This window comes from Pan troglodytes, chromosome 15, assembly GCF_028858775.2.
Source record: "Pan troglodytes isolate AG18354 chromosome 15, NHGRI_mPanTro3-v2.0_pri, whole genome shotgun sequence".
Classification (NCBI taxonomy): Eukaryota; Metazoa; Chordata; class Mammalia; order Primates; family Hominidae; genus Pan; species Pan troglodytes.
The window spans coordinates 34,364,314-34,486,209 of record NC_072413.2 but is presented as its reverse complement, the minus strand read 5'-3'; the positions used below and the strand labels follow the sequence as shown (position 1 = coordinate 34,486,209).

The window sequence follows — 121,896 nt, the reverse complement described above, 5'->3', positions numbered from 1 at the left end:
ATTTAGTTTGTTTTTGACCAGGAATTTGGTTTTAGTACCAAGTGTTTTTATTTTCAAAGTAGTACTGAATTTGGAACAGATTAGGAAAACTCAAGAGGCCTTTTCATTTCTTCACTTTCTGTTTCACATGTCAAATCTCAGAATTTGAGGATACCCTAAAACCCCTCATGGCTTGATTAAACCTGCTCTCAGACATTCCTACTTGTGGTCTTACAGCCTGGGTCAGGGTCCTTGGAAGATGGAAAACCTTCTACCATCTTAGAGATATATTCCAGCTGCATGTAGTTCCAGACATCGGAAAGTGTTTCTCTATGCTCCAAGTTAAAATCTGCCTCCTTGAAACTATTTTAAAAATCTTATGGGATAAGTTTTTTTTTCTGATAAGTCTTTTATATTTATTGTAGAAAGTGTAGAAAATAAAAAGAATTTAAAATCACACATTACCACAACACCCCAAGATAACCATTGGCTTTTCTCTTTTAGTGTTTTTTCACTCTCTCTAAACTATATCACCTTACACATGCAGCATTCTATCCTGCTTTTTAATTTGACAATGTATCTGAATTTCTTTGAAAACGTGTTTTTTCCAACAAACTTAAAAAAATGTTGAAACCTACAGCGAAGCTAATTTTTGCACATCACCTAGATTCTATCATTGCTTCACTATGTTTGCTTCATCATATATCTATTCATCCCTCCAGACAGTGAAGACATCACTATGCATCCTCCTAAACACTTTAGTATTCATATTTTTAACTAGAGCTCAATATTGATACTTTCTATTAAGATAAAATTTACATGCAATGAAATGCACAAATCCTAAGTGCATGCACTGAGCTCTGACAAATTTGACACCTCTAACCCAAACCCCTGTCAAGATATAGAACATTACCATCACCCCCAGAAAGCTCCTTATGTTACTTTCCAATTAATCCCGGCTCCCCTCTTCCCCTTCCACTCATAGATTAGTTTTGCCTCATCTCTAACCTCACATCGTTGGGATCATACAGTTGGTACTCCTGTGTCTTATTTCTTCCTGCATAATGTTTTTGAGATTTATCCATTTCACTGTATCGATTGCTTCTTCCTTCTTACTGCTAGTTACTATTACATTTTATGACTATATCAACTTAACTATTTCCCTATTGATGGAAACCTTGGTCTGAGTCCCATTTTTGACTATTATGAATAAAGCTGCTATGAATATTCTTATACAAGTCATTTTGAGAATATAAGTTTTTATTTTTCCTAGGTGAACACCTCAAAGTGAAATTACTGGATCTAAGGTGGGTATGTGTTTATTGTTTAAGGAACTGACAAACTTTGTCCAAACTGGCTGTACCATTTTACACTTCTAGCAGCAACATATGAGTCTCAATTGTCCCACATCTTTGCCAACATTAAGCGTTATAGTCTAATTACACCCATTCTGGTGAATACCTAGTGGTATTTTGCCACATACCTACTCTAGTTAGTATATAGTATGTGCTTAATAAATATTAGACATCTTTGATTATTCTTTCCATTGCTTTTATATTTCAATATTTCTTACCAGTTCTAAGACCAATGAAATATTTACTTATCTCTTATAGATTTTGACTTCTTAAACTTTAAGGCTGGGCACATGGCTCATGCCTATAATCCCAGTACTTTGGCAGGCCAAGGCAGGAGGATTGCTTGAGCCCAGGAGTTTGAGACCAGCCTGGGCAACATGGTGAAATCCCATCTCTAACAAAAAATGTGTCTTAAGAAATTAGCCAGACATTGTGGCATGCACCTGTGGTCCCAGCTACTGCGGAGGCTGAAGCTAGAGGATTACTTGAGTCCAAGAGGTCAAGGCTTTAGTGAGCCGTCTTTGTGCCACTGCACTCTAGCCTGGGCAACAGCGCAAGACCCTGTCTCAAAAAAAAATTTTTAATTCAGTAATCCACCCATATAATCTTCGTCTCTTCCATTCTTCCATTTCCATAGTGATAATTCATTTTAAGAATCATCTAATTGATATTTACTAGTACCTTTTGAACAAAGGGATACTCATTCAATATCACTGTATAACAAATTATTCCAAAAATGTAACAACTTAGAACAACAACAAATTTATTATCTCTCACTTTCTGAACCTCAGAAACTCAGGAGCAGGTAGTTCTCATCTCATGAGGTTGCAGTCAACAAGTTGTTGGGTTGAGGCTGAAAGTAATTTGAAGGCTTGGCTGGAGAATCTGCTTCCAAGTAAACCTCAGAAGAATTTGTGGGCATATTTAAAACCAAAAATGATCATAGTGTTAATATTAGACATTCTTTTCTGAACCATATCTTTAATAAAAATACCTCTAGAATTTTTATGATTTAGTTTGAGGGGGATGTTCTTTATTGTTACAAAATTTTAAATTCTGGGACTTCTAATAGTTCCTTTTGTGAATGGATAGTAAATTTCATCAGATTCCTTTTGATATAACCATATTCCAGCCTGGCCAATATGGCAAAACCCTGTCTCTACAGAAAAAATTAGCTGAGTATGGTGGTGGGTGCCTGTAGTCTCAGCTACTCAGGAGTCTCAGGTAGGACCACCTGAGCCCGGGAAGGCGAGGCTTCACTGAGAAGTGATCATGCCACTGCACTATAGTCTGGGTAGCAGAGTGAAACCCTCTCTCAAGACAGACAAAATCGTATTGTTTTCCTTCTTTAATCTGCTCATGTGACAAACGGCATTGACAGATTTCTTATTGTTAGACCATTCTTGTATTCTCAAAATAAACTGTACCCGGTTAAACAGCTCTTAAGTATACTGCTGGCTTTGATTTGCTGATATTTTAGTCAGGAGTTTTGTTTTAATATTTACATGTGAATCTATCCTATGAGTCACCTATTGTTTTACATACATGTCTTTTAAGCAGTGTATTATTAGGACTTGATACCTGACTTGCAGGCAGCACAATCTATGCTTTAGCCATTAATATTTTCCATGGCTTTAGGCCCAGATTTATGTTTAAAAATATTTTTGAAATATTTCTTTTTAAATGTTCTACATATTTTATTTCAGACGATCACATTTCCATCGATCACTTAGACTTTGTTTAAATAGTTCAGATGTTTGTTAGTCCTCTTATGCCACAATTTCTACTATTTTCGATTCACATTTTGTTAGTTGGAGTACACTTCCAAGTAAACATTTCAAAAAGGATGGTAGGTCTAGGTGCTGTCACCCAGCAGCACAGCAAGCGATCTGTGGGTCAGAGGGCTGCAAAAAACCATGGTAGCTTGGGTCTTATAACCACAGGGCTGTACCTTATCAATGGGCAGTGACTATCAGGTGAGGTTTTGCAGAGTATGCAAAGCAGGCAGGCTTTAAGAGGTTAAAAATTTGCTAGCTTGGGCTATTTTAATAATTGGATATATAAAAATTTGAATTTGGTGCCAATGAATCTCAGTGTGCAGTGAAGAAATAATCTGGGACCCAATACACAAAGGCCGTGTTTGGCTCATTATGTAACAATTTTTAGTGACCTTCCTGAAGTAATTTTGTAAAGTCTGTATCCTTATCATGTGTGGCCACTGAAATCTCTACTCAACTGTCTTAGTGGTCAGCTAATATTTGGACAGATAGTTCCTTAAATGTCTGGAACCAATAAGTCCCCCAGCCTTTGCTGAGGGACTCTGTGCATGTTGGGACCTGCCTTCAATGCTCAGGTAGGCAGTTTACAACTCGGCCTTAGTCTTCACTTCCTGCTTGTATGTATAGAGCCTCAAGATCAGTCAGAGGTAAGAACTTGGGGCTTTCTCAGATCTTTCCTGGGTATGTGCACAGCCCTGAACATGTGTGTGGGCTTCTAGACTTCCAGGTATACAGTCATCCCTCAGCATCCATGGGGATTGGTTCCAGGCCTACCATGAATTTAAAAAAAAAAAAAAAAATCCATGGATGCTCAAGTCCATTATATGTCATGGTGTCATATTTGCTGATAACTGATACACCTCTTTCTGCATGCATTAAATCATCTCTATATTACTTATAATACCGAATACAATGTAAGTGCTATGTAATTAGTTTCATATTGCTTATTTGTATTTTTTTTTTATACTTTAAGTTCTGGGATACATGTGTAGAATATGCAGGTTTGTTACATGTGCCATGGTGGTTTGCTGCGCCCATCAACCCGTCATCTACATTAGGTATTTCTCCTAATACTATCCCTCCCCTAGACCCCCACCTCCTGACAGGCCCCAGTATGTGATGTTCCTCTCCCTGTGTCCATGTGTTCGTTGTGCAACTCCCACTTATGAGTGAGAACATGTAGTGTTTGGTTTTCTGTTCCTGTGTTTGCTGAGAATGATGGTTTCCAGCTTCATCCATGTCCCTGCAAAGGACATTAACTCATTCTTTTTTATGGCTGCATAGTATTCCATGGTGTATATGTTGCTACATTTTCTTTATCCAGTCTATCATTGATGGGCATTTGGGTTGGTTCCAAGTGTCTTTGCTATTGTGAACAGTGCTGCAATAAACATATATGTGCATGTGTCTTTATAGTAGAATGATTTATAATCCTTTGGGTATATACCCAGTAATGGGATTGCTGGGTCAAATGGTATTTCTGGTTCTAGATCCTTGAGGAATTGCCACACTGTCTTCCACAATGGTTGAACTAGTTTACACTCCCACCAACAGTGTAAAAGCTTTCCTATTTCTCCACATTCTCTCCAGCATCTCATTCCTGACTTTTTAATGATCACCATTCTAACTGGTGTGAGATGGTATCTCATTGTGGTTTTGATTTGCATTTCTTTAATGACCAGTGATAAGCTTTTTTTCGTATGTTTGTTGGCTGCATAAATGTTTCCTTTTGAGAAGTGTACACATTTTTTGGTCCACTTTTTGATGGGGTTGTCTGTTTTTCTTGTAAATTTAAGTTCCTTGTAGATTCTGGATATTAGCCCTTTGTCAGATGGATAGATTGAAAAAATTTTCTCCCATTCTGTAGGTTGCCTGTTCACTCTGATAGTTTCTCTTGCTGTGCAGAAACTCTTTAGTTTAATTAGATCCCGTTTGTCAATTTTGGCTTTTGTTGCCATTGCTTTTGGTGTTTCAGTCATGAAGTCCTTGCCCAAGCCTATGTCCTGAATGGTATTGCCTAGGTTTTCTTCTAGGGTTTTTATGGTTTTAGGTCTTAGGTTTAAGTCTTTAATCCATCTTGAGTTAATATTTGTATAAGGTGTAAGGAAGGGGTTCAGTTTCAGTTTTCTGCATATGGCTAGCCAGTTTTCCCAACACCATTTTTTAAATAGGGAATCCTTTCCCCATTGCTTGTTTTTGTCAGGTTTGTCAAAGATCAGATGGTTGTAGATGTGTGATGCTATTTCTGAGGCCTCTGCTGCGTTCCATTGGTCTATATATCTGTTTTGGTACCAGTACCATGCTGTTTTGGTTACTGTAGCCTTGTAGTATAGGTTGAAGTCAGGTAGTGTGATGTCTCCAGCTTTGTTCTTTTTGCTTAGGATTGTCTTGGCTATATGGACTCTATTTGGGTTCCATATGGAATTTAAAGTAGTTTTTTCAAATTCTATGAAGAGAGTCAATGGTAGCTTGATGGGGATAGCAGTGAATCTATAAATTACTTTGAGCAGTATGGCCATTTTCATGATATTGATTCTTCCTGTCCATGAACATGGAATGTTCTTCCATTTGTTTCCTCTTTTATTTCCTTGAGCAGTGGTTTGTAGCTCTCCTTGAAAAGGTCCTTCGCATCCCTTGTAAATTGGATTCCTAGGTATTTTATTCTCTTTGTAGCAATTGTGAATGGGAGTTCACTCATGATTTGGCTCTGTTTTTTCTATTACTGGTGTATAGGAATGCTTGTGGTTTTTGCATGTTGATTTTTGTATCCTGAGACTTTGCTGAAGTTGCTTATCAGCTTTTGGAGATTTGGGGCTGAGAAGATAGGGTTTTCTAGATATACAATCATGTCATTTGCAAACAGACAATTTGACTTCCTCTCTTCCTATTTGAATACCTTTATTTCTTTCTCTTGCCTGAGTGCCCTGGCCAGAATTTCCAATACTATGTTGAATAGGAGTGGTGAGAGAGGGCATCCCTGTCTTGTGCCAGTTTTCAAAGGGAATGCTTCCAGTTTTTGCCCATTCAGTATGATATTGGCTGTGGGTTTGTCATAAATAGCTCTTATTATTTTGAGATGTTCCATCAAAACCTAGTTTATTGAGAGTTTTTAGCATGAAGGGGTGTTGAATTTTATTGAAGGCTTTTTCTGCATCTAATGAGATAATCATGTGGTTTTTGTCGTTAGTACTGTTTATGTGATGGATTACGTTTGATTTGCGTATGTTGAACCAGCCTTGCATCCTCAGGATGAAGCCAACTTGATCATGGTGGATAAGTTTTTGGTGTGCTGCTGGATTCAGTTTGCCAGTATTTTATTGAGGATTTTCACATTGATGTTCACCAGGGATATTGGCCTGAAATTTCCTTTTTTTTTGGTGGGGGGCAGGTGTCTCTGCCAGGTTTTGGTATCAGGATGATGTTGGCCTCATAAAATGAGTTAGGGAGGATTCCCTCTTTTTCTATTGTTTGGAATAGTTTCAGAAGGAATGGTACCAGCTCCTCTTTCTACCTCTGGTAGAAATCAGCTGTGAATCAGTTTGGTCCTGGGCTTTTTTTGGGTTGGTAGGCTATTAATTACTGCCTCAATTTCAGACCTTGTTATTGGTCTATTCAGGGATTCAACTTCTTCCTGGTTTAGTCTTGGAAGGGTGTATTTGTCTAGGAGTTTATCCATTTCTTCTAGATTTTCTAGTTTATTTGTGTAGAAGTGTTTATAGTATTCTCTGATGGTAGTTTGTATTTCTGTGGGATAAGTGGCGATATCCCATTTTATCATTTTTTGTCTATTTGATTCTTCTCTCATATTAGTCTGACTAGCGGTCTACCCATTTTGTTAATCTTTTCAAAAAAAAAAAAAAACAGCTCCTGGATTCATTAATTTTTTGAAGAGTTTTTTGTGTCTCTATCTCCTTCAGTCCTGCTCTGATCTTAGTTATTTCTTGTCTTCTGCTAGCTTTTGAATTTGTTTGCTCTTGCTTCTCTAGTTCTTTTAATTGTGATGGTAGGGTGTTGATTTTAGATTTTTCCTGCTTTCTCTTGCGGGCATTTAGTTCTATAAATTTTCCCCTAAACACTGCTTTAGCTGTGTCCCAGATTCTGGTACGTTGTGTCTTTGTTCTCATTGGTTTCAAAGAACTTATTTATTTCAGCCTTAATTTCATTATTTACCCAGTAGTTATTCAGGAGCAGGTTGTTCAGTTTCCATGTAGTTGTGTGGTTTTGAGTGAGTTTCTTAATCCTGAGTTCTAATTTGATTGCACTGTGGTCTGAGAAACTGTTTGTTACGATTTCCATTCTTTTGTATTTGCTGAGGAGTGTTTCACTTCCAATTATGTGGTCAGTTTTAGAATAAGTGTGATGCGGTGCTGAGAAGAATGTATATTCTGTTGATTTGGGGTGGAGAGTTCTGTAGATGTCTATTAGGTCTGCTTGGTCCAGAGTTGAGTTCAAGTCCTGGATATCCTTGTTAATTTTCTGTCTCGTTGATCTAATATTGACAGTGGGGTGTTAGTCTCTCACTATTATTGTGTGGGAGTCCAAGTCTCTTTGTAGGTCTCCAAGAATTTGCTTTATGAATCTGGGTTCTCCTGTATTGGGTGCTTATATATTTAGGATAGTTAGCTCTTGTTGCATTGATCCCTTTACCATTATGTAATGTCCTTCTTTCTCTTTTTTGATCTTTGTTGGTTTAAAGTCTTTTATCAGTAGGATTGCAACCCCTGCTTTTTTTTTTCTTTCCATTTGCTTGGTAAATATTCCTCCATCCCTTTATTTTGAGCCCATGTGTGTCTCTGCACATGAGATGGGTCTCCTAATACAGCACACTGATGTCTTGGCTCTTTATCCAATTTGCCAGTCTGTTTCTTTTAATTGGGGCATTTAGCCCATTTACATTTAAGGTTAATATTGTTATGTGTGAATTTGATCCTGTCATGATGCTAGCTGGTTATTTTGCCCATTAGTTGATGGTCTTTACAATTTGGTATGTTTGTGCAGTGGCTGGTACCGGTTGTTCCTTTCCTTATTTAGTGCTTCCTTCAGGAGCTCTTGTAAGGCAGGCCTGGTGGTGACAAAATTTCTCAGCATTTGCTTATTTCTATTTTTGTTATTCAATTATTTTTTTCAAATATTTTTGCTCCTTGATTGGTTGATTCTACAGATGTGAAACCTGTGGAAACAAAGGGCCAATTACACGTCGGAGCTCTTCAAATAACTCCATGAACATCTCATTCCCCGGCTTTCCCCTTCTTAGTTTTCTGATCAACTTCTTGTTCACCCCCAGCTTTCTTCACCACCTCAAGAAGTTGCAATGTTGAACAATTGCCAGTGATTGTTTCACAAACCCTCCTGGGGAAACAACTGTTTGCACTAAAGCACTAAACAAGATTCGAGTTAGATCAAATAAAGGCAAGCCCTGTGAGTGAGAATTTCCAGGGAACTACCAGACAGGTCAAACAATGACAGCTTCCTATTATCTGGGAGTGAAGCTCTGATCCCATTCTCTCCCCTCCAGTGGCTGCTAGACTGCTGTTCTTACCATGATTGTATGGCTGTTGGTTTTCTTTTTATTATTATTATTATTATTATTATTATAATACTTTAAATTCTAGGGTACATGTGCACAACGTGCAGGTTTGTTACATATGTATACCTGTACCATGTTGGTGTGCTGCACCCATTAACTCATCATTTACATTAGGTATATCTCCTAATGCTATCCCTCCCCCCTCCCCCCACCCCATGACAGGCCCCCGTGTGTGATGTTCCACACCCTGTGTTCAGGTGTTCTCATTGTTCAATTCCCACCTATGAGTGAGAACATGCGGTGTTTGGTTTTCTGTCCTTGCGATAGTTTGCTGAGAATGATAGTTTCCAGCTTCATCCATGTCCCTACAAAGGACATGAACTCATCCTTTTTTATGGCTGTTGGTTTTCAAGGCTACTGTGGAGCTGGGGAGAAGAAGACAGAAATAGGGCATGTAAAACACCACAAAGGTCACTGTTCTTAGATTCAGACTCTCTCCTTGAATGAATGTTCTTCAAATTGTTCCAAGCCTCTGGTTAATTTCTGGAGCCCTGAAAAAGTTAATTTTGACAATTTTGCCAACATTCTCATTGCTTCTATGGAGGAGCAGTTTTTTGAAGGTCCTTACCATTCCCACTGATGTCATTCTCATTTACTCCTGAACCCACTCCAATCAGGCTTTTGTTCTCAGCATGCCACCAAGCCACCAAAACTGCATTTGCCAAATCACCAGTGATTTCCCCACTGATAAATCCAGTTCTTATCTTACTTGACCTACTAGTAACATTTCAGTTTTTCCTTCTGGAAACACTTTATTAATTTTCTCCTTTTTTTTTTTTTTTTTTTGTTCTTTTACCTTTTCTTCTACCTCTCTGTCTCTTTTGGTGATTATTTTTCTTTTTTTTTTATTATTATACTTTAAGTTCTGGGATACATGTGCAGAACATGCAGGTTTGTTACACAGGTATACACGTGCCATGCTGGTTTGCTGCACCCATCAACCCGTCATCTACATTAGGTATTTCTCCTAATGCTATCCCTCCCCTAACCCCCCACCCCCCAACAGGCCCCAGTGTGTGATGTTCCCTTCCCTGTGTCCATGTGTTCTCATTGTTCAACTCCCACTTATGAGTGAGAACATGCAGTGTTTAGTTTTGTTCTTCTGTTAGTTTGCTGAGAATGATGGTTTCCAACTTTATCCATGTCACCGCAAAGGACATGAACTCATCCTTTCTTGGTGATTATTTTTCATCTCTTCAACCTCTAGGGGCCTAGTCATTGGACTTCTTGTCTAACCACACTCGCTTTCTTAATGATATCCAATCTTATGGCTTCAAATAAATCTACATTCTCCCTTCAATTTGACACTTATAAATCCAGCTGCCTACCTGACATGTCCACCAGGGTGTCTAAGAAGAAACTCACACTTAATATGTATGTCTAAAACCTAACTCTTAATTTCTCCCTCACCTTTACCATACTTGTTTCTCCCACAGTCTTCCCCACTTCAATGAATATCAATTCTATTCTCTGGTTACTCAGACAAAATTTTGAGGTCGTCCTTGACTCCTCTTTTTCTTTTGTACCATGTTCAATCTGTTAGCAAATGACATTAGCTTTACCTTAAAAATTTATCCAGAATACTCTCACTTCTTACCACTTTCACAGTCACTTTCCTGGGCTATTACAATAGTCCTAACTAACCTCCCTTCCTCTGCCCCTGTTTTCTCCCTCCAAAGTCTATTCCTCAATATAACAGCCAGAGCAAGGCTTTAAAAATCACATCAAGACACTCCTGTGCCCCAAACTTTGCCATCCCTCTCGGAGTAAAAGCCAAAGTTCTCTGAATGGCCTAGAGTCTACATGGTCTAGTACCCATTATGGTAACCTCATTTTTCAACTTCACCCCCAACACAAACACACTCTATTCCAGCCACACCTGCCTCCTTGCTGCTTTGGGGACATACCAGGCATGCTTCAGTTTTACATATTTGAGCTTGCTGTTCCCTCTCCCTGGAACTCTTGCCCAGGATATCTTCATGGTTATTTCAGCTCTGACTTTAGTATCACCTTATCAAGGAGGCTTTCCCTGGCAACCTTTTCAGAAAGTGACCTCCCCCTCTCCTTTCCAGGCATTCTTTGCCTTTCTTCTCTACTTTATTTTCTTATTACCATCATTTAAAATAGTACAGTTTTGATGTTTATTAGTCTCACCAATATAAAATATAAGTTCCCAGAAAGCAGCAATCTCTATTTTGCTTACTGCTTTAACTTCATTGTCTAGAACAGTGCTTGGTAGAGAATGGATACTTAATATTTGTTTTAAAACTAGTTATGAAAACACATGTCTGCAGGAAACTTGGATTATAGAATAATGAAATCTCTCACCCTCCCTTTACCTGCATCAGTCCTCTTCTCTTCAGCTGGCCAGGCAATACAACTTGATCCACATGCACAGGTTAGTCCTTGATTTCAGCTAAAAGCAGGTGCCCAGCCTCTATACTGATCAGTGTCTGTGATAAAGATGCAATTAGATAGCCTTAAGATAGTGCTATTTAGTACACACGGTAAGAGAGGAGCCACAGCTAGAACTTGGGGTGCTTGGCTGAGCTTTGCAGGACCTAGATTACTTCAAGGCACTGTCACCCACCTCTCTCATGCACTGGCTGTGGATGAACAAGAACCTGCCTTGCCCATCTCTATAAACCTATTCACTGGTTGTTACAATTAACAAAATATAAATTCATGTAAAAGCACTATTGAATTCTTTATGGCCTTATATTCATAACAATAGAACTAGTTTGCATATATTTATGTATGCATATGCACATATTCATTCCTTTAAGTTTTTCGGAATAAATTTCTACTTTAAACAACACCTTAAAATGGTTTTTTTAAGCAAGAAACTCTTATTTTAGGAAATTTTGAAAATCAAAGAAAATATAAGAAAAAAATTAATCCTATTCAAGTGAGACCACTGTTTAGTATTTTGATTCTTTATGTTCTTCGGTCTACTCAGATCTCAGATAATTTTTTCCACATAATCTATACTGATTCTTGTATTTTTTCATTTAAAATATCATGGATGAAGGTTATCTTTCTTTTTTTTTTTTTTTTTTTGAGACCGAGTCTCGCTCTGTCGCCCTGGCTGGAGTGCAGTGGTGTGATCTTGGCTCACTGCAACCTCCGCCTCCCGGGTTCAAGCAATTCTCCTGCCTCAACTTCCCAAGTAGCTGGGATTACAGGCACCTGCCACCACGCCCGGCTAATTTTTTGTATTTTTAGTAGAGATGGGGTTTCGCCATGTTGTCCAAGCTGGTTTTGAACTCCTGAGCTCAGGCAATCCACCCGCTTCGGCCTCCCAAAGTGTTGGGATTACAGCCGTGAGCCACCATGCCCAGCCGAAGGTTACATTTTCTAAATACACGTAAGTAGCCACGACAATTTTGGGGGACTTAAAGATGGATTGGCAAACACTCCTTCAACCATTCTTTTTAAAGAAATCTGGGATTGAGCAAACTGTTTTCCCCAGGCTGTCTCTCTAGGAAAAGTGTGTAAGCCAAAGAGGCTAATAATTACATTGTAGCCTGTACTGTATGGTTTTATAAAAGGGTATCAGGTTTGCCATTAAAAACTATAATTAGCCCCATGCCTCTGGAGTTAGAGCCCTAGAGCTGACCTTCTCCCATTTCTTACCCATACCTGCTTGAGTGTGGCTTTGCTGTGATGGGGCTTTACCTCTTCAAGGTGAGTTAAGAGGGAGCACTCCTGCTACTGTAAGTGGAATTATCACTTTAATTTAATTACGTGTTTTCGTCAATGAGCTGGATGTTGTTGAAGTGATTTTTGTCTCTGTCATTCCTTCTGAAAGTTTGTGATCCATTTAGTTATTTCTTAGAATATTAATAGTCTCTTTCTTGATTCTAATTAAGTTACTAGTACCTAAGCAAAATAGCCATTAAGAGTTATGGAAATGTAATTGCTCCACCAACTGGTCAGCTATAATATCATAGCAACGGAGATGAAAACAACATTGTCTACCTATGGAAGAATTTTTTAAAAAGTAATTGCATATAAAAATAGCAGGTTTTTAAAAATAAGTTACTTTTGGGAATCCATAGTAGTGAAAAAATTGCTTTTTTTTGCTTTATGTTAATAGATTCTTTTAAAACTTATTTTCCTTGTCAAGTTAGTCAAATCTCCATATGTATGTTAAATCCATGTCTTTGTTCCTTGTATAAGCTAATGACTGAGGTGGATTTAAAGCAGGACCTTTCCCAAGGGAGCTTAATGTTATAAGGGAGGCTGTAATTAATCTCAAAGCATACTAAATAATCTAAAAAGCAAACAATGCCACCAAACTCTGTTAATATATGTGTGGCCTCCATAGATATTGCTCAGTGTCCATGTCCTTGGCTTATAATTCAAGATCTTTTTTCTTTTCTTTTTTTTTTTAATTTTTTTTGAGTCCGAGTCTCGCTCTGTCATCCAGGCTGGAGTGCAATGGCATGATCTCGGTTCACTGCAACCTCTGCCTCCCGGGGTCAAGCAATTCTCCTGCCTTGGTGTCCTGAGTAGCTGGGATTACAGGTGCCCGCCACCACGCCTGGCTAATTTTTATATTTTTAGTAGAGATGGGTTTCACCATGTTGGCCAGGCTGGTCTCTTTGGCCAGGCTGGCTTTGAACTCCTGACCTCATGATCCACCTGCCTCGGCCTCCCAAAGTGCTGGGATTACAGGTATGAGTTACCGTGCCCGGCCAAGAACATTTTTCATAATTATCTTTTTATTTTTTCCCCAACCCTGTCAGTCATTAAGCCCTCTTATGTGAAAAGAAAACAGTCCATAATGTTTTTGCTTCTTTGTGAGAACTTCCCAAGACTGACTGCTCTGGGACGGTCCCCTAAAATGGATGAGCTGCTCAAAGATCTCTAGACTGAGACACAGGAAACCAGGAGTCAAGTTTCTCTTCTGCCACTGGCTTTCTGTGTAGATTTGGGAGCTCATTCCACTCTTCTAGATCTGTCTTTCGTTATCTGTAACTTGAGTCCCTACTTGAGATTACCCTACTTCCAGCATTAAATAATCCATGACTTTAGCTTGTCCATGAGTTGCAATTACACTTATGACAAAGCTGTCAATTCTTCATGAAACATGCATGCTCTAAAGCCATGTCTGTCTTGATTATAAACGTATGTCAAATATCTTAGTGATATGAGGAATGGTTGGAGAGATGTGTGTATGTATATGTGGTGGGACACACACGTGAGCACACACGCCCACCCACACACACTATCTTCTTCCCTCAACTCACTTCCCACAATGCTGACAGTGGAATACAGTGTCACTTTTTGGAAAGTCCTTCGAATGCTGGTCTTTAAATGTTCGAGACCTAGCAACTAAAGGGATTTTAGAAAGTCATCTATCTCCTTGCCTCCAGGAAGCATAGAAGTTAAACCATCTTGAAAAGATTTGTGTTATCAACAGATGATTCCTTTATTTATTCATTCATGACATATTTGAGTACTTACTGAGGGCCAGCCTGTGTGCAAGGAACAATATTCTCAAAGAGGAAGAACAAATGAGGAAGAGAATTCCCCAGGACAAGGTAACAGGGATAGACAAGTTATTCTGGAGTTCATCCACTAAAATTCTGGGTGGGTGGGTGGGTAGGTTGGTTGGTTTTGTTTTTGTTTGTTTGTTTGTTTGGCATTCTTGCTCTGTCGCCCAGGCTGGAATGCAGTGGTATGAACCCAGCTCACTGGCACCCTCTGCCTCCCAGGCTCAAAAGATTCTCCTGCCTCAGCCTCCTGAGTAGCTGGGATTATAGGCACCTGCCACCACGCCTGGCTGGCTAATTTTTGTATCTTTAGTAGAGACGGGGTTTTACCATGTTGGGCAGCCTGGTTTCAAAATCCTAGCCTCAAGTGATCTGCCCACCTCTGCCTTCCAGAGTGGTGGGATTACAGGCGTGAGCCACTGTGCCTGGCCCAAATTCTGGTGTTTGAAATGTGATGACTTTGAATGCTGACCCTGCCTCCCCGCGCCCCCCTCCAACCCACCCCCCGCCCCCACAGAAAAAAGGCATGAGAATGTCTTTTGTAAATGTTTAGTTATAAGAGGGTATGGTGATAAACACAAGATGGTGGTGGTGCTTCAAGGTGTGTAGGCTGCCACGGTATTTGTCTGGAAAACAGATGATGTCACTTAAAATGCAAAGCATTAAGTAAATCACTGTCTGGGGAGCCAGACGGGAAGGAGAATCTGGGTAAACCAAAAGTCAGAAGAAACATAAGTGCCAAAACACAAGGCAATTAGACCCTGAAAAATGTTATTTCACAACAATGGAGTGTCTTAGATAGCAGGAGAGAATTTACAAAGGCTCAAGGCCCATGAGTTCCTCCTATTCTTTCATTACCCAACTTATTACCCACAAATCACGAGTTCCGCCTCTTCCACCCACACTGTCCCTCACACCCTCTTGTAGTTTCAATGTGCTGGCCGTGACTCATCCCACACCTCGTTTTGCTTTCCAACCTCCCTACACAATACAGTCTTGCCACTACTTGAGGATACCGTTTAGCACGCATGATTCAGGCTGTTTCCGTTTTCCACGTTTATCTTTTGCCATCTGAGGACTGGCACCTCCCCTCTCTTCTGCGGCAGCTGGATCTGGGTGAATCCCAGGGCCACAGAGTGAATGGTTGCTTTTTCTCTTGCTAGATTCTGGGCCATTTCTAATGTCCTCACAGGGCACAGCTTGCCTCCCCTCTGTGCTTTTCTGCAGGGTCCTATGTGAAATAGCCACATCTCATGAACTGCTTTTGTAGAAACGGGCACCGAGGAGGGCACGGAACCCATTGCAAACTGCCTCAGAGGCCGGTGCTTTTCAAAAGACAAAGTGGGGGGTGGTAAGCATGAGTTACCTGCTTCTAAGCCCAACTTGGCCAGTGGGCAGGTGTGCTTATGCTTCTAGGCGTGACTGTATTTTCATGTAAGCTTTGTCCTTCAAAGTAGTCACCTCAGGAGGTTATACATGTATTCTCATGATACTAAAGATATTTTTGAAATTCTTCTCTTACAGTTTTAAGAATAAATTTATATTAAGAAAATCACGGTGAGTTTACAGCTGTACTCTCTTCCAAAACTAGTCCAACTCAAGGCAGGCCTCTGCATGAATTTCTTGTTTCAGAAATCAAAGCTATCTACTCTGAAGATATTCAAAGGGAAGTGTTGTAGGCATTGAACACCATTCCAAGAAGGGGCTTCCAAAAGTTTGCTAAGAATTGTAGCACTTGAGGTCTCCCCGGGATACTGTCTTAATTTATTTGGATGGATTAAGTCTAGAAATATTTATTTTAAGAAAATCAAGCAAACCACAATATTTGGCTTCCTGGCACAGGGTCTCTTTTCTCCCAGAAGGGTTGCAAATCTTGGCAAGACCTGCAAGTTTTTCACTGTCTCAGAATACCTTTAGAATACCTTTCACTGAAATGTGATCACCTAGTAAAATGACAGTTTACCTCAAATCAGGTTGGTTCTTTTACAGTTTGTTTAGGAACTTGACCTTTCAGCTTTTGCAACTTGGACTAAACATTTATCTAGCATTTATTCTGCTAGGTATGATGAGAGAGAGATAACTGAAACTGGACATTTTTCTTTCCTTGTTTTGATGCTTGGTGAACTTCTACTTATCCTTCAAGGCCCAGTTCAAATGTCACCTCCTTGATAATTTTTCATATTACATAGAAGAAAATAACACCTTAAACAGATGAAAGCAATATTTGATTAACATGGTAGTGATTAGAAAATGTATGTCAGTCCCGTAGAAGAAGTTAAATGTTGCTTTCCTCCACCTCAAAACTGGCATTCTCTACCAATGTGTGTACAATGGAAGAAAGGTGTCATTTCCATAAAGAATTCCTCTATACAGAGGCTACACAAAGCCAGGTGATGCTTCTTAAATATAACATTAAAAACTATCATGAGCTGCATAATGTTGGTTTTGGTCAGTAGCCAGAAGAGTTGAGATATTCCAAAATGATAGTAGTTTGACTGAATGACATAAAATTATTTTAACAATTACTATTATTATTATTATTATTTTTTTTTGAGACGGAGTCCGCCTCCTGGGTTCATGCCATTCTCCTGCCTCAGCCTCCCAAGTAGCTGGGACTACAGGTGCCTGCCACCACACCCGGCTGATTTTCTGTATTTTTTTTTTTTTTTTTTTTTTAAAGTAGGGACGGGGTTTCACTGTGTTAGCCAGGATGGTCTCGATCTCCTGACCTCGTGATCCACCCGCCTCAGCCTCCCAAAGTGCTGGAATTACAGGCATGAGCTACTGTGCCTGGCCAACAATTTAACTTTTAAGTTCAGGGGTACATGTCCAGGTTTCTTACATAGGTAAAATTGTGCCATGGGGGTTTGTTGTACAGATTCTTTTATCACCTATAATTTTATCATTATTCATAATTTATTATCCATAATTATGCCTGGTACTCACTAGTTGTTTGTCCTAATGCGCTCCCTCCCCTCACTCCCCCTCCCCACAGGCCCCAGTGTGTGTAGTGCCCCTCCCTGTGTCCATGTGTTCTCATTGTTCAGCTCCCACTTGTGAGAACATGCAATGTTTGATTTTCTGTTCCTGCGGTAGTTTGCTGAGGATAGTGGCCTCCAAATCCATCCATGTACCTGCAAAGGACACGATTTTTTTTTTTTTTGAATGCGTAGTATTCCATGGTGTATATGTACCACATTTTCTTTATCCAGCCCCCATTGATAGGCATTCAGGTTCATTCCATGTCTTTGCTATTATGAATAATATTGCAATGAACATAACGTGTGCATGTGTCTTTGTAACAGGATGATTTATAATCCTTTGGGTATATACCCAGTAATGGAATTGCGGGGTCAAATGGTATTTCTGTCTTTAGGGCTTTGAGGAATCGCCACACTGTCTTCCACAATGGTTGAACTGATTTACACTCCCACTAACAGTGTATAAGTGTTCCTTTTTCTCCACAGCCTCACCAGCATTTGGTATTTTTTGATTTTCTAATAATAGCACAACAATTATTTTTGACTAACATCTTATTCTTAAAATTTTCAAACATAAAGCAAAGTTTAAAGAATTTTACAATGGACACCAGTTTACTCACCATCTAGATTTTACTATTAACATAATTGACTATATTTTCCTTATCACGTACCAATTTATTACACATTCCTCTATCCATTTTACTGTTTTAAAATACTTCAAAGTAAACAACAGGCATCAGTATGCTTCACTCTAAATAGTTCAGCATGCATGTAATTAATTGGAGTTCAATGTTTTTTTGAAGTAAACCTTATACACAATGAAATGCACAAAAAGTGTACAGTTTTCATAAATGCTCACTTATGTAACCCAAGCCCCTATCATTATATAGAACATTATGCTCACCCCAGAAAGTTCCATCATGTTCCTTCGTAGTTCATCTGTCCTCAATCCCCACAGAATAGTTTTGAAAAATTTTTTTTAAAAATTCAATATAACTTCTATAACTTAGTAGAGTCATCTCCTCTTACTAATAAATTATTCAGCAAAAAACACGACGTGGCATACTTGGAACCTATTAAAGTTAGAGACTAAATTTTTCTTTGTATTTGTTGCTGGTGTACATCAAGAACAAGATTAGTATAGTGGTTAATGACATATTCTTTGCAAGATTACTCAGTAAAATGCTGTTCCCATACTGCACCTTGACTATAGATTTTATTTGTAAAAATGATTCGCCATAGGTCCTTTTTTAAAAATAAATTTTATTAGGCCAGGGGCGGTGGCTCATGCCTGTAATCCCAGCACTTTGGGAGGCTAAGGCGGGCAGATCACTTGAGCTCACAAGTTCTTGACCACCCTGGGCAACATGGCGAAACCCAGCCTCTACAAAAAATACAGCTGATTGTGGTGGTGTACGCCTGTAGATCCAGCTATTTGGGAGGCTGAGGTGGGAGGATTTCTTGAGCCTGGGAGGTGGAGGTTGCCAAGATCACGCCGCTGCACTCCAGCCTGGGTGATGGAATGAGACTCTGCCTCAAAAAAAAAAAAAAAAAAAAAAAAGTGTACATGATTTAAGGTGTACAACATAATGTTATGAGATACATATAGATAGTAAAATGGTTACTATAGTGAAACAAATCAGCATATCTATCATCTCACACAGTTACCTATTTGTATGTGTGGCAACAGCAAGTACAATCTTCATTTGGCAGGAATTTTGAATACAATACCACTAGCTAGAGTCCTCATGTTGTACATTAGATCTGCTACTTTGGATCCTTTGACTTATATCTCCCCATTTCTTCCCCACCACCCTGCCCCTGGTAACCATTGTTTTATTCTCTATCTCTGTATTTGACTTTGCAGTATAGGTTGTTTGGAGGGCCTTGTAGTTACCTTCCTCATTGCTTGGGGCTATGTCGGGGAAAGTCAGGCTCTCCACATCCCTTAGCCCATTACTTCCTGGGGTGGCCCCTCCCACTGGGTTTTCTGTCTTCTTCCCTCAGTCTTAGAAGAGGGAGAGAGGACTACTGAAGGGGAACTGCCTGTCAGTTGAGTTCTACAAAGAGTCCTAGGAAAGGGAAGCAGTATTGTTGAGAAAGCTCTTCTAGCTGAAATGGAATGAGAGGAGGAGACATGCATAGATACAAGCGCATGTTTTGTAATGGTTTCGGACTAATGAAACAAAGGGGAAGAAGGTCAACTAGGTAGTGGAGAAAAGAAAATTATGAATGCTGGGAGAACATTTCAGACAGATTCCCTAGTTCTCTCCTTATAAAGTTATCTTCTGGTAGCTGACTTTTAGCCCCTGAGCGCTGAGGACTGCTTGACTCTAACTCCTAAGACATCCTCCAGTGAGCTTTGTGCTTGCCCCCCTCACACAGGACAAAATAACCAAGTTGGCCGGCCACGGAGGCACACCTCTGTAGTCCCAGCTATTCAGAAGGCTGAGGCAGGAGCATCGCATAAGCTCAGGAGTTCTAGTCCAGTCTGGATAACATAACGAGACCTTGTCTCTTAAGAACAAGAGGCAACACACACACACACACACACACACACACACACAGTCGTCGAAGAAAGCACAGGAACTCTGATCCTTCTTGCTGCTCTCAGAAGGATAGAGCCACCTGGTTATTCTAGCCAAAGAGCAGGACAGATAAATGAAGGAGCTGAAACTGCCCAGTACCATCATACTGGGATGGTTAACCATTATGGTTGCAGGAAAAATTGTTCAGAATGAGCAAAAATGTAGAATTCTGTTACACCCCTATTTTCTATATCTTAGCTTTAACACATATACCAGTTCTAATGTATATAACCAATTTCTAACTCAACTTTGAATTGTTTGCCTTTATAACCATTCTGTGTAGACACTGTCCTATATACAGACATGCATAGACAGTGTCAGTGTCTGTACAGGAATGTTATCATTGTTCAAAGAACTTTCAATTTCTGAGTAGGTCAGCTGGTTAATTAATGTGCCAATTCTAACATCTACTTTTTACACATGAAAGAGGCTCAGGAACAAAGATGCTACTCAAAGTCATCAAACTTCCATGTTGGGTGAATTCAGAAAGCCACTCTCCTTGATTTCAATTACTCATATAGCCTCTGCCTATTGAAAATACAACAGTTCTGCTCTACCTTAGGCAAAACTGTTGGAAATGAAGTCTTTCTTTCATTTACTATTTGGCAAAAGGATCCCTGCTGGGCAATGTTACAGAGTTTAATTCTGCTTTCTCAACAAGCTTCTCCTTAACCTGCTGTCCCTCTCCAACCCAGCTTCCCCACCACAAAAATACTTCCACTTCCCAGCAAGCTCCTCCTGTCTTTTTACCTGTCCTGTATTTCAGACTTCTCCAGCGAGTAAATGGAAGGCACTCACAACTATCAAAGTCCAAGTACAAAGCTCTGGATTAGAAGGCCTCTGTGCAGGGCAGGGCTTATGAAAGCAACCAAACTTCTACTTACAGCACCAGGGCAAGCTCACTGCCTGGCACATGGAAAGTGCTGAATGCAAGTGAGAAAAAAAAAATGAAGGAATAAATGAGGTCCACTGGGCACTTAACAAAAGGAACAAAGATAATATCTGCTCTCAAAGAGCTTCTAGTCCTTCTGGAGAGGAGTTAGAAAATAATTGAACAGCTGAAGAATACTTACACAGAACAACTTCTCAATATATAAACTAATTTAGTACCAACTTGACACAGAAAGGCCAAGGAGCAATACCACATTTAGATGAAGTTGATAATGAAAGATTGCCTAGGGAAAGGGGGTTTTGAATTGGGCTTGAAAGGCCAAAGATTCCCTATTTAATAAATGGTGTTGGGAAAACTGGCTATCTATATGCAGAAAACTGAAACTGGACCCCTTCTTTACACCTTATAGAAAAACCAACTCAAGATGGATTAAAGACTTAAACATAAGACCTAACACCATAAAAATCCTAGAAGAAAACCTAGGCAATACCATTCAGGACATAGGCATGGGCAAAGACTTCACGACTAAAACACCAAAAGCAATGGCAACAAAAGCCAAAAATAACAAATGGGATCTAATTAAAAGAAAGAGCTTCTGCACAGAAAAAGAAACTATCGTCAGAGTGAACAGGCAACCTACAGAATGGGAGAAAAGTTTTCCAATCTATCCATCTGACAAAGGGCTAATATCCAGAATCTACAAGGAACTGAAATTTACAAGAAAAAACCCCATCAAAAAGTGGATCAAGGATATGAACAGACACTTCTCAAAAGAAGACATTTATGTGGCCAACAAACATGAAAAAAAGCTCATCATCATTGGTCATTAGAGAAATATAAATCAAAACCACAATGAGATACCATCTCATGCCAGTTAGAATGGTGATCATTAAAAAGTCAGGAAACAGATGCTGGCAAGGATGTGGAGAAACAGGAAAGCTTTTACACTGTTGGTGGGGAGTGTACATTAGTTTAACCATTGTGAAAGACAGTGTAGTGATTCCTCAAGGAGCTAGAATCAGAAATACCATTTGGCCCAGCAATCCCATTACTGGGTATATACCCAAATGATTATAGATCATTCTACTATAAAGACACATGCACATGTATGTTTATTGCAGCACCTTTCACAATAGCAAAGACTTGGAACCAACCCAAATGCCCATCAATGATAGACTGGATAAAGAAAATGTGGCACATATACACCATAGAATACCATGCAGCCGTAAAAAAGGATGAGTTCATGTCCTTTGCAGGGACATGGATGAAGCTAGAAACCATTATTCTCAGCAAACTAACACAGGATCAGAAAACCAAACACCACATGTCCTCACTCATAAGTGGGAATTGAACAACGAGAACACATGGACAGAGGAAGTGGGGAGCATCACACACTGGGGCTTGTTAGGTGGGGGGTGGGGGCTAGTGGGCGGGATGGCATTAGAAATACCTAATGTAGATGACAGGTTGATGGGTACAGCAAACCACCATGGCACATGTATACCTATGTAACCTGCACATCCTGCATGTGTATCCCAGAACCTAAAGTATAACAACAAAAAAATAGATCGCCCTCACATCCACCACTTAACTATCTACAACATCTGTCACCATATTGATCACAAAGGTTGATGTGGCTGTCAACCTGGCTGGCTATGCGGGTGTACCCTTCCTCCCTCACTGCCCCACGTACATCCTTCCCAAAGCTCTGTGCTTGGTTGAAGAGAGCTACCTTCCCTGATAAAATGGTTAAGTGATACAAGTTTTATAGCAGGCTTCAGCTTCAAATTGAAAATCGCTTAATTATAAAAATACTACTTTTCAACAATTCATGAAATAAAAATATAGCCTATTCTGGCATAGTTGAAACATCTGACATTTTGTGAATGCTATTTTAAATTCAGTTAAAATGTTCAATATTGAAAGTAGCTATTTTTATTGTGATAAAACTAGAAATTGTGGTGGAGCCCAGCGTCATGGTAAAAACAATGATCTTACAAAACTTAAAAACAGAAGCTATGGAGCAGAACTCTACTTGGAATTGGTTGTGGTATACATGTAACTCATAGGTTGGTTAAAACCAGCTGTGATATTCTACCATTCAAAATAAAAACCATAATTATCAAACTTTTAAAAAGTAGATAATTATAGTAATTGAGCAGAAAGGAAATAAAGAGGCAGAAGTAAAACATTTAAGGCTTAGGAAGAGCAGATTTGCTTACTGAGAGGAGCAAAAGTTTCATTGAGGAATAATGAAAAGTGAGGGTGGTGAGATGAGGGACAAAGAAAAAGGACTCTATCTTGATGAGTCTTGAATGTGCCTCTGTAAGTTCATAAATTAGGAAGAATCATGAGAAACACTGTTTGAAAAAGGATAAAATTGCTACTTTTTTTGGTCACCATGAGTGAGGAAAGCCTGGGGCTGGAAAACCAGCCAGAAGCCATTGGGATAATGCCAGAATCAGGGATGAAGTCCAGAAGAGCGCAAGGGAGATGGGAATGAAAAAGCGATTCCCTTTCTAGTCACTCAACATAGACAGAACAGGCCAAGTTATATTTAAGCCAGACTTTTAAGTTTACCTCCGACGTCCAGTTTCCATCACTTCAAACCTTCAAGTTACCAGATGTAGATCTGGGTTTTCCTCTCTGCTCACCAGATAGTTCTCACTCAGCAAGAAAAGGATTGCTGAGACCTTTGATCTTCACCAATACATTTTCATCTTCTAAAGAAATGAGCAGGAGATTTTCTTCTGGAGTCAACCTGTTCAAATTCCTTTTGGATTTCTCTTTCTTGATCAAGATTTTCAAACTGTCATCTTAATGAACAATTTTGTTCCAGATTTTAATATACTGAAACTTAATGATCATTTAAAATGTGGCTATATGAATGGTTACTTAAACCACAGTGATCAAGAATGCTTGGAGTTACCTGAAGATTGATTTATTCCAATGGCCATATTTCTGTGCCATTGCTTATGAGCTTACAAGATTTTTTTTGTGCTGGTGGTATTACCTAGTAATCTCGAGTTGGCCAACCTGGATTTGATTCTGGCTGCATAACTTGCTGGCCATGTGATCTTAATCTCTCTAACCTCAGTTTTTTTAATCAGTAAAATAATGATAATATATACCATATATAGTAGTAGCTCTTAACATGTGGTTGCCAGTAACAGAAGCATCTCTATCACCTGGGAAATTGTTAAATGCACATTCTCAGGCCCCACACCAGACTTACTGAATCAGAAACTCTGGGGGTGGGACCCAGAAGTGTTTCAGCAGCCCTCCAGGTAATACTGATGCTTATTCAAGTTCGAAAACCAATGTGATAGGGTAAGCACTAGATACTTACAGGGATTGTAATCAGTAAGGGAGATAACATACATAGTGTTTGGTGCAGGCCTGGTACTAATGAAGTGCTCCGTAATTCACAGGCGTACTGTTAGAGGTGATGGTGGTGACCACCTTCAGAAGCAGGTTAGGAAGATTCCATGATTAGGAATGGTGGCCATGATTAGGCTACCAAAAGGGACACCCTATTTTCAAAAAAGTGAAAATCCATCCAGGCACCTCACAGGTAACCAAGCAAATGTTTGTTCTCTAAAATTGCTGAAACATAAATCTGCCCCTAATTCCCATATGAGACACAGTCATATCAACTTATCTGTCAATGCTTTAGCATAGATCCCTTGAACATAAGCTAATCTGCAATCCCAGAAAACAAGGTAAAAATAAATAAGTTGCTGTAACTTTTATTGGTGGTTCTAGGTTACAACTCTATCCCTGACTCCCTCTAACATCTATTGTCAATTTGGAATGCTTATTGTGGTTAGGACCTTGAAAAACCATGATTTGCCTGTTTGCATGATAATGGAGTCAAGGTTAGCGTCTTGTTTTTGTTTTTGTTTTTGTTTTTTGCCTAACTTCCACTGGCCCACTGTGGCCAGTATTCTGGCAGTGGAGGTGGGAAGCAACCCATTAAGTAAGTAGCCCAGAAGTGAGACGTGTCTGATCTCTGGGTGAGGGTAGACAGAGTAACAAAATATAGCTTCCATGGCTCTTCTATTTATCTAAAAAACAGTTTTGAGCTTCCACAATGTTTCAGGCCTGGTGCTATGCCAAACAAAACAGCCTCTCCATAGGACTGACACGTGGGGAAGATATATATATATATATATTTTTTTCTTAATCTGTTGTATATAATAATCTAATAATAATCTAATACTATAAGCATCTAGTCATTTAACTATTTTTTAAACTGAAATTGTAATAAATGCTATAAAGAAGTACACGGTGTTATGTAAGGCTGAAGAATAAAATTAGACTCAATTCTTGGATTGATGAGGGCTCTCTGAGGAAGTTGGAGTTCAGATCTGTTAAAACTTTAGCATAGATCCCTTGAACACAAGCTAATCTGTAATCCCAAAAACAAAATAAAAATAAATCAGTTGCTAAGTTCTAAGATGGTGCCATGATCTTGGTTGGCTCCCTGGTTTTGTCTGAATAATCTCCTTCAGTGTGAGCAGGACCCATGACTGACTTCTAACCAATAGAATATGGCAAAGGTAAGGGAAACTCACTCCTGTGATCCTATTGTGATATATATTAGACCAAGGAGTCAGCAGTGGAAATGGAGACAAACAGATGAATATGAGAAAAATTAAAAAGGTATAATTGATGGGGTCGAGAGTGGTTTAGAGCTCCCTGGTTTCTGTCTGTCATTCTTGGGAATGAAATGTTGAAAGGTGGTCCAGTCTGAGGCAAGGGGTCAAAGATCATGAGTTGTTTGTGCCTGTCGTGTATGAGATGCCTGTGTGCCATCCATGAGGTGTTAAGCAGTTGTATGTAGCATTTCAGAGCTCAGAGAAATGCTCTGGGCAGAAGAGGAATATTAGGGGATTTTGTTAGTAACTAAAGCACTGGAGGGCATGGACTTTCCTGACCAGGTAGAGAGATAAAGTGGGGAAAAAGCCTCTACTCAAACCTTGTGGAACTCCTCTATTTAAGAGCTGCTAGAAGAGGTAGAGTCCTGGAAAATAAACCAAGAAAGAGCTGCTGAAGAGAAAAAGGGGACATTTCCAGGTGTCTCTCTTGGGTGGTACAAGTATCTTTGACACATGGATTACTTGTACACTCTCCTTCCTTGATTAACCTGAAAGCATTTGGAACCTTTGCTTTTTACTTCTGTCCTAACCCAATCAACTCAGTGTATGGAGCACATAGTAGGCACTGGCCAAATAGTTCTTGAATTGAGTCATTTCCTTCATATTCAAGAAAGGGCAGAATAAATAGACGTGGAGACCCAATTCCTTCAAGCACATAAACAAATGAGCAGAGTACAGGATATTGTTTCATTGGGTGAAGGTAAATATACAGCTATGTGACTAAAATAGTTCAAAAGCCGTTTCAGTAGTTTCTGTTGCTGAAATATGTTTAATCAAATGTTTAATCTCTCAGAGAACTGATAACAAAACAAGACTTCTTGGCCCTGCCCTGCAATCAGGAGTTAATTATTGTTTGTGCCTTTGGTGTTCCTTGTCTCATGTTCAAGAAGTTTAACTCCTAGTGAAAATGGCATTAGGGACAATTTGTTTGCTTTAAAATTGCATGAAGAATTTATTGCATTTATAATCAGCCTTGGACCAAAACCCACCAGCCATGTACTGAACTTTGGTCCTCTTGGGAGTGAGTGAGCCCAAATATCCCTAATCGGGTGCCAGAAGATAGAACCCCAACAAAGCAATCAAACTCACACTTCCCAGAAAATGACACTAGGGAACAGACCCACCAAAAACCACTCTGCCACTCCTTAGAGCTATGACCTTCAAAGAATGTACTTGTATTAGTTTCCCAGGGTTGCTTAACAAATCACTGCAAACTGCATGGCTTAAACCAATAGAAAAGTATTCTCCCATAGATATGGGGGCCAAAAGACTTGGCTCAAGGTGTGGGGAGGGCTGTGCTTCCTCTGAAGGTCCTGGGGGAGAATCTGCCCCCGTGTCCAGCTTCCAGTGGCTCCAGGTGTTCCTTGACTAGGGGCAGCATAACCCCAATCTCCGTGTCTGTCTTCACATGATAGTCTCCTCTGTGTCTGTCTTTTCCTTTTCTGTCTCATCTAAGGACACTTGTCATTGGATTTAGGAGCCATCTGGATAATCCAGAATGAACTGATCTTGAGATCACTATCATAATTGAATCCATAAGACTCTTATTCCAAATTAGGACACATTCTGAGGTTCTGGGTGGACATATCTTTTGGGGGATCATCATTAAACCCACTAAAAACTCCTAACAGCCCATGAAGTAAGCAAGTTCAATAATTCCCATATTAAAATGAAAAAAAAAAAAGACTTTCCAGAATATATTAAATGTATCTAAAGTGACAGGGGCTTGACTCTGGACTTTCTGAAAAGCCTGTCCAAAAAGATGACTTCCTGATGTTAGGTAAGAAGTTGTATTAGGGAGTCCCTTCTAGGATAGGACTGACCAAAATTACCATCTGACCAAAAGTCTCTTCAGGGACTTGGATGCCAACCATTAGTGTCACCCTTTGATGGCCTCTTAGAAACAGGCATGAGCTAACTAAGAAAGCACATGCCTGGGAAAGATGATGCCTTCATTGACTCATCTGTGGAGAGTTATTTATTCGATTATCTCCCCAGATCATCTAATTCACTGCCAAATAATCTGTATGTTTGGGAGATCTAATTTATGCTATCAATAATTTTCTTTAAGGAGATATAAAGTCTAGTCAAGACTAAGTTTAGAAATTATTTATGCTGTAAGGCCTGTTCACTTTCTCCTAATCTAGGGTGTTGTCTTCCCAATAATTAATTCTGGCCAGAGAAAGAGTCTTGTGGTTGCCTAGAGGGGTGTAGGGGTGCACCTGTGCCTATGACACCCAAGAAGCCAAATAACCAACCAGCCATTGAACTTGCACTAGGAGACATAGTTGTCCTCCTATGTAGACCCAATGACAGCATGATGATTTACCCCATACAATTTTTAAAAAATAAGCTGTGGGGTCTCAGGGGGATGAATTGACTTGAACTTGTTCTTCAGTGACTCATAACCTTTATAACAACATCACAGACCAATGTGGAACCAGCAGAGCTCAAAGACTATAATACCTTTATTTCCCATCTATTTGTGAAGAAGAGATAGGAGTATGTAGATCATTGCTGAAAGCAATTAGTTACTAGAGTCAGTTTCAGCAGAGGAAAGGATAAAGAATGAAACTTTCTGAAGCCATTAAGAATGACATTGCTTGTAAACTGAACATAATTAGGTACCCTGGCTCATGCTGATTGCTCACATCAGTAGGCATTTAGCACAGAGGAGGAAGGGGGAAATAAGTCACTCTGAGCTAAGGGATAGAAGGTTAGATTATAGGAGAGCAGGGTGTAAGATTTTAAACTTGAGTCAAAGGCATAATCTTCCTGATCTTCTGTCCGGTGGAATTGTCATGCCCGGCCCCCTAATTGGAATGCTGAATGCAATAATGGCTCCAAAGTACTGAGAGATCCATGGAAGAGTTACGTGATTTGAACTACAGAGGCACATTAACCATGGTCTGTTCAGAGCCTAAAGAGAGTAGGGCAAGGATGGTGCTGCCCACCACCATTGCACTGAACTTTCCAAGGCTCCAGCACATGTCATGTCACTCCTTAGTCTAGAAATGCCAGTGTCTTCCACCTCACAAGTAAAGTCAAAGATCTTTTCTTGATATCAATTGCTATTATGTTATTAACCATAAAACTCTAAAAGCACAAAGAAAAAAACACCACAAATCTCAGCACTACTGTTCCACATTACATCTTGACATGTTTTTCTAGTCCTTCTGCAATGCAGAAATGTGTAAATTTTAAAGCAACAAACAAAACTTTTGGGCTCACTTGGCATTAATTTATTCATTCCACAATATTTAATGAGCACTTCTTATATGCTAGGCACCATGAAAGACACTAAAATGACAAAGATGCGTAAGATTGTCATTTCCTTGACATGTTCTCCAGTCTAACAAGAGAGATGAACATAGGAGCAGAGGGTGATAATTTGCTCTTGTGTGTGTCTCAGGAATCAGGTGCTAAAACTAAAATTTTTATAGCCCTCCTCTTGGGACCACTCTTCCCTATTCACCCATCTCTCCTGTTTTCTGTTATGGCAGGTGCAAGCAAAAGTCTTGGGGCAATGGATTTAGGAGAAAGGAAGAGAAACGTAACTGTCCTCAAACATTTTGCAATGTCTCTTTGTTCATTACAGAAAATTATGCCCCTTCTATAGATTAGTACCATTATTTTCTACTGTTTAATATTATGTAAGGTCATAAATATGATCCTGAGTGTAAGAACAATTCTCCATCTTTGTTCCTGTAGACCCCTTATGACAAGTGTCACCTTAGGTCAGAGGAAAAACTCTGACTGCCTATGGGGCAACACTGGCCAGAGTAGGAAGCAGATATTTTAGGTGAAAGCAAATAGCCTCAGAGAGGTTCCTCGGTGTAAGAAGCATAGTGAAGAAAATACTTCACATTAACCGAGCACTTACGTGCTGGGCTTTACACGCACAATCTCATTTAAGTTACACAGCATACTTATGAAGTTGGTATTACTATTCTTGTTTTACAGATGACATTGAGGCTAGAGAAGTTAATAACTTTTCTGAGATTATCCAGTGAACGTGTAGCAAACTACCTTGAGCCCCCAAGTCAGCGCTCTTAACCTTAGGAAACACAAATCAGAAGACGGCACCAGGCAAGAGAAGCTGCACAGTGTAAAGGCATAGTATGGGCTGCAGAATTACAAACAGCTTCACACTCTGGTTCTGTTCTTCCTCAGTCCCCATAACTTTTTTGCTGGTCAGTGTTCTCATTTCTATGTTAGAGGGACACATCTTGTTTATCACTGGTCCCTCAACATCTGTAACTGCGTCGGCCAGCCTATAGCATAAGCCCTTCAATAATGTGTTGAATGAATGCCAAGTTAATGCATGACCTCAGACAGGTTAAGAATACTTATTTTTACAGGGCTGCGGTGAGGGTGGGCAGTGATATGAGTGAAGTGACTCACTTGGTGCCTGCACACAGACACTCCACAAGCGGCCCCCTCATTATGCTATAATGAAGGCACAGAAGGGGGGAAGGTGAATGAACTGAGCCATGGACTTCTTCCCTTAGTCTGAACGATTAGTGAATTCCTCCCCTACAGACATATTTCAGAAAGTGTGAGGCCACTCTGGGAAATAGAACTAGACAGGAACGAACTCAGTTTGGGAGCCTCGCACAGATTGTCATACGGTGATAGATTTCCTAGAATGTAAAGACCCTTGCACTGATGCACGTGCACGGCGCCACCAGTTCCCGAAAGCATTTTCAGAGCTTAATGCAGTGCCAGGCTCGGTGTTTGCATGCCCGTATTGTTCTCCTGAGGCAAAGCGAAAAGTCCTTTTTGATTCCTGCTTCATCCATAGGAAAAAAATAAAAACAAAAAACATACTAGAGAAGTCCTCAGTGGAAACGGCATTGTCACCAAGCATAATAGAAACATTTTAAAGATAAATTTCTTCCAGTTGCTGAGGCCTTTTATCTGGCAACTCAGAGAAGGGTGTTAAGACTGATAAGCAGATTTTCTTCACAGTAAAGTAAAATATTGGAGACTGTATAGAAAGAATGAGCACATTTATGCTGTCTAAAATCTGGCTTTTGTAGTGTGAGTCTACTCAAGATATCACTGTTTATCTCCTACAAAGCTGATTTAGCTGTTTTCTCACCTTTTCACAATAATCTCATAGAAAACCCTTATTTTTCATTCGTATTTGACACAATCTCCTGGCAGCAGCTCAAACTGGCCGCCTTCAGGGAGGAGGCCCGCTGCAGCTGGATGGGCCCCTTCCAAATATCTGATTATCAGCTGCTTTATTTTAAAGCAAGAAGGTCTTTGGCAAAAAATATTTTGGCCAAATTCAAGCCCTACTCTATATGGTGATTTCCAAATAAACTGTTGTAACTTGCTTTCAAGGGATGTGGATTGCTTCTAAGCCCAGAAGAGTATGTTCTTTTCCCTTTCTTTCCTCTTTCCTTATCCTTCCTCTGATGACAGAGGGGAAAGGAATGATTCTCCTCTGCTCCTGACTTAGAATGCTCATCAGCCAAAGTCAGAAGGACAAGTCTTCCTCCAGGAAGGGCTCTTCCCACCTCTGCTGAAAGCCGCCTCCTCTGCCAATGCCTTGGGCGCCTCCATACACCACTTCTCAGGACAGCCTCCACTTGGAGGAGCTAAGGGCCAGGAAAAGGTCGTTTCCCTTAAAGAACCAACACAATTCTTATGATTAGTTAAGGAGGATTCTGTAATCAGCAGGGTGTCTCTCTGCCCGGCTGTTGGAAACCTCGGAGCTAGAAATTGCACTCTTTTTGCCAGGATTTCTTGATATGAATTTTTCTTCGATTACCACTTCATGTTTTTGTAGCTTCTGTGAATGAATCTGTTTTATTAGAACTTTATAACTTGTCTCAAATTCTTCTTGAGAAGTAGATGAATTGTGAATAAACATTTTAAGTGGCTGCCATTACTCTAACCATGCTGTTTCTTTCACCTGAACAAAAGAAAAAGTAACCCAGGAAAGACAATTTAAAAGCATCTTTCTAATGAAGAATTTCTAGCTAGAAGTGTTTGGCTTCACACGAAGATCAAAATAAAATCAATCATTCATTCATATAGAAAACTTTTCATCAAGAAACATTTACTTATAGGGTCAAAGTAAACTGCCTCCTTTTTTTCCCCCTGTCCCATCCTCATTTTTTAACAATAACATAGTCAAAAAGCCCATTTTATAGATAGGTAAACTGAGTCACAGAATGTCAAAATAACTAGACTAAGAAAATGTACTAAGTGATAGAACAGATAACAACTGGAGATGCTATAGTCTGTGGGCTCTGAGGGGATAGCACTAGCTCAAAATCTCCAGACTGGAGCCTTAACCCCATCCCAACACAAATGTTGCTGGGCAACTTACAGGGTTAGGTCTCATTTCTCTCACCTCCAGTTTCTCCATGAGAAAGATGGTATTTCATGCCTTTTACTTTCTTTGAGGAGAGGTTATCAGTTCCTGTTTGATTTAATAAAATAATCCTAATTCAAATATTTCTGTTTAGGGGAAAGAAAAATTTGCCTTTGAAAAGCCTATTCATTAAAACCACATAATGTGATTCACTAAAAATATCCACTAAATTATGTAAACACAATACATATTTACAAAAATTGTGAGAAAATTTAATCAGAGCAACTGAGGCAAGGGTCAATGTCTATACAGCCTGTTTACAATCCAACCTATTCCTGCAATCAAGAAGGAATGGCAATAGAAATGCCATTTTAAAGAGATATGCACATCTATTATACTAAACTCCTCAGGAATCAGGAGAAAATTTTGAAAGAAGTAAATGGAGGCAGCTGTGGAGGCAGATGAGTAGGAGACACAGCTATAATCCTGTCCTCGTGTTATCTGACCCACAGAACTATCATGATGGGCTCAACTTCCTCCAGACATTAGAATGAACATGGCCTAACATCATGGTGCTTGATTTTGTCTATAGGAATCAATCTACCCCCAGAAACATGTTAACAGAAGAGAATCATGTATGTTCCTGACATGAAGCATCAGCCACGAACCCAGCAGCATTCTCCCTTTATTTGTGCCTATATATTTGAAAATAAGGGGTGGGAGGCATACCGAAGTTTACTTTAAGACTAAATAATGTTGCTTTGTGGCACTCATATTGTATCTATTACACATTTCACTTCAAAACCTCATCTCCCCTAAACCCTCTTCAACGTGCTTGAAGTAGCACTGCCAAAGGAAAGGAATTTTCTATTTAACTAGAGCACTGACATTCTGTTACACAATTCGATCTTGTCTATTTACCTGCTCTCAAAAACACAAGACACTAAACACAAAATGCTGAATGCGTTGAGTCTGTGGTGCCATAGGTGTCTGAATGCATCCGTAGCTTCCCTCTCACTCATCAGTGTAATTGTTGCCATGTTATTCCATTTTTTGATTAGTCTAGTCCCTCAAGCTCAATGCTTTTTTCTGGCCCAACGTTCTTCTGCTGGTTGTCATGGTGACTGAATTGTTAGAGAGGAGAAAGGCTCTGTTGTCTGTCATTGTTCTGTTGTGGTTTAGGTAACGCAGGAGGCAACACAAGTGAAGTGGATGGACCTTTTTTGCTCTGCATCATTTCATAGTATTGAAAAATCTCACATAAAAAAGGAGCAAATAGGCCCAACCAAAGAAATAACCAAGCTCTTTCTAAAGTGCACATTATTATAAAGAGGCAAAAATGGCACTAATGATGAACTGAGTAATCTATGAAAATGCTGCTGAATATTACATTTATTACTAGAACAATTGCTGTGACTTAAACATCACATACAATACCTACCATTTTGCAATTTAGAGTAAATACAGTTTTTAACTATACAATTGTAGCATCAACTCATTGATTCTCCAGGCTGTGCTACTTTAACCTTATGTTCTGTTTAACCTAAAGATATGTTAGAAGTGAAGATTTGAAGCAGAATTCAGAGTTGGGCAAACTTTCTTTTAGTGGTAAGATAGTATTCAGGTCAATTGCTACTTTGGGAATGTAGAAATGATTTTTTCAAAAAAATTAGAGATAACTGCAAAGAAGAATTTCTTATTTCAAATGGTAAAAAATGTTTTTGAAGCTAACCAAAATAAATATAATCCCTCCTTGATTTATTTTTCAATTTTCCCAATTTTTTGAGCCAGAAAACAGAGGCATATAGCATACGCATATGGTAAGTGAAGGGGTATATCATAGGCTAGGACCAAATTCATAATGGCTCTTATCAAAATTGCTCTAAGTCATCTTCCATCATTGCTTTGGTAGATGTAATCAACATCAGTACTGGTATAGTTATTTTCGGTTTAAATTTTTTTATTTGCTATATTTGATTGTGAAATGGTTTATTCAGCTGTTTCATTTAATTATTTTAATGATACAGTTTTAAGTAGGGAACATTTGGTAAAATATGATTGGAAAACAAAAAAAGATTAAAGGTTTACTGTGAAGTTTTCCTTCCCATGCCTAAAATTCATCTGTCTAGTTCTTACTCCTCCACATATAACTACTGTTATATGACTACTGTTCATTTCTTTTGTAGTTTTCTAGAGTTTCTTTATGAAAATATTTTTTCAAAATACTAAGATTTTTATTTTGCGTCTTGCATGAACAAATGGTAGCATACTATTCATGGTTCTGCATTTTTCACTTACCACTATATTTGGTTGTCTTTTCACATCAGAGCACAGAGATCTTCTCCCTTTTTCTTTTTACAACAGCAGAGTGTTCCATTGTATGGATGCACTATAATTTATTTAATCCCTATTGATGGACATTTGGTGTGTTCTCAAAATTCCGCTCTTTATAATGAATAACCTTGTGCATTTATTTCTTATGTATGCAAATATACATAAAAGATAAAATCCCAGAAGCGAAATTTCTAGGTTAGAGTATATTTGCAATTGTAATTTTGATGCAAATTGTTAAATTCCCCTCTATAGAGGTTATTCCAATTTACACTCCCATTGACAGTGTAAAGTACCTGTTTTCCCAACTTTGACAACAAAGGGTAGTATTAAACTCTTGAAATTCAGCCAATCTGATAGGTAAAAAATAGTAGCACTCTAGAGTTTTAGTTTCTGTTACTAGCGATGTCAATATCTTTTTATATGTTGTAAGACAATTGTATTTCTTTTCATGTTAATCTTCTCCTTAAAGTCTTTGTCCATATTTCTTTTGGAGTGTTAATATTTTTCTTATTGATTTCTAGTTCTTTATATGTTTGGGAAATTTTCCCTTTAAGTGTGTCATGAGTTGCAAATATTTTTTCCCAACTTGTCATCTGTGTTTTGACTGCGTATCTGGAGTTTTTTCCAGGCAGAAGTTCTGATTTTTATGCAGTCACATCCATCTTTATGGCTTCTTTCTCCACTCCAAGGTTATAAATTCTCCCAGGAATTTTATAGTGCTTGAATATTTTTTCTTTTAAATTTAATATTAACATTTAGACTTTATCCTTGAGCAGTATGAGTTACAGATCCAACTTTAGATATTTCCAGGTCATTCTAGTTATCCTATCACCAAATATGGAATAATTCATCCTTTCCCTACCACCGACTTTTTGTGTTCCCTTTATCAGATACTAAAGTATAGTATGTTTTTGGCCTATTTCTGGACTTTGTATTGTGTTCCCTGTCTGCTCACACATTGAGTACTAGTACATTTAACATAATACAAACACAATGAACAAGAAATTACAAGAACTGTACAGTCACGTGCCACATAATGTTTTGGTCAACGATGGACAGCATATATAATGGTGGTCCCATAAGATAAAGGAGCTGAAAGATTCCTGTTATCTAGTGTTATCACAGCCATCATGATGTCCTTTATAGTATTGTAGCACCCTTTCTATGATTAGAGACACAAATTTTTTCCATTGTGTTACCACTGCCTACAGTATTCAGTACAGTAACATGGTGTACAGGTTTGTAGCCTAGGAGCAATAAGCTACATCATATAGCCTAGGAGCAGTATGTCATTAAACAGTGTGAAAGAAAATCAAAATATATGTTTATTTGGGAGCAAGAGGCTACACCATATAGCCTAATCGTATATAGGCTCCACCATCTATAAGCGCACTCTCTGATGCTCATTTAATGACGAAATCACCTAACAACGCATTTCTCAGACCATATCCCTGTTAAGTGATGTGTGACTATTGTTAGTTTATAAATGAAAATGGTTATTCCTGTATCTTCACACAAGTATTTTGTCATATTTAGCCACTGCTCACTATAACTCACCATCGAAACGTACATTCCTTTCCCTATTTCCCCAGGAAGTATATCTATTATGCAGAACCAGACGTTGATTGTCATTCAATCTGAGAAAATTCAGCTGAAGCCATCGGCAATTTTTCAATTAAAATTATACATGAAAGAATATACATGGCAGAAGGCTGTTTTCTCTCTGAATATGCCTTTAAGGGTCCAGAGTTGTGGGGTGTTCAAAAATCTCAGCGTGCGTTTGTTCAGCCTCTCATAGTGGTTTACAGCAACAGAAATCTGTGAAACATGCTGCTCTCGCTTTCTGAGGGTGCTCCACGATGACTTCAAAGCGTAGCCATTAAAGAGCATTTGAAAGGGCACTTACTATTTAGTACCCAGTAAACATATATTTTGATTTTCTTTCATACTGTTTAATGGCATAATATTCAGCAAGGATCTGTGGAAACCAGCTAGCAATCACAACAGACACACTCCAGGGAGGAGTACCAGCACTTCCTAGATTGGGCTTCTCTCCCTCCCCACTGTGGAAGGGCTGCGGCCGATTTCATCACAGTGCCAAATATTCACAAGCTTGTTGTCTGTTATTGGTTTAATGTAGTACATTCACAGAGATTGAGGTTGATTTTCAGTAAAGGCCTATGACTAATGCTCCTTGGCTGTGATCTTGAGGCTTTCCAGCTCACTCTACCTGCTTCCACCCCTCCTCCTTATCAAGCATTTCATCACTGGGGAGGGGATTTATGTCCTCACCACAAAAGATGACTTTTGGAGCAGAACCTACCCAATAATCAGAAGTGGCAAGTAAGAGGGCAGGTGGTGACCTCTCTCAGTGACATGAACAAGAAGAGCTGGAAGAGCCTTTCCTTTTGCTTAGAAAGTGCCCAAACCACTCACTGCAGGAAGCATTTGGCTACCGATCACTTCTCTGAGACCCCTTATAAAAGGTGAGCAAAACTGAAAGCTCTCCCTCCCTCCCCAATTAGTTCAGATTGCAGCCGACCTTCAAAGATATCCATTGCAGGGGTGTTTTCTAGTGATGATGCTGTGAAAATAATTTTCCTTTTTGAAGGGCTTTCTTTCTATTCTCTCCCCATGGCAACTTTTGAAAATTTATTAAAACGCACACTCGCGCACAACCCTCTCAGGCTATCCACAAGCTCTCTAGGTGAGTGGGAACAAATGGCAGCCTATCAGAGAAGTGCACCCAGGACAATTGCACAGTTGTGATCATTTGGGGATCTCATGCAGACTCTCCCTGCAGCCCCCAGTGCACCATCAGGAGTTTCTAAGTACAAAATGAGACAAGGTAGGTGGAGACCAGGGTGTGTGTGTGTGTGTGGGGGGGGGGTGCGGGTTTAATTAAGCAAACACTAGTTTGTTCCAATTGCCTTTCCAAATTGATAAGAGATTTCTTATGATGCCAGTAACTGCATAGAAATTGAAGAAAGCAAGCTAAGGCTCTATAGCTTTGGGGCATCTGTGTACTTGTTATATGACTGAATCTAATAGCTGAGACTAGAAGCTGATAGGAGAGTGAGCTTGTTGGGGGAAAAGGGGAATTCATGGAATAGACCGTACCAAGGGTTTGAGGGGCAACCACAGATGACTCAGGACTTTTGGGATGCTGTGGTGACAGTTATGGCACTCAAGTCACAGGAAAACTCATTATATCAACAGAAACCTCCCCTGAATAGATGTACATCTAATTGACATGTGATAAAAGAAATCATGCACATATCCGTTTTTAGTAAGCACTTGCTTTATTTCAAGCACCTCAACTTCCCACTGACATCCCTTTTCTGGGGAGCCTTATTTTAAGATGCTCTTTAAATTAGGTATACATAGGGAAGAAAGCAAAAGCTACAGTGCTCCTCCAAGCAGCTTAATTTCTGGGAGAGAAAAAAAATGGCTGTTTCTGTTTTTCCTTTTTTGCCTCGACACAAGAGTGTCATGCCGAGAATTATGCTGAGGCTAGGATTTAATGGCCATGCCAGAAATTGGAAGCAACAACTATGGACCAGAATGTAAATCCCATGGATGGTTTTACTTGATGCTTTTACGGAGCATGAATGAGGATGTAATTTAAAAATAAGCCCTGCATCCTATTTAAAAAGATAAGAAGGGGCTGGATGTGTGTAAATGTTTGGATTAAATATGACCAAGGACTGTATCGTATTCAAATGGCTTGGCACTTTGAAAATGATGGAATCAGGCTTCATAACGATGCAAGCATCTACCTAATGGAACTAAATTTGCAATAAAGGTGCATAGTGGAAAAGAAGGGCAGACAAGTGGCGCTGAGAATCTAAGTGAGACAGCATCAAAGAATGAAACATACTGAGTTTAAAGACTGACCTTATTGGGATCCTTTCTGCTCTGACAATGAGGATGTGAATTATCCTATTATTATAAGCAGGTGGATCATCTTATTAATGTACCCTGGTCTTTCACATTTTTATTTAACTTTAAATCAAATTGAACAATTTCAGGAACAACCTCCCATCCCTCAAAGGAAACAAGCTGATGCCCAGAAATATTTTCTGTGGAGCTTTATATAATTTTTTTTTCTTTCCAGAGACACATTTTCAGCTCTGCCAAACCATAATGCTTAGGCTTTCGTTTGGATATAGCTGAGGTGTCTTGGAAGTTTCTCTGTAAATTCCTTCAAATCCAGAGGAGCTGAATGAGATTCTAAGAGGCTGTGTTCCTCTTAATGATTCCGGATGGAACAGTCTTCGGAATTCTGATTTGGATACTGTCAACCACTTGATAGCCCCTGCTCTAAGGGGTGGCAGATGAACCATCATCAAATGTTTTCCAAATTCATCCCTGGTACAACTCTCCTCTTAAACCAAAATTAGGCAGTAAAGTAATATTTGCTTAGAAACACTTACCAGGCACCTGCCTAATAAATGCTACCCTGGCAAAGCCTTCCCACACAAAGAAAATATTTCATCGGAAGGTCAATATCTGCAACTAATGAAAGAAATGGAGCTGTTTCAAACTCACCGACAAAGGTTTCTGTCTCACCCCCCTTTCCACTCTTTTCTTTTTGGTTTTGTTTCCTTTCAGCATATTTTAGGAACTAATCAGCCTTATAAAAGGTAGCACTGTTAATCTACTGTTTGTCTTGGTCTTCATTGCAGCTCCTTAAGAGAGAGAGGGCAAACAAAGCGAGAATTAAGGTCATTCCATTTAAATCCTTCAGAGAGGAAGACAAGGGCTAAGTTATTGCTGAGGACTACAGAGAGGAGGGCTGGAGGAATCCAGGATTAAAAAGAAAAAAAAGAAACCCTCATTGTTTATTATTTGCCAGCCTCAGAGCAGCCCCCATTCCCATATTTGTGAAGGGATTACCCTCCCATCCTCTGAGATTAATGGGAAGCCCAGACAATTCCCTGGCCCACCATCCACCCTGCACCAAAGAACATTTTCCAGAAAGGTGGGCCTGGGAGTGCACTCACTTGGGGGATGAAGAGCGTGACACACTCATCAGCCTGATGTGATTCGTCCTCCAGCTGCCGGAGATGCACAGGCAAACATAACTGCAGAGGGGATTCCATGCTTGCAGAGAAGCAAAACCACATATTAGGAGGTGGCTGTGCCCATGAAAATCTTAGCATGTATCAGATTTAAAGGGTGGAGGGGGTCCAAATAAAACAATAATCCATGCAAAAGCATTTTAGCAGCAGGTAATACTGGCCCCTTTTTTTTTACAAAAAATCAGGATTACAAATCCTGATTACAACTCTACTCCCCATATTTTGGGACAGAAGTCAATTTCTTTATTTGTTGCTAGCACAGTTCATTGAAGCATTACTAAAATATATTAGCTTTCAACACTAAAAAAAATGTGGCAATGGGTTGATCTAAGTGACTAATGCATGGGAAATTTTTTTCTTTAAAGAAGTAAGGCCAGGAAGCAGAAATTGCCATCTATAGCCAACAACAGAGATGCAGATTCTTATTTTGGTCACTGAATAAGGTATTTTTCAAATATTCTCCAGTATTTTGCAAGTTTGGCATATAGTAAACGCACAATAAATATTTGTTGCATGAAGAAAAGTTTTGGTATTTTTGACTGCTTATACTGAAAACAATAACATGAATGTTTATGGAGCATTTACCACATGCCATGCAGTGTACTAAGCACTTTACTTTCATTATCTCCCTTAATTTCAACATCAACACCATGAGGGTATTATCTGCATTTTACAAATGAAAAAAAAAAAAAAAAAACAAAAGCTCATTGAAGTTAAGTCACTCACCCAAGGTCACATAAGTAATCGGTAGTAAAACCAGCCCGCAGGGCCATACCATGTTCTTAATGCTGTACTGCTGCCCCTTGAAAGCAGCATTTCTTAACTTGAGCTTAGAAAACACTCAGGATTGCTCCAGATTCAATGTGATTTTATTAGATGGACCAATTATCCTCAGAGAATCAGAGTGCTACCTTTAGCCAAGGTGTAATTGGGAAGAGGCTACCTTCATGGCAACTTCAAATTTTTTCCTTAATTCCCAGAAGAATTTAGCTACTCACAAAATACAATGACAATTCGGTGGTGCTTTGTTGAAAGTCATAGGAACAGATCTCCTGAGAGGAGTGATGCTCCTTCCCTAAGGGATATCCTACCTCCTTACCTCCCTCAGTTACCCTCCCAACCCCTGCACCAGGTGGAGTGTCAAGTTTTCCCAGGCAGGATGAGATCTATACACCCTTGGCATATGGTGGGTTCTGCCTGGCTTTCTGCAGTGTTTGATTATGATTGGCCTCGTTAATTCATTTTGTTGCATGTTCACCCCTCCTTGGAAACTGAACAGGATTAAATTGCATTTATAAAGCCCTGACAAATCACCATGTGATTGAAATCAGAATAAAGACAAACACTGAGATCATTCTTTGAGGAAATTCTGACAGCATTTCTGGCTCAGCAGGAGTGTTTGTCCAGAGACTCACATTATCTCCTAGCCATTGGGATGCCCAGTTGTAAGCATACTGACTACACAGTAATAAATGTAGGATCTACAATCAAAGACTAACCAGAGTGAAAAGCCATACATGAAATTGTTTCCTCTTGAATAATCCTAAAACCCCATTTTAGCAAATAGTCCAATTTATTCTGTCTCCAAACTCTAGCTCACAAACAAGCTGTTGCCAAAGTGGACTGAGTTATACCCATTTATTTAATTTCCCTTCCTTTGAGGAAAGTGCTAGAAAGCCTTATGGTGACCAAAAGAAAGAAGTATAACTAGCATTAAAAATTTAGAAATAACATTTTCTAAGTCAGAAATAATAAAAAGTTCCTGGACATAAAAGTAAGGCATATTTTTATTTTTAGGATATTTTGCTGAGCTATGCAATAATTTCCAGCATGATTGCTTAGCCAGTCTTAGCCGCTCCCTAGTTTGTAATACTGTACTTCCAAATAAATAGGTAAATAAGTAGAAAGAATTAAAAAGGTATTCCCATTTGTGAAATCGCTGTTAATCCCATATAACACTATGAGAAATTTTTACTAATTTCAGTACATGTTTTATTTAGAAATCTTTGGATACTCACTTCATATGGCATAATTTTTGTATTAATAGTATTTTAATATGAGAACCAAATTTTTGAGGATGAGAAACTGGAGCCCACCATCAAAACAAGAATGTCCTGTAATCCTCTTTTATTTCAAAGGTAACTATAGATCTGCTATGAGTTCATGGTAATGATGACTCAGGTTTCTATATTTCACAGTAAGAAAGTCTCAATTTTTCCGTGAAATGTATCAATCTAGTCATTAGATGACCTTTAGGGCTTTCCTGCTGAACAGGCAGTCACCCCTAGAGAGGTTGAATATAAAATAAGTGTACTGATATGGAAATATAATAGCTTCCTTTAATGGAAAATTTCATCTTTGAAGAAAACAGATTCTTCTACCCTTTCCCCATTCAAAAGAAAAAAAATAACAAAATACAGTCAATTGAACTGCTTATGATTTCTAGGCACCAATGTTAAACATCACATTTAGGAAATTTCTTATTGCCAGAATGTGCCTCATAATTTGTTTTAAGAAATCATCCCCAAGGTAAGACAAGCACAGAATATAAACAGACAAACACTAATTTGAAGGGAAAACACTTTGAGAGAGATTGAATCAGCACTTTAGGGTATCAACATTCATTTCTTTACAATGAGGCCTATAAAATATATTATACATCAAACTGTTTTTGATCATTAAAAGATTTCCAGAATACAGAATGGTTACTTAACAATCCTCACACAGCTGTATGTTGTTTGCTTTGTAAGGTGACAACCAACTGGCCACATGTAGATTATTTTATAAGCATCCCTCTGAGGAAGTGTATCGAGATGGCAGACAAAACACATGCATCTACTCCTGGCTCCAACCCAAGAAAAGACAGATATTTTAAAATAATAAATTTAATGAGCATATTAGAAAATAAAAATTTCATCAGCAGACAAGAGATTCTAAGGAATCCTAGAAGATAGAAAATCAAAGGGGAGTGTATTGACAAGAACAAAACCAGAGGGAAACACAGCCCAGACCAGGAGCAGGAGAGAAGGAAAAAGAGTATTTATCCTACCAGATATCAAACATCCTATGAAGCTCTATTTTTAAAAGCAGTGTAAACATAGTGCAGGAATAGGCAAACATACTAATGGAACAAACATAAAATCTGAAAACAGACCCCTGTATATATAGAGTTTGGTATATAATAAAAGCGGTATTTCAAACCACCAGGAAGAGTGGATATTTAATGCATGGTATTGGCAAAATCAAGTTACTATTTCACAAGAATAAAGTTTGTGCTCTATATTATGTCTCACACAAATTTCAGATGAAACAAAGCCATATGTAATCTATTAAACGCTGGAATAAAATGAAAATATTTTACATTTTTATAAAGGTAAAGATTGACATATATGGTTGTGATAAAGACACCATAAATAAAGTTAAAACACACAACACAGCCTGGAAGAAAATGCTTTTAACATCTTCAGGTGAAAAATATTTGTAAAGAGTTCTTCCAAATCAATGAAATAGCAAACTCAATAGGAAAATGGATGAAGATTATAAACAAGACACAGATAAAGAAATATGAATAGCTAAAAATTACATATAAGAAGATGTGCAACCTTGTGAATAATCAGAAAGCAAATTAAAGAGTTTTTGCCATCAGACAAGAAAAAGTTGGAAGGCATGTTAATATATAGCTGTTGGGGTAGAAAATCGGATACTCCTATACAGAATTATAGAAGTGAATGGATATAATCTTTTAGGGGGAGGCAATAGTATATATCTATCCATGGGGTAGGAAACAGGATACTCCTGTAAAGAATTATAGCAATGAATGAATATAACCTTTTAGGGGGAGGCAATCATATATATCTATCCACATTAAAAATGTACATGTATTTTGACCCAGCAACACACTCACACACACTCTCTATATATATAGATACCTAGATAGATCTATATAGATATCTATCGATAGAGAGTATATACATATATACACACATACACATATATACATATAATACGGATATATATGTGTATATATCTATTTTAGTTCAATCACTCATCTTACCATCACAATGTCCTTGAATATTCCGTAGCCACTTTCTCATCTCCCACTCTTTAACTTTCAGCAGTGTGGCTTATCACCTTCATCTCAGCCCAATTCTATTGAAACTCTTCTGGTGGGAATCATCAATAACTACCTAATTGTCACATGCAAAGAAATATTAGAGGTATTTGTCCTTGAAATACTTGATGTTGTGGCCCATGCCTTCTTGGATATTATTTCTTCTTTTGGAGTCTAAGGCTCTTCACTCTTGTTTTTCTTTATAACTCTGTCTACTTCATTCACTCCTCTTTCTTTGATGGAGGCTTCAAAGCTGGTGTTCCCCAAGGATTATGGCCTGCCCTTCTCTTTCTTACTCTACATTATCTCATTAGGTGAACTCAACCTATGGCTGCTTACAGGCTCAAGATTCTAAATCAATACTTTCAGCCCAGACACCTCTACTGAACTCTAGAGTCCTATGCCTCCACCAGAATATTGCACAGTCTTTCCAACAATCTCAACATGTTCTTTCTATTCTTTGCCTTGATGAAAGCGCTACCATCTACCCAGTCACCATAGATAACTAGAATCTTGGAAGCCATCTGAGACTCTGCCATCTCTCACCTCTCATATTCAATCTGCCAATATATACTATAGATTCTTTGTTATACCTCTTGTATCTGTGATATTCCCTATATCTCCACTGCTAGTGCATTGATTAATGCCCTTATCATTTATTCAAAGAGTTCTTACCTGGAATTCACACACTTTAAGAGATCTGTGAACCATCTGATAGTATGTGTGAATTATGTGTGTGTATATACATATGTGATTCTAAAAAGGGATCTAAGGCCCCAAAAGGTGAAGAACATTTAGCTTTGTCTAATTGTTGATACAGTCTCCTAATTATATTCTTCCTACTTCTAGTCTCACCCTTCTGCCCTGTCCTTTATCCTGCAGCCTTGCCTTTCCAAATCATAAATCCAATCATGGTCCTCTTATTTTAAAATGCTGTAACACCATACTATTTTAAGATAAGACCCAAACTTCTTTGTAAGGCCCTCTGTGATCTGGCTCCTGCCAACTTTTATGGTTTTTTTTCTCTCTCAGAGTGCAGAGACAGTGTCTTGCTGTTTTTGTCACCTCCAGCAAATAACGCAATCCTTGGCTCATAAATGATGACTGAATGACTTTAAAGGAGATACCAGTCTGGTTGTTTATCACCATCAATTTCCTTTCATATATTAAAAGATAAGAGTGGAAAGAGGGTTGGAGAGAGAAAGAGCATCTCAGATAATAGAATGCGATTAGAAATTTTGCTAAGTATAAACAGAATCTTATAAATATCAAATCCCCATTGCAAAGGCCAACACTTCTAAAATAATATGAAATAAAGTGAATGGAGAAATGTTCAACTTTTGATGTGAGCTCAATGTAGCTTTCTACTGCCTCCATTGAAATATGAATATTGTAAGATTCATGTCTTCTAACATTTGAGTAATGTTAAAAGATGTGCTAGCCTAAAGTCTATGCTAGAAAGTAGAATCAAGACATCAGTGTGTGGAGTTTACAAATCAAGTAACTGAAGGTTAGAGAATAGAAAATAGGAATAAAACAACCAACTTTTATATTTAAAGTACACAAAAATGAAAGAGGTAGTTCTGATTCTGATATTTTGATATATTATAGGTAAGATAATAACTTTAACAAAATTCCTTCACATATAAATCCTAAAAACTATAGACTTCTCAAGAATGTGTCATTATGTTGCATTTGTGTGTGATCAAACGTTGAAGGCAGGAGAGGAAATGGAGAGAGATGAAAGAAAATGCCATATACGTACCTGAGAGGGAAAAAAGAATTTCTGAAAAATATATCGAGCTCTTGAAAAGGAAGTTTCCTACTTGCTTCAGTGAAATAACAATCTAACATAAAGAAGGCATTATCATTGCGTCATGCAAATATTGACTGACTTGGCTAATCAGGACTGTATATCAACAGCCTCTTTTTCCCTGGAGTCTGCAGTGACAGCTTTGTGTACTCTGCAGTCTCTTGTGCCTAAGCCAACAACTGATAGAGTATTAGATCAAAGCCTTGATACACAGATGCCAGGCAATTTGGTATTAAACAAGCGATAAGAGTACAAAAGAAGTCTCCATGTACTTTCACCACAATTTGAACAGCAAATAGTTAATTAGGTTGATAATAGATGTCAACATTTCATATGATGTCATGGTTCTAGAAGGTGTAACTTCTCTCACCCTGAGATGGAAAACTAAATGATTTTATTTTTTAAGAAAGCAAATTTAAATATCATTTCATTATTTATGATTTTTCTCATCTGAAGCATTTGGTTAAACATAGTTTTAATCATTTCTTCAAGGTTTTTTTAAATAAAGGGGCAGAATGTAATTTTTATCTGCATAATTTAAGTGAGGTGTTTAAAAGATGTGATCAGCCAGTAAAGGTTTGCATTCAATGCAAATAATCAAGGCCTGAATTAATTAAGGAGTATGGAGATGTTGCTATTTCCAGATTTCTTTTTAGGTTTCTTATATGTGAGTTATAAAATATCTTGCCCACTCATTCCAAATAAACAGTGATGTCATGAAATATGAAACAGATCTTCATGACTTTAAATGAAAAGTAAAATAACCATCGACTTATTTTCAGCAACTAAATCAAATATCAGAAAAACTGGGTGCATTAAAACTTTCTATATAAACATACAAACAGGTCAAAAGTATGAAATGTTCCCAAGAATATTTCTTTAGCTAAGAAATACATAAAATTATTAGACCCTGTATCCTCCCAGGTCTCTAATATTAATTGTAAGGTGAATAATAAATGACTTACCAGTACCAAATGAAGTACTAAATTCTTGGAGCCAAATGTGTAAGTTGCATTATTTGTATGTGAGGAGGGGGGAGAAGCCAAAAAGCAAAACCTCCACAGTTAGGGGAGATGAAAATAAGTATCATAACCTAACTCCACAGTTAGGTGAGGGGAGTTGAAAATAAGTATCATAACAACCACAGACTTGATAGGATTTCACCAAATAAGTGAAGTATCACTACTTTAGTTGGAACAACCACATAGTAAATCTCTGGAATACTACTTCCCTTTTCCAGATTTTATACTAAAATCAATGTATATTAACAGTGCCATCTACTGCTCTGCAGTAACACTACAGTGTCCCAAAGTGGCCCAATGAATCCAAGGTGGTTATTTTTATTTTTACTGGGACATCATCACTGCAACTGGTCCATGGTGCTATTCTGAGGGTGCTATGAAATATGTTAAGCAATTTATGCCTGAGGTTGCAATTTTTTGAATTTTTCCAATCAGACCTTGGTGATGACCTTGAGCAGTAGGATATAAATAACTCCCACATGCTCAGCGTTCCAATAATGGAACACTAGGCATAAGGCATATAGTCATTGACTAACTGCCTTCTTTATTTTTTTTAAAAGAGCCAGATTTGCTTCCAGATAGTGATTCATGGGAGCAACAATGTAGTGAAAAAAGTATTGAAGCAAAGATCAGGAGAGCTGTGTTTTTGTTATTGTTCTATTATTTGACCCTGTTTTTCTCTTTAGCCTTCATAATCCTGCCTGGCATAATGTTAACAAGATGATCCTTTAGGATTTCTTTCTTACAGAAAAAAATCCATCATGTTATCACATGGGATGTGAATTTTCTTCATCATGCTTCTCAAACACTTTTCAAATTTACTAAGGTTTCTTGAGTTGAGTGCAGGAATTATTATTTAAAGTCTTTCTAACACAAAATAAAAATTATTTAGATAAAACTAAAATATACAGGCAGTCAGTTTACTTAATCTAGAGAATTCCAATACCTGGGTAATTTCCATTTGTTTATGGTCTTGTTGACAGAGCTCAAATCCAGCGAGAATGGAAAATGTTTCCCCCATAAAATTTACATTAACTTTTTTTAACATCATGACCTATGTGCCTCTTGATGTGACGCACTGAGAAGAATGTGATCTCAATTAGTGTCATATTCCTGATAAAAAGGTATAACTGGAATCTTATGAGGAAACATCAGGCAAACTCAAATTAATAGACTTTCTACAAAAAAATTGCCCTGTAATTTTCAAAAATCTCAAAGTTGTGCAGGACAAAGGACACTAAACAGGCATGACAACTATTAAATGCAATGTGTAATCTTGGAATGAGTCTTGGAGCAGGGGAAAAATTGATATGGAAAATATTGGGACAACTGGCACAATTTAAATATGGGCTATTAGATAATAGTATTGAATCAGTATTTACTCTCCTGAATTTGATAAATACATCATGGTGATGTAAGAAAACATCATTGTACTTAGGAAATGCATTCTGAAGTACTTGGGAGTAAAGGGGCACGACGTCTACAACTCGTAAATGTTTCAAAACAAAAATTTTGTGTGTGAGTGTGGAGAGAGAGAATGTGAGCAAATCTTAACAACTGATGAGTTTGAGTGAAGGTAAACAGGAGCAGTTTTGTACAATTCTTTCAACTTTTCTGTAGGTTCAAAATTATTTCAAAATGAAAAGACAAAAAATCATAGACACATTTTCTTCTATTTTAAACATAAATTTTAAAGCTGGAAGAGACTAAAGAATACTATTTAGCCCAAGTATTACACTTTATGAGGACACTTTACCCTGAAGGGATTAAGAGGACTTCTTAAGGTCACATAGGCAAAGAAAGAACTAGCTCCTGACTTCCTATCTACTATCCTTTCCAGCAAACCACACTGACTCTGTAAAAAGATAACAACACAGGTGCCGAAGTGCCAGTTCACCAGCAAATATGTTGCCCAAATCTCCCAAGTTCCTCATAGTACAAGCAATTCATCCTCAAACACTGCCGAGCTTGCTGGGCATGAAGAGATGACAATGAGAAAGACCTAGACCTCTCCTTCGGGGAACTCAGAGACCATGGAAGAGGTCACAGTGCACACATAACCCAAACTGGGGCCTTTGATCTGATTCTGAGCCTGAAATTACATGTAAAGGGGTCAACTCTTGGGTTAACAAAACAGTTACAAGTATTTTCTATAGATAGCACGCTTTGTTGGCTTATGTCTTTTGTTACATGATAAAAGATGATAGAGTCAAACGTACAAATGCTGGGGCTCTTAGGATCCAACATTAACACCCCTTTCCAGACTTTACGTTTTCTTATACTGTATAAAGCTCATTAGAAGACAAGACGAATGAGCCTATTTTCTACATTAAAGTGCCAGCAATTACAGAGATAAAAAAGAGAGAGGGAGAAAGAAAGAGGAAAAAAATACATCAAGAAGTAAGGGAGACAGAAGCGAGTCTCTTAAATCCACATACTTTACTGTTTTATAAAACTTATTAAACAGGAAATTCTTAATTGATAAAATGTTTTTAAATGTGTAAATTTTTGTCATTCTTTCTGTCTGTACCATAACTTACATATTTATGTTAGCTATCTCAGCCTCTAGTGAGGTCTCACTTGTCACTTTCATATTAGCTTATTCATTTAAAAGGCAATAATTGTTAAAGAAAAATGATTGTTTTTCATAACGCTCAAATGTCTGATTAATCTAGTCAAAATCCTGCCAATCAACCAAAGTCTTGTCTATATATTTGCTTCAGTAGCGCTAACATACCAAGTCACCTAATACCAAACAATTTGAATAACATTCTACCCTTGTGATTTTTTCCTCCTGAATTGGCAAAAACTTTAATCAACTTATAAATCAAAGAATGTAAAAGTATTAGACTGGGTCAGACCTACATTTTCACCTGCCCAGGGCTCATCCTACAACCAGGAAGCTTGCAATGGTTGTGGACATGCATGTCTGTGCCCCTAAGGGTTCTCACATCCCAACTTTGTTTCTCATTCATTGAAATCTTTCCATCTATAAATATATTGAAAACTGAATAAGAACAGAGGTGGCAGTGCTATGTAGAATTCCCAGAAGCATCAAGCTACAGCTTCTGAAGTATCTGCTTTTTGAAGGCAACTAGTAGTAGAAGAGATAATCTGTGGTCAAGAGAGTGGAAGGCGCATCAGACCACCTTGTATTGAGTCGTGGCTTTGCCATTTACTGTTTTCTATGTCTCAGTTCCTCATCTGGAAAACGGGGTAATATGGTGACCTAGATCATGAGTCTGAGGCACAGAAGCTGATGAATAAATGTCGGCTATCACTATGCAAAGTTTACTAACAACTTAGACTTTTCTTTTGCATATTTTTTACAAGGCCCTTTCACGCACATCAGTGCTTCTTAACATGCTTCTGCATCAGATGCTTGGATTTGTTAAAATGCAGACTCCAGGGCTCCACCCCAGATTGAGTCAGAATCTGAAGAGGTAAGGCCCTGGACACAGCATTTTAACATTTTACCCAGGAGTTTGAGAACTAGAATATTTTTCATCTATATACAGTTCATTTATTTTGCTGCTTTTTAAAATTTAATTTTTAAAAAGTTTCATCGTACAAACACTTAACATGAGATTTACCCTCTTAACATATGTTTAAGTGTGCAATGCAACACTATAGGCACAATGTTGTACAGCAGATCTCTAGAACTTATTTATCTTGCATTACTGAAACTTTATACCCATTGATTAGCAATTTCCCATTTCCTTCTCCCCACTTCCCCTGGCAACCACCATTCTGCTCTGTTTCTATGAGTTTGACTATTTTAGATACCTCGTATAAACTGAAGCATACAATATTTCTCCTTCTGTCTTATTTCGCTTAGCATAAAATAATGTCCTCAGGTTCAGCCATGTGCTATTATAGCATATCATAGGATTTCCCTTGTTTATGGCTGAATAATATTCCACTGTATGTACATAACATTTTCTTTATCCATTCATCCATCAAAGGACATTTAGATTGTTTTCACCTCTTGGCTATTTGTGAATAGTGCTGTAACGAACATGGAAATGTTAATATCGCTTCAAGATCCTGATTTCAATTCTTTTGGATAAATACCCAGAATGGGATTGCTGGATCATATGGCAGTTCTATATTTAAATTTTTGAGGAACCTCCATACTGTTTCCCATACTGACAGCACCATTTTGCGTTCTCACCAAGTGTACAAGGGTTCCAGTTTCTCTGTATCCTTGCCAACACTTCTGTCTCTTGATAAGAGCCATTCTAACATGTATGAAGTGATATCTCATTGTCATTTGATTTGCATAAGTGGCATTGAGCATATTTTCATATAACTTTGGCCATTTGAATAACTTTTTTGGAACAATGTCTCTTGAAGTCCTTCGCCCATTTTTAAAGCAGGTTGTTTTTTGTTTTTTGTTTGTTTGTTTTGTGGGTGTGTTTTGTTTTTGTTTTGCTAACGAGTTAGAGTTTGCTGTTGAGTTATAAAGAGTTCCTTATGTGTTTTAGAAATTAACCCGTTATCTGAAATATGATTTGTGAATATTTTCTGTCATTCTATAGGTTGCCTTTTTATTCTGTGGATTGTTTCCTTTGCTGTGAAGAAGAGTTTTAATTTCATATAGTCCTACTTGTCTATTTTTGCATTTTTTGTCTGTGCTTTTGGTGTGATATTCATGAAGTCATTGCCAAGACCAAGGGCATGTAACTTTCCCACTATGTTTTCTTCTAGTTTTACACTTTCACGTCTTATATTTGAGTTTTTGAGCTTGTGTACAGTGTAATATAAGGGTTCAATTTCATTCTTTTGCATGTGGATATCTGGTTTTCCAAACACCATTTGTTAAACAGACCATCCTTCCCCCATTGTGTATTGTTGGGACCCTTGTCAAAGATCAATTGACTGTATAAGCATGGATTTATTTCTGGGCTTTTATTTGGTTCCATTGGTTTATATGTCTGTCTGTATGCCAGTTCCACACTGTTTTAATTATTATTGCTTTGTAATATATTTGGAAATCAGGAATTCAGCTTTGATTTTCCTTCTTAAGATTGTTTTGGCTATTCAGAGTCCTTTGTGGTTCCATATGAATTTTAGAATCGTTTTTTCTATTTCCGTAAAAGAATGTCATTGGGATTTTGATAAGGATTGCTTTCAATTTATAGATCACTTTAGGTAGTATGGACATTTTTAACTATGTTAAGTCTTCCAATGCACGAGCACAGAATGTCTTTCCATTTGTTTATGTCTTTAATTTCTTTCATCAATGTTTTACAGTTTTCAGTGTATAAGTCTATCACTACCTTAGTCAACTTTATTCTTAAGTGTTTTATTCTGTTTGATGTTATTATAAATGGGACTGTTTTCCTAATTTCCTTTTCAGATAGTTTGTTGCTAGCATACAGAAATGTAACTAATTTTTGTCTGTTGATTTTGTATCCTACTACTTTATTGAATTCATTCACTAATTTTAACAGTTTTTTTTTTTTTTTTGGTGAAGTCTTTAGGGTTTTCTATATATAAGATCGTGTCATCTACAAATAGGTAAAGTTTTACCTCTTCCTTTTCGACCTTGGGCGTCTTTTATTTCTTTTTTTAATCTAATTGCTCTGACCAGAACTTCTAATATTATGAATACAGTGGTGAGAGTGGGCATCTTTGCCTTGCTCCTAATCTCAGGAGAAAAGCTTTTTTTGCCATTGAGTATAACGATAGTTTGATTCCTAGTTTGTTGAGTTTTTAACATGAAATGGCTTTGAATTTTATCAAATGCTTTTTTCTGCATTCATTGAGTTGATCATGATTTTCATCCTTCATTCTGTTAATGTGGTGTATCACATTAATTGGTGTCATATGTTGAACCATTCTTGCATCCCAGGGATCAAACCCACTTTGTCATGGTATATGAGCCTTTTAATGTGCTGTTGAATTTGGTTTGTTGTATTTTGTTGAGGACGTTTAAACTTGTATTTATTATTTTATTCATTTCTCACTTAAATTTACTGCCTTGCAAACCACAACGCATAATGGTAAGAAGACAAAATGTAAATAAATTGTCTTTGCCAAGAAATATGTGTAACATGCCCAAGCCTAAAAATAATGCTCTAGCTGGCAAACACTTAGATGGTAGACTGATTAAAAGAACATCAGTTACGTCTGTTCCTTAGGTTTCTGAGAAGCTTTGCGTTAGGCTATACTAATAGCTGGTATTTACTACCAAAAATGATGTTCCTACTCTAATAAGTTGTGCGCTGCCCACAAAGCTAGTCTAAGAAATTTGGCCTGTAATCCTAGCACTTTGGGAAGCTGAGGTGGGTGAATAGCTTGAGCCCAGGAGTTGGAGACCAGCCTGTGTAACACAGCAAAACGCTGTCTCTACAAAATATACAAAAATTAGCCAGGTGTGGTGGCAGTGTGCCTGTAGTCCAGCTACTCTGGAGGCTGAGGTTGGAGAATCAATTGAGCCCTGGGAGGTTGAGGCTGCAGTGAGGTGTGATTGTGCCACTGCACTCCAGCCTGGGTGACTTAATGAAATCCTGTCCCCCCACCAAAAAAAATGGAGGCTGCAAGTCCCTATTTGAAACATGAGCTTCAGAATAATATTAGCTACCAAAACCCAGAAGTTCAATGTCTGGCTCCTCTGGGGCAATTTTCATGTATCTTACACGTAAGGTTTATTCATTCAACAAATGTTTTTTGAGCACCTCCTAATATGCTAGGTACTAGTCTTGCAGATGATGGATGCCCTAAATCTATTGGTCAAGTCCCTTTCTGCCACCACATTTGTAAATTCAACTATAGTTCTATATGAAAAGTTTGTGAGAGTGGGGCCTTAAGGAGTTACGGGTGAGGGAAGAGTAGAATATTTAAGAAGAAGGCATTTGCAGAACTGAAATAAACTGATATTAAAATCTGTTGTAATAATATACGCTCTCTGGTGAGTTCTCATCCTTTCTCCCTGATCATAAAACAAAGAGAACAGAGATACCTGGTGCTGCATGGAGTTGCACCTGCAGAGACTATGGTGGGATTCTGCTGACAGCATTCTTGGACAGAAATGAAGAGGAGAGAATGCCAATGGAAATATGCAACTATGTCTGTCCTTTCCAAATTTGACTGTATTCTCCTGCTGGATTTCCCTCATTCAGAAAAACAAAAATTCATGAGACCTTCTTTATTAATCAGAAACAGTAGTTTATCCACCCCCAAATTGTGACTGACAGTGGCACCAAGAGATATTTGGAGGGATACCTGATGTTGACCTCAAGGGTGAGGAATGAACCCCAAGTGCCCTAAGTTCTTGTTAAAGGCAAGATTTAACTTGTTTATAGGGAATAGTTTGCTTAGTCTACAAGAAATAAACAACATCAGGGTTTTGCTGTTTGCTTGCGATTTTCCCTAGATAAACTCATTTGTCTGAGTTTAGAGTGCATTGTGTTTGTTCCTTCAAAAACATGAAATTGTGGTGGTTTCATTGAAAGGATGATTTAGCTTCCATTTGCCACAAACATTAAGTACTTTTCCTATTTACTTTTTCCAGCTGTATTTTTAGCTGTCACTGCAAATTACCAGTGCTGCCAAATAGACCGTCTGTACCTTGAAATATGAAACAGAAACCACAGTTCAGATAACGTAAGGTTCCAGGAATTTCAGAAAATACACTGAAGAGGCCCCATTTCCCTCCTATCTCAGTTTCTGAATTCTTCTGACATATTTGTCCTGGAATTAATAACTAAATTCCAGAAGGGCATGCTGCACTAACTCTTGTTGGAAGTAAGAGGGATGGAGATTATATAAAAGAAATGCCAATCTCATCATTTAGTTACCAAATTATTCTGTCAGGTGGTATTTGCAATCCAGACCACCTCTGTGCTCTGAATTAAGCCTATAGTTTTTTACCTCTCCAAACTCGTGGATCAGTCTTTATCTGACATCAATTTCATGCTTTCCTCTGTACAAATTGGCAGCCAGTGCTTATCCTCATCACCACATGGTGTGTCACAGAATCATTTCTTGATATACGGCAGCTTCAGCTGTATTTGTTCCCCTTGTTTCATTATTTTTCTCTAGGGGATATATTTCATCTCCATACAATCCTAGTTTGCTCATTTCTATACTAATGGCTCCAAAGTATTTAGTGGGATTTTCATTCATACATAGTCAGCACAATAAGATTTTGTGAGAAGGATACAGGAGAAAAATAGGATCTCATTAGATAATACAATAAAATTATAAGATTGTGTTTCCACATTAAAAAGGTGTTTTCCCCTCATATCAACAAAATGAGATATTCTAAAAGTTATATTAGAAAAATTAAAGAAGCTAGCAATTTAATTAGTCAAATGGAAAGATTTGGTTGAAACCCTTCACCAACCAACTTTGACATGGTCTTCACATACACAACTGGCAGGATGTGGGCTAGAGACTGGTTATTAGCTGAGCACTGCTAGTGATGGTGGAGAATATGATTGACTTGCTTATGCAAGTCACCATCTTCCCCAGTTTTTAGCAATCAAATCATACCCAGTCACCTAGAGCCCAACTCAAATCCCTCTTCTCCATGATACCTTCCTCGATTATCCCAAACAACATGATTTTTCCTTTCTTTGCATTTCAGTTTTGTTGGCTTCTGTTTTTAAAGGGTCCAAATACTTTTGAGATGCCTACAGGAAACCAGCACCAAAGAGGTTCTGTGATATAGTGCCAGGAGGAAATATGGCTGCATGGAAGTCCCCACTCTAAGCAAAATTGCAACATGTGCCATTATTTGTAATACTAGGAGTTAAGCCTCCACTATGCAGAATAGAAAGCTATGGTAATGAATGTGTTTACAGGGTACGATTTTTTAATCCAAAAGAACAATAGTTTAGCTATGGATCTGACTTGGTTTCTTTTCCTCTATCCCATCAAGAATAGCTCCTTTTCTGGTCTATTTAGAAATCTTACTTTCTCCCTTATCATATCCTTCCCCTATTTCATCTCCAGGGAAGAAGACAAAAGGGGGGCTATGATCATCTTCTCTTCTAATCTATAGAGCTTAGGGTTATTTTGTCAAGTCCTCGTGGAGGACTTGTATACTTTTATTTTTACATATTCATACATTTATATATTTCTTTTATTGGGGACTGGATACAACAGAAGCATGCCCCCATGGATTTTGGGGGGAGAGTGGGGTGAAAATGTCAAAAGACTGACAATGAACTGAGATTCCCTTGCCTGGGATGTTAAAAAAATCAAAGGATAATTTATAATAAACTTTTACATTTAGACCATTGTTATCTATCAATATTAAGGCTGGATCAGAAAGAAATAAGCTGAAATGGCAGAATAAGAAATGAAATTCATTTATTTAATTTTAACTTTTATTTTAGATTCATGGGGTACATGTGCAGGTTTGTTACACAGCTATATTGCATGATGCTGAGGTTTGGGGTATGAATGATCCCATCACCTAGGTAGTGAGCATAGAACCTAATATGTAGTTTTTCAGCCTTGCTCCCCTCTGCCCTTCCCCCCTCCCCCTCCCTCTCCCCCCTCCCCCTCCCCATTCCCCCTCCCCCTCCCCTCCTCCCCATTCCCCTTCCCCTTCTAGTAGTCCCCAGTGTCTTTTGTTCCCATCTCTATGTCTATGCATAACCAATGCTTAGCTCCCATTTATAAGTGAGAATATGTGATATTTGGTTTTCTGTTCATGTTAGGTCACTTAGGATAATGGCATTCAGCCACATCCATGTTGCTGCAACGGACATGATTTTCTTCTTTTTACGGTTGTGTAGCATTCCATGGTGTGGATGTACCACATTTTCTTTATCAAATCCACCATCAATGGGCACCTAGGTTGATTCCATGTCTTTGCTATTGTGAATAGTGCTACAATGAACACATGAGGGCATGTGTCTCTTTGGTAGAACAATTTATTTTCTTTTGGGTATTTACCCAGGAAGGGGATTGCTGGGTCAAATGGTAGTTCTGTCTTGAGTTCTTTGAGAAATCTGTAAACTGCTTTCCACGGCAGCTGAATTAATTTACATTCCCACCAACAGTGTGTAAGTGTTCCCTTTTTTCTGTAGCTTTGCCAGCATCTATTGTTTTTTTTAAGACATTTTAAAAATTGCCATTCTAAGTGAGATGGTATGTCATTGTGGTTTTGACTTGCATTTCTCTGATTAGTGATGTTGAGCATTTTTCATGTTTATTGGCCACTTGTATGTCTTCTTTTGAGAAGTGTCTCTTCATGTCTTTTGCCCACTTTTTAATGGGGTTATTTTTTGCTTGTTCAGTTAAGTTCCTGTATAGATCCTAGATATTACACCTTTGACTGACACATAGTTTGTGAACATCTTCTCCCATTCTGTAGGTTGTCTGTGTATTCTGTTGATAGTTTCTTTTGCTGTGCAGATGCTCTTTAGTTTCTTTAGATCAGAAATTGAATTTAGATTTAAAAAAATTTTTCAGAGCTGAAATAGAAACAAATTCCCCAAGAATGTAGAACCTTCTTCATTGTCGGTGTTCAACAGGGTGGGTTTTCATTTGTTGGATATGGTTTAAATGGGGCAGAGTGATGTGTAAGACAACATTTTAAGATTAAAATCTATGAATCTGACAAACGAATTGGAACTTTAACATCTAGTACATCATGATCACAATACTCTATCTAAAGCTGAGATTAGGAGTGAAAGCATAATAGACATAACTTCCTCCCAATCAGTGTTAGTCTGTATATCAAGGCTGTGATGTTGATCTAACTGGGAGTTTCAGCTGATTCTGTCTTTACCAAGTTGAACACTAGTACCTTCTATTAGTTATTACGTAGCTATTTTAAAATATGCTTTCTACAAGATAGAAAGCAAAAGAGAATGCTTTTGAATACAAGTATGTGAAATTATTTTGGGCACCAACAAAATACCCATTTTCATGTAGCAGTGAAATGTATCCTAGCATGGTCATAATCAGCAAATGCAGTGAGTAAGTCAGAAGAGAAAAAAAAGATTGCTATAAGGCAAATATGCAAAAAATTTCAAACTATGGCTTTTAAATAAACTTAGCCTGTAATTAAATTCAACATTTTAAAAATGTATATCATTATGAATTAGCAAATACTTTGAAAAATCTCTGGCCTTTATTATTTCCTGTGATTACAAAAGCAATAAAGTATATTGCAAAACTTTTCAAGAATAAAGTATAACAAATATAGTAAAAATCATTTATATCCCCACTATCCAAAGATAAATACCGTTAAGATGTTAGAATCAATTTCCTCCCAGTTTTTTCTTTTCTTTCCATGATATAAACATTCACGTCATTACATTTCCTTCTAAAACATTATTTTTTAATGTCTACAAAATGTTCCATCAAAGAGATGCACTACAAAATATTTCATCTTTTATTGTTGCTGGAGATTTCAGTCAGGCCTCATGAAGAGTCAAGAGACAGAAGGCTCCCTACCTAGGTTAGACAGAAAGACATTTAATACAGGGACTAAGAAGCTGACAAAATTGTATAGGTTGTTGCAAAAGTAATCGCGGCTTTTGCTGTTGAGTAATGGCAAAAACCACAGTTACTTTTGCACCAATCTAATAAATGGTTTTGAAAGAGTAGATGCTAGGGGGCATCAGAAGTGATAGACGTGGGGCAGCCAGAGACCCTTGCTGAGACTGCTGACTTCAAGAACACACTGCCATACATAGCTGTGAGCCATGAAGCAGGGCCATTGCTACCACTGCTATGGCCTCTCTTGATACTCCCCAAAAAAGTGATGGACACTGGACTGCTTCTTCAGGAAAACCCAGCATTGCCACCACCATGTTTGTTTTCTGATGTTTGTCATCAGAAAAAAAAACAAGAAAAACCTCAGTCAATAGGAAGATGTCCTCTGCTTCACTTTTACCTCCTAAATATCATATGAGTGCATCTAGTGGGGGGAACCTAATTTGCAGATGGATTCTATATGTGGGGTGGTATAGGTATTTGCTTTCCAGTCTCTGCAGAACAGAGGGGCCAGCAAGAACAAGGTTGGAGAATGCTGACTGAGCCTGATCCACCGAGTCCACCACGACTATTGTCAGTAAGGCTGTGGGGAATGTCTTTGACATGGATCTTTGTCTGCATTACTGATTACTTCCTTAGGATAGGTTTCTGAAAGTGAAACTACTTAAGCAAAAGAATAGAAAATTTAAAGTGCTTGATTTATTTATATATTGCCAAGTTGCTTTCCTGAATAATCATATCACTATATACATAATATATAGTAAGCAAAATGTGAAAATGAAAATCTCATCATACCCATACCAGTATTGACTGTTGAGTCTTTTAAAATAAATCTTATTGACATTAATTTTTTTTAAAAGTCAGTACTTCTCCATATAAGAATCAATAATAACACTGTAAGGTAAATCGTTATTTCTAAATATATTCAAAATGAAATTTACACCAACTCTTCAATGAAGGTCCTCAGATTCAAGACCACCATCAATGGTGGAATCTGATTATAACAGTCTGGTTATCCCTGTGTTAGTAAGAAAAACAAAGAATCTCTCTAGGATATCCAAGGGCCTTTTATGTTATGTACACCACTAAAGATCCATTACAAATGAAGTTTTCAACAACAACATAGCCAATCATATTGTTTGCCTTCAAAAGAGGCACTTGACAGAGAGCCTGTGCAGGCCCTCTGAAGTGAAAGGACCCTGGGTGTGTGGTGGAAGCAGAAGCTCTGCAGTAACAGTGATGGCTGAGGCAAAAGGCTAGTGATGGGATACAGGTATTTGAAGCTGATTTTCTTACTAAAAACCAGTGGCAATGTGAAGGTTTCCTGTCATTTCCATCAGCTCCTCTAAGCCACACCTATTAGGCAAATGATTTAAATAAAACTTGTCTCTTTTTAGACAAATATACCTTCAAGGCAAGTCCTGGTTGCTCCAGATCTGTTCAGGCTGTGGCCCCTAATTCCTTCCTATATACAAATCCTGGAATTGTCACTCTTGGCACTTTTAGCACTTCTACCTCTTTTAGAGTAAAAGTTAAAAAGATTCCCTAAAGAATCTCCAGCCCTAGCTGGGTTCTAATAACTCCAACTCTATGCAGCTCATAAAGCTAACACTGTTGTTCTGAAAAATGACCATAATTATCTCTATGTAGAGACGGTTCATTTCATTCCATGAAAGCCCCTCAGGCTACCTGAAAGGAAGAGGCTCATAAAGACAATCACTTAAGGCTGCTCCAGAGGTAGTGCTGCACCTGCTGCTTATCGCTGTGAAATTCGGAGTTCATGTTCTCTTTTTTCCTCTCCTCGCCTCCCCTCCCCTGCCCTCCCCTTCCTTCCTCTCCCTTCCCCCTCCCCCTCTCCCCCTCCCCTCCCCCTCTCCCCCTCCCCCTCCCCTCCCCCTCTCCCCTCCCCCTCTCCCCTCCCCCTGTCCCCCTCCCTCTCCCCTCCCCTGTCCCCCTCCCTCTCCCCCTCTCCCCCTCCCCTCCCCCTCCCCCTGTCCCCATCCCTCTCCCCTCCCCCTGTCCCCCTCTCCCCTCCCCCTCTCCCCTCCCCCTCTCCCCTCCCCCTCTCCCCCTCCCTCTCCCCTCCCCTCCCCCTCTCCCCCTCCCTCTCCCCTCCCCTCCCCCTCTCCCCTCCCCTCCCCCTCTCCCCTCCCCCCTCCCTCTCTCCTCCCCCTCTCCCCTCTGTACTCTACCGTTCTTCTCTTGGCTTCTACACTCTCTTCTCCTCTTGCTGCTCATTGGCTAATCTCTCTATCAGATGTCCACTTCTGGACCAATTAGTGGTCACTCCTTTAAAAAAAATGGTCTAGCGTTGCTTCTGAGCTGAGGGCTTGCAGGAAGGCAGTTGAGGTAGAACAGTAATTCTCAAATTATGCCCTGGACCAGCAGCCACAGCAGCATCTGGGAACTTACTAGAAAAACAAATTATCAGGCCCTACAAAAGCCCTATTGAATCAGAAACTCTGGGATTGGGGCCTAATCATCTGTGCTTGAATAAGTCATCCAGGTGATTCTTAGGCACACCAAAGTTTGAGAACTACTGGGCTAGAAGATATGTGTGAGTGGCACGATGATAGATACACATGGTACAGTATCCCTGGGGAAAATAATTTGGTTTGGATTCTATGATCAGGCGAGTGAGCCCAGAAAAAGACATTTTATAAGGGAAGAACAACATGCAGCAAATTATGTGACTCTATGTACTTCTGGGCAACACATTCTTCTTGCAAAAAAAAATTTTTTTTGCATTCAAGGGCCAATACCAGTAGCAGTGTGAAAGCCAGGACAAGTTTCAAGATACTATGCTAATGTGGAGTTCCATTTTTACAATTTGTAAATGGACACATGGTATTGGGCTTTTTCAAAGGGAGATTATAGCTGTCTTTAACCCTTGAACTCCTCCCTGCCATATGTGGAAGAAGGAGTCCCAGAGTGGGAGGCAGAGGAGCTCAGCCCTGCTGTTGAGTCATGTTATGATCTTGGGCAAATCAGGACCTCAGCTTCCTCATTTGTAAAATGAGCAATGACTTCATCTTCTCTCAGGTCACATTCAGTTCTAGAATTTCTTTACCATCTTATATGACTTTTTGACACGGACCTAAAAACTTCCTTGATAGTTTCTGCCTCCCTTCAGATTTGTGATTTTAAATAGGGGATGGAGCCCCCCAATTGGACATCAGGGCATAGGTTGTAAAGAGTTCCTTTTGTGTGAAGCCATAAAGATCAGAAGAAAAAGAAAAGCAGGACAAGGTGGTATCAGGAAAAGAATGACTAGATGGTAATTTGAGTCTGGGGTAGGGACCAGAGGAGAGAGAAAAAAGAAATTACAAACATAAGAACTCTGAATCTGGGCTTTAGAGGTAGAGTACCAACTCCCCAGTGAATGAGCCTGGTTGGAGATTCCTTTGGGCAAAGCCTGGAGACACCAACAGAACATGGAAGGAGTCTGCAGGAGAGGAGCAACGTAATGGAGTGAAAAACACATACAAGTCAAGTATTGACTATTTCTGTCTTAGCAAAGCAAATGATTGATTCAGAAGTTCTTTGAGCCTGTGCCGCCTCCTTTCAGAAAATGAGAAGTCAAGGTTAAAATGAAGGCAAGTAGCATTTCTAGCACTGTTCCTTGCACAAAGTATCCTCTTCCTCCTCCCAACCCCACAAAACAGCAACTTGTCCAAGGCCACAAGACTGAATGAGGATCCAGTGCCAGCCTCAGGACTCTGAGAACTTCTTTCCAACAGCACCAGCCTATACCCGCCCATTTTACTTTCCATCCTATTATCCACTTGACTCAAAACATCCTGATTTAACCCTGTTTTGGTTTAAAACACACAAATTCAACCTTACCGGAACAATCTAAAGCAGTAAAGCAAATATTGGCTTCCTAAGGAAAAAACAAGTCATATAACTATCTCATTGTCATCATTGTCCATTGTAGGAAGAAGTACATTTTATTAATGTTTGTTTATATCAAGGTTTAAGATGCCTTCTTCAAAGGCTGAATTTTCTCTGAGAAGTTTACTTGCATTAGCAATTCTAAAAAGTTGTTATGCATTTATTTTAATCTCTTGCCTGAGAGAATGATTTCTGCACAGATCACAGCATAAGTGGAAAGCAGCTATTGTGTATGCACAGTAGCATGTTTTAAACCTTGTCCTATTAAGAAAGAAAGGATAACAAAATGTGCCCTAAGAATCAAGGTCCCTACTTTACATTACTGGAAGTTATGCCATTAAATCAATGCATGCTGGGTGGCAACTTTTCTCCTAATGTGTGTATAATTTTATAGGTTCCTTCACTACAGAGCAAAATGCGCAAGTACTGTGCAGCTTCTGAAGTCTATAATTCTTTAATAGTGTTTGCTTTTCATGTTTCTCTCCCTGTTAAGTAAATGGTTCATTTTAGATTGCAAGTCAAAGATAATTGAGCATGAAAGCGCTTACTTGGTGTTCCTTCTTAAAGGGTTAAATGGCCAAAAAATAGGCAGCAAGTCAAAATCTGTGAGATAGAGGGGAAGGAGATGCTGGCCTGTATCTTAACATTTTCCATTTTAGGGGAAATTGACTGTACATCTGGTGACCTCTGAACCAAAAGCATTGCTAATATATGATGTTGAAAATGAGACCCTGACAAAGGAGACACAATCTCTTTCTAGTCTCTTTCTCTTAAGGGGGTCATGGGGAACTGAGATAGGTTCGATACTGAGCAACAAGGATGATTAAAGGATGGAAAAAAAAAAGGCCACAAGAGCTGTCAGATGAAGACAGAGATCCAATATGTCTAATTCTACTTGGAAATAGCATGGCCCAGAGCTCACATGATATTTCCTAAACTTAGTTGGAAAAACTGGCTAAATTAAGAGAATAAAGAGGTATAAGTTTGATACAAGAGAAGGAAAGAGGAGCGTAGGTAGGAAAAATTACAGAGATGAGGTAAGAGAAAAGAGCTAGAGATTCCTACTGGAAGAAGAGGAATTGCCAAGGTTTTCAAAGGAGCGAGATCATGTTTATCTTTAAACTTCCCCATCTGTCAAATGAAATTTGTAGAATCATGGCAAACATTTCCAAAGATGCCCTCTAAAACAGCAAATTTGAAAAATGACTTCCTATCGAAACCAAACACCTAATGGGGTTTCTCTTTTCCAAGATCTAGAGATCATTCTTCTGGGTGGAATGTTCAGCTCTAACCAGCCCAGAGCTACAGATGTCTGAGAGCTGAAGAGGCTCCAAGAAGCAAGCTGACAGCAAGCTGACAGCCAGCCTTAGCAAAGGCAGTGGTGTTGATGTCCAGCCTTCAGTGGGACAGGTTACCCACCAGGCCAGACCAATTCTTAAAGAGATACACGTGTTCAGTGCAGGAGGAAAGGGAAAAAAAAATCACTGAAGGCAGAAAAGGGGAGTTTGGGCTTTGTGTTTAATTATTTATCTGTAAAGCCCCGAGAAGCAACATGAGAATGCTTTTGTTTTGCTCTCCTTATATATTAATAGTACTCTTTAATCTTTAGCCACATTCTTTAATGAAAAAAGAAATAGGAACTAGAGAATTCAAGAGAAGCATTTTGACTGTCAACATTTTTCAAATGTAGACCAGTGCTGTTTTTTCACCTGTTCCCAGCTGAATCCTGTCTGTGTGTTTGTGTGGTACATATCATGCAACCCAAGATGTGTTCTGAGAATGACTGAACAACCAGACTTGGATACAGTAACACACAAAAGGAAGTTACGAGCCCTGGGATCTTCTTTACTTCCATTCTTGCCTTTGGTTCTGTTCTTTGTAACTATCGTTATATTAAAGATTCTATCCCTTAATTTCTCCACTGGAAAAAAATGTGGTGTCATTCCCCACCCTGCCTAACTTACAGAGATGTGAGATCTAGGGAGCCATCACTCACAGTTGCCTTGGAGTTCTTGATAAAAAGGTACTGAACAAATTCAATATTACTGTTAGTATTTTCATTGTTCATGTCTTTCCTTTGGCTGAGCCTATCGATAACATATATTTATTATTGCTTTAGGTTAATAGCAGCTTTGTCCTTTTTTCCCTCCATCCTAGCACCTATTACAGTAATAAAATGCCTACGTATTTTCTTTTTTAATTGATTCCACATTTTATTATTATTACTATTATTTATTTTATTATTATTATACTTTAAGTTTTAGGGTACATGTGCACAATGTGCAGGTTAGTTACATATGTATACATGTGCCATGCTGGTGTGCTGCACCCACTAACTCGTCATCTAGCATTAGGTATATCTCCTAATGCTATCCCTCCCCCCTCCCCCCACCTGACAACAGTCCCCAGAGTGTGATGTTCCCCTTCCTGTGTCCATGTGTTCTCATTGTTCAATTCCCACCTATGAGTGAGAATATGTGGTGTTTGGTTTTTTGTCCTTGCGATAGTTTACTGAGAATGATGATTTCCAATTTCATCCATGTCCCTACAAAGGACATGAACTCATCTATTCCGTGGTGTATATGTGCCACATTTTCTTAATCCAGTCTATCATTGTTGGACATTTGGCTTGGTTCCAAGTCTTTGCTATTGTGAATAATGCCGCAATAAACATACGTGTGCATGTGTCTTTATAGCAGCATGATTTATAGTCCTTTGGGTATATACCCAGTAATGGGATGGCTGGGTCAAATGGTATTTCTAGTTCTAGATCCCTGAGGAATCGCCACACTGACTTCCACAATGGTTGAACTAGTTTACAGTCCCACCAACAGTGTAAAAGTGTTCCTATTTCTCCACATCCTCTCCAGCACCTGTTGTTTCCTGACTTTTTAATGATTGCCATTCTAACTGGTGTGAGATGGTATCTCATTGTGGTTTTGATTTGCATTTCTCTGATGGCCAGTGATGGTGAGCATTTTTTCATGTGTTTTTTGGCTGCATAAATGTCTTCTTTTGAGAAGTGTCTGTTCATGTCCTTCACCCACTTTTTGATGGGGTTGTTTGCTTTTTTCTTGTAAATTTGAGTTCATTGTAGATTCTGGATATTAGCCCTTTGTCAGATGAGTAGGTTGTGAAAATTTTCTCCCATTTTGTAGGTTGCCTGTTCACTCTGATGGTAGTTTGTTTTGCTGTGCAGAAGCTCTTTAGTTTAATTAGATACCATTTGTCAATTTTGTCTTTTGTTGCCATTGCTTTTGGTGTTTTAGACATGAAGTCCTTGCCCATGCCTATGTCCTGAATGGTAATGCCTAGGTTTTCTTCTAGGGTTTTTATGGTTTTAGGTCTAACGTTTAAGTCTTTAATCCATCGTGAATTATTTTTGTATAAGGTGTAAGGAAGGGATCCAGTTTCAGCTTTCTACATATGGCTAGCCAGTTTTCCCAGCACCAATTATTAAATAGGGAATCCTTTCCCCATTGCTTGTTTTTCTCAGGCTTGTCAAAGATCAGATAGTTGTAGATATGTGGCGTTATTTCTGAGGGCTCTGTTCTGTTCCATTGATCTATATCTCTGTTTTGGTACCAGTACCATGCTGTTTTGGTTACTGTAGCCTTGTAGTATAGTTTGAAGTCAGGTAGTGTGATGCCTCCAGCTTTGTTCTTTTGGCTTAGGATTGACTTGGCGATGTGGGCTCTTTTTTGGTTCCATATGAACTTTAAAGTAGTTTTTTCCAATTCTGTGAAGAAAGGCATTGGTAGCTTGATGGGGATGGCATTGAATCTGTAAATTACCTTGGGCAGTATGGCCATTTTCACGATATTGATTCTTCCTACCCATGAGCATGGAATGTTCTTCCATTTGTTTGTATCCTCTTTTATTTCCTTGAGCAGTGGTTTGTAGTTCTCCTTGAAGAGGTCCTTCACATCCCTTATAAGTTGGATTCCTAGGTATTTTATTCTCTTTGAAGCAATTGTGAATGGGAGTTCACTCATGATTTGGCTCTCTGTTTGTCTGTTGTTGGTGTATAAGAATGCTTGTGATTTTTGTACATTGATTTTGTATCCTGAGACTTTGCTGAAGTTGCTTATCAGCTTAAGGAGATTTTGGGCTGAGACAATGGGGTTTTCTAGATATACAATCATGTCGTCTGCAAACAGGGACAATTTGACTTCCTCTTTTCCTAATTGAATACCCTTTATTTCCTTCTCCTGCCTAATTGCCCTGGCCAGAACTTCCAACACTATGTTGAATAGGAGTGGTGAGAGAGGGCATCCCTGTCTTGTGCCAGTTTTCAAAGGGAATGCTTCCAGTTTTTGCCCATTCAGTATGATATTGGCTGTGGGTTTGTCATAAATAGCTCTTATTATTTTGAGATATGTCCCATCAATACCTAATTTATTGAGAGTTTTTAGCATGAAGGTTGTTGAATTTTGTCAAAGGCCTTTTCTGCATCTACTGAGATAATCATGTGGTTTTTGTCTTTGGTTCTGTTTATATGCTGGATTACATTTATTGATTTGCGTATATTGAACCAGCCTTGCATCCCAGGGATGAAGCCAACTTGATCATGGTGGATAAGCTTTTTGATGTGCTGCTGGATGTGGTTTGCCAGTATTTTACTGAGGATTTTTGCATCAATGTTCATCAAGGATACTGGTCTAAAATTCTCTTTTTTGGTTGTGTCTCTGCCCAGCTTTGGTATCAGGATGATGCTGGCCTCATAAAATGAGTTAGGGAGGATTCCCTCTTTTTCTATTGATTGGAATAGTTTCAGAAGGAATGGTACCAGTTCCTCCTTGTACCTCTGGTAGAATTCAGCTGTGAATCCATCTGGTCCTGGACTCTTTTTGGTTGGTAAGCTATTGATTATTGCCACAATTTCAGAGCCCGTTATTTGTCTATTCAGAGAGTCAGCTTCTTCCTGGTTTAGTCTTGGGAGGGTGTATGTGTCCAGGAATTTATCCATTTCTTCTAGATTTTCTAGTTTATTTGCGTAGAGGTGTTTGTATTATTCTCTGATGGTAGTTTGTATTTTGGTGGGATCGGTGGTGATATCCCCTTTATCATTTTTTATTGCATCTATTTGATTCTTCTCTCTTTTCTTCTTTATTAGTCTTGCTAGTGGTCTATCAATTTTGTTGATCCTTTCAAAAAACCAGCTCCTGGATTCATTAATTTTTTGAAAGGTTTTTTGTGTCTCTATTTCCTTCAGTTCTGCTCTGATCTTAGTTATTTCTTGCCTTCTGCTAGCTTTTGAATGTGTTTGCTCTTGCTTTTCCAGTTCTTTTAATTGTGATATTAGGGTGTCAATTTTGGATCTTTCCTGCTTTCTCTTGTGGGCATTTAGTGCTATAAATTTCCCTCTACACACTGCTCTGAAAGTGTCCCAGAGATTCTGGTATGTTGTGTCTTTGTTCTCATTGGTTTCAAAGAACATCTTTATTTCTGCCTTCATTTTGTTATGTACCCAGTAGTCATTCAGGAGCAGGTTGTTCAGTTTCCATGTAGTTGAGCGGTTTTGAGTAAGAGTCTTAATCCTGAGTTCTAGTTTGATTGCACTGTGGTCTGAGAGACAGTTTGTTATAATTTCTAATCTGTTACATTTGCTGAGGAGAGCTTTACTTCCAAGTATGTGGTCAATTTTGGAATAGGTGTGGTGTGGTGCTGAAAAAAATGTATATTCTGTTGATTTGAGGTGGGGAGTTCTGTAGATGTCTATTAGGTCTGCTTGGTGCAGAGCTGAGTTCAATTCCTGGGTATCCTTGTTAACTTTCTATCTTGTTGATCTGTCTAACGTTGACAGTGGGGTGTTAAAGTCTCCCATTATTATTGTGTGGAAGTCTAAGTCTCTTTGTAGGTCACTCAGGACTTGCTTTATGAATCTGGGTGCTCCTGTATTGGGTGCATATATATTTAGGATAGTTAGCTCTTCTTGTTGAATTGATCCCATTACCATTATGTAATGGCCTTGTTTGTCTCTTTTGATCTTTGTTGGTTTAAAGTCTGTTTTATCAGAGACTAGGATTGCAACCCCTGCCTTTTTTTGTTTTCCATTTGCTTGGTAGATCTTCCTCCATCCTTTTATTTTGAGCCTGTGTGTGTCTCTGCACGTGAGATGGGTTTCCTGAATACAGCACACTGATGGGTCTTGACTCTTTATCCAATTTGCCAGTCTGTGTGTTTTAATTGGAGCATTTAGTCCATTTACATTTAAAGTTAGTATTGTTATGTGTGAATTTGATCCTGTCATTATGATGTTAGCTGGTTACTTTGCTTGTTAGTTGATGCAGTTTCTTCCTAGCCTTGATGGTCTTTACAATTTGGCATGATTTTGCAGTGGCTGGTACCGGTTGTTCCTTTCCATGTTTAGTGCTTCCTTCAGGAGCTCTTTTAGGGCAGGCCTTGTGGTGACAAAATCTCTCAGCATTTGCTTGTCTGTAAAGTATTTTATTTCTTCTTCACTTATGATGCTTAGTTTGGCTGGATATGAAATTCTGGGTTGAAAATTCTTTTCTTTAAGAATGTTGAATATTGGCCCCCACTCTCTTCTGGCTTGTAGAGTTTCTGCAGAGAGATCCGCTGTTAGTCTGATGGGCTTCCCTTTGTGGGTAACCCAACCTTTCTCTCTAGCTGCCCTTAACATTTTTTCCTTCATTTCAACTTTGGTGAATCTGACAATTACGTGTCTTGGAGTTGCTCTTCTGGAGGAGTATCTTTGTGGCGTTCTCTGTATTTCCTGAATCTGAATGTTGGCCTGCCTTGCTAGATTGGGGAAATTCTCCTGGATAATATCCTGCAGAGTGTTTTCCAACTTGGTTCCATTCTCCCCGTCACTTTCAGGTACACCAATCAGACGTAGATTTGGTCTTTTCACATAGTCCCATATTTCTTGGAGGCTTTGTTCGTTTCTTTTTATTCTTTTTTCTCTAAACTTCCCTTCTCGCTTCATTTCATTCATTTCATCTTCTATCACTGATACCCTTTCTTCCAGTTGATCGCATCGGCTCCTGAGGCTTCTGCATTCTTCACGTAGTTCTTGAGGCTTGGCTTTCAGCTCCATCAGCTCCTTTAAGCACTCTCTGTATTGGTTATTCTAGTTACACATTCATCTAAATTTTTTTCAAAGTTTTCAACTTCTTTGCCTTTGGTTTGAATTTCCTCCTGTAGCTTGGAGTAGTTTGATCATCTGAAGCCTTCTTCTCTCAACTCGTCAAAGTCATTCTCCATACAGCTTTTTTCTGTTGCTGGTGAGGAGCTGCATTCCTTTGGAGGAGGAGAGGCGCTCTTCTTTTTAGAGTTTCCAGATTTTCTGCTCTGTTTTTTCCCCATCTTTGTGGTTTTATCTACTTTTGCTCTTTGATCATGGTGATGTACAGATGGGTTTTTGGTGTGGATGTCCTTTCTGTTCGTTAGTTTTCCTTGTAACAGACAGGACCCTGAGCTGCAGTCTGTTGGAGTTTGCTAGCGGTCCACTCCAGACCCTGTTTGCCTGGGTACCAGCAGCAGTGGCTGCAGAACAGCGGATTTTCGTGAACCGCGAATGCTGCTGTCTGATCATTCCTCTGGAAGTTTTGTCTCAGAGGAGTACCCGGCCGTGTGAGGTGTCAGTCTGCCCCTACTGGGGGTGCCTCCCAGTTAGGCTGCTCGGGGGTCAGGGGTCAGGGACCCACTTGAGGAAGCAGTGTGCCCATTCTCAGATCTCCAGCTTCGTGCTGGGAGAACCACTGCTCTCTTCAAAGCTGTCAGACAGGGACATTTAAGTCTGCAGAGGTTACTGCTGTCTTTTTGTTTGTCTGTGCCCTGCCCCCAGAGGTGAAGCCTACAGAGGCAGGCAGGCCTCCTTGAGCTGTGGTGGGCTCCACCCAGTTCAAGCTTCCCCGCTGCTTTGTTTACCTAAGCAAGCCTGGGCAATGGCAGGCGCCCCTCCCCCAGCCTCGCTGCTGCCTTGCAGTTTGATCTCAGACTGCTTTGCTAGCAATCAGTGAGAGTCCGTGGGCGTAGGACACTCTGAGCCAGGTGCGGGATATAATCTTGTGGTGTGCCGTTTTTTAAGCCTGTCGGAAAAGCACAGTATTGGGGTGGGAGTGAACTGATTTTCCAGGTGCCATCTGTCACTCCTTTCTTTGACTAGGAAAGGGAACTCCCTGACCCCTTGCGCTTCCCAAGTGAGGCAATGCCTCGCCCTGCTTCGGCTCGCGCACGGTGCGCGCACCCACTGACCTGCGCCCACTGTCTGGCACTCCCTAGTGAGATGAACCCGGTACCTCAGATGGAAATGCAGAAATCACCCATCTTCTGCATCGCCCACGCTGGGAGCTGTAGACTGCAGCTGTTCCTATTCGGCCATGTTGGCACCACACCTATGTATTTTCAATCTTTTTCCTACCAGTTGCCGTTAGGCTATGCAGGCCTATAAAACTACTGGAATTAGATAAAACTATCAAATACATTAACCCATTCATGGAAATAAGATTATGGTAATCAGCTTCTTCATCTCTGACCCATAAAATAGTTTTTGAGAATAATATGCTGATTGTAGATACCTGAAAAATATGGATTTTTTTTTTTTTTGGCACAGTTTCCTGAAACATCTTTCTTTTGGAATTTGATTAGGAAAATCTAGATTATTTTGCTCTGCATGAGACAATATATTCATCCCTGAAGTCTCCAATTTTTGAAGATTAAAATAGTAGAAGTAAAGCTTTTATTAAGCATGAAAAGTACCCATGTACCACCATTGGAAGAAATTGGACCAATTCTAGTTCCCAGGTAAAAGTGAATGCACACCGATATCAAATATATCAGTTTGCAACCCCCAGAGGGCCAGTTTCTCAGGGCTGGTCTATTGAACCACATTCAGCAGAATCTCCAGGGAGCTAGTTAAGAGGCAGATACCTGTTGCCCTCAACCCCACCGGATCTTCTGAATTCAAAACTGTGTTGGGGTTTAGGTTACCAGCTTTAACAAATAAAAATATAACACAAATACTAATAAACACACAAACACTCTCTAGTTGGGGCCTAGGAGTCTATACTTTAACAAGCACCCCAGGTGTGTTTTAGCACACCAAAATTGGAAAACCACTGGCCTAGAAAATGTGGATTCAAATCACAATGAACCATCACAACACACCTTCCAGAATGGCAAAAATTAAAAAGGACCAACGACACTAAATGCTGGTGAGGATGTAGAATCACTGGAATTCTCATATATCAGGAGTGAGTGTATGAAATGGTATAAGCACTTTGCAAAAAGGGCTGCAAAGTTTTTATAAAACTAACATACACGTACCCTATAACTCAGCAATTCTACTCCCAAGTAATTACCCAAGAGAAATGAAAACATTTCTTTTCATTCACACAAAGATTTGTACAAGAATGTCTATAGCAGCTTTATTCACGATAGCCCCAAACTGAAAACTCCTGTATTTGCCAATAGCAGAATGAATCAACAAACTGTCATATATTTATTCAATGGGAATACTTGCAATAAAAAGGGATGAATTATTGATATATGCAACAACAGGGATGAATCTCAAAAATATACTGAGAGAAAAAAAGCCTTATTTGAGAGTATATATTATATGATTCCATTTGCATGAAGTTCTAGAACAAGCAGAACTGTTCTGTGGTGGAAAAAAATTAGAACAGTAGTTTCCTCTGGTGGGGAGGAGGTGGGAATTAACTGGGAAGGGGTATAAGAGAACTTCATTGGGTTTTTGTTATTGTCTGTATCTATTTTTTTGAAACAGGGTCTCTCTCTGTTACCCAGGCTGAAGCGCAGTGGCTCAATCTCAGCTCACTGCAACCTCTGTCCCCCAGGCTCAAGCAATTCTCCTGCCTCAGCCTCCTGAGTAGCTAGAACCACAGGCACGTGCCACCACGCCTGGCTAATTTTTTGTATTTTTGGTAGAGATGGGGTTTCACCATGTTGCCCAGGCTGGTCTCAAATTCCTAAGTTCAAGAGACTCACTTCGTTCTTTGAAAATTTTACCTTAAAAGAAAAAAGTGAATCAATATTCAACTCTATGATGTACATACTGAACTATTTAAGAAAAGCACTGATGTCTAAAACCTACTTTTGTTTGTTTTTGTTCTTAACTTTTTTATTGTAAAATATAACAGAAGTTACTATATTAATCATTTTTAAATGTACAGTTCAGTGGTATTAAGTACATTCGTATTGTTGTGCAGCCATCACCACATATCTCCGGAACATTTTCATCTTCTAAACTACAATTTCATGCCTGTTAACAACTCCTCGTTTTCTCCTCCCCATGGCAACCTTCTATTTTCTTTTTTTTCTAAATCTTTTATTTTAGGTTGAGGGATAATGTGCAGGTTTGTTATAAAGGTAAATTGCATGTCATGGGGGTTTGGTGTATAGATTATTTTGCCACCCAGGTAATAAGCACAGTTACCCGACAGGTAGTTTTTCTGTCTTCACCCTCCTCCCTCCAGCATCAAGCAGGTCCCTGTGTCTGTTGTTCCTTCTGTGTCCATATGTATTCAATGCAAAAACCTACTTTGAAATGCATAAAAAATAAGATGGATGGGGTTGGAGATTTTTACACACACACACACACACACACACACACACACACACACAAATGTTAATGGTAGGACCTAGATGGTGAGTATATGACAGTTTACCACAATTTTTTTTTAACCTTCTGTATATTTGAAGTTTTCAAAATTAAATGCTGGGGTGGGGGAATCACTGACATAGAGGAACAAGAATTTTCTGCCTGGGTACACCAATTTTCAAGAGGCTGCTTCTCTCTCTACCTTTAGACATCTCTCACCAACACTGCCCAGGAGAAGGAATCATTCTGATCCCCCTCAGTGCCTCAAGGCACCACCTACACAGATCAGGGAAGCTCAGACTTACTCCCTAAGAGAAGACTTCTCCTCATCACCACCCTTTTCTGAACACTAACTTCCAGTCTCCTTTTCCTCATTGACTTGAACTTACAGCACTTCCATTTGTCTTCTACTGAGGAATTCTTTTTTCTTTTTTTTTTCCACTTGTGTAAGTCATGAGATAGGTGTTCCTCAAACACTAGAGCCCTCAGCTTTAGCACAGTGGCCAGCTTGCTTTTAACACATATATGAATGGTGCCTGCTCCAGTAGAGATGGCAAACAGTGCACACTGCAGCTTGGGCTTCCATGGCACTTAACTCTTGATCCCCAAGTAGGATCGTAGCCTTGGAGGTGGCTTGGTCATTCTCTCAGACAATCACTCAGAAAATAGTTTTGACTAATCACCTTTGTACTGGCTCTGACTGACCAACCACCCTTTGTACTGGCCACACTGACAAACCCATGGAGGGGATGAGAGTTTAAGTTCCGTTTGAGAATTGTCTTTCCTGGTTTCTCTCTTTAAGATTACAGTTAAGGACAGGTGCGATGCCTCATGCCTGTAATCCCAGCAGTTTGGGAGGCCAAGGTGGGTGGATCACTTGAGGTCGGGAGTTTGAGACCAGCCTGGCCAACATGGTGAAACCCCGTCTCTACTAAAAATATAAAAATTAGCCTGGTGTGGTGATGCACACCTGTAGTCCCAGCTACTAAGGCAGCTGAGGAAGGACAATCGCTTGAACCCAGGAGGAGGAGGTTGCAGTGAGCTGAGATCGGACGACTGCACTCCAGACTCCAGCCTGGGTGACAGAGTAAATGAGACTCTGTCTCAAAAAAAAAAAAAAAAAAAGGTGAGGCTCAATTAGCCGGCAATTGCCAGCAAAGCACAATGCAGCCTCACTCTAACAGCCATACCATGGTGACTTATTAAGCAAAGCGGGTTCCTGGATTCTTCCTGAATCAGATCCAGCCAGGTCTGTTTACCTGAGGTCCTAATCTCTCATTGTGGGCTGAAAGATTATTTTAGCAGGTAGGAGCTAGAAAAAGTGTAACTGTACAACAAGGGCTGCTGAAGGTCAAGTTAATGCTTTTATATTTTTGGAGGATATAGCCCTGGTTAAGAGAGGTTAGCACAGAGAAGAGGGTAGTCTTATTTGAAAGCTTTCTCATTTTTTGCTTGCATCTGCAACATTTACACTCTAGCTTTCCAGCTAATTGCAAAAGCATTACGTGCTTGATACAGAATACTGGGAAAACACAGAAAAGCACAAAGCAAAAATATTAATAATAAAATTCACCTATCATTCCACCACTCAAGATAAGCACCAGTCTTTGACATATGTCATTTTGCCTTTGGATTGTTTTGATTACTGCCATGCACTACCCAGTTCTACACGTAAGAATGAACTATTTGCTTTTTATTATTTCCTATTCAGAAAGTAGTCAAGGCAATTGAAGTTCCCAAAATGAGTATGTGCACGATTTCTATTGATTATAAAAGTAGTATAAAACTTTGTAAAAGATTCAAATAATTGAAAAACAAACTGGCAGAAAAGCACATCTCCCACAGTCCCACTCTATAGTGACATCATTAACAGATTGACAAATAGCTTTTCAGTTATTTCTGTTTATAAAACTACATGATTTTTATAAAAATGAGATTGTGAGGTATATATGGTTCTCTAATTAGCCTGTGAATGGACATTAGATTATTTTAAATTCCCAGCTATTACAAATCTGCAATGACTATCTTTCAACCAAATTAAATTGCAAGTTACAAATATATTATTAGTCAGAATCCTATTGGTTCTCCAGAGAGTCACAACCAACAGGATATAGACATATGAGAAGGAATTTATTAGAGGAATTGGCTCACACAATTATGGAGACTGTGAAGTCCCACAATAGGCCATTTGCAGGCTAGAGAACCAGGAAGTCTGTTAGCACGGCTCAGTCCAAGTCTGGAGGCCTGAGAACCAGGGAAGCTGATGGTGTAACTCTGGGTCTCAGACCAAAGGCCTGTGAACCTGCGGGGCCACTGGTGCCAGTCCCAGAGTCCAAAGGCTGGAAAATGTAGAGTTCTAGTGTCCATGGCCAGGAGAAGAATGAAAAAATATATACTATCTATCTTTGTACATGTGATTTAATTAAAATTTACATATTTAAAAGCAATAAATCATCTGCAGCTGCTTCTTGATAAAAAAAAATTTGGTGTATGTCTCTTTGCCTATTTTTTACCACCATCCTGCAAGACTATCCTGCTGAAAAGATGTACACCACTGTCCATCCACCATTTTACATTGCTACATGTCCCAGAAGAGTCTTAAGGCAATTAGACTAAGTATATGCTATGAATAGATTTCTTTTTAAATTTTAACAGCTTTAAATGACTTTTTTCTAAACCTGAAAAATATTTATCACATTGTGGAAATATACAGAAAAATAATTCAACTGACAACGTATAGGAAAGTAAAGTCGTAAGTAGAAATTTTTGTTATTTGGTGATATTGTAAGAACTGGGAGAAAGTAAATCCAAAACAAGACATGTGCATGTGACTTCACTGTATTGAACAACTTATCCTCAGTAGGACAAAAGTTTTTCTTTATTCTGATTCCAAAAACCTTATTACAAACCTTTTATTGTTAAGTACTATTTCATATCTATTTTTAAATGATACAATGTATACAAACACAAAAAGATATTTAATAAGGCAATGTTGAAATTTATTAGGTGATTATATCTAAAAGTAGTCATACATTCTTTATATATTTATAATAATTACATGCCTTGTGTCTGTATCCTTGCAAATTTTTATACTATCTCCAGGTAATTTATTTTATGGAATATTGCCATATGATATATTTCCCTTTCTCAGTGTCCTCAGGAACCCCTGAAATACAAAAGCACTCTTAACACACAGTTTTTTTAATTGGCAAAATAATGGAACTTTCGAAGAATGTTAGAATATTGTAATATTCGAAGAATGTTAGAATATTGTAATATTCGAAGAATGTTAGAATATTGTAATATTCGAAGAATGTTAGAATATTGTAATATTCGAAGAATGTTAGAATATTGTAATATTCGAAGAATGTTAGAATATTGTAATATTCGAAGAATGTTAGAATATTGTAATATTCGAAGAATGTTAGAATATTGTAATATTCGAAGAATGTTAGAATATTGTAATATTCGAAGAATGTTAGAATATTGTAATATTCGAAGAATGTTAGAATATTGTAATATTGGAAGTTCCATTTATTACACCGATTAAACAGTGTAGAATAACACTGAAGATGTAGATGTCATGCAGTCAAGTCTAAGTCTGCAAAGCCCATTCCCCTCCCTCCCAGGGCCATCATGGTCCTGAGTGGAATCCTAAGGTGACACCTGGAATGTGCTTGCCTCTGAGAGCAGCCTTTTGGCTCCCCAGGCCTCAGTTGCGTTCCTGGAATATGAGAAGTTGCTTGGAATTCCTTTTCCACAGCCTCTGTTGAACCTGTGTCTCTCTCTGTGGATTATGGCTCTGCTCCTTGGTTACTTCAGTTTAGAATAGCTTTCTTTTCTAGGTTTGTTTTTTTTTGAAATGGGGTCTTGCTCTGTTGTCCAGGCAATAGTGCAATAGTGCAATCATGACTCAACCTCCCAGGCTCAGGTGATCCTCCCACCTCAGCCTCTGGGGTAGCTGGGACTACAGGCACGCACAACTATCCTGACCAATTTCTTATTTTTGGTAGAGAGAGGGTCTCTTGATGTTACCCAGCCTTGTCTTGAACTCCTGGCCTCAAGAGATCCTCCTGCCTTTGCCTCCTAAAGGACTGGGTTACAGGTATGAGCCACCAGACCTTGCCTTATTTTCCAGGTTTTGAGAAGCTACAAGTGAGATAATTATTGCTGCCTGTCTAACCTATTCTCTTCCACACATTGCAGAGGTCACTGGAAGAAACAGTAAATCACAAACTCTTTTTCTTCTATCCATAACTTTTCCTGCCTCATCTAGAATTACCACTCTTGACAACAGGACCCCCCCCCCATTTTTGTCTATCACCTTATTAAATCTTCTGTCAAATTGCTTTATTTAAAACATTTTGCAAACTTAGAGAAACTCTGGTTATAACTAAAAATTGTAAGCTGACAGTCATTTTAACTGGTTGCTCTAAGAGGGTGGCAGAATTCCTCTTAAAGAGCAAACTGCTCTTTTGTTGGGAAAGCATTCAGTGGGCTTTTCTGAGTGTGGGGGTGGACCCCAGGAGAGTCTGGGTCGGAGAGGGTCAGCCTGAAAGAGAGCCAAGTTTCTCTGCACCATCAAGTCACAGGAATTTTGGAGTGGGTTCCACCCACCACTGCAGGGCTGAGGAAGGTCAGACCATGAGAGAGAGACATTGAAAACAAAAAGCTTTCTTAGAGTCCAGGGAGCAGGCCCCAGAAATACCCAGTTGAGAGTGCCACCAGTAAGGACTCCTCGAGGGGGAGACTTCAGAAAACTTTAGCAATAGTGTGACCAGGATTCAATTTTAAGTCAGTCCCTGTTTTGTGCTATCGTTCCTCTACATTGCTCATATAAAACAAGAAAATACAATAACACACTGCTAATCACAAGAGCATTATCATGAAGAAAAGGGTGGTGAGTCCATATTTTGAAGCAAAGCAAACTAGAATGGGCTGGGGCAGCCTGGAAAGGCAGTGGGCAGATGGAGGGAAGAAATTGAAAAAGTCAGGAGCAAGAGAAAAATGGGAAGAACCAAGTCTCAACTCTAGAATCTGCTGGAAAATTGAAGAACACGTTAGACTTCCCACAATTTAGGGGATGGCTGTTAAAGAAAAGGATGGCCTCAGAAGGACAGAAGAGTTAAGGACTTTGGGGTTTTATGGATAATCCTTATATGAAATATTACATGTTTTTTTCACTGCTTAAACAACAGACTTCAGCAATGATGTATGTCAGAGAAATGGGCACAGAAAGTGAGGAAGGACTGTGTGCCTGCAGTTTGTCCCATTAAATTGTGGCAATGAAGGCAGGAAGCCTCGTGTATATTCACATATAATAGCAATAAGAAAAAGATCAACAGAAAGTGATTATGCAACATTCAACATTTTTGCAGTACCCAAAGACTTCATTGAGTTGATACATCTTAATATTGTCATTTTGATACAAAATATCTTTGCAGGATATTTGTAGGCACAGCTACCCCAAATCCCATTTGCATTAATCTAAAACAGACTTGCAGGCCCAGTGCCAGAAATTCCTTGGGCAAGTCCATAATGCGCATTCACCGTCAGGCATGAAGGAATAGCTTATCCAGCAGAACTATCGGAGGCCAGGCTCCCAATACAAACTCCTTCAGACTGCTCAGTACTCAAGACATCTCAAGTTTTTGAAGAGTAAAGTATAAAATACTGGCAGGGGTGGGTAGGGGGAACAGGATAAATTGGTGATGGCCCAGAAAAAATATCCAGGGGGATCGCATTTTTCTTCTCCAAAGAAAAACAGACTTCATAACTGAAAGAGGAATAGAGAAAGAGGAAAAAAGTGATCTGGGACCTGTTTTTCTTGCATCCCATTTCTACTCTGCCTGTGAGTGAAGACTGTTGTGGAAAAGTCAACTGGAGAGACCAGGTCAAAGGCCAAGCAGAAGAGGAATTAGGCTTAAGACTGCACTGAGAGGGAACACTAGACCATGGTGGTAAATGTTCTTGTTGCATCTGTTGGTCTTTCATCAAATAATGGCATTTCAGCTGGGTTGTAGCCTCCTTAGCTCTCACTCATTGCATCTTTGATGTTTCACCCAAAGGTATAATTATATTGCATCAGTATACTGTTTTGGCCCCCGGAAACCTTAATATTGCTCTCTGGAGAAAGGACAGTTTAATCACTCACATGACATTATGTACATATGTGTGTATTTGTATTGTTTTCTTAACTGAAAGTCCTTCTCCCACCTCCTTGACACTCCCAAACTGCTATTTGCTACCCACATTTTTCTTCTGTTGTTGGTTCTTTTCTTTCTACATGAATTTAATACACTTATGGGAATAAAGCTCTTTCTGAAATTGGGAGAAGCCCTCCCAAGTTGTCATCCCAGTTGCCAACTTGGAAACCTGTTTAATTCTGGAAGAAAACCACAACAATCATGTCTCATTTTGGAAAGTATCTTTCAGAGGACATAATCAAAGCAAATTACAAATACAAATTTCTAACTAGGTTTTCTTAGTGTTCAATGAAGTTACTCCAGTGATCCCAAAGACAAGTTAAATATAGCTGTAGGCCCAAGATCATAGAGTTAATTGGTAGATAAGTCATAACTCTAAGGAGTGGGTTCTTCCTCCTTTCTTTCTGTATCCAGCAAATGACTTAATAATTTATAAAACTACATGCTTCTGTCGGGCATATCGGGCATTTTGCTAGGCATAGCCTATATGATTTTAAGCCACATGAACTTTTGAGTTTTTGCAACTGGCTGGGACCTATTTTATGACATTTCATAGAAAGTGCTGTGGTTCTTATGTTCTTCCCAACGTGGAAATGTGATTTCAGGTAGGGTTGAAATCAAGATACTGACTCCTGAACTTCCATCTCTAACCATAATGGGATGACTGATACTGTACTAGCCCAAAACTACTCTAAAACGGGACAGAATATGTGAAGCATCCGATTTCAGGCAGTGGATAACAAGCAATGTAAGGCTGTGCTCCTTGAGAGAAGGGAAGTGCATGAGGTAAGCTACATGATTGCCTCAGCTCTGTGCCTGGAGACAATTTCCTGACCATGGTACAGAGACCTGGAGTCTGAGCAGAGCATGGCAGTCCTGTTGAGCTGGGGAGGCAGACATCAGCGTTCAGGGTAACTGAAGCAAGTAGAAACTATGGAGCCTGAATGGAGGGAGCTATGTAGAGAGAGAGGACCCCAGAATCCAGCAGGGATCTCCTGCAAATCAGTGACTGAGAGTTGGATTGTACATGTGCAGCGTGAGGCGACCCAAGCTTTACTAGATGTCAGATGCTATGCAGTTGAAAGTGGAACCAAGGTTCTAGAGGTTGAGTAGTGCTTGGGGAAAAGCAGTGGCAGAGATGTCAGAGTTCTGGCCCTGCCAGAGAGGAGAGATTTATTAACATCTTGTTAAAACTCTTGACATCCAGCTCTGAGACACCACAAAGTGCACATATTAGGATTAAGGAATATGCCCCTTGAGAAAGACTAACTCTAGACTCACCCTAACAAAGCCTAAAACCAAACCCCGACAAGATTTATACAGGAGACACAGTTTGGAAAGTGACTACTGAAAGGTTAGAAGATCTTGAAAACACCTTGGACTGTCCACAGATCTATACTAGCAATGCAAAACACTAAGTCTACACAAGTTAAAGTAATAAGCCATTAAATGAACTGCCACCTCAAATATGAATCAACCATTTTTAGAGGAAGACTACAGAATCCAGACTATCTACAGTGTGTTGTCCACAGTGTTCACTATTTAATCACTAGACATACAAATAAAAATCACATTAAAAGACTCAAAAATATGATCTTAATGAGTGATCAAATGGAAAACAGCAGATAAATGGAAACTACAAATACGACTTTATGAACATTCTAGAACTGAAAAGTATAGTAACTGAAATAAAAATTGAGCTTAACAGCAGATCAGACTTAACATAGAGAGTCAATGAACTTAGATACAAACCAATAGACATGCCTGAATCTGGAGAGTAGAGAGAAGAAAAATAAGCAGAGTTTCGAGGAGGTAATATCAAGCAGCCTAGCATACAGGTAATTGAGTCCTAGTAGAAGAAAATAATTTGAGGCAAAAATAATTGGAAGAAATCATGGCCCCGAACTCCCCACGTTTGAAGAGAAACACTGACTTACACATACAAGAATTTCAATGAACCCTTATTGTGTCCACACGGGACACATATAAGGAAATCTGCACCTAGGCACGTTAGAGCTAAACTGCTGAAAACCAAAGATAAAGAAAAAAAATCTTAAAAGCAGCCGAAGAGAAAAAAAAGGTACTTTATATACAATGGGACAAAACCAAGAATGATCACTTACTTCTCATCAGAAACAATGGAGTCCAGAAGACAATGAAATGACTTTCTTAAAGTACTGAAAGAAAAAACTGTCATCTCAGTTTTATATCCAGCAGAAAGAGCCTCCGTAAACAAGAGTTAAATAAAGACATTTGCTGAAGAATAACAGCTGAGAGAATTAGTTTCCAGCCTGCCTGCACTTCCTGAAAGATGTCTTTCAGGTGAAAGAGAAATTTAAATCTCCAAGATCAAAGGGCACCGGGAATGTTAAATAAGAGAAGATAGGCAGCATCTTCATCAGAAACATGAACAGTTTTAGACAAACGTCTTCAGGACCGTGCTGAAGATAGATATCATTATAGAACTGAAGTTCCTATAGACTTAATTTCAAGTCACTTCTACCTAAGAGTTAACTGTCTTAATATTTGGCCCTTGTAAGTAGAATGGTGCTGAGAGTTAGCTAAAAGTTTTTTAAATTAAAGCATTCTTTTCCAAGGTTGTCTGGAAATTTGACATTTAATTCAGCATTGAATGTGAACAGCTCAGAGTCTAGTCTCAGAGCTCCGAGCTACTTTTCCTTTGTCCAACAGAAGAGGGCTATGATTCAGAGTTACAGTGTTGATTGCCTCTACCAGTACTTAGTGAAAGGGTCTGACTCATCTAATTTGTGTAGAGTTTTACACTACCCATCTCTGTACATTTTTTTAAATTCTTCTGTATACTTTAAATAGTCATGAAATGTTTTAACTCATAAAAAAGAAATGTAGGAACTACTACAGAAATAGATTTCCTGTAATATGTATTCAGATTTGAGTTACTGCCTTTAAATACCTAATTTTGCTATAAATAGATAGCACAAGACTAATTAAAGTTTATCTGCGGAATCTGATAAAAGGGCCTACTATTTCTTTTGTTGCCTTTGTTCTGGTAATTCCAGAATAATTTTTTCTATTCTGGCAGAAAAAGATAGGTGAGAACCTAAGAACTACTTTATTAAGTATATAACCAATACTTAAAAAAAAAACAAAGCAAGTTTTAAGTTTTTATGTTAACAAGAGCCAATTACTTTATGATCACAGAGGTATTTTGCAGCTAAAACAAATCAAAACCAAATGTCATAAATTCAGAGGGCTGGGAGGCTTTTTGAGATGGGAGAATGTAATAATTGACAGAAATCCTAAGTTACTGGGAATCTGTGCTTGGGGAGAGTGAGGAGGAGACTGCATTAGACCAACCAGACAATGAGGCTTGAAAAACTGAGCACTGGAAATGGATGGGATACATGGGTCATAAATCAGGAAATCAAAATGCGTAGTTTGAGACACTATAAATGCAGTATTTAAAATGTAGTACTTAAAGTTGGAAGGCTATGGGGAGATCATTTGAAAACAAGGAACATTAGGCAAATGTTCAGAATTGGGGAGGGAGGATAAGAAACCTCTTCAGATATTTCTATAATTTTCTATAAATTTCTAGTGGCTCTGGTAGTTAGAGTTATTTACATATTTTTATGCTCTAGAAATTAAATGATACCATTTTTTATTTTCCTGTTAATTTAAGAAAAGAACTAATCAAAGATCATTAGAAAATTTTTGAGCTAGACACTGATACAAATTTTTAAATTCTAATTACTAAAGATCAAAATTAAAATCCTATATTTTTAGTTGGCAGAGTAGATGAGCACAATAAATAGCTAATACATTTTCATGGGCTTTTACATTAACCTAAAAATTCTAAAAACTGTCTAACCTTCTATAGTTTTTAATATATTTACATGTCCAACCCAACCCCTGGAAGCCCACTAAAACACAAATTCAGAGTGCAATCCAGCTACAATGCAAGCCAGGCACAAAAGCCTTCTAATGATCTTTGATTAGTTCTTTATTAAATTCATCAAGGAAGCAAAGAAAATTTAATAATCTTCACTAGTTGTCATCTTTCTGATTAGAGGTTTGATTAGAACTTTCAGCTTTTGTTTTTCTCCTTGCTAGCCTTCGCCAGAGCTTTGTTATTGCTTCTAGTTGGAGAGAAAGAACAAGGCAGATGGGAAAGGTTAAATAACCCATGTTTGCAGAACATGCTAAATACACCCCACATTTGCTAATATTCCCTGGGTATGGTCATCTATGTCAAGAGCTTATTGAGGGAGAAGGTCAGTAGATCTCTAAGTATCCCCTCCCACCACCTAGCCAGCCTCTTCATGTGGCAAAACATTTCTTAAACAGACCTTCTGCTTTTACAAGCTTCTTGTCCAGGAATGCATCTTGCTTGCCTTTGATAGTTATTTTCCCCCGGGGTTGAAACTGATTTTTTCCCTATCTTGTTAAATTTACAAATAAAAATTGTATCGGGGGTTGGTTAGTGATACTGTACACATTTCACACATGAAAGCAATGGGATTATAGAAGCTACCATCCATAGGTATTTGAGAAATGCCCAATTAGATTGTTCAGAATAAAGGGCTCTGAAAGGTCACTCAGTCTCAAATGAAAGGAGTGAGAAGAACAATAATGATGTTTACATTTTTCTTCCTCATACAGCGTATGGGAGAATAATGACATTCAGATTTCAATATAGCACATTTCTTCCTAGTATTCACAAATATCGCCTCAATTATTTTTCCGCCACTGCTGAAAAGTAGGAAATGTGTAGCTATTATCTCCATGTCCCATTATATTATATCATGCTATTTTAGTATCTGCTACCTCAAAAGAATGGCAGCTAGATAGTGTGTTTATAATCACACTCAATCACCATTAGACCTCAGCACTGGAAAGAGATAATAGGAAAGAAGGTAAAAAGAAATAATAAAAATGCAAACATGGGAAATTCTTAACCTACAGAAGGATTATGTTCCAAAAGTTCATTTATCAGGCTATTGTTTAGAACTCAAAAATCTATATTTCCACGGAAACAATATTATAATTGGTAGTTAAGTTCCTAGGATAGCCCACCACAGCCAATTTATTTATGTAGTTGAAAATACAAGTACTACAAAAATTACAGTAGCAGAAAGCTATTAAGTTAGAAATATATGGTATTTTAACTACATACAAGGTTAAATCGCTTTTTTCAAACTAACCTAGTAGGCAAATGTGTCTACATAGCCTCAAGTCAGTACTTCACACACTGGCTATACTGATGCTGTGCCAACCACCCAGGGTCTGGGACACTCAAAACCACAGGATCCTCAGAAGGAACTGTCTAAAAGTCCAACAAATAGGTCACTTTCCCCTTTATTTCCTAGACCACACTAGACATTGGCAACCTGGGAAAGGGCAACTTGGTGTTAAAAAAATTTTTGAGTCCAGGATCCCAGAGGAAGTTCTCCTTCTCACTTCAAGTATGGTACAGGTTGCTGATTCAAATGGCACTTTCCGGTGAATTAATTAAACTCTAGGTTATTTTCAAAATATGCTGGGCACACACAACATGCCAGGCACCACAATGCTGAATAGAATACTAAAAATATTAATTTTGAGCTCTGGCATGCTTACAGTAATATAAAGAACATGTGAAAAAATATGGTATATAGTATAGTAGGAGTAGCGTATATTTAAGGAATGTCAAAACCAATGTTGAGTTTCAACGCCAATGAGCAAATGGAAATCTTAAAGGAATTGGTTGATTCAATTGTTAAACTAATTGGAGTTCTTGTTCAGAATACTGAATTGAGGTTATTCTTTCCTTATTGCTACTGAGAAATCGGTTTGAACTCATTCATTCTCTTTCACAGGAAAGAAGGTAAAAAGAAATAATGCAAACATGGGAAATTCTTAACCTACAGAAGATATTTATTAATATTTATTTATAAATATTTTTAATTATAAAAATACTTTCTATTTGCAAGCAAGAACATAGGTACACATTTCCAAAATGAAACAAACATAGATGATACCCTCTCCCAGCATCAGAAAATGTCTAGCCTTTTGAAAACACAAACATAAAGCTGAACATCTCAAAGAACACTGCCCATTTCCCAGGGCACACATGGTTATTTCCAGACACAGTTCAACGTTCTAGAGCTTATGGTCCTAGATTTTTTGCATGTCTCTATTACAGGACTTAATACATAGTACCATAAGTATTTATTGTAAATCTAATTCATCCGCTTTCCTTTGAGCTCTTAAAAGGCAAGGATTGTTGTATCTTCTGTCCCTTACATAGTGCCTGGACCACAGCAGGAGGTCAATATGTGTAAGAAAAGTGGCAATGTTCTTCCCCAACTCCTTGTTTCCTTCCATGGACATAGAGCTCTACCAGCTGCTTTTCCTCTCCTAGCTCTTCTATTTCATTTCTCATTTTGTACAGAAACTGGGAGGTCAAAGAGGTACTGTTTATTGTTCCCCTAAACACAACCAGATTGATAGGTAGAAAGATGAATTGCAACACATAAATTAACCGGCCCTACATCCCTACTTCCCATTTAAATTGCCATTGAATATATAATCACCAACTAGAGAAAGAGAGCAAACACTACTAAACTTCAAAAAGCTATTCTTGTCAAAGTGGATGCCAGAAATAGACAGTTTGGGAGATTCTGATTGTACCTGAATCCATTTTCTCCATTCTCTCTCAAAGGTATTTATGTACTTACACAGATACACACACAACCATACTCATCAGAGATCTGAGACACCACAAATAACGGTAATGCGTATCCATAAATGTTTTTTAGAGTGTATCATTTATGTAATCGACATAAATAGAACTTTGAGAGCTATTCTTAATATTACAATTATATATTTAGGACACATTTTCCATAGATTTAAAAATTAAAAAAAAAAATTTAAGGCAGTATGTTTGTCCCACAGCTGAGTTTTAAAATTTTGCCTCCCATATTGAATGTGTAAATTTGGAAGATCTCTGACTGAATCAAGTAGCAGGTTTGGTCCCCTCTAGTACTAACCCAGTTATGGAATTTAAGAGAGTTTTTTTTAATGTCTCTATAATTTCTCTTAATGTGTAAAATAAAGGGGTCAACTAGACAGTCTCTTAGATCTCTGTTTAAACTCTGAAGTTTTAAATTCTAATAATTGCATTTTTTGGTGCTGTTCTAAGCTATTCTTAAAATCTTTCTAGCCAGGCACAGTGGTTCATCCCTGTAATCCAAACTACTCAGGAGGCCAAGGAGAAAGGATGGCTTGAGGCCAGGAGTTTGAGACCAACTTGGGCAACACAGCAAGATCACCATCTCTAAACAAAAAAAATTTTTAAGTTAGCCAGGCATAGTGTCAGGTACTTGCAGTTCCAGCTATTTGGGAGGCTGAGGTGGGAGGATTACTTAAGCCCAGGAGTTTGAGGCTGCAGTGAGCTATGATCCTGCCACTGCACTACAGCCTGGGTGACAGAGAAACACCCCATCTCTAAATAAGTAAATTTTTATTAAAAACCTTTCTTTCTCTGTTTCCTTTCTTTTTAAATCTGAGTTTCTGCTTCTATTATTTCACTCCAGTGGACAGTACTCTAGTTATGCTACAAAGAAGAATACAGTAGACAGCATAACTAGAATCCTTCCAACCTTAACTAGCTGGAAGGATTCTAACTCCAGCATATAATTAGAGTAATAGCAAAGTATTTCTGCAGCCACACAAAAAGTAGAATCTATATATATATATATATATAGATTCAGAATCAATAGTTTAAACTCCCAATAATAGGTTTTAATGGAATGCAAAGGCATAATGTTTTATTAACAAGAGGGTGTTGTTTAGGTAAAGATCATGGAAATGGAACTAGAAAGTGGTAGTTAATTCCATTTTCTAGAACACAGACAACACACATGAAACTAGCTTGACGAAAAAGTGGCCTATTCAGCCAAAGTCATATAGAGAAAATATCAAGATAGAAAATAAGCCATTCAGCAGCAACAGTTCTGAGCATCAGGAGCAACAATATTATTGGCAAGAGCTTTCCCTTCAAGCTACCAGCATCACTGGACTTCAAAAGGATGCAATTCACATGCCTGGGAACGTGCAGGCCAACAGCAGGGGAGGGAGGGGGTGTCTTTTTGTGAGAAAGCATGAAATTTTTCTAAGGTACATTATAAAATGGCTTGGCAGAAGCTTGGTGTGTAAATACCAAGGTTAGCATATTCTTTGTTGTAGCTCTACAGAACGTTAAGCACTGTATTTTTTAAATCTTAACATTTTAGAGTGCTTAAAATGAGTACTCTTCCCATTTAATTGGAGCGTTTTTTCCCCTCTGACGGGCAGACTATGAGGTTTCCTAAGTGCTTTCCCTAAGTCCAGAATCAAAGAGATTTGATTGGTTCTTTCCTTCACCAGCTTATTTTATTGTGTTGGATGATGACTTGGCTTTTCATGTAACCCTGAGAGAGAGGGATTTGTTTACGCTCCCCTAGGCTTTGGGAGGGGACTGAGGTCTTTGAGGAAGAAGGCAGCTTTGGATAACATCGAGAACTAGGATTTGGTGGTGAAGTTGTATAATGAGACCACATTCTACCCAGGACTGAACACGACTATCGAAGCCAACCTACTCAGAGCATTTGATACAGAAGTTAAAATGGGTTCAGTCGTCTTTGTAAATAAAATTGTATGTTTTTCCTTGTGGCTGTGGGGTCCCAGTTAGAATAAGCTGTTTATAATGACATAAATAACCATGGCATCTCTAGAAGTTATGCATCAACGTCTTTTCACCAGTGTGCAGAGAAAGGGAAAAAAAACCTAACAGAGGAAATGGGCCAGCTAGCTTCCTGCATTCCCAGTCATTTATTAGAAAATAATTAAGATTTCAACATAAAATAAGTTGGTGGAACAGAAATAGGATTAATCATCTGCAAAGAGGAGAAAAAGTACTGAAATAAGTTTGCACTCACTATTGCTGGGTTTAAAACGGTTTCTCTTTTACAAATGTGCTTGCTCTAACATCCAGAAAATTGACCTTCTCGGCCATAGAACTAATTAGCCATGAAAGTCATTCTATCCCAGAGAGAGAAAGATTATGGTATAGCCTCTATCATCCACCTTAGAATTCATGGCTAGAGTGTCTGAATTGCCTGTCCTAACCTGATTTGTTGGTCGCTATAAAGTTCAGATGGTGTTTTCCTTAGTGATTATAAGAACTCTGTTAGGAGAACTGTACTTTTAACCTTCCAGTGCAGGCCAACTATATTTAGAGTTTTGTCTGCTAATGCTTCAACCCTTTAATAGAAGTGAGCAAAAATTTAGAAAGAAAACCACCACACATTGGCAATCCCTGCACAGTTGTTTCATGATATTCACTATTAGGCAAGATCTATATTATCATACCTTCTATTTCTGCCTGACACATGAATATGACTGTTAAAACCAAAGATAAAGGTACATTCCCTAGCAACCACAGAGAGATTTCTGGGACAACTGTAACAATAAAGGAAATATCTCCCAGACGTATTAAGTGCAAAAAGCTGGATGTAGCACAACATATATGATGTGAGTCTATTGATTAAAAAACCAAGAGTATGTATATGTTTCAGTCTGGAAGGACACACAGCAGACACCCTGCTTAGAAAGGATATTTTTGCTTTGTCTGGAATATTTGAACTTTTTATAAAGGAAATCTATTAGTGTGTTTTCACTTAAAACAATTTAAAACATATAGCACTAAAAATTCAGACGCAGTTGAGCCTTAATTTAATAACTTACACATATTTCACTCTGCTAGGAATATGTTTCGTCCTTATGTTCTCTGTAGCGTATTTTATTAAAAAGTCATCAAGGACTTAAGACTTATCTGAAGACAGAGGAAGCGTGTGAGCAAGCTGTTGCTGTAGCGTGCCTAGAATACTTTCACATATTACTTAGCATGAAATCCTGCACACAATAGCCATCGGGTGGATGGACAGACAGACAGGTGGACGGATGGACAAAACAATATGAAGACTTTTGAACTTATCATTAATCCTGGCTGACTGATAAGAGAAGCATGTAAGCACTCTAGAAGGACAGTTCTTTCGGGTAATTTTTATTTTGCAGTAAGTTTAGAATTGCTAGTTTTTATAATGCCTCTGACTGTATTTAAAAGAGAACTTCTCATCCTGTTCACTGACAGCTTTTCAATAAAATTTGATATATACCATGAATCACAAAACCGCTAAGCAAGTTTTCAAATGCAGTTTCAAAAAGCCCTAACAAAATTGTACTTGCCTCGCCAAATGTGAAAGTTCCTCCCACGGCTTCTTCTACTGCCCTAAATCATTAGTTTCATTATCGTCCTGAAGCAGATATTCCAAGACACCACCAATTCCTACAAAAAAAAAAAAAAAAAAAAAGGAAAAATAAATAGATCAGGAAATACCCATCTAACTGTTTCATTAACTTCCTTAGCTGAAACTACAGTTGAGTTAAAGGAAAGGTGATTGGTTAAAATACCTAAAACGCTAATTTAAAAAATACCTGCGATATCATCTGTCTTTTTGACCCATCCTTAAATTTAACTGCTTTTTTTTTTATAGATTGAAAACAAGGGATTTATTTTTAACTCTCAATCTGTTGTCATTATGCTGGGGGGTAAATAAATGAGGGCAATGGTCAAAGTGAAAATAATCTCATAGAGAAACAGACAGAGATGGAGAGAGAATGTGCCTTTAAATCACCAGAGAGGCCATAGAGGTAGAAAGAACATAGGACAAACATAGCCAGGTCCTAACCTTAGGGGAGGGACAGCTGTGCTTGGCTTGATGGGGCAAGCACACTTACCTGTTCTAAGTGTCGCATATTCTTTTTTACTGCTTCCTCTAATGTCTTTTCATCATGGTCTTAACATTGTCTTATAAACTGCTCTATCTACTGCTCACACCTCCACTTCCAGTCTTCTGACTGCACGTGGGGAGAGGGCAAAAATGACTTGAGATGGGCGAGATGGGCCGAGAATGATGGGATCCTGGAGAATATTCACTCGTCAGCTGTGAGAAGTAGTCAATGGACCACTGCGGCTCTTTATTTGCATAATGAGGTTATTCCCCTGGATACCCCAAGGTTACTTCCAGGTCTAACATTTGATATTTTCATCCCTTTTGGTCAAAGATATGACACTGCCTGGGGAAATTAAGTGTCCTATGACATTAACTTAACATTAAGTAGTAGGAATTAACAAAGATATCACCGTTACAAAGATATATTACATTGTTACAAAGATATATATAGCAAAGACATATTAATAAAGATATCATTTTCTGTTAATGTTCTACAGGAATCTCTTCCTTCCAGTGTATTTATATTGTAAAAATTGTTCTGATGTCTCCTGGCAGCAATGCAGAACTACAATGTAAAGGGATGGGGACATAGAGGTCAGTGGGGAAATGTACAGGTTGTAGTATCCAGTGTTTTCAAATTATCTGTCTATGTATGAAAACTGAGAATCTGTAAATGTCCAAGTACGGATAGTTGTTTTATAAAAAAAAATAGTTCTAACTTTAATACATTTAAGACGTTTTCCTGGAAAATTTTCTAATTTAGCATGATGAAAAGAATGACTGGTTTTTAAAGTGCAGTTGAACAGGCAAATTCCCTTTATAAGAAAATAACACATAAATGCAAGGATTACAACTTTGAAATTGCTTGAAATCTTTTCTACCAGTGAACACTGAAATTTGTATCTATTTATATTACCTTCTTTCAACAAATGCTTTAACCTTAGTATTTTATAGCCCCTTCCTTTATATTCTCCTAAGTAAAAACTCTAATTTTGTGGCAAACATTTAGTGAAATGTGATTTATCTCACCTATTTCATTCTATCCATATGGCTTCTAAGTCTTGAGAGTACAGGTGGAAACTGTCCATAGCAAATTGTTCCTGTCATAGTTTCCCGAATATTTCAGTCTTCAATTAACCATAGTTTAAATTAGTCAGAACATCCAGGAAATGAACACTGGTGAGAGTGAATGAGGCAGAAAATTTGATTGTGTTATACACGAAATTCAGCTATTCAGTGAAATTCTCCAAATGTTGTAATTCTGCTGTCCTGATTACAATTATTTCATCTATGTGGTGCATATATATTTTAATCTTCTCCTGACACCATCTGTTGTTATAAATGAATTTGTCTTCCCAGCTATTCACAAACGCATTTGCATTATTGAGGTCATGTCTGACTATAGGTCTTGGTTCCATGTTTAAACAATACTTAATCTTACCTCCTGGGATTATTTTTGCATTAGATGATAATTGATTGGAAATGCACTGACAACTTATAAAGATATCATTTTCTGTTAATGAGCTTGACAAAGGAGGATTCATGCCGTTCTATTTTAAAAAGAAGCATTTCTTGACCTTGAATATAGGACTAAAATTACCTTATAGCACAAAACATTCACAATAGAATGTTAGTTAAGCTTAACAGTTTTCTGGCAAAAGCCCTTCTAGATACGTGCAGAATTCCTGTAAAATCGGGTTCTAAACATGTTTTCAGCCCATGTGGCCCTGACCTCTGGAAGTTAGTCCACTTATATTCTACATTCAGATTTTCTTTTATATTTTTCTTTTTTCCTCCCTTCCTTTCTTCTTCCCTCCCTCTCTCCTTCCTTTCTTCCTCCCTCCCTCTCTCCTTCCTTTCTTCCTCCCTCCCTCTCTCCTTCCTTTCTTTAGTTCCTTAATGTATTTCTTTGTTCTTTTTTTTCCTCCATGGTGTCTAGTTGCTTTTTCCAATTTCCACTGTTAAGGCTGGATTCCATAGGAAATAAAGGTGAAAAGAAGTAAAAAATATTGTACCTTGGGGGAGTGCAGAGAAGATGTGGGAGCAGTGACATATTTTTTAGTGTCTCCTTTTAATTAATTTCTCCCCATTTATGCTTATTTTATTCTTTTCAAAATTTTTAAAGTTTGTTATTGTTTTTAGAGATGGACTCTTGCTATATTGCCCCAGCTGGCTTCAGACCCCTAGGCTCAAGTAATCCTCCTGCCTCAGCCTTCTATGTAGGTGTGTAACACCTAGCATGGCTATTTTTTTTTTTCACTTAATTTATATAACAAAACCTGAGACAAGTACTCTTGCTTCAGATTTTAACCTTGCTTTATTTTTCAGTTCTTAAGCAGCTATTATGTAAAGATAGCTAAAATTTTCTTCAAAAAGAAAAAAGACTACCATCCATTTTTGTTTTTATGGAAATTTTGGAAAGCTTAAAAACACTTCCGTTGAAGAGAACTGACATCATATAAGCATGTGGTCTCAAGTCAATACCTGGAGGTTCCCAGTACCAATGCAAACTCCATCACTGATGGAATCATGGCAAGGTTTTGAAAATCACTTATTTTCTTAGCATTTTCCCCTAAATCAGGAACGATGATAACATCCTCTCCACAAAACTACAAGGTAATCTATCATGGATTGACTCTCTAAAAATATAAATCCTGGATTGCAGGCAAAATGGCCGAATAGGAACAGCTCCAGTCTACAGCTCCCAGGGAGATTAAAGCAAAAGGTAAGTGATTTCTGCATTTCCAACTGAGGTACCCAGTTAATCTCATTGGGACTGGTGAGACAGTGGGTGCAGCCCACGGAGGGCGAGCCAAAGCAGGGTGGGGCGTTGCCTCACCCAGGAAGCGCACAGGCTCGGGGAACTCCCTCCCCTAGCCAAGGGAAGCCCAGAGGGACTGTGCCGTGAGGAAGGGTGCACTTTGACCCAGATACTATGCTTTTCCATAGTCTTTCCAACCCGCAGACCAGGAGATTCCCTCCAGTGCCTACACCACAAGGGACCTGGGTTTCAAGCACAAAACCAGGCAGCCATTTAGGCAGACACTGAGCTAGCTGCAGGAGTTTTTTTTTTTTTTTCCATACCCCAGCAGCTCCTGGAACGCCAGTGAGACAGAACTGTTCACTCCTCTGGAAAGGGGGCTGAAGCCAGGGAGCCAAGTTGTCTTGCTCAGCCGATCCCACCCCCACAGAGTCCAGCAAGCTAAGATCCACTGGCTTGAAATTCTTAGTGCCAGCACAGCGGTCTGAAGTTGACCTGGGACACTCGAGCTTGGTGAGGGGAGGGGCGTCTGCCATTACTGAGGTGTGAGTAGGCGGTTTTACCCTCACAGTGTAAACAAAGCTGCCAGCAAGTTCGAACTTGGAGACGCCCACCGCAGCTCCGCAAAGCCACTGCAGCCAGACTGCATCTCCAGATTTCTCCTCTCTGGGTAGGGCATCTCTGAAAGAAAGGCAGCAGCCCAAATCAGCGGCTCATAACCCTGGGACAGAGCACGTGGGGGAAGGGGTGGTTGCGGGTGCAACTTCAGCAGACTTAAATGTGCCTACCTGATGGCTCTGAAGAAAGCAGTGGATCTTCCAGCACAGCGTTCAAGCTCTGCTAAGGGTCAGACTGCCTCCTCAAATGGGTCCCTGACCCCCATGTCTCCTGACTGAGAGACACCTCCCAGCTGGGGTGGACAGACACTTCATACAGGAGAGCTCCAGCTGGCATCTGGTGGGTGCCCCTCTGGGACAAAGCTTCCAGAGGAAGGAACAGGCAGCAATCTTTACTGTTCTGTAGCCTCTACTGGAGATACCCAGGCAAAATGGGCCTGGAGTGGACCTCCAGCAAACTCCAGCAGACCTGCAGCAGAGTGGTCTGTCAGAAGGAAAACTAACAAACAGAAAGAAATAGCATCAACATCAACAAAAAGGATGTCCAGACACAGAAAACCCCATCCAAAAGTCACCAGCATCAAAGACCAAAGGTAGATAAATCAACAAAGATGAGGAAAAACCAGCACAAAAAGGCTGAAAATTTCTAACACCAGAATGCCTCACCTCCTCCAAAGGATCACAACTCCTCGCCAGCAAGGGAACAAAAGCAGACAGAGAATGAGTTTGACAAATTGACAGAAATAGGCTTCAGAAAGTGGGTAATAACAAACTCCTCAAAGCTAAAGGACCATGTTCTAACCCAATGCAAGGAAGCTAAGAACCTTGAAAAAAGATTAGACTAATTGCTAACTAGAATAACCAGTTTAGAGAAGAACATAAATGACATGATGGAGCTGAACAACACAGCACAAGAACTTCATGAAGCATACACAAGTATCAATAGCTGAATCAAGTGGAAGAAAGATATCACAGATTGAAGATCAACTTAATGAAATAAAGCATGAAGACAAAATTAAAGAAAAAAGAATAAAAAGGAATGAACAAAGCCTCCAAGAAATATGGGACTATATGAAAAGACCAAATCTATGTCTGATTGGTGTACCTGAAAGTGATGGGGAGAATAAAACCAAGTTGGAAAACACTCTTCAGGATATTATCCAGGAGAACTCCCCCAACCTAGCAAGACAGGCCAACATTCAAATTCAGGAAATACAGAGAACACCACAAAGATACTCTTCAAGAAGAGCAGCCCCCAAGACATGTAATTGTCAGATTCACCAAGGTTGAAATGAAGGAAAAAATCTTAAAGGCAGCCAGAGAGAAAGGTCAGGTTACCTACAAAGGGAAGCCCATCAGACTAAAAGTGGATGTCTTGGCAGAAACCCTACAAACCAGAAGAGAGTGGGGGCCAATATTCAACATTCTTAAAATAATTTTCAACCCAGAATTTCATATCTAGCCAAACTAAGCTTCGTAAATGAAGGAGACATAAAATCCTTTACAGACAAGCAAATGCTGAGAGATTTTGTCACCACCAGGTCTGCCTTACAAGAGCTCCTGAAGGAAGTACAAAACATGATAAGGAACAACAGATACCAGCCACTGCAAAAACATACCAAATAGTAAAGACCATCGACACTATGAAGAAACTGCATCAATTAATGGGCAAAATAACCAGCTAGCATCATAATGACAGGATCAAATTCACACATAACAATATTAACCTTAAATGTAAATGGGCTAAATGCCCCAATTAAAAGACACAGACTGGCAAATTGGATAAAGAGTCAAGACCCATCAGTGTGCTGTATTCAGGAGACTCATCACACATGCAAAGACACACATAGGCTCAAAATAAAGAGATGGAGGAATATTTGCCAAGCAAATGGAAAGCAAAAACAAAAGCAGGGCTTGCAATCCTAGTCTCTGATAAAACAGACTTTAAACCAACAAAGATCAAAAGAGACAAAGAAGGCCATTACATAATGGTAAAGGGATCAATTCAACAAGAAGAGCTAACTGTCCTAAATATATATGCACCCAGTACAGAAGCACCCAGATTCATAAAGCAAGTCCTTAGAGACCTACAAAGAGACTTAGACTCCCACACAATAATAGTGGGAGACTAACACTGTCAATATTAGACAGGAATATTAACAAGGATATTCAGGACTTTAACTCAGCTCTGGACCAAGCAGAACTAACAGACATCTACAGAACTTTCCACCCCAAATCAACAGAATATACATTCTTCTCAGCATCACATAGCACTTATTCTAAAAGTGACCACATAATTAGAAGTAAAACACTCCTCAGCAAATGCAAAAGAATGGAAATCATAACAAACAGTATCTCATACCACAGTGCAATCAAATTAGAACTCAGGATTAAGAAACTCAAAACTGCTCAACTACATGGAAACTGAACAACCTGCTCCTGAATGACTACTGGGTAAATAATGAAATTAAGGCAGAAATAAATAAGTTATTTGAAACCAATGAGAACAAAGACATAATGTACCAGAATCTCTGGGACACAGCTAAAACAGTGTTAAGTGGGAAATTTATAGCACTAAATGCCCACAAGAGAAAGCAGGAAAGATCTAAAATCAACACCCTAACATCACAATTAAAAGAAAAGAACTAGAGAAGCAAAAGCAAACAAATTCAAAAGCTAGCAGAAGACAAGAAATAACTAAGATCAGAGCAGAGCTGAAGGAGATAGAGACACAAAAAAACCCTTCAAAAAATCAATGAATCCAGGAGCTGGTTTTTTTAAAAGATCAACAAAATAGACCACTAGCCAGACTAATAAAAGAGAGAAGAATCAAATAGATGCAATAAAAAAAGATAAAGGGGATTTCCCTACTGATCCCACAGAAATACAAACTACCATCAGAGAATACTTTAAACACCTCTATGCAAATAAACTAGAAAATCTAGAAGAAATGGATAAATTCCTGGACACATATACCCTCCCAAGTCTACACCAGGAAGAAGTTGAATCCCTGAATAGACCAATAACAAGTTCTGCAATTCAGGCAGTAATTAATAGCCTACCAACCAAAAAAATTCAAGAACTAGATGGATTCACAGCCAAATTCTACCAGAGGAACAAGGAGGTGCTTGTACTGTTCCTTCTGAAACTATTCCAAACAAAAGAAAAAGAGGGACTCCTCCCTAAGTCATTTTATGAGGCCAGCATCATCCTGATACCAAAACCTGGCAGAGACACAACCAAAAACGAAAATTTCAGCCCAATATCTCTGATGAATATTGATGTGAAAATCCTCAGTAAAACACTGGCAAACCAAATCCAGCAGCACATCAAAAAGCTTTTCCACCATGATCAAGCTGGCTTCATCCCTGGGATGCAAGGCTGGTTCAACATATGCAAATCAATAAACATAATCCATCACATAAACAGAACCAATGACAAAACCACATGATTATCTCAATAGATGCAGAAAAGACCTTCAGTAGAATTCAACACCCCTTCATGCTAAAAACTCTCAATGAACCAGGTATTGATGGGACGTATCTCAAAATAATAAGAGCTATTTATGACAAACCCACAGCCAATATCTTACTGAATGGGCAAAAACCGGAAGCATTTCCTTTGAAAACCAGCACAAGACAAGGATGCCCTCTCTCGCCACTCCTAGTCAACATAATATTGGAACTTCTGGCCAGGGCAGTCAGGCAAGAAAAAGAAATAAAGTGTATTCAATTAAGAAAAGAGGAAGTCAAATTGTCTCTGTTTGCAGATGACATGATTGTATATTTAGAAAACCCCATCATCTCAGCCCAAAATCTCCTTAAGCTGATAAGCAACTTCAGCAAAGTCTCAGGATACAAAATCAATGTGCAAAAATTACAAGCATTTCTATACACCAATAATAGAAAAACAGCCAAATCACGAGTGAACTCCCATTTGCAATTGCTTCAAAGAGAATAAAACACCTAGGAATCCAACTTACAAGGGATGTGAAGGACCTCTTCAAGGAGAACTACAAACCACTGCTCAAGGAAATCAGAGAGGACACAAACAAATGGAAAAGCATTCCATGCTCATGGATAGGAAGAATCAATATCATGAAAATGGCCATACAGCCCAAAGTAATTTATAGAGTGAATGCTATCCCCATCAAGCTACCATTACATTCTTCACTGAATTAGAAAAAACTACTTTAAATTTCATACGGAACCAAAAAGAGCCCATATAGCCAAGACAATCCTAAGCAAAAAGATCAAAGCTGGGGGCATCACACTACCTGACTTCATCAAAACAAGCAATGGGGAAAGGATTCCCTATTTAATAAATGGTGTTGGGAAAACTGGCTAGCCATATGCAGAAAACTGAAACTGAACCCCTTCCTTACACCTTATACAAAAAAGATGAATTAAAGATGTAAACGTAGGACCTAAAACCATAAAAATGCTAGAAAAAAACCTAGGCAATACCACTCAGGACATAGGCATGGGCAAAGACTTCATGAATAAAACACCAAAAGCAATGGCAACAAAAGCCAAAATTGACAAATGGGATCTAATTAAACTAAAGAGCTTCTGCACAGCAAAAGAAACTACCATCAGAATGAACAGGCAACCTACAGAATGGGAGAAAATTTTTGCAATCTATCCATCTGACTTAGGATTAATATTCAGAATCTACAAAGAACTTACATTTACAAGAAAAAAACAACCCTATCAAAAAGTGGGTTAAGGATATAAAACTTTTCTCAAAAGGAGACATTTATGCAGCCAAAAAACATGAAAAAGAGTTCATCATCACTGGTCATTAAAGAAATGCAAATCAAAACCACAATGTGATACCATCACAAGCCAGTTAGAATGGTGATCATGAAAAAGTCAGGAAACAACAGATGCTGGAGAGGATGTGGAGAAATAGGAAAGCTTTTACACTGTTGGTGGGAGGGTAAATTAGTTCAACCATTGTGGAAGACAGTGTGGCGATTCCTCAAGGAGCTAGAACCAGAAATACCATTTGACCCAGCAATCCTATTACTGGGTTTATACCCAAAGGATTATAAATCATTCTACTATAAAGACACATGTACATGCATGTTTATTGCGGCACTGTTCACAACAGCAAACACTTGGAACCAACCCAAATGCCCATCAATGATAGACTGGATAAAGAAAATGTGGCACATATACACCATGGAATACTATGCAGCCATAAAAAGGGATGAGTTCATGTCCTTTGCAGGGACATGGATGAAGCTGGAAACCATCATTCTCAGCAAACTAACACAGGAACAGAAAACCAAACACTGCATGTTCCCACTCATAAGTGGGAGCTGAACAATGAGAACACGTGGACACAGGGAGGGGAACATCACACACTGGGGCCCGTCAAGGGGTTGGGGGCTAGGGGAGAGATACCATTAGGAGAAATACCTAATGTAGATGACGGGCGGATGGGTGCTACAAACCTGCACATTCTGCACGTGTATCCCAGAACTTAGAGTATAATTTGAAGAAGAAAAAAGAATGAATGAAGATGAGTGACAAGTAACAATGTCAACAGATTTTATTCTTTTTGGTGACAAAGTAAATGTACCCATACTCCCTAAGACCCACTGTTTGATCAGGAGGAAGGCAAAAAGCATTCTAATCTTTCATCACAATGCCCTTCAGAAACATCAGCTTGTGTGCATGCATATATTGTTATCTTTTGAAACTAATAAAAATCAGTCACTGAGGAAACATAAAACAACCATCAAAAGTAGAGCTGTTCTCAGTCTGCAATGCTCACCATGAGCAGAGATGTACGGTGATGTACAAAAACTTACCAGGCAGAACCCATAGACCATATAATCTTCACAAAAGCTAGAAAAACCAGTTTTGGACAATGTGACATTTTACAGAACACATTCAAGTTGGTACTGTCATGAGGGGAAACTCCCATAAACCAAAAGTTTCATGCAGAGCATGATTTTGGAAAGGACGGAGAATAGTAAGACACGATCTATTGGATGCAGTAACATTTCTGCTAATGTGAAAGTCCAGTCTATATTATTGAATGAACAATAACCCAAAGGAGAGCTACATTTTATTAGGTTAAGAAAATGGAAATGACTTTGTGCTTTTCTCAATATGAATATTAAATATATATATATATATATATATATCCCTTTCACCAATTTGGTTATATGATCAAACTTAACAACCAACCACTACAAGATACTGCCAGCACATGGGCATCCAAATCTTAGGATTATATTGTGAAATTGTACAGGACACAGAGAAAGAGAGGAAGAAATTTTCAATCAAGCAAATTTAGCAAGATTTGGCAGACTCAGTTGCGCAGATGGGTTGAAATTTGGTCTTCCATTATTACTGTATCATTTACTCTTGTGTCATCTAAGGACAACCTTCTAACTAAGACTCTCTTATGCTGCAAATGATTATAATTTAAAGACCGTGAGTGTATAAAATAAGCTATTATATATGTATATATAAAATATACTCTAATACATACAAAATAAAGAGTGTATGCATTAAAGAACCACTTGTGAACTCTTGGAGCGTGGGGGTAGCAACCAGCTACTTATACACCTATAGTAGTATGTATATCATCATCTAACTAGGTTTTCTTGATAAAGTTTTTACTGTGGAACCTCAAAATTGTTATTAAGACTTTTTTCCATCTCAATTTCTTTTCCCTGATTTACATTAGGTATACAGATAAGGAAGAAAAATAATCATCAGTCACTTAACTACCTTGGAGTTTCAATAGTGAATTCTTTGGTTTTTGAATGTTAGAATCTTTAATAATGAGGTAATTATAGCTCTTTGTCCATTTAATCTTCATCTTCTAAAATTTAGTCATTGTCTTGCAAGAAGTTGTGCCTTTTTCCTGAGGTGTAATTTGTGCCATGAAAACTCACCTTAAAGGAGAAAAAGCTCCAGCGGAGAATATAATACTCATCAGGGCACTGTTTTCTCATTTATATGATATAAAAAACTAATTTGTGAATGTATGGGGCCAAGAAGGGAAGATGTCACAGAAAAAATTCCTTCATTTGGTGACTCAATGTATTCAGATTGGGTCATATCAAATGGTAATGTTGAAATTAGACATTTTATGTAACAATTAAAATTATTTACAGACATCTCTACTTGGATTATCCCAAAGGGAACCCAATCCTAACATGTTTAAAACTGAACTTCCCCAGCTCTTTGCCCCTCCCCCAGAGAGAGAAAGAGGAAAGAGAGAGAGGCCTCTACTCCTCTTGTGCTGCTGATTTCAACATAATGCACCACCTCCCTAACCACACAATCCCAGTCAGACCCTCATCCCCTCTCAAGTGGCTGTTACCAATGCCTCCTGACATTCCTGTCTTACCTCTCCCCAACCCATCTTTCACACAGTTCCTAAAGTGATAGTAAGTAATATTTAATGATATTTTCTAATCACAACAGTAATTTGGTTCATTGAAGTAAATTTGAAAAATACAACAAAATCACAAAAATGAAAATCTCACTACTCATTGATATTCACCGTTAACATTTTGGTATCTTTTCAGCATGTTTGTGATAATGTGTGCATAATTTTGGAGGGTACGTATTATATAACCTGTTTTTTAAAGTAAGTTTCATATTGAAGTAATAATGTACATAAGTTAACAGCTTCATTAATTTTTACAAAGTAAACTACATGTAACTACCACCCAGATCACTCACCAGAAGCCCTCATGGTGTCCTCTCCCACTCGTTATCTCCTTGAAGGTAACCACTATTCTAATGGCATTGATTATTTGTGCCTGTGTTTTAATTTTACATAAACAGAATCATACAACATGTTTTCTTTAGATTCTGTCTCCGTTCACTTAATATTGTAGCAGTAGGTTTTTTTTTTTTTTCGAGACAGGGTCCCACTGTGTCACCCAGGCTGGAGGGCAGTGGCACCAACTCAACTCACTGCAGGCTCGACCTCCCGGGCTCAGGTGACCCATACCACCTCAGCTTCCCAAGTAGCTGGGACCACAGGCATACACCATCACAACTGGCTAATTTTTGTATTTTTTTGTAGAGATGGAGTCTCGACACGTTGCCCAAGCTGTTCTCAAACTCCAGGGCTTGAACAATCTTCCCACCTTGGCCTCCCAAGGCACTGGAATTACAGGTGAGGCACCATGTCTGGCTTGTTTATTTTTATTATGTAATATTCCATGTACAAATATAACAAGATTTATTTATCCATTCCACTCTTATTAGAATCTGAATGTTTCTACTATTATAAATTATACTGCTATGGACATTCTCGAATGTGTCTTCTGGTGCACATATAGATGCGTTTCTGTTGGGTGTAAACCTAGGAGTGAATTTTGGGGGTCAAAGAATACATGTTTTAGCGTTAACAGATACTGCCAAAGAATGTTCCAAAGTGGTTGTACAAATAATCTCCTATTAGTAGTATGTGAGAGTTTCCATTGCTTAACACTGTGGGTGTCAACATCGTGTCAACACTATGGGTTTTTATTGTTTTGATTTCTAAATTTGCCATTCTGATGGATGCGTAGAGTTAGGATTTGAATTTGTGATTCCCTCACAGCTAATGTTTTCATAGGCTCAATGGCTATTTGGATATTGTCGTACACTAAATATTTGTGCCCCTGCCAAAATTTATATGTGAAATCTTAACCCCCAATATGATGGTATTAGGAGATAGAACTTTTAGGAGTAATTAGGTCAGGAGAGTGGAACCATCATGAATGGGGTTAGTGCCTTTATAAGAAGAGATGAGGGAGAGATTATTTCTCTCTCTGTCATGTGAGGATACAATGAGGAGACAGCCATCTGCAAATCAAAGAGGACCGTCAAAAGAATACAATCATGCTGGAATCCTAATCTCAGACTTCCAGCCTACAGAGCTGTGAGAAGTACATGTGTGTTGTTTGACCAACTAGTCTATGGTATTCTGCTATAGCAGTCCAAGCTGACTGAAACAGCTGTCCTCTTTTGGAAGTGCCTGCTAAAAACTTGGGTTGTCTTTTTTCTTTTTTTTCTTTCTTTCTTTCTTTCTTTTTTTTTTTTTTTTTTCCTTTTGAGATGGAGTCTCGCTCTGTTGCCCAGGCTGGAGTGCAGTGGCGCCATCTCAGCTCACTGCAACCTCCACCTCCTGGGTTCAAGCAATTCTCCTGCCTCAGCCTCCCAAGTAGCTGGGATTACAGGTGCCCGCCACCATGCCTAGCTAATTTTTGTATTTTTAGTAGAGAAAGGGTTTCACCATGTTGGCCAGGCTGGTCTCAAACTCCTGAACTTCAGGTGATCTGCCTGCCTCGACCTCCCAAAGTGCTGAGATTACAGGTGTGAGCCACTGCGCCTCGCTTTTTTTGTTGTTGTTGTCGTCGTAGTTCTCATATTCTGAATACAAGCCCTTTGACATAGATGTTTTAAAATACTGAATATTAAGTTCTTATTTGTATTGTGAATATCGGTTTACCTACTCTGTGGTTTTATTTTCACTATTTTGATGCCTTTTTTTGATGGGATCTCATTATGTTGCCCAGGCTAGAGTGCAGTGGCTATTCACAAGTGCAATTGTAGCACACTGTAGACTCAAATTCCTGGGCTCAAGCAATCCTCCCACCTCAGCCTCCTGAGTAGCTAGGACTACAGGTGTGTGCCACCATTCCTGGCTTTTCTTGATGTCTTTTGATGAAAAAAAGTTTTTTTTATTTTAATAAAGTCCAATTTATTCATTTTTTTCTTTAGCATTTTTTTACCTTCAAAAAACTTGTCTATCTCAAATCATGAAGATACATTTGTATGTAATATTGTAGAAATTCTACTATTTTACCTTTTATATTTATATCTAAAATCCACATAGAAGACTTATGATTTCCACTCTGACATGTAAAGAGTTTGCAAGTCATCATTCCTGTCCTCACAACAAGGGGGCTGAAAATTTGAAAATCAACAAATCTTCTTAGATCCATCAGAGCATTGCGTTACAAATCACAATGAAATGAACAATCATTTTCATGAGTTTTCCCTCCAAAAGACCCACCAGTTTATCACAGTGAACATCTGAGAAAAATTCCCTCTTGCTTCCAGCAAAGACAGGTAAAAAGTATTAATTTTGAAATGTACTCAAGGGAAAAGTACCCATTTTGAAATATGCCCAGAGCATTCTGGTCTTCATTCTGTCCTCTGTAACAAACGCTGGCTCTCAGGGAAACTACCACAGCCTTATCTGACCTGATGGAAGGTCAATTAGCTAACTCCAGCCTCGATTTCAGTCTCACATAAGCATAGGGGAGAAAAAGGCTAAGAAACTCTTCTAAAAGTCACAACCCAGGGAATATAGCCCATCAAAGAGAAGAGAAAGGAGAGAGATATTTTAATCACAAAATAATATAAGATTATCATAAGATAATAGGCCAGAACATCCAAGAACTGTGGGACAAGACAAAGGGTACAACATACATATAATGGGAATACTAGGAGAAGAATGAAAGAGGCAAAAGAAATATTAGAAGTAATAACGTATCATAATTTTCCACAATTAATAAGAAACACCAAGCCAAAGATTGAGAAAGCTCAGAGAATACCAAGGGAACGAATACCCAAAATTTAGGCGTATGATATCCCAACTGTAGGAAACCAAAAACAAAATATCTTGAAAAAAGCCAGAGGGCAGGGGCGGGGGGGTAATACCTTATCTACAGAGGAACAAGGATAGAGTTATATTGGAACTCTCTTCAGAAACCATGCAAGCAAGAGAAGAGTGGAATGAAGTATTTAAAGTGTTGAAAGAAAAAGACCACCAACCAAGATTTCTATATCCAGTGAAAATATCCTTCAAAAGTGAAAAAATTATAAAGGCTTTTTCATACAAACAAAAACTGAGGAAATTTGTCAGCAGTAGATCTATTTGCCTTGCAAGAAATGTGAAAATTTCTTCAGGGAGAAGAAAAATGATATAGGTGAGAAACTTGGATTTACATGAAGAAAGGAAGAGTGTTAAAGAAGGTATAAAGGAAAGTTTTTTTAAAAAAATACCTTTCTTATTCATATCTTATGTAATATATAATTGTTCAAAATAATAATATCAACAACATATATAGCTTCCGAATAAATAGAATAAATGCACCAATGTTATAAGGAATGAGAAGACATTGGGAAGATTTTGTTATAATGTATTTGCACTTCCCATGAAGCTACATACTATTATTTGATAGTGAACTTAGATTATTTGTAAATATATATTGAAAACTCTAGGTCAAGGCCTAAAAATTTTTTAATCAATTTCTAAGAAAGGAGGGAAAATGGAATCATATAAAATGCTCAATTAAAATCAAAGAAGTTAGAAAAAGGGAAGATTTTTCAAAAGTGAAACAAATAGAAAACAATTTAAAATGTGGCAGGTATTCAACTGTATCAAAAATCACTTTAGATGTCAGTCCCTTCAGGCTGCTATAACAAAATACTATAAACTGAGTATTTCATAAAACAGAAGTTTATTTCTTACTGTTCTGGAGTCTGGGAAGTCCAAAATCAAGTCACCAACAGATTCAATATCTGGTGCGAGCACACTTTTTGGTTTATAGATGGTACCTTCTTTCAGGGTCCTCATGTGGTGAAAGTTGTGAACAAAGTTCCTTGGGCCTCTTTATAAAGGCACTAATACCATTCATGAGGGCTCTACCCTCATAACTCAACAACCTTCCAAAAGTCCCAACTCCTAATACTATCATCTTGGAGGGTAGCATTTCAAAACATGAATTTTGAGGGGACATAAACATGCAGACCATAGTAGATCTAAATGACCTAAATATACCAGTTAAAAGACAAAGGCTATCAGAGTGGATTGAAAACAAGACCCAACAATAATCCTACTTTAGACACAGGTTGAGCATCCCTAATTTGAAAATCCAAAATCAAAAGTGTGCCAAAATCCAACATCTTTTGAGCACTGACATGATGATCAAAGGAAATGCTCATTGGAGAGATTTTCAGATTAGGCATGTTCAACCTGTAAATATAATACAAATATTCCAAAGTCCAAAAAAGTCTGAAATCTGAAAAACTTTTGGTCCTAAGCATTTTGGATAAGGGATACACAGCTTGTGTAGAAATGCAGATTAAAAGTAAAGGGATGGAGAAAGATGTACCATGTTAACACCAGTCAAAAGAAAGCTAAAGAAGCTATGTTGATTTCAGATAAAGCAGAATCAAGGCAAGGAAATTTATCAGGGATAAAGAAGAGGGGATAAAGAAGAGTGTTACATATTAATAAAAGTGTCAATTCTCCAAAAAGACATAATAATTAATGTGTATTCAGAGAACCAGAATACATTATGCAAAACTTACAGAAGTATAAGGCAAAGTAGATGAATCCACAATTATAGTTGGAGATTTTATCTGTAATGGACAGATCCAGCAAGCAGAAAATCAGTGTAAGAAAATAGTTGAACTGAACAGCACTGTCAGTCAACTGGATTTAATTGACATTTTTAGAACACTTCCCCAACCACAGCAGAATAAACATTCTTATCAAACTCACAGGGAATATTCACCAAGATAGACCACATTCTGGGCCATAAAAACATCTGTAATAATTTAAAGAATAGAAATCATACAAAGTATGCTCTTAGACCACAATTGAATTAAAATAGAAATCAATAAAAAATATCTAGATGGATCTCAAATATTTGGAGATTAAACAACACACTTTTAAATAACACATGGGTCAAAGAAGAAGTTTCAAGAAAATTAAAACATAAATGAAAATAAAAATACAATTTATCAAAATGTGCAGAATGCAGCAAGAACAATGTCTAGAGGAAAATTTGTAATACTGAATTTACATATTAGAAAAGAAGAAAGACCTAAAATCAGTAACCTAAGCCTACACATTAGATAACTAGAGAAAGAGTTATATAACCTTAAAGCAAGCAGAAGAAAAGAGCTAATAAAAATTAGAGTGGAAATTAACAAAACTGAAAAAGGGGAAGAAATAAGAAAATCAACAAAATCAAAAATAGAGCAATCTAACTGATAAACCCTTAGCTAGGCTAACAATGTAAAAATAAATTATTAGTATCAGAAATGAAAGAGGAGACATTACTACTGACCCCATGGCCAATAAAAGGATAATAAAGACTATTTTAAACAACTCTATGCCCACAACGTGATAATATTTAGATAAAATGGACTAATTCCTCAAAAGATCTATAAAAACTCATACAAGGAGAAATAGATCATCTGAATAGGCCTGAATCTATTAAAGAAATTGAATGGGGGGAGGAGCCAAGATGGCCGAATAGGAACAGCTCCGGTCTACAGCTACCAGCGTGAGCAAGGCAGAAGACAGGTGATTTCTGCATTTCCATCTGAGGTACTGGGTTCATCTCACTAGGGAGTGCCAGACAGTGGGCGCAGGTCAGTGGGTGTGCACACCGTGCGCGAGCCAAAGCAGGACGAGGCATTGCATCACTTGGGAAGCGCAAGGGGTCAGGGAGTTCCCTTTCCGAGTCAAAGAAAGGGGTGACGGACAGCACCTGGAAAATCGGGTCACTCCCACCCGAATACTGTGCTTTTCCAATGGACTTAAAAAACGGCGCATCACGAGATTATATCCCACACCTGACTTGGAGGGTCCTACGCCCACGGAATCTCGCTGATTGCTAGCACAGCAGTCTGAGATCAAACTGCAAGGCGGCAGCCAGGCTGGGGGAGGGGCGCCCTCTGTTGCCCAGGCTTGATTAGCTAAACAAAGCAGCCGGGAAGCTCGAACTGGGTGGAGCCCACCACAGCTCAAGGAGGCCTGCCTGCCTGCCTCTGTAGGCTCCACCTCTGGGGGCAGGGCACAGACAAACAAAAAGACAGCAGTAACTTCTGCAGACTTAAATGTCCCTGTCTGACAGCTTTGAAGAGAGCAGTGGTTCTCCCAGCACGCAGCTGGAGATCTGAGAACGGGCAGACTGCCTCCTCAAGTGGGTCCCTGACCCCCGAGCAGCCTAACTGGGAGGCACCCCCCAGCAGGGGCACACTGACACCTCACATGGCAGGGTATTCCAACAGACCTGCAGCTGAGGGTCCTGTCTGTTAGAAGGAAAACTAACACACAGAAAGGACATCCACACCAAAAACCCATCTGTACATCACCATCATCAAAGACGAAAAGTAGATAAAACCACAAAGATGGGGAAAAAACGGAACAGAAAAACTGGAAACTATAAAAAGCAGAGCGCCTCTCCTCCTCCAAAGGAACGCAGTTCCTCACTAGCAACGGAACAAAGCTGAATGGAGAATGACTTTGACGAGCTGAGAGAAGAAGGCTTCAGACGATCAAATTACTCTGAGCTACGGGAGGACATTCAAACCAAAGGCAAAGAAGTTGAAAACTTTGAAAAAAACTTAGAAGAATGTATAACTAGAATAACCAATACAGAGAAGTGCTTAAAGGAGCTCATGGAACTGAAAATCAAGGCTCGAGAACTACGTGAAGAATGCAGAAGCCTCAGGAGCCGATGCGATCAACTGGAAGAAAGGGTATCAGCAATGGAAGATGAAATGAATGAAATGAAGTGAGAAGGGAAGTTTAGAGAAAAAAGAATAAAAAGAAATGAGCAAAGCCTCCAAGAAATATGGGACTATGTGAAAAGACCAAATCTACGTCTGATTGGTGTACCTGAAAGTGATGGGGAGAATGGAACCAAGTTGGAAAACACGCTGCAGGATATTATCCAGGAGAACTTCCCCAATCTAGCAAGGCAGGCCAACGTTCAGATTCAGGAAATACAGAGAACGCCACAAAGATACTCCTCCAGAAGAGCAACTCCAAGACACATAACTGTCAGATTCACCAAAGTTGAAATGAAGGAAAAAATGTTAAGGGCAGCCAGAGAGAAAGGTCGGGTTACCCTCAAAGGGAAGCCCATCAGACTAACAGCAGATCTCTCGGCAGAAACCCTACAAGCCAGAAGAGCGTGGGGGCCAATATTCAACATTCTTAAAGAAAAGAATTTTCAACCCAGAATTTCATATCCAGCCAAACTAAGCTTCATAAGCGAAGGAGAAATAAAATCCTTTACAGACAAGCAAACGCTGAGAGATTTTGTCACCACCAGGCCTGCCCTAAAAGAGCTCTTGAAGGAAGCACTAAATATGGAAAGGAACAACCGGTACCAGCTACTGCAAAATCATGCCAAAATGTAAAGACCATCAAGGCTAGGAAGAAACTGCATCAACTAACGAGCAAAATCACCAGCTAACATCATAATGACAGGATCAAATTCACACATAACAATATTAACTTTAAATGTAAACGGACTAAATGCTCCAATTAAAACACACAGACTGGCAAATTGGATAAAGAGTCAAGACCCATCAGTGTGCTGTATTCAGGAAACACATCTCATGTGCAGAGACACACATAGGCTCAAAATAAAAGGATGGAGGAAGATCTACCAAGCAAATGGAAAACAAAAAAAGGCAGGGGTTGCAATCCTAGTCTCCGATAAAACAGACTTTAAACCAACAAAGATCAAAAGAGACAAACAAGGCCATTACATAATGGTAAAGGGATCAATTCAACAAGAAGAGCTAACTATCCTAAATATATATGCACCCAATACAGGAGCACCCAGATTCATAAAGCAAGTCCTGAGTGACCTACAAAGAGACTTAGACTCCCACACATTAATAATGGGAGACTTTAACACCCCACTGTCAACATTAGACAGATCAATGAGACAGAAAGTCAACAAGGATACCCAGGAATTGAACTCAGCTCTGCACCAAGCGGACCTAATAGACATCTACAGAACTCTCCACCCCAAATCAACAGAATATACATTTTTTTCAGCACCACACCACACCTATTCCAAAATTGACCACATACTTGGAAGTAAAGCTCTCCTCAGCAAATGTAAAAGAACAGAAATTATAACAAACTATCTCTCAGACCACAGTGCAATCAAACTAGAACTCAGGATTAAGACTCTTACTCAAAACTGCTCAACTACATGGAAACTGAACAACCTGCTCCTGAATGACTACTGGGTACATAACAAAATGAAGGCAGAAATAAAGATGTTCTTTGAAACCAATGAGAACAAAGACACAACATACCAGAATCTCTGGGACGCATTCAAAGCAGTGTGTAGAGGGAAATTTATAGCACTAAATGCCCACAAGAGAAAGCAGGAAAGATCCAAAATTGACACCCTAACATCACAATTAAAAGAACTAGAAAAGCAAGAGCAAACACATTCAAAAGCTAGCAGAAGGCAAGAAATAACTAAAATCAGAGCAGAACTGAAGGAAATAGAGACACAAAAAACCCTTCAAAAATTAATGAATCCAGGAGCTGGTTTTTTGAAAGGATCAACAAAATTGATAGACCGCTAGCAAGACTAATAAAGAAAAAAAGAGAGAAGAATCAAATAGATGCAATAAAAAATGATAAAGGGGATATCACCACCGATCCCACAGAAATATGAACTACCATCAGAGAATACTACAAACACCTCTACGCAAATAAACTAGAAAATCTAGAAGAAATGGATAAATTCCTCGACACATACACCCTCCCAAGACTAAACCAGGAAGAAGTTGAATCTCTGAATAGACCAATAACAGGATCTGAAATTGTGGCAATAATCAATATCTTACCAACCAAAAAGAGTCCAGGACCAGATGGATTCACAGCTGAATTCTACCAGAGGTACAAGGAGGAACTGGTACCATTCCTTCTGAAACTATTCCAATCAATAGAAAAAGAGGGAATCCTCCCTAACTCATCTTATGAGGCCAGCATCATTCTGATACCAAAGCCAGGCAGAGACACAACAAAAAAAGAGAATTTTAGACCAATATCCTTGATGAACATTGATGCAAAAATCCTCAATAAAATACTGGCAAACCGAATCCAGCAGCACATCAAAAAGCTTATCCACCATGATCAAGTGGGCTTCATCCCTGGGATGCAAGGCTGGTTCAATATACGCAATTCAATAAATGTAATCCAGCATATAAACAGAGCCAAAGACAAAAACCACATGATTATCTCAATAGATGCAGAAAAAGCCTTTGACAAAATTGAACAACCCTTCATGCTAAAAACTCTCAATAAATTAGGTGTTGATGGGACGTATTTCAAAATAATAAGAGCTATCTATGACAAACCCACAGCCAATATCATACTGAATGGGCAAAAACTGGAAGCATTCCCTTTGAAAACTGGCGCAAGACAGGGATGCCCTCTCTCACCACTCCTATTCAACATAGTGTTGGAAGTTCTGGCCAGGGCAATTAGGCAGGAGAAGGAAATAAAGGGTATTCAATTAGGAAAAGAGGAAGTCAAATTGTCCCTGTTTGCAGACGACATGATTGTATATCTAGAAAACCCCATTGTCTCAGCCCAAAATCTCCTTAAGCTGATAAGCAACTTCAGCAAAGTCTCAGGATACAAAATCAATGTACAAAAATCACAAGCATTCTTATACACCAACAACAGACAAACAGAGAGCCAAATCATGAGTGAACTCCCATTCACAATTGCTTCAAAGAGAATAAAATACCTAGGAATCCAACTTACAAGGGATGTGAAGGACCTCTTCAAGGAGAACTACAAACCACTGCTCAAGGAAATAAAAGAGGATACAAACAAATGGAAGAACATTCCATGCTCATGAGTAGGAAGAATCAATATCGTGAAAATGGCCATACTGCCCAAGGTAATTTACAGATTCAGTGCCATCCTCATCAAGCTACCAATGACTTTCTTCACAGAACTGGAAAAAACTACTTTAAAGTTCATATGGAACCAAAAAAGAGCCCGCATCACCAAGCCAATCCTGAGCCAAAAGAACAAAGCTGGAGGCATCACGCTACCTGACTTCAAACTATACTACAAGGCTACAGTAACCAAAACAGCATGGTACTGGTACCAAAACAGAGATATAGATCAATGGAACAGAACAGAGCCCTCAGAAGTAACGCCACATATCTACAACTATCTGATCTTTGACAAACCTGAGAAAAACAAGCAATGGGGAAAGGATTCCCTATTTAATAAATGGTGCTGGGAAAACTGGCCAGCCATATGTAGAAAGCTGAAACTGGATCCCTTCCTTACACCTTATACAAAAATCAATTCAAGATGGATTAAAGACTTAAACGTTAGACCTAAAACCATAAAAACCCTAGAAGAAAACCTAGGCATTACCATTCAGGACATAGGCATGGGCAAGGACTTCATGTCTAAAACACCAAAAGCAATGGCAACAAAAGCCAAAATTGACAAATGGGATCTAATTAAACTAAAGAGCTTCTGCACAGCAAAAGAAACTACCATCAGAGTGAACAGGCAACCTACAGAATGGGAGAAAATTTTCGCAACCTACTCATCTGACAAAGGGCTAATATCCAGAATCTACAATGAACTCAAACAAATTTACAAGAAAAAAACAAACAACCCCATCAAAAAGTGGGCGAAGGACATGAACAGACACTTCTCAAAAGAAGACATTTATGCAGCCAAAAAACACATGAAAAAATGCTCATCATCACTGGCCATCAGAGAAATGCAAATCAAAACCACAATGAGATACCATCTCACACCAGTTAGAATGGCAATCATTAAAAAGTCAGGAAACAACAGGTGCTGAAGAGGATGTGGAGAAATAGGAACACTTTTACACTGTTGGTGGGACTGTAAACTAGTTCAACCATTGTGGAAGTCAGTGTGGCGATTCCTCAGGGATCTAGAACTGGAAATACCATTTGACCCAGCCATCCCATTACTGGGTATATACCCAAAGGACTATAAATCATGCTGCTATAAAGACACATGCACACGTATGTTTATTGTGGCATTATTCACAATAGCAAAGACTTGGAACCAAGCCAAATGTCCAACAATGATAGACTGGATTAAGAAAATGTGGCACATACACACCATGGAATACTATGCAGTCATAAAAAATGATGAGTTCATGTCCTTTGTAGGGACATGGGTGAAATTGGAAATCATCATTCTCAGTAAACTATCGCAAGAACAAAAAACCAGACACCGCATATTCTCACTCATAGGTGGGAATTGAACAATGAGATCACATGGACACAGGAAGGGGAATATCATAGTCTGGGGACTGTTGTGGGGTGGGGGGAGGGGGGAGGGATAGCATTGGGAGATATACCTAATGCTAGATGATGAGTTAGTGGGTGCAGCACACCAGCATGGCACATGTATACATATGTAACTAACCTGCACAATGTGCACATGTACCCTAAAACTTAAAGTATAATAATAAAAAAAAAAAGAAATTGAATGAGCAATTAATAACCTTCCAAAACAAAAATCACCAGGCCCAGATAGTCTCACTGGTGAATTCTACCAAACATTTAAGAAAGAAATGATAACAATTCTTCACAATCTCTTCCAGAAAACAGAAACAGAGGAAACACTTACTAATTTATTCTAATAGGCCAGTATCACCTTAATACCAAAACCAGATGAAGATATTGCAAGAAAGAAAAATCATGTACCAATGTATCTCATGAATACAGGTGTTAAAATCTCCAACAAAATACGAGCAAATCAATCAATCCATCTCAACCATACGGCAGGTATGCAAGGCTGATCGAATGTTCAAAAATTTATTAATATAATCCATAAAATCAGGTTAAAGAAGAAAAATCATATCAATAAATGCAGCAAAAGCATTTGAAAAATCCAACATTTATTCATGATCAAAACTCTCAGCAAATTAAAAATTTAAGAAAACTTTTTCAGCTTGATAAAGAATATCTACCAAAAACCTCCAGCTAACATCATACTTAATGGTGGGAAACTAGTTGCTTTCTGCCTAAGATAAGGAATGAAACCAGGATGTCCCTCTCACCACACCTATTCAACATTACACTGAAATCCTAGCCAATGCAGTAAGACCAGAAAAGAAGACAAAAGGCATACAGGTTGGGAAGAAACAAATAAAACTGTCTTTGTTCACATATGACATGATTGTCTATGTGGAAAAAAAATTCCTGGAATTAATAAGCAATTACGACAAATAGCAAGATTGCATGACACAATGTTAATATATTAAAGTCAGTAACTTTCCTACATACCATCAATAAACAATTGGAATTTGAAATTCAAAGCATCTTTTACATTAGCACCAAAAGCACCCAAAATAACTAGGTGTAAATCTGATAAAATATATAAATATAAATTAATCTGGCTTAGATAAAATATATACATATATATGAGAAAAATATTTTTAGATAAACTATATACATATATAGATAAAATATATAAATCTGGCCAGGCACAGTGGCTCACGCCTGTAATCCCAGCACTTTGGGAGCCTGAGGCAGGCAGACTACCTGATGTTAGGAGTTCGAGACCAGCCTGGCCAACATGGTGAAACCCCGTCTCTACTAAAAAAACAAAAATTAGCTGGGCGTGGTGGCACGTGCCTGTAATTCCAGCTACCTGGGATATTTATAGATATATATATCTATATATCTGACAAAATATATATGAGGAAAACTGTAAGACTGAAAAATATCAAAGAAGATCTAAATAAAGGGAAAGATATTTCATGTTCAGGCATTAAAAAAAAATCAATATTGTCAAGATGTCAGTTATCCCCAACTTGATCTATAGATTCAATGCAATCCAAATCAAATTCCTAGCAAGCTGTTTTGTGAATATCAACAAATTGATTCTAAAGTTTATATGGAAAAACCAAACACTCAGAAGAGCCAATACAATATCAAAGAATAAAAACAATCTGAAAACTGACACTACCTTATTTCAGACTTATTTTAAAACTACAATTATCAAGATGATGTGGTATTAATTTAAAAAATAGACAAATTGATTTACACTTATGAACAAAATAAAGAGTCCAGAAATAGACTCACACAAATACAGTCAACTGACCTCTGACAGGAGTAGAGGCAATCCAGCGGAGAAAAGATAGTCTTTTCAACAAATGGTACTAGAAAAACTGGACATTTGTATTCCCCCCTCAAAAAAGTCGAGACACAGACCTTACACCTTTCACGAAAATCAACTCAAAATGAATCATAGACCTAAATTTAAAATTCAGAATGTTAACTTCTAGAAGATAACACAGGAAGAAAATCTAAATGATCCAAGGTTTGATAATGAGTTTTTAGAACATCAAAGGTACAATCCATAAAAGAAATCAAGTTGGACTTCATTAAAATTAAAATTTTCTGCTCTAAAAAACTCTTAAGAGAATGAAAAGACGAGCCACAAAAAGATAACCCAATTAAAAAATGGAAGAGCTATCTGAACAGACACTTCATCATAGAAGATATACATGTGGCAAATGATCATATGAAAATATGTTCAGCATCACATGTCATTAGGGAATTGAAAATTGAGGTACTACCGCACATGGATTAGAATGACTAAAACAAAAAACCTGACAATATCAAAGGCTGGCAAGAATGTGGACCAACAGGACCTCGCATCTATTATGGATGGAAAGTGCAAAATGGCACAGCTGCTTTAGAACACAATCTGGCAGTTTCTGACGAAGGTAAACACGGACTTAATACAAATACCAATATGCTCCTAAGTATTTAACCCAGATTAATTAGAATGTGTTTTGGTATTATGGCCACACAAAAACCTGCACACAATGTTGATAACAGCTTTATTCATAATTGCCCCAAATGGAAAGCAACTAAGATGTCCCTCAATAGATAAATGAATAATTCAAACTGTGATACATCCATACAATGGAACATTATTTAGCACTAAAAAGAAATGTGCTACCAAGCCATTAAAAGATACAGAGGAAACAAATGCATATTGCAAAGTGAAAGATTCCAGTCTGAAAAGTTTACATACTCTGTCATTCCAACTACGTGACATCTTAGAAAACGTAAAACAATAGAGGCAATAAAAAGGTCCATGGTTGCATGGATTCTTGGAGGGTGATGGAAGGGATGGATAGGTGAAGCACAGGGGACTTTTAGGACAGTGAAATTATTCTGTATGGTATTGTAATGGTGGATACCTGATATTATGCATTTGTCAAAACCCACAGAACTATACAGCACAAAGAGAACCCTAATGTAAACTATGGACTTTAGTTAATAATAATCTATCAATATTGGTTTATTAATTATAACAAATATACCACACTAATGCAAGACGCTGAAACCAGGGGAAACTGTGGGGAAAGGGGGATATATAGGAACACTTCATAATCCATTCAGTTTTTCTATAGTTTTAAGTTTTAGCTCTAAAATATAGCCTATTAATTTTTAACCCACATAAAATTGATTTTTGTGTATGTTCTAAACTAAGGACCATAATTGCATGTAGAATCTATATTCATAGATACACATGTTGTGTGTGTGTATTGGGGGGGTAGCGAATAATGGAGGAAGCTGGGAGGCTCTCATAATCATCCAGTTGCAGGGTGATGGTGGCTCAGATCTGGGTGGTAAAACAGTATAATGAGACACACATGGATTCTGTATGTATTTTAAAACTGGAGCCCAGTTATTATTTTCTGTTATTATAGATTATTTTAGTCTGTATTACAATTTTCCAGAAATGCAGTTGTGCACTATATGCTGTTTTACATCTGGCTTTGTTCTTTCAACATGTTTTTGGAGCTTATCCGTGTTCTTTCACATATCAGCAGTTTGGTCTTATTTAATTGCTCAGTATTACATTGCATGGATATTCCACAATTACCTTCAATTGTTTTCAGTTCAAGGCTATTATTAATAAAGATTCTATGTTCATCCATGTGCAGTCTTTGTATGGACATATATGCATTTCTTTTTTTTTTTTTTTTTTTTTTTTTTTTGAGATGGAGTCTCGCTCTGTCACCCAGGCTGCAGTGCGGTGGCGCGATCTCGGCTCAGTGCAAGCTCCGCCTCCTGGGTTCACGCCATTCTCCTGCCTCAGCCTCCTGAGTAGCTGGGACTACAGGCACCTGCCACCACGCCCAGCTAATTTTTTGTATTTTTAGTAGAGACGGGGTTTCACCGTGTTAGCCAGGATGGTTTTGAACTCCTCGTGATCCGCCTGCCTCGGCCTCCCAAAGTGCTAGGATTACAGCCGCGAGCCACCCGCGCCCGGCCACATATATGCGTTTCTTTTGGGTAAATATCTACAAGTGGATTTGCCAGACTGTACAGAAAGGGGATGTTTATACTAAACTGCCAAATTGTTTTTCAAAGTAGTTGTATAATTTTACATTCCCATAAGTAATGTATAAGAATTCCATATTCTAAATTTTAGCCATTCTAGTGGGTATGTAGTGGTAGTTTAATTTGCATATCCTTAATGATTAATGATGTTGAACATCTTTTCGTATGTTTCTTGGTCATTCACATATCTTCTTTTGTGAACTGTCTAAAATTTTGCCAAATTTTTTAGTGAGTTGTCTGTCTCTTATTGAGTTATAACTGACAAAGGTTTTATATCCAAAATACATAAAGAAATGTTATATGTACAGCAAATAATTTGACAGTTTGTAGTTTGCCTTTTCATTTTCTTAACAGTGTATCTGAAGAGTAGAAGTTTTGAAATTTTGAAGTCCAATTTATTTTCTTTTACAACTTTGTGTTCCAAGAAATCTTTGCCTATACCAAGGACATATTCTTCTGTTTTCCTCTAGAAGCTTTATCTCATTTCAGATCTGATGCTTAGGTCTATTTTGAGTTAATTTTGTATATAGAGTGAGTTAAGGGCTAAGATTCATTTTTTCCCCCACATGGATATTCAGTTTGTCTAGCACCATTTATTAGAAAAACTGTCCTTTTCTCCATTTGAATTACCTTGGTTTTTCTAATTTAGCAGCCACTTCTTCCTGTTCTCTCCTTTACCATTTCTTCCTCACCACCCCAGATGTTAAATATCAGAGTGATCCAGGGTTCACACTTAAGCCTCTTCTCTACTTCACTCACTCCTTAGGAAATCTCATCCAGTCCCAGGACTTTATTGCTATCAATACGTAGATAATTCTCAAATGCATTTCTGATTCTTCCTCTGAACTCTAGGTTCATACGGCCAATAATCTACTCATCATCTCCACTTGCATGTCTAACCAATAAACATCTAAAATTCCACATACTTCCCCCACCATACCTGCTCCTTTTGCAGCCTTCACCATGTTAGTTGCTCCATGTTATGTAAGATCACATATCTATCTTATAGTTGCTCCATCTCCATGTGAGAAACCTTGGAGTTATCCTTGACTCCTCTCTTTTTCTCACAGAATATATCCAATCCAATAGCAAATCTCCTGGGCTCCACATTTAAAATACACACAGAATCCAACCATTTCTCATTATGCTATTCCTACCACTCAGATATGAGCCATCATCACCCTGCAACTGGATTGTTGTGAGAGCCTCCCAGCTTCCTTCCTTATTTGCCCCCTTCTCCAATGCACACATAATCTGTTAATTATACCCAGCACCATAATCATCATCTACTCAAAGCTTTCCAGTATTGCCCATCTCATTCAGAGTATAATCTAAAGTTCTTACATAAGTTGCAAGACCCTCCAGAATATGGTCCCCTTGATATCTCTACGATCTCATATTCTATTGTTCTTCCCTTGCATTCTGTGTTCCAGCTACACTGGCCTCTTTGTCGTACCTAAAATATGTCAAGCTGCTCCCATTTCAGGGCCTTTGTGCTTGTTGTTGCCTCTACCTGCAGCGTTCACACCCTAGATATCTGCATGGCCTCCTTCCTCCCTTTGTGTTTCTGCTCAAATGTTATCTTCTTTGTGAAGCCATCCTTATCCACCCTAATAAAATAGCACCATCCATTTTCTACCTTGTTATTCTGCTTTTTTTTCTATAACACTTACAAAGAAAAAAGAAACACTGCATGTAACTTTCTTATCTTCCCCTTCCAGAATGAAAGCTCCTCAAGAATAAGGACTTTGTGTTGTTTAATGCTATATTCTCAATAGCAAGAATAAAGCCTGCCACATAATAGGTGCTCATTAAGTATTTGTTGTCAAATGGAAAACTCCTACCCATTCAATATCTCTTTCCTGACCTACTGAAGAATAATAAAGAACTTTCTTTTCTCTCTAGACTCCCAAATAATTTTGTTTTGTATCTCTTCTGTAAGCCTGTGAAGATCTCTCTTCACTATTTGATGATATCTTATTTGCATTTTATTCCCTGGCACCTAGCATAACATCAATTAACAAGTATTTGTTGAATAAATAAATGAATGAGTTGATAAGGGGCCTGTATTATAAGCATAATTACTGTGTAAATAGAATAAATCCTGCCCTATCTCCCTTCCTCATACTTCCATTCTTACTCTTATTCTTCTTCCAACCATCCCCACCTGAACCCTGAAACTGGCTACCCTCTCTCTTACCCATGCCTCCTCATAATCATATCTTCTTACTCTTACCTCTTATTAATCCTAGATAAGCAATCTTATAAACTTACTTCTAAAGTATAAATAGAAAATTTAAAACACCACCAAAATTAAATGTCTAATGGTTAATCCTCATCCTGTCCTTTCTTTACAGAGACAGTGCTCTGCAGGGAGTCTACCACTGTGATGGTTAATACTGAGTGTCAACTTGATTGGATTGAAGGATGCAAAGTATTGTTCCTGGGTGTGTCTGTGAGGGTGTTGCCAAAGGAGATTAACATTTGAGTCAGTGGGCTGGGAAAGGTAGACCCAGCCGTAATCTAGGTGGGCACCATCTAATCAGCTGCCAGCACAGCTAGAAGATAAAGTAGGCAGAAAAACATGAAAACAATAGACTGGCCTAGCCTCTGAGCCTACATCTTTCTCCCATGCTGGATGCTCCCTGCCCTTGAACATCAGACTCCAAGTTCTTCAGTTTTGGGACTGGGACTCACTATCCTTGCTCCTCAGCTTGCAGACAGCCTATTGTGGGACCTTATGATCATGTGAGTTAATAATAAATAAATATATATATATACACACACACATATATACACACACACACACATATATATACACACACACACATATATATATATATCTGTCCCTCTAGAGAACCCTGACTAATACAACTACTAATAAAAATTGGGGCAAAAGACATTGATTGGGTATTATAAGTAGGTTATGCTCACAGTAGCAATATCTCTTAAGACTTTTTAAAAGACTTCCTAATAAAAGAGATTTAAAATACAGCAAATATCAAGTTTGTGCATTTTCAATTTCATTATCAGCACCACCTTCATTATCCAAAATTATTACTAAAGCTTATGACACATACAGCATGAGCAGCAGACAGAAAATTTTGAACTCAGTGCCTCTGTGGTTCACAGGTGCAGAGGCAGACATCACAGCTGTCAAGCAGTTATTTACAAGTGAGACACTTCTCCAGTAGTAATTGACAACCTTCTTTAAGGGAAAAGAGGCTGCAAAACTGTGGAATATTAGAACATGAAGCCAAAGAGGAAAACTGACTTGCCTAAGGCCACTCAACAAATTATTCAGCCAGAATGGGAACTCATACTTGACTTCAACTTCTTATTCCTCGTGTTCTTACTCCTACAAGTTTTCTACTACTCAGGGGCTCTTTAGGGTAAATTAACCATGAAAACACACACACGCACATACACACACAAACTAAATTCCATTCATATTAAGATATGCTTCCTTTTTTCTCTCCCCTATCCATGGTAGTAATAACAAGAAGTAAAAGCTTTTTCATTATAAAGTAAACTTCCATTTTTCTTTCTTGATACGTTTTCAGGTTTTCCTCTAAAAGTAATTAAAAGTACTACTCAAGTTGTTCCTAGTTGTCTAGAATGGCTTATGCTGCCATTAGCTTCTACAGCTCTGTCATTAGAGAAATGGACTGTACTTCTTCTTCACCTTTCACATGCGGCCAAAATTGGGTTACTTTAAAAGGCCAGATGTCAAAAGCAGATAAATCCTTTGTACTGTAATGAGCATAATGATGAATAATGGCACTTATGTTCAATAAACGATGCCCTGCCCATAAACAGCCTTTCCTCAGATATTCTATTTAATTCAATGATATATTCCAGGTAATTTGTGGAACTGAATGAGAAATTACCTTAAACAAGAAGACTTTGGAATTTACTAAAATATACTTGTTGAAAATAATTAATGGAAGCAGAGTTTGCATTAGTAAAATTATGGCATTAAAATCCGTCATTGCATGAATTCATCTTCCAAGTGGCCTGCCTTGGAGCAGGTGTACAGATGAGGGCATTGTGGCATGAACAATGTTGGTAGTAAAAGGCATGCTATTGATATCAATGTGCCATGGTATGTGGTGCTCTTTGTGTGTTTTAAGAACAGAGACAATCCATATAGTGTTGATCATCTCCCACTTAACCTACTCCAAAACCCAACTGATCTTGCTACCTATATTCCATGGAACTATCCTAGTAATCTTTGGAAAACATAAATCACATCACGCCACTAACCCCCACTCAAACTACTAATGGTTTCCCACCATAGTTGAAATAAAAATCCAAAATGCTTTCCATGCTCTATAAGACTGTAAAAAGACCTATCTCTAGCCTGCCTCTCTGACATTATCGTCTACTATTCTTTCCCCCTTGCTACTCCACACTAGTTACACTTGCGGTATTGATAGTTCTTAAATATTCAAAGATATTCCTTCCCCCAGGGACCTTGCGGTTTTTTTCTCCACTATATCTCATTTTTGCATGAATCACTTCCTCATCACATTCAAGAATCTGCTTATATATCATCTACAACTTCTATTCCCAGCAACACAGCAAACTACATACCTTGGGAAAAAAACTTTCCCAGCGGAGAACAGCTAAAATTGCTTTAAAAATGCATTTTTAGATACTTTAATTGTTTAATTGAGAAGTTTTTAAAAAAATCGTAGAAACCAAAAAGTTAAAGCAAAAACATTAATCTCAAAAGGTAAGAGAATACTGAAAACGATGCCTGTCCTGGGACAATGGCTGATCGCTGATAGTCCAGAGCTGCACTGTTCAATACAGTAGCCACTTGCCACCTGCGACTATTTAAATTTTTTAAAAAATTATAAATTTAATTTCTCAATTACATAAGCCACATTTCAAGTGTTCAATAATCACAGTGGCTGATGGATACCATGTTGGACAACACAAATACAGAACGTTTCCATCATATAGAAAGTTGAATTGGATGCTCTGATCTCAATTTTTAAACAAAACCTAGAGCCCATTGAAAGAGAAAGTTAGATTGGAGACCTCCTCCTATTTCAGGTACACAGATCCCCCTAAAGAAAAAAACACTACACCTACAAGGAACATCCAAGCTAGAAAGAAAATCTTTCCTCCCAAAGTAAAACAGGAAAAACAATGCATGTCTAAGACTTGACCCCAAATTGAAGAAAAAAATGTTCTTCTAGAATACATAACAATCTGTTCTTCACGTATGTTTGGAGCCAGAATTTTCTCTACCTCTATGATCCAATTAATTTGAAGCTGAGAAATTTCTTTAAACTAATGCTGGAATGGGAGTGTCACCATGTTCCCAACAGAAGTAAATGTAAACCATCTACTAAGGAACCTACCCTAAATCCCAGGCTTCAACAAAATCCCTGCAAAATGTATAAAAATATATATGCTCACAAAAATAAAATACGAAAGTAAATAAGATACTAAGAGTGAGCAGAAACCACTGAAAGAAGAGTAAAACTCTCAAATACTGTAGATATTAGAATTATTGTATATAGAATATAATGGTTATGTAATAAATACCCTTAAAATAAGAGTGTCAATACTACATTTAGTAAATGATTCACTACATACAGCCATTATGGAAAACAATACAGAGCTTCCTCAAAAAACTAAAAACAGAACTGCCATATGACCCAGCAATCCCACTGCTGGGCATATGTCCAAAAGAAAGGAAATCAGTATGTCGATGAGATATCTGTACTACCATGGTTATTGTAGCACTATTCGCAATAGCCAAAATATGGAATCAACCTGAGTGTCCATCAATAGATGAGTAGATTTTTTTAATGTGGTATATATAACAATGAAGTAGTATTCAGCCATAAAAAAGAATGAAATTCTGTCATTTGCAGCAACATGGATGGAATGGGAGGTCATTATGTTAGTGAAATGAGCCAGTCACAGAAAGACAAACATCACATGTTCTCACTTACATGTGGAAGCTAAAAAACTGAATCTCATGGAGGTAGAGAACAGAATGATGATTACAAGAGGCTGGGAAAGGAAGTGGGGAAGGGGAATGAAGACGAGTTGGTTAAAGGGTACAAAAATATTGTTAGAAGGAATAAGTTCTATTATTTGATGGTATAGTATGGAAATTATAGTTAACAATAATTTATTATATATTTCAAAATAGCTAAAAAAGAAGAATTATAATGTTCCCAACATAAAAAAAAATGTTCGAGGTGATGGATATCCCAATTACTCTGATTTGACTACATATTGTACGCATCTGTCAAATTATCACATGTATCCCAAAAAACATGTACAATTATGATATATCAATAAAAATACAAATAAGACACTACAAA

The 121,896-nt window shown here is 38.4% G+C and overlaps 2 long non-coding RNA genes across 3 annotated transcripts; one reads left to right on the top strand and one right to left on the bottom strand.

Annotated features, from left to right (window-relative positions):
* Positions 1-18,424: 18,424 nt before the first annotated feature.
* Positions 18,425-32,909, bottom strand: LOC129137058 (uncharacterized). 2 transcript variants are annotated; one of them, XR_008539208.1, is made up of 2 exons: positions 32,575-32,909; positions 18,425-18,715 (listed from the first exon to the last, which is right to left on the bottom strand). It is a non-coding gene; the product is annotated as an uncharacterized LOC129137058 (long non-coding RNA). The 2 variants fall into 2 exon arrangements; XR_008539207.1 differs by having other exon boundaries at positions 18,425-18,711.
* A 3,753-nt stretch (positions 32,910-36,662) lies between these two features.
* Positions 36,663-100,511, top strand: LOC134808285 (uncharacterized). The gene is made up of 3 exons (XR_010150908.1): positions 36,663-36,835; positions 91,633-91,692; positions 100,410-100,511. It is a non-coding gene; the product is annotated as an uncharacterized LOC134808285 (long non-coding RNA).
* The last annotated feature ends 21,385 nt before the right edge of the window (positions 100,512-121,896 follow it).